Raw genomic sequence first — 144,179 nt, 5'->3', positions numbered from 1 at the left:
ATCTGTACGTATGTGAACACCCGTTCACAGTGGTGACCGACCATCAGCCGCTGGTGCCGCTATTCCGGGGAACAGCACCACACCCGCCCCCACGCATAGAGCGGTGGGCCATCGGCTTGCAACAGTACCACCTGAGTGTAGTATACCGGCCAGGTGCCAAAAACCCGGCGGATTTCCTGTCCCGCCACCCAGGACACTGCAGTGAACCCGAACACAAAGATGCTGAGGACGACGCCGAGGAGCACCTTGACATGGTGGCGGCACTGACGTGTCCCCAGGCCATAACGCTGGAGGAGCTCCGAGAGGTAGCCGATCAAGACCCCGTGATGGGCAAGGTCAAGAACACCATCCTCGAGGGAACCTGGCAGCTGTTTCTGCAAACGGCGAACTCGTGGGCCAGTGGAGACCGAGAGGACCTTCAACACATGTGGAGGGTACGCCACGAGCTGAGCGTGACCAGAGGGGGACTCCTAAGAGGTTCCCGAATCGTCGTCCCAGCGGCACTCCGGACAAGAGCGACACAGTTAGCCCACAAAGGGCACCAGGGGACAGAGAGGATGAAAGCCCGGATGAGAGAGAAAGTTTGGTTCCCGGGTATGGACAACTATATCACCGACACCGTCCGCAGCTGCCAGTCATGCCAGCTAACAGGGGAAGCCCAACCACCGGCACCCATCGTAACTGAAGAGCATGGGCGTACCCCATGGGAAAAGATCAGCGTGGACTTTGGGAGCCTGCCCGACGGAGAGTCACTCTAGTCATCATCGACAGTTACTCGAAATACCCGATAGCAGAGGCCCTACCGTCCACCGACTTCGTGCATGTGAGGCCCGCCCTGGAAAAGGTATTCGGGATGTTCGGATACCCCGAGGAACTGCGGAGTGACAACGGACCCCCATTCCAAGGACACGAGTTCGAAGAACTCCTGAAGTCACACGGCATCAGACACAGACGCATCACCCCGCAATGGCCCCAAGCTAACGGGGAGGTGGAGCGGTTCATGCGCACCATCAATAAGATACTGCGCATCGCCGTGTCCGAACAACTAGACCCGGAGCAAGAGCTACAGCGATTCCTGGGGGAGTACCGCAGCACTCCCCATTGTTCCACCAGACAAGCGCCCTGGGCACTAATGTTCCAAGGAGCTCACAGGGATGGGCTGCCAATAGCCCCAAGCTGGGTAGCGCCACCCTTCTGCGAGGAAGAAGCATTCCGAAGGCGGAACAGTCAGTCAGTGAGGCCCGGAGGGCTGTGACCCGAGAAGTTCAGGCCGGAGACATGGTGGTCCTAAAAGAGCGCCGGCCAGGAGGAAAGTTTAAGACTCGATATGAAAGAGGGTACTGGAGAGTGGTCGACCGCCGAGGAACCATGGTAACAGCGCGTCGAGGGAGAGACCTGGTCACCCGGAACATATCCTGGTTCAAGGTGGTGAGGAGACCCGCGGACGACCAAGAAACGGCAGACCTCGACGTAGACCACGACTCCGGGGACGCCCCGGCAGACACACACAGCTCCGACCCACGGAGCAACACAGCGTCTGAGCCAGGCGGCGCCAACGGCACAGGTGGGGGGCCAAGGCAAGAGGTGCCACCTGAGACCCCGGGCGCACGAAGGGCCGCCAGGTATGAGCTGAGGGAGAACCCCAGGCCCAGCAGTCGGCTGAGAGACTTTGCGTGCCAAGTAAGTGATGCGGCGAATTAATAATCGAACTGTCATCAAGGACTGAGTTGAGAAGGGATGTTACAGTTAGCGCTCTAGCGTTTCAGCTAGAGCGCTGAAGGACATGCGTAGGTTGCGCTCACGTCGGGGACGTGAGCGCGTATATAAATAATAAACGGGCGGGCGAGCTAGTTAGTTCGCGCCCAACCGAGTAACAGGCTGCAGTGTGATTATTGCGCTGCGCGCGCTAGGCCCCACTGACTCCCAGGTGTGTTGACCCAGGGCCCCCACCCCTCACAGGCAGAGGTCAGGGAGCGAAGCACAACAGTGAGCACGAATCGCTTCAGCTGCTTAAGTCATATTGTGTGCCAAAGCCAAGGTGGGGTGGCCCTGCCTCTCCCTGTCGCTGACGGGCGCGGGACGGCCCCACCCTTGGCCCGGGCTTCACCTACTCGCGGCCCGCACTACCGTGTCGATGGCGCTTTTTAAAGTGCTGGCTCGGTGCAGCAACCTCCCTCCAGGGAGCGTGACGAATTCTGGGGCTTGGAGTCCCCAGAAAACAGTGGTAGCACAGGGAAAAACAGTGTCCCCATGTCAATGTGTTAATAATGAAAATACATTTGGAAGCAAAGAACACCTGTCGTCACAGTAAAAGCAGATACCATCTGTTGTCACAACAAAAGCAGATACCATCTGTTCACACAATAAAGCCATTTCAAAGGAGAAAAGAGCATCATTGAAGTGCATTTGGCATAGTATAAGGTAGCTACGAATGGCAAGAGGTTCAACAAGGACGATATGGAAAAATAAAAAATAACAAGCATTGGCATAGCCAATAGGACTCGCCTTTGGCACCCTATATGTTTTTAGCCATGCAGCAAATTATCTTGGGTGCTACATCATCTACTTTTAACGTGGAAACTTTGACACTAATAGGCATATTATAGAACTGCATTGAGACGTACTTATTTAAAGTGTTATTTTTGTACAACTAAACTGCAGGAGAGACAACAGGGCAGCAAATTAAACTGAGAGAATTGAACAGAAGGGGTTGGGATGGCATAAACACAGGTTCAACAGCAACTGGTATAACATGGTCAAGAACTAAGTTCTTCTCTATAGATTCATACAGACTGAAACAGCAGTAGTGATAATGTTAGAAAATGCCAAGAATTGACAATATTATAGCAACGCAAACAATATGCCAGGATTGGATGCATAATGTCAACATTTTCTTTTTTTTTTTTTTTTTTTGAAACCGTTTATTGCACGATGAAAAAGTTACAGGCATGGGCCTACAACCATCCGGCCGGCCGCTAGAGTAACAAAAGGCATATAACATACATACAGTGAGAGTCTCTTGGCGGAACAGATTGGCAAATCAGGTGATATCGATAGCGTAGGCCGCATAACTCCTAGCCCACAATACGGTTTCCTTTTGTCAAACAGAACAACACAAAAAACCACACCCGCAAGGCAACCCGCGATCCAAGTGACAGTACATGCTCCGTAAATGGGGGATCCTAACCAGCAGCAAAACTCTGAAGAGGGGAATGGGAGTATAGCAGGGACTGGGGAGCCACGTGCCCACGGCTGAGGGAGGGGGTCGGCTAAGGAGATGGGGCTGGCGAGGCTGCCGGTAGGAGTGGCGGCTCACAAATACCCCCACGGTAGGCGTTCCAGGGGCTCCAGATTCTCACCCACGCCCCAGGCTTACCCCTCGCCACATACACTACTTTTTCACGAAACATACACCAATCCATATGTTCTTTCCAGGCCAACACCGCCGGGGGCCTCTGGGATCCCCACAATTGGGCAATGTCACGCTTCGCTATCATGTATCCCAGAGTCACCCACCGCGTCTGCGGGACCGAATAATCATTTGGTTCCCACACATTCAGCAAGCATCTCCTCGCTTCAGGCAGCAGTGCAACACGCGTAACCACACGCAAAACCTCATGCACACCACGCCAGAATCGCTCCACTTTCGGGCACTCCCACAATATATGCATGAAAGTTGCCAAAGCACCACAGCCGCGCTTACACAGTCCGTCACCAGCAAAGCCCATACGTAGAAGCCTCGGCCCCGTGACGTAAACCCGGTGAAGGATCTTAAGCTGGACGAAACGAAGGCGAGCCGGGATGGCCACCTCCTTCGGAGAGGCCACCGCGGAGATCCAATCCTCGTCGTCCAGCTCCAGCCCATCGGCAACCCAGGCCTCGCGGAGGCCAGTCAGCAGGCACGATCTGTCATTGATCAGTTTTTTATATATAAGGGAGATCGTGCTGTCTGGTACATGGCCATCCAGCACCCTGTCCTCTAGGGGGGAAGACTCCGGAATGGACGCAACATCCGGGAAGACGGAGGCCAGCGCGTGGCGGACTTGTAAGTATCGAAAGTACTCACTGCCTTGCAGCTGAAACTCCGTCTGCAGCATCTCAAAAGTCTTGAAACCTCCCCTCGTCCAGAGATCTCCCACCGTGCTGATTCCGATCGTGTCCCACTTCTCGAAGCCCTTCGATGTCCACAGGGAGCCCAACCTCTCAGACGCATATAGCGGTGACGCCCGGGTCAAACGGTCCTTCCATCCCAGAGCTGCATTAGCCGCGTGCCATACACGCACCATGACACGCGTCGGTCCCGTCAGACGGGAGTCGGGCGTGCCAGAATAGAGCGCTCGATTATAATCGCCACCGGGCAGGAGCATCCTATCCATTTCAAATGCCGGGTTCAAGGCGGGCCCGTAAAGGCCATGATTGATTGCAGCTAGCTGGGAGGCCCAGTAATACCGTTTAATGTCCGGGAGGGCGACCCCCCCATCGTACCACGGGAGCGTCAATTTGGCCAGAGCAATACGCGGCCTCCCGTCCCAGAACAGGCGCCGCTGCAGGCCCTCCACCTCGCGAAAGTAGCGCGCTGGTACCAAGTCCATAGTGTTCTGGAGGGCGTACAGAAAGCGCGGCAAGGACATCATCTTAAACAAGGCCGCTCGGCCAAGTGGCGAGAGCGGAAGACGCCGCCAACGCGCGACATCCTCTCGCAAGCGCTGGAGGGGGGGCAACAAGTTCCGCTCATAGCGGGCCTCCGGGTCTAGAGTGATATATATACCCAGGTACCGGAACCCCTGGGAGGCAATCTGGATCGGGCAGTCACGCGGTAGGGCCGGAGCCTCCCCGGAAAGCACATATACGCAGGATTTCGCCCAGTTGATGACAAGGCCTGAGTTACGCCCGAAGGAGCACAAAACATCAACCAGGACAATCAGCGATTTGCGCGGGGAGGCGAGATACAAAAGGATATCATCGGCGTAGAGGGACACGCGGTCCTCATACTCAGGGGTCCAGCGGAGACCACGGATAGAAGGGTGCCACCGTAGCCACTCCGCCAAGGGCTCCAAGGCCAGTGCAAACAGGAGCGGCGACAAGGGGCAACCCTGGCGCGTGCCCCGCCCCAGCGCGAATGGGGCCGAGACTCGCCCATTCACCACCACCTGCGCCAATGGGCCCGAATACAACAATTTGACCCAGCTAATGAACCCCGGGCCAAATCCGAATTTCGCCAGCATCGCCCAGATGTATGGCCATTCAAGCGTGTCAAACGCCATGGTGGCGTCTAAGGACGCCAAGATGGCCGGCTCCCGCACAAACGGGACACGCGCGAGCACCCCGTGCAAGCGTCGCAGATTAAGAGCCGTGTTGCGATGGGGTATAAATCCAGATTGGTCTTGGTGGACCAAGTCACCCACCACACCGACCAGCCGGTTGGCCAACACCTTGGCGAGGATTTTGGGTTCCGCGTTCAAGAGCGAAATTGGCCTGTAGGATGTGACCCGCTCACGGGGTCTCCCCTCCTTGTGTATCACCACAATCGTGGCCAGACGCTGGTCCGGCGGGAGGGAACCCTGCGAGTGGGCCGCCAGGAACATCGCTCGCAGGTGGGGCGCTAGTACATCCGGGCGCAGCTTGTAAAGCTCGATGGGGAGACCATTAGGGCCCATGGCCTTGCCGGACGCGACCGAGCGAATAGCCAGGGCAATTTCGTCCGAGGTGGGAGGAGCGTCCAGCGAATCCCTGTCCTCCACCGAAAGGGAGGGCAGCGCTATGTCCCGAAGCAGGGAATGGGAATCTTCCTCCGAGCAAGGGGAAACCGGGGAGTACACCTCGCGGAAGTAATCCGCGAAGCAGGAGACGATGGCTTCCGGCTCGGTGACACGCGTACCATCCATCCTATCAATCAAAGGAACCACACGACTCGCTCTCTCCCTCTTATCCAACCACGCAATCAATTTACCCGCCTTATCGCCCACATCATACAATCGTCCCTGTTGCTCTCTACTGAGGCCCCTGGCCGCCTCCGTGACGAGGGCCCTATAGGCCGCCTGCTTGAGGTGCAAAACATGCAACTTGGCATCCGTTACCCCGCTCCCCAGGTCACCCTCCAGTTCCACAATCTCGGCCTCCACCCGGGTCACCTCCTCCCGCTCACGCCTCCGGGCATGGGAGATAAAGGAGAGGGCCTCCCCTCTGAGGACTACTTTAAAGGCCTCCCACAGGGAGATGGCCGAAGGGACAGACCCCACATTCTCGTCAAAATAGCGCTGTAAGGATTTAACCAAGTCGGCACGAATAGTGGGGTCTCGTAAGTACCATGCATTGATTGGGGCCACCCTGCCCTCCCCCCTCGGGAAGACATCAAAATGTGACAATAATGGGGAGTGATCCGAAATACCCCGCGCCAGATGGCACACCTCTCCTACCCTCCCAGCGTGGGCCGCCGGGACCAGGATGTAGTCAAGTCGCGAGAGGCTACCATGGGCGCCCGAGTGGAAAGTGTATTGCAGCTGCGTAGGGTGCTTTAGTCGCCAGCAATCCACCAGGCCCAGTGTGTCTAAAAGGCCGGACAGCCACGCCTGTGCCCGGGGGAGGTCCCTAGGGGGGTGACGATCCATAGACCCAGAAACTACCGCATTGAAGTCCCCCCCAACCACCAGCAGGCCACCCGGGAGGTCCAGGAGGAGGCGCCCCAGGTCTGCAAATGTAGTAGCTTGTAACCCAGGCGGGACGTACACTGACATGAAAACAATCACTCTACCCTCCATTCTACCCACCAGGACAGTGTAACGTCCCCTCTCGTCATGGCGCACCTCATCAATCTCCAGCGGAAGCGAGTTCTTGATCATGATACCCACCCCCCGCGACCCCGAAGTGAAGCCCGAGTGGGCCACCAAACGATAGCCCCGCCGATTCATGGCATGGAAGGAGTTACCTATAAGGTGTGTCTCCTGCAAGAAGACAACATCTGGCGATATACGTTTCAGGAACTGCAGGACCACACCACGCTTAATCCGATCCCCCAGGCCGTTAACATTCCAGGACAACACCGCCAAGTCCCTACCCCCCATCATACGTAGAAGCAATCAGTCGTCCCCCACAGAGCATTTCGAGAACAGCAATACAGTAAAGGGTTTGCCTTGCGGTGCAAACAAACAACACACCCCCGCCCCCCCATCCCAACAGAACTCCCCCCTCCCTGCACCCCTGCATGAGCCCAGTCAGCCCCCCCAAAGTGCAGTGTGCCTGTCGCCCCATAGAGAAAGACTAACTAGCCCCAGAGGAGGAGGGAAGCCCCCAACAGACCCCGTACAACCTCCATAGGAGGGGAACATACACGATCGAGAAATGGTAAAGAAGTATTGTCCCGAGCAGGGCCTATTATTCACCCCTTAATTCTGATCCGGCAGGCCCTCTCCACCGCCCGCACCCCCCCCACCCCCCCGGCCCCGATCATCAGGCAGAGTGTCCAACCAGTCCCCAGCCGCCTCGGGGCGATCAAAGAAGTGCGTGCGACCTTCCACCTCCACCCTTAGCTTAGCTGGAAAGAGCATTGAGTACTTTAGGTTCAGGTCCCGCAGGCGACGTTTAACACCGAGAAAACTGAGTCTCTGCTTTTGGACCGCCGGAGTAAAGTCTGGGTAGAAACGCACATCCATGTTGTCAAGCTTGACCGGTCCCTGTTGCCTGGAGGTCTGCAGGATAGCGTCCCTGTCCCGAAAATTAAAAATCCGGGCAATGAGAGGCCGCGGCGGGGCACCGGCCTTCGGCCTGCCCCCAGGGACCCGGTGAGCACGCTCAACCGCAAAAAGCTTACTCAGGCCCCGGGGCTGCAGATGGGTAAGGATTAGATCTTCCACAAAAAGGTCGGCGGCCTCCGCCTCTCGTCCCTCCGGCACCCCCACAATACGAACATTATTCCTCCTGGCCCGACCCTCGGAATCCTCCAGTCGCCGGTCCATCAGGGCGCTCGCCTGTCCAAGCCGGCGCACCTCCTTTTGGAGGGCCGCCACATCTGTCTCAAGGCCCGTTGTGGTGTGGGTCAGGGAATCGACCCGGTCATTTGTCTTAGACAGGTCGGCCCTCACCAGGCTCACATCCACAAGGACCGAGTCTATTTTTTGCGCTAGGGTGTCGAAGCGCTGGTCCACCGAGGCCTTCATCTCCGCGATGGCGCCCATGACGTCCCGGAGGGTCAGGTCCACCGGCTGGGCAGGCGTCTCCGTCAGGCCCGCCGGGGACGTGCGCGATGTCTCCGGAGATCCCTTCTGGAGAGTGTAGCGGTCCATACTATTGGATTGGTGCGCCGGGCCACGGCGGGTCGTCTTCACCTTCGCCCGGTCGCCATCTTGTTTGGTGGACATGCTTGCTTTCCCACCGTCGTGCCAATCTCCTCAAAAGGGCCGATAGACCCGTTCCCGGGGCCCGGGGGGGGGAGGGCGGCCACCGCACCGCAGGACGATCCACAGCAGGCGGGTCAGCTGGGCACCTGGACAAGACCACACCACCGCACCCCGCTTCGAGACCCTACCTCGTTGGAGGCGAGGAGGGCGCAAAAGTGAAAGTGAAAGCGCGGGGTACGCGAGTCACCCAGCCGTGCCCGCCGCTGTTGTTCACTTTGTCCCCGGATCGCCCCACTACTCCAATCCGGGGGGCCGGCACGGGGAAGGCCGCAAGCTTCGATCGGCGCTCCCGCCGGTGTTCGGGGTCCGATTCGAACACGGAAAACGGGTGGCGCCTCCGCTCGGGTTCACCGACACAGTCCCCTCAAAAAGGACAGGATATAGCCAGGATTAATTCAGGAGGTCGCGGAGGTCCTCGGGAGCCTCGCACCTACGCGGCCATCTTGGTTGCGCGCTAGGCTCCTCCTCCAATGTCAACATTTTCAACCATTATTTCAATGCAATCAATAGGCATCATTAAGTTGAGAGAATCCATAACATGTCAATATTTTCACCATTATAGATTTTCATACTTGCCCCATCACTCAGTAATCCTAAATGCACATTAACGTTTGTTCTGCCAATAAATAATGTTTGGTGCGTGTCTAATGTGCATTTAACATATAAACATCAATGTGTCTACACCTGCCCCTATCGTAGAAAGATTGTGTGATGAATGTTGTTTCCTCTTTGAATGGCAGGAGAGAGTTTGGATGTAGAGAGCAAATGGAATATTTCCATCAATATTAAACACGGTCTGCATTTTTTTTTTCATATTAAAAAAGGTCAGATTCTCTCCTTCAGAGACTTTTGGAACGTGGCTATCCACGCAGTCTCCTTAAAAGATCAAGAAAGAGGGCTTGGTACTGCCATAGAGACATACTCCTACAAACTAACACTGAAAAATCTGGAGATACCGATCGGATTGTATGTGTCCCAACATTTAGCAATAGGAGTAATGAAATTAAAAAAGATTATCAACCGGAATTGGCATCTAGTTCCGGATGAAATTGGGATTTCTGATCGCCCTTTGTTTGCCTTTAAACGGGGGAGGAACATTAAAGATTATGTAGTTAGCTCATACCTTAGAGAGGAGTCAACCCCAGACACCCGATCACTTTTAATGTTGCCACCACTACAAGGACATTATAGATGTGGACATTGTAAGGCGTGTGAGCTTACTGTAGAACAAAAAGAATTCACGCACAATGGTAGGAGGTACAATCTACACCACCATACAAATTGTAATACACAGGATGTAATTTACATAATTAGGTGCCCTTGCCAAAAGGTATATGTGGGGCAGACTAAACAAAAAATAAAGACGAGAATCCTGCAACATTGTTCACGCATCCGTTGTAAGGTACAGGGGGCACCCTTAGTCAAACATTTTGAGAGTAAAGGCCACATGATTAGCGACCTAGAATGGTGGGTACTTGAGAAAATAATGCCCAATCCAAGAGGAGGTTCACTATCAGTTATTATGAACCTACGGGAATGCAAATGGATTCATTTACTTGACTCTGTAGAGTGCGGGCTGAATGAAGAGGTGGAAATATCTAGGCAGATCTCTCTACTTAGCATGACCTAGTCTGAATGGATGACAGGGAGCTGTTTATCCGTTAAATGTATATGACCATTAAGAGACCAATATGCTATGCATAACATCTTTATTTGTTTAAAAATTAATATGATTATTGTCTTCATGTGAGATAGAGTAAGCATGGATAACAGACTTAGAAAACAGGGAGTTGCTTTATTTATTGATATACATGATAGAATTATATTCAACAGGGATCTGTTTATCTCTATGTATATCAAATGTTAGTGAAAATGCTTGTAAATACATATAATGCCTCACGATATGAGATAGTCCAACTACCACAAGATACAAACATTGTCTACATGTATATGATCAAATGCATTGAACAATAAGTATTTGTAATGGTAAATATTCAAATGTAACTGTATAGTAGAACAACCTTTAAGATGCGATTCTTGTCAGCATTACTTGACATGGAATATGTTCTTAGACCTATGTGCTTTATTATACACGATGTTTTATTATTCACGATGCTTTATTATTCACGACTTTTTGTTAGAAATCGCTGGGGCAAATGTCATGGAATGACCCCTTGCTTGTGAAAATAAATATGCTTAGTTAGTTGCTTTCTCATAAACTTCCGAACACATATGCTCCAACATATAGCGTTGGATCATTGAAGAGTCTGTCATCCAACGGCGGAGCCAAAACTATTGATTGGCCCATCTTCAGTGTAAATAAATGTGCTTGGTTAGCCTAACCCAAATTGTCGAGCTCATGGGTTCAAACAAAACTCATTTAAACTTTACTCCTTTGCGTGAGTTTACTTCGCTCGCTTTCTTTTAAATGAAGCACACTCTTTATAGGCGATCCCCACTGGATGGCGTCATACACGATGACGCTACGGATACGTTCTACTCATCGAACGTAGAAACTACTTAAGGAGCGGCATCACCCGAGCAGGGTGAATCCCCGATTTCAGACGGCACATTTAATTTAGAGGCCCGAGGTAAGATGCTTCAATTATGGAGGCTAAACTGACATTATTTATTACGGAGTTCTTAGAACTAATAAGAGGCCCTTTTTATTTCTTCTCTTTCCTTTAAGGTTTCAAAGGCAAGTAAAAAGCCTTTTCCTTACATGTAACAGTGTTCAGGAGGTAGATGCCCATGAGATCCAATGTGGATTTACTAGCGATTTGTTCCTCGAACCCCGAGCACCAGAAACTGGAGGTCAGTGTGCGCTCATTAACATGATTTAATTTATAACAGCAGACAATCAAGTCTCTATGCTTGTTTTATAAGGAAGACATGCATATAATTATATACATTTTTCTGATATAGACACAGAAAAATGGCTATGCCTTGGACCAATAATTACTTCAAATTGTGAGGACTAACGCCAGATACAGGTACAGTCCCTACAAGGGCGAACTAAAACTATAATTGAGTATGCCCTTAAATATAGGCGGTGACAGCAAATTATATTTTGATATGTCATCAGTTGTGTACAAGCGGTCGTGCTGTCAAAAGAATTCAGGGTGGAACTTCCTAGAAGGTGAGTGAGACATAATGTCTCTCCACTCTAGACCTTATATCCAAACCTTTCAAAACATTAAAGTATCCTCATTTTCCTTAAACAGGCCATACACAGATTCTTTTTAGTCCTGAGGAAGACCCCGTCACAGACGAGTATAATTTTGCATTTATTCAGGGGTCGAAACATCGACGATCAATATCAAGTGTAAATGATCATCCAGATCAAGATTAACAAGATTTATTTCACTCTGGGATGATATATTTTTCCAAAACACTTCACACGTTGTCTAAAATGTTTTTTTGAACTTTTGTTGATGTCTCTTATATATGGTGTTGTGATTAGTAGAGTCATTGTTTTGTGTTCACTTCATGTCACTTATTTTTTCTAAGTTTACGGTATGTATTCCTGTTTTGAATACATGATTCACATGAATTTATTATAAAATCATATTTAAGAAACAAAAGGTTTTTTCATTCTGGTTTGGTTTTGATGTAATTAAGATATTTTTATTAGATTTGAGTCCCATCAGAATAGAGGGATACAACAATGAATAGAGAGCATAAGCTTTTTTGAAGCTAATAAGTGGCAGAACCACTGTTTCTTTAATGCACAAATCCCTAGGTTCTGCACATAACTGGGCTACCCCATTATCCTATATTGAAGCTCCGCCTTTCAACATTAATTCACGCAGAGCTCCGTTAAGAGCAAGGGTCAACGTTTAATGCCCAGAGCTATCCGTATCTCTGAAAACACTGATCAGCTCTTTGTTGTTTTAGAACATTAGCAAGCGAGAGATTGTGTGCTTTCTAATCATCCCACTATTGACTAAGGAGGACAGCTCCGCCTTTCAACATTAATACATGCAGAGCTCTGTCCGTTAAGAGCAAGGGTCACCGTTTAATGCCCAGAACAATCCGGATCTCTGTAAACACTAGTCAGCTCTGTTGTTTTAGAACATTATCAAGCGACAGTGTGTGTGTGCTTTCTAATCATCCCGCTATTGACCGAGGAGGAAAGCTCCGACTTTCAACATGCATGAATTCCAAAGGGACTGGAGGGACCTTTTTGTACCACCTAGCTCAAGGTGCCACTAGAATCTCCTCTTACCAAGGAGAGAATAGTTCTAGGCAACCATCGAACATGACAACCCTGATCCCTCAGGACCGTGGAAACAATATACTACCTTTCACTCAGTCACTTTTGCTTACTTAGTCTGTCTCAGAGAAATACACCAAATAAACAGGGTGGGCGTTTTCAATAAGCATTTATTGAACAGTTGTTATTCCGGTGTAAAAAAAAAAAAAAAAGCTGCAACAACCTTTAGGCAGTATAAGATATAAATGATTAGCAGTACGATAAATGTAAATGGATGGTATAGCTCTACCATCTTACTATGATCATGAATACATACGAATATATAAAACACATGATAAAAGATGCGTACTCCTACGATGCCTCCCTAACTAGATGTACATAAGTGTACCTAGGCTGTGTGTAGGTGTTAAGCCAAGAATCCCTCTAGGATTTAGTCAGCCCCATTACCTGAAGTGAGAGACTGTGGGACCCCGTACTGTTCTCGAGCTGGACACCACGCGAGGGATGTTTTAGACCACTGCGAGCTGGAGTGTCTGCATGCAGGAACCTCAGTGTCTCTGGTCAGTGTGTCAGCCGGGAAGTCTCGGTCTCCTCTGTCTTATCTTAGCAAGATGTGGTGTATATATACCCATAGGTCTCCCCAGGGGTCCTACCTTGCTGTATCACTGTGTCGGCCTAAGGATGACGTTGGGCATGAACTTTGTACATAGATTTTATACAGGAGATGGTAGTCCTGCTGTGCTTCCAAGAATCCTCATGCATAATGTATGAGATTTCGAACTAGGGAAAAACCCGCATTCTGAATGCAGTGTAGTATCTAGGTGAAAGGTCAGTCCCTGTAAACCGTGACAAGTGTAATGTAGGGAGAGAATATCGGTGAAGGGTAATGAGATTACCGGGGCCTATATTGTGGTACCTATATGGAATATATCACCACTTCCTGGCAGAATAATGATAGATGGTCTTCAGCCAGCCTGTTGCAAGTGGGTGGCATGTGTGGAGGAGGAGTCACAAAGGGGAGGGGGTTGCCCCTTCAGACAATCAGGAGAACCCAGCAGTCTGATGGTATCGACCTCAAGTGGCACAGGTGATAGTGTATCCTACCTCCCACTTGTTGCCCATGATGTTGGAGGGTTAACTAAAGAGGATTGGAGGCACTGGCTGCCTCAGGGTGGTGGATTGGCCCAACCTCTGGGTGCCCAACCAATGGTGGGGTACCAACTCCTCAGCCACACAGATCTTCAAATCATTTTGATGATAGAAGATTATCATTCATAAGCCATGTGATTCAATTCATGGAAATCTTTCTGTATATTATATCTGGCAGTTTCAGATTGAGAGAACTTTATCAATTGTATACACACATTTTTTTTTTTATCGTGTTCAGTCTCTTTGGGTGTGCATAGTATGACTGTTGATGTGATTGAAGTATGAAAGTGTGGGTGTCAATCTATGGAATAATAAGTTATTTCTTTTGTGTATTGTGGAAAGTACTTTCATCTCTATTGAAATAAAAACAAATATAATTGTTGATGTGACATCTCTTCTTTGGTATCTTTCTTGTGGCCTTTTTAGCTATAAATGAAAATGTTCTGGAGCTTGCTCCATATAAATAAGAGTTGCCATAGTTCTCTGTACACAGATTGATTTTCCTTGCATAAGGAACGCGCATTAGTTTGCAGGGGGCCCTTTTTCTTGACCGTAGTATATAGAGAAGCCAGGTAGCACTGGGAGTTAGACGTAAGGAAAAATACACACACCACCTGCTCAAATCTATGAAGCAACCAACCTCCCTTTGCTGCAGGTTGGGTAACAGTCTTTTGTTCAAGCCAGACCTAAAGTAGGCCATAATGTACGAGTTACTTACCTTCGGTAACGATGTATCTGGTAGAGACGTTGTGTAGCCGCAGATTCCTTAACTTAGAATATCCCCAGGCGTCAGACTGGATCCGGACACCTTTTTGCAGCAGCACCTCTGCGCGCCAGGGGACAGCGCCACACAACCCCGCCCTAACATCGTCCACGTACGTGACGTCAGCAAGGTCATTTAAGTCCCTCCCGGCACGCCGACATCAGTTTTCTTCGGAGATGCTTTTCCGCGACAATGCGGAGGATGAAAATCCATAAATAAATAAGGAGGATGATGCAAGACACCATCATAAAAGACAGAATTAGACACTGCCTACATGTAAGTGAAAAAGCTGCGAGAAAGAACCTCGCAAGCTAAGCGAAGACCCTTCCCAAGTGCAACAAGGCAAGAATATCTCAGACAGAAATAGACTTATTACCATGCAGAACAGACAAAATTAGACTGTCAGTACCATGTAGAACTGTGTCGTCCAGCAAGAACGGAGCACAGAGAGAACAGTCCACCACAGGAAGGTATGAAAAGTCTTGCACTGCCCCTATAGTAATGGAGGTCTGAAACAGAGGTGAACAGATCCCCAAGAAGACTACTGTAGAGGAGGCCAGAACCCTGATCTAATAGAGAAGGTGGGAAGGCAGCAGGAGAGAATAAAAAATGAAGCTGAATCTCCTGGTGAAGGTCAATCAAAAAGGCATCATTTTACAGGTAATAACCCCCTGAGATGGAGGCAACTGTATTATGGTAAAAGAAACCCCTGAGAGGGAGTGAGCAGTAGTATTTGGAAATCTCAAAGAGACGCAACAATGTGAGCACCCATGAAAGAAAAAAAACAATGCCAACTGTAAAAGGGGGGCCAACGGAGAACCCCACTTGGCAAGATCCTCGCAGAATGGGGAGACTGGGTGGGCGTTAAGGAATCTGCGGCTAGACAACATCTCTACCAGATACATCGTTACTGAAGGTAAGTTACTCGTACACCTGATAGAGACATCTAGCCGCAGATTCCTTAACTTAGAGTAGATACCACAGCCATACCCCAAAGGGGAGGTGGGTCTGCGACAAAACAACAGAAAGCGCCAATCACTTGAGCCGGCAACAGAGTGACGGTTAATGGGGAAGGCTGTGGCGGAACAGCCAGACAGCAACCCAAATAGCTCGGAAGAGCAAAAGATAACGGGATGCAAGACATCCCAAAAATGCCAGAATGGCGCTACACCATACCTGTATAAGCATGAGCGGTAGAAACGGCACCAGCCATATACCAGAACAAAAGAAAGAGAGAGGAAGAAGGACCACGCTCAGCTTAATGGCGCACTATGTGAACACCGACCAAAGGTTGAGAAGAAATATGAAGAGATGCAACCAGAGCCTACCAGGCTAGCCCACGGGAGGAAGGCCGGAGAGGCTACAGCCAAGAACGAAAGGTCAAGAGATAGATTTAACAATGTTCTTGGACTTTTAGGCGGAGACAAGAAGCAAGCCCAGTGCACACCCAGTCACAAAAGGGGGAACAGGGGCGAACAGTAACAATCTTAAGCCCGCTTATGCAGGCCACCACAGAAACATGCACAGAACAAACAGCTACAGAGACCATAAGGCGGCGTAGCTTAAATAAGCATAAGGCTGCTCGACCAAGCCGCGGTAAGACCAAGGTGAGGACCAACACACGAAATACAGAATGCAGGGGGCAGATCTAGGACGACTGACATTCGAAGAGCCATCCCTCATGCCCAGCTGATACAGTATAGCACAGCCGAAGGAAGGTGCAGCGGAGGCACCAAAGTACTAAGGCGTAGAAACGGAGAAATATTTGCAGAATGTTCGACCACACCCTCTGACTGGAAGGAAAGTAACCCTTGTCCAGAAGAGAGAATCGTTCAGTAACTGAACACTAAGAAGAGAGCAGCATAAACCCAGGGGACCACCCCAGCAAGCTGAACGCAAAAAGGGCCCTTATTGGTAATGCCGCATGCATCACTGAAAAGGCCCATGAAACATGGAGACTTCCGACCAGACTTTGCAGCCTAAAAAGAGAGGTGAAGAATTAGGAAGAAGAGTACCCATGGAACTTGTATATATACCTAATTACAGATATATATAGCAAAAACGGGTAAACCAGCCACGATTATGCAACATCGTTGTAGAGGAACACATCTGGTACCGTAATGGCAGACGGAAGCTGCTGTTAAAGTGTGATAAACACCCTGAAAACCTCCTAGGGAGGAGAATGAAGCAGGATGACCAATGACATACAGATGACGCCAAGGTACCACATTGAGCACTGTACAACGGTAGAGAAGAGCACCAGAGGACGCCTAGAGGCCAAAGGAACTCGTAGGCCCAGTTGACATAACAGAGCTATATAATAGCAACCAAGTACTCCACACGGAGTATGTACCAACCCCCCTAACAACGGGGAACATGTTCATAAGGGCAAACCACGGTCAGAGGAACAATCTGTGGAACACTGCCACAGCAGGTTAACCGCCAGTTGAAAATGCATAATGCATCCAAAGGATGAGAAATGAAAGGGTACTCACCTCCGACCATGCAAAGGAAGACCTGAGGCTTACTATCAGCTTAAAACACATAACGCATCAAAAGGATGCTAAATGAAAAGTTACCACCCCAGAACAAACGCCTGAGGAATACAGGCCTAAAGGGAGGGGTGGGGAACCCGCAAGGAGACGCTGAACAGCCGAGTCGGCGTGCGCATCAAACAATAAAACCCCATCAAAGGGTAAATCAACAAGACTCTCCCCGTATATTTTCCGGGAAGACGCTATCCCGTAACCAAGCATGGCGCCGCAGGATGACAGAACCAGCCATTGCCTGGCCTAAGGAATCAGCAGTATCCCAGTCGGAGTGGATCGTAAACTCAGCAAGGTCACGGCCATCCCGGAGAAGATGAAGCAGGTCAACACGAGCGTCTTCCGTGCTGGTGGAGAGCAAAGACTCTGCAGAGCCCCACAGGGCAGAGGTGGCCCGAGCCAGGACACACTGTATTTATTGACCGTAGCGCAGCACTAGTGGAGGCAAAGATGTTCCGACCCCATGACTCAAGCCATCTAGACTCCCGGGAGGAAGCAATAACCGAGGCAAAACAAACCCTTGCACGTCGGGATGCACAAATAAGCAGACCGGATCATGTGGAGCAGGACGGTGGCGGTGCAAGACCGAACGAGCCACCGGGTCACCAGAAGCTGGCTGAACCCAGGTGCCCAAAAGTGCATCATAAAGAGAAGTTTCAAAGGGCAGAAGCGGCTCCACATTCCCCGACCCACGGTGAAGGACATCAAGTAATGGGTCCACAGACAAGGGTGCCGAAGGGGGCTGCATGTTCAAAATACGAGTGGCCAAAGAGACCACTCTGAGAAAAGCTGCACCAGTCTCAGTAGCCCTCCGAGGAGGGGATAGTAGCTCATCAGTAGGTGATGGCTGTAAGCTTACCCTCCCAAGACAGTGAGAGTGCGACCAATGCCCAACTGAAGGGAGCCCCATGGACGAATGGGGGTCCTGAGGAGGCAAGGAGCCTGTCGGGTGCTCTTGAGGAAGTGGGGAACCCTGCCGGATCCACGTACTCTAAGGGGGGGGGGTACAGTCAAATAAATCCGGCATCACCAGGTGTGAGGGCGACACTAAACTCTCTCCGGACAAGAGTCAACACGGCATCGATGCGGCGCCAAAACAACTTTAGTAGGCGCAGACTGAACTTTGTCCGGCGCCGACTCAACTCCATTCGGCATCGAGTCGGCTCCGTCCGGCGCCGAATCCACGATAAGCTGCACTTCCGAAGGCGCCGGCGCCAGGGATGCAAGCCTTAGGTGCCGCAACGGCGCCAACTCAGCCGGGGAGGTGACAAGTTCACCTTCCGAAGAAGAAGGCCCCAGAGTCGCGGGGGAGGGGCAAACCTCCGGCACCGCCTCAGCCTTAACCGGAATAGGCTCCGACTCCGGAGAAAGAAGCGGAGGCAGAGCCGGCGCTGCCACAGCCTTAACCGTAATGGGCTCCGACTCCGGAGAAAGAAGCAGAGGCAGAGCCGGGGAAGGCGAGTCTACGGTGCCGGAATGGCGCCGTCTCGGGCTTCGGACAGGCAGCCCCCTGCCCAGAAGGCCGAGGTGTGCACAAAGGGAGGCTTTGAGCACTAGGAACTACCTGCAAGGCCACAGGGAGCCCCACGGGACTATGCGGTGCGGCAGGGGTGCAATGGGCCGTAGAGCGGGATCGCACCCTGACGATACCACATCTTCGACATCCCTGGAGGGCAAAGGCTCTTTGGACTCTGGGGGCGAACCCACCGGAGAGTCCGTCAGGGACCCCACAGGTAGTGGAGGCCCGAGGACGCCCCAGGGATGGGAGAGAACCCAAGGGAGGCCTGCAAAGCCATGGTATATGCCTCAATTTGGGCCCGAGTCGCTCGTGCACCTGGATAGGGCGGATAGAGGGGGGGCGACTGATGGCGGCACACGTCCGGAATATTCCGGGAACCAGTGCCCCGGACAACAGATGAAAGAGAGGTCGAGGACCTCGGCGACCTGCGCCGCAACTTACCAAGAAGGGGTGAACGACGGCCACAGGCCCCAGAGGGCGATCGACAGCGAAACTGCGTTAAAGAGTTTGTGGGACAAGACGACTCCGACCGGGACAGTCGTGCCGAAAGAAGCTTCATCAGGCGCTCCCACCGGGACTTCGGCTTAAGATGTTGGCAGGCTTCGCAGTCCGTGGAGTCGTGGTGCTCGCCCAGACACCACATACAAATAAGATGCGGGTCTGTCGCGGACATTTGCTGCGAACAGGAAGTACAGGATTTAAAGCCCCAGGGTATCGCACACTGTTTCCGACGCAAAGCGTCGAAAAAGGAGCCTGAAAACAGGCCAGAGGAACCGCAGGCCTGAAAACAGACCAGAGGAACCGCACACTCTGGATCCGCGTTGCACGCGGAAAAGAAGGAAACTAACGTCAGCGTGCCGTGAGGGACTTATATGACCTCACTAACGTCACGTACGTGGACGACGTCAGGGCGGGGTCGTGTGGCACCGTCCCCCGGCGTGCAGAGGTGCTGCTGCAAAAAAGTTTTCCGGATCCAGTCTGACGCCTGGGGATATTCTAAGTTAAGGAATCCTCCGGCTAGATGTCTCTATCAGATGAACTTTCTCAATCCCTGTTCACACTGTAGGCCTTTTCCATGTATTTGAACCCTCTTATTTCAACAAAGGCTTGAGCAGACATAAAAATACATTTGTATATAGCTCATTGCATAAATATGTACAGTTTTATCATAGCTAATTACTTACATTCACTTCACTGTTGAATTATTTAAAAAAATTATAAAACCAAATACATTTGATAAAAGTACAGCAAGACTTGAAAGTCTGAGTTTATTTATTACAACTTAAATCTAGTTATATTACCGTCATTATACATATATACCTTCCATGCACTTATGCATCTTTAGATTTATTACTCTACTTCAGCAGATCCAATGCACTACCCTCCATCTCACCCTATACCCCTCTCAACCTCCAATCCTCGACTCATCCCAAACCTCATTCTACTACTCTCTCAATGCACTACCCCATACCTCTCAAAATGTCCTCTACCTCCACTCTCCAACTCATCCAAATCAATTCTACGATTTCTCAAAGTAACCCTTTCTAGACTCTTCCCCCTCTACTGTTCCTTGCATCATCTCAAACCTCTTACTATGCAGAACTCCCAAACAAGCCTTTCCAAACCTTCACTCATGCATCCCTCCTAGACTCATCCTATACCTCATCTTTCTCCTTAACCCACTTCTAGAGACTCTTCCCCTCTCCATCTCTCCTTTACCCATCCCAAACCTCCTCCTACAGCTACATCTCAACATAAATACTTTCTATACACTTCCCTCTTCTATCCCTCCACTATTATTTTCAATCCAGCTAACAGACTCACATGTCCACTGTTCAAATTAATTTCATATTTCCCTATACTAATTCACCATTAATACTTCTTGGATTCTGGAGTAGCGTGCTACTCGCCGAAAAGCGATTTGAGCTGGTAAGAGCTATATAAATGCAATTACAAATATGATTCCTCAGGGTCCAGTGGCCCCTCACCATCTTCCACCTACTTCTAGCCCGTAGGAATAGTGCCGAAGCTCCAGTCTGGAGGGCAAGGCTCCAGTTGGCATTGGATGACGCCCCTCCCGCTTCATGTCAGGGATGAGAATGGGGACAGCGCCAATAGAGGGACCAGCATCATGGAAGGTCAAGGTGGTACGACTGGCACTGGTCTGGATTCATCCATGTATCTAAGGGGCTCGACCCGCCAGCAAGTAGCCAGTAGATGCCCCTCCTGAACACGCAGACACGCCAGGAGGGACAGGCCACCCAAATAGGATCTGGTGTATGGCCTCATAAAGTGCACAGAGTTGGGCGGGGGTCGCTCCAGCTTCCGTAAACTCGGGGAGGCGCAGAGCAGACCTAAGAACTGGCTCAACCTTGGAGCCAGGCCTCAAGTGATGATGCTCCCTTATCACATCCGAGGGTTGACGGACAAGGTAAAATAGAAGACTTCTTACTTTTTTTCTTGAAACAAATATTGGCAGCCAGGGGACCCATCACTGCACCTCCTGAAGTAATTGACAATTAGCAAACCAAGTTGCCCTCCTCAAAATGACAAGCTACCAACTGGCCACACATTAGACAATGTAAGACTCAGAATGAGAGGCACTACAAGACCAAAGTGTAAATGAACAATTTAGACACAGGACCAAAGGAAACAAAGTGAGCGAGTTACTTCCTGTGTTTTTTTTTCTTTATTCCATTACTTTTCAGCAAGTACAGCTAATGCATTTTGCCTAAACATAGGCTTCCTCAGTTCAGAAAACATGCACACAAAAAAACATAGGAGAGTCTAAAAACGTATATATTTATGTGCACATTAGTGTTGTCAGAGAAACAAGAGTTCACCACTGTGTCACAGGTGTACATCTATACAGAAATTAAGTACATACGAAGTCACAAACAAGCCTTTATAAAAGGGGAGAATAGGGACTTCACACCATAGTAATGAATACTTGCACATAATGACCATAATACAAAAATGTACATCTGAAGACATTTCTTCTTCTTGTGGGACTTGCCTGGACGACTTGGACGAAGATAGACAGCTCCGCATCTGATCCCGGGACCTTCCTCTCGACCAGGATTGAGACCAGGATTGAGACAGTCTCAGTGTTGAGCGGCAAGTAGCATGAGGGACCACTCCCTTAAGTCTGGGGGTGCATGGCGTGGCAGTCGATGCAGGTCTTCGCGTCGTGGTCACGCTCCAGGCACCAGAGGCAAACAAGGTGCAGGTCCGTCACGGATATCGGTCTGTGACAGGTGCCACAGGGCTTGAAGCCAGCTTTCCTAGTGGGCATCCCTGCCACACCAGGAAAAAGACCAAAAAATAAACTTTGAGAGAAAATAAAAACATAAAAAAAGGGCAGATAAAAAATAACTGCGGATCTGCTCTGACTGGCGCAGAAAGAAAAGAACTGATGTCAGCATACTGGGGCGGCATCTGTGTAGGCACTGGGCTCCTCACTTCTGGCACGGATTCTGTAACAATGAGGGGCCAAACAATGCCACCTAATGGTGCTCAGGGGTACTGCTCTTGAAAGATTTCCACATCCAGCCTGATGCCTGGGGATAATTCTAAAGTAAGAAATCTGCAGCTAGAAATCTGTAATAAATGGATAATAAATGTATGTGATGCTACATTACAATAAAAGAAGTGAAAGCATAAAGGCACACAGTAGTCAAAACAGGGTGTCATGACTCAATGATTGGTATTGGTACTTACCTGACCCCTGCTTACGTTTTACTCCAAAGATCGGGATTGTAGGTCCAGTACTTACCTATTTAACCACAATATTATTGTCCCCATAGGATAACAATGGACTGTATTGAAAAGTTTCAAAGTGTGGATTTTTCAAAGTGAAAAGTATTTTTAATTAAAAACGTACTTGCCTTATTACAAATAACTGGGTTTGAAAATACAAAGTATAATTTTCAAAAATTGGTCTGGATCTCCTGGAGTCATGTCCCTATTATTGATCACTGTTGTGCAATAAATGTTTTACACACCTATGTTAGGCCTAAGGCTGCGCGCCCATACTACCACTAATAAAGCACTGGGGGATTTACATTGAGCCCTTGTACACTTTTGGGAAACCCCTGGACGGTATTACCATCTAGTGGCAATATCACAGACAGATCCAGATACCAAAAATTGTTTGGTCAGTTTGCATCAGGCGTTCGCTTGTCTTTATGGAGGGATAAAAAGACTTGAGGGCAAGATGGACTACCCTCAGCATGTAGATTTGGTACAGCTGCTCCTTGTCCAACCCCAGCACTCTGCTGGTAAGAGCGCCGATCATAGGGCCGGAACCTGCAGCGGAATTCTTTGCGCTTCAAGGCCTATTGCCTTAAGGGTATCTAGGTCAGACTTCATTTTCGCCATCTCATCAGCATGTGTTCCAAATAATGAATTGCCAGTGAATGGGAGTGTGAGTATTCTGTGTTGGGCCTCCTTTTAAAGGCCTGTAAGGCCTAACCAGGAGGATCATTGGGTACAGATCTAGGAGAGTATCCGTGAGCAGCAGATCTAATGCATCAGCAGTTGCACTGATGACTTGGTTGGCCACTAGACCAACCTCTTGCAGGATCTACCACCATCTTGCAGTATCGCATGAACGTCTTGCCTGTCCTCTCTTGGCAATTTGTCAGTGAATCTGGACAGTGAGTGCCAAACTGATCTGTCATACCTCCCCAAGAGTGCTGAAGCGCTGGTGACTTTGATAAAATATGAGGTGTTGCACATCTTTTTGCATAAAGAATCCATTTGCCTACTGTCTTCATCAGGGGGCACTGTAGATGTTGATGCCCCTGGACGCATCTTTCTAGCTGTAGCTATTATAACAAAGTCTGGTGGTGGGTCTGGTCTGAGGAAGATAAGGACTTAGTCAGGCAACTAGTGCATCTTCAGGAAACGTAAATGTGCAGCACCCACAGATGCTGGGGTGAGAAAAGTCTGCAATGATGGTCCTAAAAGATTGGGAACTAGAAGCAGCATTGGTCTGGATGCCAATCTGTGATGGAGCATAAAAGATTTCTGAAGCGTAAGTGACAGGCACAGGTATGTCCATATGTAATTGTATTGCCCCGCTGATTGGGACATCATTAAAAGATTAGGTAATCCATAGGCGAGATCCTTGCCAGAGGTGAATCAGACAAGGTTGGTGAGTAATCTCTGACCAATGAGCACAGAGTGGTGGTGGGCCATGAGGGAGACCTGTGTCTGTCTCTGTGAGATCTAGATCGATGAGATCATCAAGATTTGGGCGATGTACTTCAGTGAGGCGTCCTAGATCTTGATCTTACTCTCCGTGGGGACCTAGATGGAGACCTTCTCCTCCGTGGGGATTTAGATCTTTGTGGAGACCGTGGTTGTACCTGAGAAAGTGATGAAGGAACCTCAGAAGAAAAAGCTACAAGGAGTACTTTTTGGAGGGAGTGTACGTTGAGAGCCTGGATGGGAATTAGGTCTGGAAATAGCCCGAGCGCAGTCTTCACTGCGGAACATGCCATTTTTTGACACTCTCCAGCCAACGTGGAGAGATAGTGATGGTATCAAGATTTATGCCACATGAGATCCCTGTTCATCTGACAAGATTCTGACTTCTGAAGGAGACCGACTTAGACGTCGATATTCTTGCCCTAGACGTCTACCCAGACCGCTCTGGTTAAGTTGTGACAGAATGGCTTCTTTATGTCAACAGGCATGGTACCTCCTTCGAAATCAGGCCAGCGAACTCTGGTAAAGACATCGATTGGCAGTGGGCCAGAGTCTGCCTGGGCATTTAGCCTGCGACTTTGAATGGTGCTTGGACATCATCCTTCTTGATGGCAAGGAGCATACCAGTGCATGTGCCCCGTTATGGACGTCGATGAATACGGCCTAGACGTCTCCCTCAACGGTAATTCCTCCGATGTCACCCTAGGCCACTTGAAGTTCCTACCTTTCCTCTCTGTTGAAGGGCATGCAGTCTAATTTTCTCTCTGCCATTCAATGTCCTCTTGGAAGGTTTCTGGCATTAATAGGAATCTCTTGACGAAGTGAATGTGAACACACAATGTACCATCTTTTTCCCACACAAAGGGCACTTGATGGAAACAATGGCATTTTGTGACCGAGAAAAAAAAGAAAAAATCAGCCAGGAAAATAGTTAAAAGTACAGAAGGTACTTAAAACCTGTGAAGGTAAAATCTTCTGAATAAGAAAATTCTAACAGGAATCTCAAAATGTCAAAACTGAAGAGTTCAGTGCTCCAGGATTCTCACAGAAGGAGAACACTGACTTCTCACCTGTGGGGCATGATGGGATGCAGGATGCCCTCGGGGGTCTTAAAGGCACAGTACCAGTTTTATCTATTGTGTTTCCAATGCAGCCTATTGGCTAACGCCGCATTTCATTCCACTGCTAGTTCTTTTCAAATAAAAGCAAGTTTACACATTAGAATCTCATTTTCTGTGCCACAGAAATATTGAGTGGTTATAGGGCATTTTAAATGAAAGTTTTCAATGTAACAAGCATTTGTTAGCCTTCTTTCTCTAAGCTGCATATATAGGTTTTCCTGGGGTACTTTGCGTTTTGATAACTCTAAACATATATATATATATATATATATATATTTGATATGTGCTCAGAGACTATCCAGTTCTTTTGACTATTGAGGAGTATCACTTGGAAGGCAAACACTTACCATTATCACATTTTCACATTCAATTTCACAGCTGTATTCTGGTACTTCAGCTTTGTGCCATCAGATACAACTGTTCTTTATTAATTGGCCATGTTGCCCAGAATTTCAGGTCTGCTTAAAAAAATGAGAGCTGCAAGTTTATTCTTAGCCAGTCACAAAACTGATCACAGTGGGACAATTCTTCCCTTTGTGACACTAGACAAAAGAGAACTACCACATGGATCCAAATCACTCAAGATCCACTCTTACAGAACCGTCATGGTACCTATCAATTATAAAAGGTCTGAGCACAATTATATATTTCGTTGTCCACAAGCAAAATGTGGATATCCTTACATACTCCATTTAAGAATTCAAAACAATTTTAATAAGCCCGGCCTTCATACATATGCTCAAATGCCCAGACTAAACGCAGGTCAGATCCAGGCATACAAACCTGTGCTCTCATTACAAGTCTATGGGAGTTGTTCTGGCAGCTTCCAACTTAGTACTCCAAAAACGCATACATCACTGTCATTCAAAAAAAAAAATGCACTATCACTTTCGCTGTGAGGACTTAGTGGGTTAAAGCCTGGACCCCATGTTTAAAACCGAAAACGCCCAAACCTCTACAGTCGAATAACATGCCTTATTCATTCTTGAAAGTGGTTTAGCCCGCTGCCAAGCTAACTAGTCTACCTTCTTATTATCACATCCAAACTAGATATTGGATTGATCTTGTTCCCATTTATGGCACGTTTACCTTACCAAAACTCGACCTTTGGATTTTGTTGAAACTAAGACCGCTTTAAATTCTACAACATGCCTTAAACAAACCTATACTGAAGGCCTTTGGCGGTCAAAATACATAGCAAGTTGTAGGCACACAGTAAAGATGGATATTAAACTCACCAATGTGCATTAACTGGAGGAATTATTGAAATGGAAAAGCATTGGTAAAGGCAACTCATATAGGCCATGAGGCCTATCAGCATTGCCAAAGCTTTGTTTTTTTAAATAGTTGGTGGCTGCTGTGAATGCATGAACATTAGGGGTGGCTATGTTTGAAGCATATTTCAAAAACAAAACCTAAAGAGAGCACTTGATTTAATTTTTCACTGCCATCCTTGAATAGGTTTGAAAAATATACTGCAACATGGTCGCTACATATGCAGGTGGCCATATTGAAATAGTCAATAATTATTTTAAGACAAGCCCCACCGAAAATGTTGGTGTATAAAATTTAGTTGGGGGGTTGTTTAAATATGAGAGGGATAGAGTAAAAATATGGGCGGGTGGGGAGGAGAACGAGGCAGATAAAATAGTCCTTCACATACACTGTAATTTAAAGTCTCATATTAGCAGTTGAAGGCTTTAAAGACATTAAGAGTGAAATGCTCCTCGGTAGGATTAACTAAAAAAGGGAGAGGAAAGATTGAATCTGAAGCAGGGAAATGGGCTTGACAAGCAAAAGAGCAAGGGTCAGAGTCAAACCTCTCTATATATGTGTAATGTTTTGGGGACAACAGTTTTCCCAATTGGCTAATCCCAAAAATACATTTTTTTTTTTAATTGCGCCATCATAAAGCCTGGTCTTGCAAACTAGTAACAAAAAGACATCTGAAAGAATTGTTTGTCACAGCAAACTGAACTTGGAATCCGCCTGCCTGGCCCTTGTTTTTAGAAAGTTAAACACAACTCCTACCATGCCAATTTACTGTTTGGTATATTTCAGTCAACCACAGGATTTTTCTTATTCAGGTTCAGCAAATAGATGTATCCAATCTAATGACTTCTGTTTCATTGACTCTTTTAAACACCACGCAATACTATATCCTTCAGAGTCCTTCTTGATTAGAAGGTAATATTTGCACTTGCCCACTCCTTTAGGTGTCTTACTGTAGAATAATGGGAGGAATCTGAAGCCTGATGGAGCACACTTCTAACCCCTGGGTTAATTGTAGTACAACAGTGGGTGGTGGATACTACTCATAACTCTACGATTGTTGTCATATCATTGGCGCCTGTTGCATATCCAAACTCGCCTGATTTAATTCAGTCTCAAACTCAGTCCTGAGTAACATCGCTTTCTTCTGTGCAAGCTCTTTGGAAGTGATAGATCCACGTATTGTAGCTTTAAAAGCCTCCCATACATTCAATACCAGGTGAATTATTATGTATTTTAAAATAGTTAGCTATCTCTCTCTGTATCACGTTACACCACTCCTCATCTTCGAGGTTTACTTTGTTGAAAAAACCATCTTCCGCCAGGCCTCTCTATCCGAATACCTGTTATTTTCTTTTTTTATTCTTTAAACTTTAGTCTTTATTCGGACCGCACTGATCATAAAAGACAGTAAATATTATCACCAAAGAGTACAAATGTAAAATCCAGTTCTCAACAAGGACTATACATAGAAATGATAAAACATTACAAAACAAGCAATTTATATATCGATTAAAAGAGCTTATACACACTTTTTTACAGTAAAAAAACATACAATCGCTGCAAGCTAATAAAAATTCATATAATATTCTATGCCTGCAGTCCCCAATATTGGTTAAGAAATATAATAAATAACCAGGCTGGAGAGCTAAGCAGAAGACAGTGTCTAACTAAGCACTGTCAGTCTGCTTGCTTTCAATCTTCCATCATATTCTCTACACCCAGCCTAAAAACTTCGCTATTGCAATCACAATTGTCTCGTGTGTGCTGGTCTTCTATATTCGCAGAGCAGTAGCACTCGACCTAGTACCTTGAGAATGGTGCCAGGTTTTGGTGAAAGTTTTGGTCGGTAACGTTCCTATCCGGAACTGGGAAAAACGTTTCCGGTCAGTGGGCTTGGTTATAAAGTCCCAAAAGTCTTCATACAGGGGTTCCGGCTTGTGGTCCAGAAAGGTACTGGTCAGAGATGATGAGTTAGAATGACGTAGATAACCAGTTCTAATCATAGCCCAGTAAACTGCTTTAAATGCTTTTTGGGGAGGAAAAATATTATGCACCAAGTCTTCCCATAAATGCCTCATGCCCATATTCACCAGGGAGCTTTTCACCCGTTGTAACCAACTGATCTTGTGAGGTATCGGCATCTCTGATGTCTTTGAGAGCTAGGGCATAGTGGGCTAATTCCAGTGTAGACCAAAGTCTTCTCCAGTATGCCAATGGTCTGAACCAAGCAACCTCAACCGGGGAATAGCACCCTAAATCAGAATATAGGGGTATAAGAGGTGTACTTTGGGGGAGGCCTACCAAACCTCTCAAAAATCTTTTTTTGGGCCTGGGCTAGTGAGGACAGGTTTTCAAACCCCCAAAGTTCCACCCCATACAGTATAGAAGCCATGACCTTGGTATTATACATCTTGAGTGCAGGACTGACCGGCTTAGTCTGGGATAGCCTGTGTTCTTTCAAAATCACTCCTGCAAGCTGGGAATGCTTAAGCGCCATCATTTCTATCTGGGGTTTCCAGTCTAGTTTGCGGGCTATGTTTACTCCAAGGTAGGTAAATAAATCGGTTTGTCCCAATGGCTCATTATTCATAATAACCTTTGACTTGATCACTTTGTGTTTGTGCAACACCATAAATTTAGTTTTGTCCACTTTTACCAATAACTCATGTTCCTTACAAAATGTCTCAAATCGGGTCAGTGCCCTCTGCAATCCAACTTGAGTTTTTGATAAAATTAGAGTATCATTCGCGAACATGAGTATTGGGACTTTTATGCCACCAACAGAGGGTGCATCGGTGGAATACTCTAAAAAAAAAGTAATTGACCACGCAGTTTATAAACAGTGAAAACAGGGTGGGGGCAAGTACACACCCTTGACGTACCCCTTTAGGGATTGGAAATTTGGGGGGTTGTGTTCCCTTGAGCACCCCAACGAACCGGCGCGTAATTGGATTCATGCAGTTTAACTACAAGCTGCAAGAGCTCGGAGGGTTATCCTAGGTCACTCAGTATAGCCCAAAGTTTGTTTCTCGGGACCGTGTCGAATGTTGCTTTGAGATCTACAAAGGTGGCATAAATAGTTCCACCCACTATTAGTACAACACGCCAGTAAAATAAAAAAACTTGATCAATTGTACTTACGAGGGCCCTAAAACCTGCTTGGAAGGGGGATAATATGTTGTTCTCAGCTATCCAGATCTGAATTCTGTTCAGAACCAATCTAGCCATAATCTTTTGGGTGGATTCGATCAGGCTGATTGGCCTGTAATTACTGGGGCTAGCACGGTCCCCCTTTTTATAAATAGGTAAGATTTCGGCTCCTCACCAGGAGTCTGGGATGGGAGGTCCTCTGGCAATCGCATTTGCAAGGATCAGAATATACTTGAGCCAATTATCTTTATCAGATAAGAATAGATCTGCTGGAATGCAATCAGGAACGGGGCCCCTTCCCTTAAGGAAAATGTTACTGGTGAGTCTACACTTGGAACTAGGAAGGGGGGTATATTCTCAGCAAATGCAAATTGGTTCTCAAAGAAGGATACCCATTGGTCTGTGGCAATGTGATTTGAGGGGGCACTGCCTTTGCCTCCTCTACCCCATTTGACAAGCTGCCAAAATGATTGCATGTTTTTCATTTTGCTAGCTTGCAAATGTTCCTTCCACCGCTGTTCATCTCAATTTGTTTTGCTAATATTTGCGTGGATTTATACTGTTTACGTGCTGTTCTTATCCTGCCTATGTCATTGGTTTTTATTGCCCGGGACAACTGCTTGTACACTACCTTGCAAGCCTTGTTGTACCAGTGGTCATGCTTTAATGAAGATCTCTTAGGGGTTTTAAAGGGTTTAACAAAAAAACACCTGATGTTTTCAAACAATGTCTCGTGCATTTGAGTGATATTAAGGTTGATTTCACCCTGACTGTTGATTTTTTGAAGAAGGTCTAGTGAGTTTATCACCTCTGCTTTCATGTTATCAAGGGAGCTTTCATTCTCAACAATCCGGGACCATTTGATCCACCTCATGTCATGACTGATTATAGCATCAGTAGTCTCAATTACACCTACTGGGGATAAGGATGTTATGTAAACTGAGCCTTTGAGTTTTAGTAGTAATGGATTGTGGTCGCTTTCATTCCTTACACAGACCTCCATATCCACTAGGGATGACCAGTTCTCTATATTAATAAAGATGTAGTCTATACGACGGCTTCTCAAACAGTTGTATGTATGAGATCCTAAGCGGTCAGAAGATGTACGGCCATTTGCTGCCCTAACTCCCCTTTCTAAACTTAAAGCTTTCAGCCGGAGCGCTGCCTCAGTCCACTTTTTGATTGGTGGTATCTGCAATTGGGGTATACCCCACTGGGCATCTTCGTCAGCACTAAGATGGCTATCCTCGGAATCCAAAGGCTCAAATGTAGTATTAAAATCTCCTGCTAGGATTATGTTGTTCCCTTCACCCACTCGGACTAAAAAATAAAACTGTTGAGGTCAATGATTGTCTTAGATGACCTGCCATCCACCAAGCCCCTAGCATATACATTAACTATAAGTAGGGTGGGGGGATGATTAGGGCAGATGAGTATTGCCATAATGTCAATGTTATCGATCTCCATTTCCACTATCTTATAGGCACAACTCTGCCTTACCCATATTGTTAGCCCCCTCCTGAAGGTCTGCCTTTATGCCACCTACTGCTAATTTGTGAAAATCTAAATAGCTAAAATGATGAACTGGAGCGAATGCCCAGGTCTCTTGGAACACTATATTATCCTGTATTTCTATAAAATCTGACCAGTCCAGTGATTGAATCTTATGGGTCAACCCGGCTATGTTCCAGGAAGCTAGTGTCATTAAAGGTGTATTTTGGAAGCTTGTGGTTTTACCTAAGTTGGCCTCCACAGTATTGCCATCATTTTTACTATGGCACGATCAGAAAAAGCATTTTGAATATGCCTTTAGCTGCAGATTTTGCGTAGAGAGAAAATAATCAAGTCTGGCAGCTGCCTTGTCCCCCCCAGAATAGTAAGGTTTATCTGGGAACCTTTCCCTCCATAAATCTGACAGGCCTAGCCCTCTCTTACATTCTGCCATACATGGGGTATTTTGGCAACGTGTATCTGAGGGTGAATGCATATCACAGTGTTGCAGAAAATTAAAGTCCCTTCCAAAACCACAAAAACTGGAATATTAAGCAGTGCTGAATGTAAATCTATAATTGGGGACAGATTATCAATTAACAGGGCATATACTGTAGCTATCGTAAGTCTTATTAAGAAGTCCACTAACAAGGGACCTTCTGTATCTGTTTGAGAAAAGGTGAGGTAAGATTGTTGTCCAATAGCTAGTGATGCAAGTGACTATTGTACAGTACTGGTTCACAGCTGCGCCTTGTGCGATATGGACTGATTGTGTGGCTGAACAATACCAGTGACAGTAAAGCAGCCTTCTTCTTGAAGGCAGCTTTTAATACAGGATCTAGAGGGGAAGAGGTACTACTGCACTACGCAGGCAGATAGGGGTGTAGACCGCAAAATATAAGCAATTACGTTGAATACTTCATTATTGCTCGGTTATACAGACGACTGCTACACAGTAGCAAGTAATGAAGGAAACTCCTGAAACCTGCCTTAGGTCACTTTAATGACTTCTCTTCTTTTTGATCTCATAATTTCGGATAGATAGACGGAGTAGCATAACTGTTTCCTGGAACCAGATTGTGGAATTCCCTACTTACTACCAGATTAGTGAAAGAGGGCAGTCAGATTGGTAATAGTGTTCAGTTCAAAATGGCTCCTCTTGCAACAGAGCTGCCCCTTGAGAGGTGAATCTCAGTCTTTCCATTATCCAGACCATTCATGTGGCTTGAGTGCTACAGGGTCAATATTAAAAATTCAATGTGTTGCATAATTGAGCTGAAATTTCTACTTTGGTGACTGCCTGCTTTGTAAATGCAGGATGAGGGAGAAGTGATCAACAGCGACTCACAAACAGCAAGTCATGGAGAAGGTCATTTGTAGACCATAAAACATATAAGAATTTCTTGGTGATATTGTAATGACAGACAAAACCATGGTGAAGAGACAGAGGCCACTATGAGAAAAGAAAAGCATTTGAATCCTTACGAATATTCAAATGTCGGTTGATGGCGAGTGGTATGGGGCAACAAAGCACAATACTTGAATGTTAGTGGGAGCAATCTGGTTCACTTGTTTATAGTCTAGCACTGGCAATTGCTTATTCACACTTTAATTCTAACATACACACTTTCACTGGAAAAAAAGGCCAAAATATTGATGCTGCAGCTCGGTGTTTGAGACAAAAAAAAAGAAATATGCCAGCTACAGTGCAGTGAATCAACTACAACCTACACCCCCACCATGCACCACCGACATCCAACATACTACATCACTCACATCCCTAATGACATCATTGAGGACATCACTAATGATATTTAAATACCATTTTTGAAATTACAAATGAAATAAGAAATGCGTTACTTACCTGTAGCTGCAGTTATCCAGTATTTTGTTTTTTATTGAACTTTCCCTCAATGACATACAATATATTAGCAGTTACAATAGGTATGTAGCCATATCATGAACAGTAATGATAAAAAAGAAGAAAAAAAAACATGCATCAAATGACATCTGTAGCAATAAGAGCAAATGACAGCCATCAGTGAGGACAAATATACATTACAAGCGGTCAATACGGAGGCGAATGAAGGCGCAATTTACATAGATGCCATAACGAACGTCAGTATACTCAGGGGGTCAGAGGAATCCGTCACGTGGAATCAAGGACAGACGAAGATGGGACGCATCCAGCAGGGCCCTCACAAGAAAGGGCCATTGTATGTACCAATCCGCAATGCATGCAAGTCTCATGGCACATCTGTAGTATTGTTCCAGCAGATATGCCTGTAGTGGGCCCCAAATATCACAGAAGAATGTGGGGGGAGGGGGGGGGGGGAATGGGGGGGTGAGTAATTCAGCATAGGTGCAACGTTGGTCTTGCCAAAGGATCATGTCCCCAACCATTCCTTAAATTTGGGTGCCCGGCCCCATCCACAGACTACTCGCCACTTAGCCAGCACAAGACAAAAGGACACAAATTTCCAATGCTTGGCGGGAATGTGTTCAGTGTACCCTAGGAGAGTTAGAAGTGGTGATCGGGAGATGGGCATAGAAGTCATAGCGTCCAGGGCTGTGAGGACCTTACGCCAATAGATAAGTACCTCAGGACATTCCCATGCAAGGTGTAAGAAGTCAGCATGTTCTGTTTTACATCTGTCGCACCCATTTGTGTCTCGTAAACCAAAATTGTGGAGTTTAACCGGAGTGTAATAGCTGAGGTGTAGGAATCTATAATGGATAATGCGGAGCCTGCTGTTGGAGACCTGCTCCGTCTGCTTGCAGCAGCATGACCATTGTTCGTCAGTGAGCTCCTGACCCAGTTCCGCCGCCCATTTAGCACAGGCTGCGCAAGGCGGATAGTCGGTATCTATGTACAGGGTGTGATAAAGTGTGGACACCAGGTGCGAAGCGGAGGATGCACGCAAAATTTGGTGCAATGGGGTCAATGTTGCAGGTTCAGAAGGATATGGGGGGTGACAAGCTTGCATGCCATGACGAAGGCGAGCATATAAAAAGGTTTCCATGGTAGACAGTGGGGTGTCGTGGCACAGTTGCTGGAGGGTGCGAAATTTGCCACCAACATATAAGTCACCCCAGCAGTGAATATTCTGTGTATGAGCCATCTTCTTAAATAAATCTTCTTGTAATAATGACACTTCTGGATGATAGGCAAGTGGTAGAAGGGGGAGAATAGAGGCAGGGTTCGGGTGTGCGATCTAAGATGCGGGACCAGGCCTTTATCGTGCAGTCTACAGAAGTGGGGCATTGCCCTCGAGGTTCAACACTAGAAAGGCGGACACCATCCAGTGGGATTGGCTCTGCAAGCCCATGTTCAGTGGCGACATGTGGCGTATAGCGAGGTGAATGAAACGAGAAGTGAGCAAAGTGTGCCTGAGCGCTTATATAGTATAATTCAAAACTAGGTACGTCAAAGCCTCCATGTGCATAAGGCCACATAAGCATGTCCCACTGAAAACGTGGCAGTTTACCGCCCCATACCAATCTAATCAGTTCTGATCGGACGGTGGTGAAAAAAATGCCAGCCAGGATCATAAGGCATAAATATAAGCATTTGGGAAGAATAACCATTTTTATGAGGGATATGCGACCAGCCAAAGTCAAGGGTAGTGCAATCCATCGGTCGATGCAACCTGTGACATGTTCCATTGCACACCCATAGTTCAGTTGTAGAAGCTCATCTCGATCCGTCAATGGGAAAATCAGATTCGAATGGGGTGGCGGAGCTGGTCAATGGGAATATTTGTGATTTAGACCAATTGATATGAATACCTGATTGGCCGCCAAACTTAACGAATTCACGCAATAGTGGGTTTAGATTTTGGCGAGGGTCTTTAATGTAGAGGGGGACATCATTTGCATAGAGAGAGAGGAGAATGGGGCGAAGGAAGCAGCGTAAGCCTACGTGATTATAGTGTTGCCTAATCTTGGCTGCGAGTGGTTCCTTTACCACGGCGATGAGGGAGAGTGGACACCCCCTGACAAGTGCCACGGGATAGAGCGTGAGGTGTGACCGTTGATCAAAACGTTTGCCGTTGGCGAGGTGTACAGAAGTCGGACCCAGGATAAAAAGCCCACAGGGAGTCCCATGCATTGTAAAATGGTGATAAGGTAGCCCCACTTCACCGAATCGAAAGCCTTGGAGGCGTCTAGAAACACAGCCATTAGCGCCAATTTGGGATCTACCGTTTGCAGGATAGAGAACAGCGTTCTAAGGTTGTGGGATGTCACCCTCCGGGGAATGAATCCCGCCTGATCTAGAAGGACCAATCTGTCCATTAATAGGCTTAGGTGATTCGCTAGTATTTTCGCAAGTGTTTTTTGCATCTGTATTTATGAGCGAGAGAGAGGCCTGTAAGATTCACAGCAGTCTGCGGGTTTACCTGGCTTTAATAATGATGCGATTAGTGCCTCTCTCATCAAGGCAGGGAGGATTCGTGCCTCCTGGGCTTCATTTCAGTACTGGGAGTAACTGATCAATATAGGTCTTACAAAAATCAATGGGGAGGCCATCGGATCCTGGCGCCTTACCAGATTTCATCTGCATGATGGCTTCCCGCAGCTCATCTTCAAATGGCAAGGCTAAGAATTCACGCTGTGTGTCGCCTAGCCAGCCAAGAGCTATGTCTTCAAGTTAGGGAGCGAAGTCCGGAGGGGGATGTACGTTGTGACCTATATAGATTCGCATAGTAAGTGGTAAACATGTTTAGTATGTCGTGACTATCTGTATGGCGTACCCCTGCATCATAAATCACATCCAGCACATAGTTGGAGAAGCGAGGTTGTTTAATAGTGTTTGCTAGGGCACGACCAGCTCTCTCGCCCTCTCCATAGCGAAGAGCAACAAAATACACGCCTTACAAATTATGCGATTGCTGGATTGATTCCATGTGAGCATTTTGAAGCAGAGGTGATCAGGTTGTGCTGTCATACTAGATAGAGTAAGTGCAGTTGGCGAGGATGTCGTCGTTGAAAGGTAATGCATCTATTCATGTAATATTTTGCATGTTGAGCAACATTTGTCATGTATGCAACAGAACAATAGAAAACAGTCCCAACCCTTCCCACCCCCCTGCAAAACAAAAACCCTATCGAGCTGACATCAGAACATATGTCTAGCTTCGATGCCACCCACAACAGCACTCCAATAGTGCCAGCATAGTGCTGCCCACCCAGTGATTCCCAATGTGTCAACTAGATTCCTGGAGCCTGGTAAGGCCGGAAAATCAGCCATAAGGGCCAACTGAGAACAACCCAAAAAACAGAAAAATAAGGGGGGAGGGGGGTCTCCCATAGGGGGGGGGGGGGGGGGGCGCAAAGAGGGCACTAGTCCCTTCCCATTTCCCAACTCTTACTGCAATGGGGGGGGTGGGGGGGGTGGTGAGCAAGGCATTAATTAAATCTACCAGTTAAAAACAAAAGGTAAATGCAGACATGCAATGATATCACAGTCAACGATCAAAACCACAAGGGCACTTATCTGTCCATGACCATGCAGCAGGAGCGCAGGACCATCCAGAGGTGCTTTTACAGTAGAAGGCACACGGCCCTAGAAATGACTGCATTGCATTACATGTTGGCGCAGTTCAATAAGTACAGGTAGAAAGTGCAACTGACATTGCTTGTGTCTTCCTGCTGTCTCTTAGATTCCGGATGGCGGGAGGGTGGGGGGGGGAGAAGATGTGCAGTCTCAGCCTCGCAAACTTCTCATAGCAGTTTTTACAAAGTCTTCTACCTGTTGCAGATTCATGCAGAAAATGTTTTTGCCCTCATGTGTAATCTGGAGCCTCGCGGGATATAGGAGGGCATACTCTATATGGGCCTTGCGGCACTTCTGCTTGACAGGAAGTAATTTCCAGCACGCCTCCTGAACTGCCAGTGTTAAATCAGGATAAATGGTGAACGGGTTTCCTTCAATTTGTAACAGCTTTAATTCATGGGCCTTCTGAAGTGCAACGTCGCAGTCCCAGTAATTAAGAAGTCTGGCAATAATGGGTCTTGGCGTTGCCCCTGGCAGAGGTTGTGGCCCCAAGGAGCAATGTGCACATTCCACCACTAAATGGAGCGAGAAAGAATCTGCAACCAGTGATCCCTTCAGGAGACGCTCAATGTAAGGCTCCATGCTCCCTGTATTTGTGCTTTCCGGTATGCCTATTAAACGGATGTTGTTGTGGCGCCTTACAGCTTCAATGTCTTCATTTTTTTGCCACAATGACTTTCAATAGTTTATCCATTTGCGTTACCTGGTTTTGCAGCTGAGAGGTGGTGTCTTCCTTCTCAGATATTCGGCCTCCTTCAGCTGCCCATCATGCTTGTCTACTTTGTGTACTAGAAAGTCAAGACGGATATTCATTGTGTCAGTCTTCCATGAGAGGTCTGATAGACTATGCTGGACAGCTAAAAGAAGCATCTTAACGTCATCCCCCAGGAGATTGAGAGGATGTTTGCGCTTAATCCATATTGGTGGATTCAGAGTCTACAGAAGCGGACCGTGTCGCAGCCTTTTTGGCATCAAACGTCAGTCTGGCTTGGCAGTTTTCCCCATTGCGCAGTTCCGCCCGTCTAGGCAATGGAGCAAAATTATGTTGAAAGTTGCCCCCAGATCCTCAAAAATTGCGTGTTAGGCTGCGCGTTCAGTCTAATCCGTAGCCAACAGGTTTGAGGGAGAGAGCTATAGCCAGGAGCCTCGAGGTCGCAATGGAGCTCTGCGGCAGGAAGACAAAATAGAAGGGGAGCCTTCACAGCTTGACGGTCTGCGGAAGCATATGGTGTCCTGTCCAGTCAGCATGGTAAAGACAGAGTCTCAACATGGGTTATTGCTAGCACAGAGGGAAGGGTGCAGGTGTCCCAGACGGCAGTGCACTAGTAGAAGTTGTCCAGAAGCAGGCCACGTAGGGACATACAAGAGCATCTGTGCATCGCTGACTGGAGGCAGGTAGGGATACAGTGTGGGCTCCGTGGAGTCAGAAGTGTCCCCAGTTATTTGCTATGGAATACTTGCTAGATGCAATGCTGGGTTGGGGAGTGGGAATTGAAATGGGCAGGATCGTCGGTATGCAGGGGCCACTTGCGCCAGGCTTGTGCGAGTAGAATCAGCTGTCTGGCGGATCCTTGCTGTGAATTCCCACAGTGTAATACGTTGCAGGGTAGGACACCGCTGCAGGAGCGGGATAATCTCTGGGAGGTGGGCTCAGCGTGGATGTGTGAGCCAGAGATATGGCGGTTCTGCAGGGGAAACTTGCAAAGATAATATTGCTGGTATGCTTGGGCCAATTATGCCAGGTCCGGGTGGGGGGTGGGAAAGAGTTAGAATTCAGGCTGGTCTCCGCTGTGCAATCCCGCAGGATGATGTGATGCAGGGCAGGCCGCCAATGTAATAGCAGTACAGTCTCTGGAGGAATCAGGCCAGACGGCCCTGCGCACCGGAGAAATGGCACACTCCCCGCCAAGGAGAAGCAGTCGCGGCTGGCGTGTGCCTCACCTCTGATCCGTCAGGTGCAGGATGTCAGCGTTCGTAGTGGGAGGCGCAGAACAGCGCGGCAGGGAACCCACAGAGGAGTCCGGTGTGCAGTGGGGAACCCTCAGCTCAGGGCCGTTAAGATTCAGGCCTAGTCCCTCATGGGAACCTCGTGGCTCGGGCAGAAGCAGAGGCCGATCAGGTCTCCAGCCAAGGCACTCACCTCCGCATCCACAGCGTGAACAGGCCTGCCGGTGCGCTCCAGATTGTACGGGAGCCAAAGTTTTGTACCCAGTGTGGCAGGACAGTCTGATCTGTAGGTAGACTGTTTTAAATTCCAGTAGTAACTGGTAGATGTGTGGATTAATGGCAGATTTTATCGCCGAGCCTCCGGAGCCTCACAGGTGTGCGGCCATCTTAGATGAGCACCACCTAGCGCCCCCTCCAGTATTGGTATCTTTCATAGATTCACATGCCTGAATCATTCCCCGTTGTCGGGATGGGAGTCCCCAGTACACAAGTAAAGTCCCATAAGACAGAGAGTAATAGGCCTAAGGCCTCACATTAGTAACATATCCAGGTCCTTTTGTAATAAGGACCAAACTCTAGAGAACAACCAATCAGCTGTCACCAACCTCTGGAACCTTCCTCGAAGGCGCTCTAGTCCTTTAGATTTTCCTAAGCACAGTGCTATATAGAGGTACAACTGAGAGTACTAGGTAAGCCCTTCCAAGGGAGGCAGGTGGGTTGCATGTGACTCTATTAAAGATACCAATACTGGATAACTGCAGTTACAGTTAAGTAACGCATTTCTTATCCAGTATTAGTGTACCTTTCATAGATTTACATGCCTGAATCGGAATAGAAAGCAATGATGAGCACATCTGCTTTTGTACAGAAGGCATAAATGCACCAGTGAACAAATAAATCAATTTAAAATACAGAGCAATAAGTTGCAATTATGGCAAAAGTTATTAGTACCAGAGAAATGTGCGTCTAGAAAGAGAGAGGTTGGTGGGAAGGAAGGCTCACCTTTTATTGAAATAGATGACGCAACACCACCTGTCCCACTGCAGCAGCCTTCATTAGGTCCGTATCCAAGCAATGTATGCGGCGTCTTCCATGTTGCCGCTCAGCAAATGTCTGTGATAGGCACACCCGCAAACAATGCCATAGAAGTAGACACTGCTCTAGTGGAATGGGCACAAATTCTTGATTGTAAAGATTGACCAGCTTGTTTGTGACAGAAGACAATAGCACAAGAAATCCATCTAGAAATACTTTGTTTTGTAAGGGGAAAAACCTTGCCTAGGTAAACTGTAAGACACGAAAAGTTGGTTGGACTTGCAGAATGCTTTTGTCCTGTCAAGGTAGAATTTAAGGCAGCGTTTCAAATCCAATGAATGTAGAGCTCTTTCAGCCGCTGTTTGAGGATTTGGAAAGAGGGTCTTTAGGATAATAGGTTCGTTAAGGTGGAAGTCCGACAGGACTTTGGGTATAAATCTCAGATTAGTCTGAAGAATTACCCTATCATTCTTGAAGAAATGGATCTTGTATTGTGAATGCATGAAGCTCACTGACTCGTCTTACGGATGCAAGGGCCAGAAGAAGTGCAATCTTCCAGGAGAGGAATTTGAGGTCAGCTATGTGTATCGGCTCAAAAGGATGTCTCATAAGTTGAGCAAGGACTGTGTTGAGCTGCCATGTTGGAGGATGAGACTTTATAGGAGGGAAAATGCGGAAGAGCTTGGAGAAATTGTTTTACCAATCTATTTGACCAAAGAGAAGGTCCTGTAGAAGATCTCCTAAAACGGGAGATTGCTGCCAGGTGAGGTGAGCGTGAGCGTGAGCGAGGCCTGAAGTTGCTAGATGGAGAAGGTATGGTAAAATTTCTTCCGGAGAGGATGTGAGGGGATGCACCTTAGCAGATCTACACCAGATACAGAGCCTTTTCCATTTGAAAAAGTCCTGTTTGTATTATCTGCTCAAGCGTGTGATAGAACTGCCCGGCAGTCTGGAGGAATGTTTAGGCCCTGAAATTTGTGGAACTCAGGAGCCAGGCCAATAATTTGAGAGATGCTGGATCCGGGTGTTGGACTTGTTCCTGGTCCACTGTGAGGAGAGATGGAAACGGTGTTAACAGAATTGGAGGATGCAGGGAGAGGAGATGGAGTTCCGTGAACCAATGTTGGCAAGGCCATGCTGGAGCTATTAGAATCAGTGTGCAGGGCTCTGCCTTTATCTTCCTGAGGACCCTGGGGGATCAGGGGAAACGGTGGAAAGGCGTAGGCAAATACGCCGAACCATGCTATTGAAAATGTATTCCCCAGAGATCCCTGTTGGGGATGCCAGCTTGTGAAGTGTTGGCATTTGGCGTTGTGCTGTGTGGCAAACAGATCCAACAGTGGTTTGCCCCACAGTTTGCTGAGTATCTTGGTTCAACTCCCACTCGTGGCAGGTGGTCTGTAGTCTGCTTAGCGAATCTGCCAATGTGTTGTCTTTTCCTGGCACATACTCAGCCCTCAGGGAAATTTTGTATTGAAGTGACCAGTTCCAAATTGGAGATTCTTGAGAGAGTGATAGCGAACGAGTTCCTCCCCGTTTGTTTAGGTAGTGCATCATTGTAGTATGGTCTATTCTGACGACCACTAGTAAACCTTTTATCCTGGGAAGGAAAGCCAGGAGGGCTAGATAGACTGCTATCAGCTCTAGGACGTTTATGTGTAGCTTCCGCTCAGAAGATGAGCACTTCCCGCTGATCTGAAGCTCCTGAAGGAAGGCTCCCCAACCTTCTAGAGACGCATTCGTGGTTATCAATTGAGGAGAGGCTTGAGTTAGAAAAGGTAGGCCTCGAGAGAGATTTCGTGGATGAGTCCACCAGTTTAGAGAGGCAATCTGAGGAGTCACCTGAATGATGTCGAAGGATCCGTTGATTTGAATCCACTGAGTGGAGAGAGCCTCTTGGAGAGGACGCATGCGGAGGAGACGGTAGGGTACTAGAAGAATGCAGAATGACAATTCAGAGGAGGGATTTGAATAGACGCACTGACAGACTTTCTTTTCCGTATACGCTCTGCTAATTGCCAGAGTTTTTGTTGTCTTTCCTGTGATGGGTAAGCTTTTTTCAGGACCGTATCCAGGACAGCTCCCAGAAAGGTTACGCGCTGAGATGGTTGTAGGACCGATTTGTCTGGGTTGAGGATAAGACCCAATTTTTTTTTTTAAAGCCGTAGACAGGCTCTGGAAGACTTCCTCACGCTGTCGAGTGAGGGTGCCTTGACGAGCCAGTCGTCGAGATAAGGGAAGACTTGGTGATGCTGCTGCCTGAGGTATGCAGCCGCTGGGGAAAGACACTTTGTGAAGATGCGCGGGGCGGACTTGAGTCCGAAGGGAAGGACTCGGAACTGGTAGTGCCTGCCGGCCACAGCAAACCTCAGAAAGTTTTTGTGTCTTCTGTGGATAGGAATATGAAAATAGGCATCTTGGAGGTCCAAGGATACCATGTAGTCATTCACATTGAGAAGCTGCAAGACTTCTTGAATGGTGTCCATGCGAAACGATTGTTTCTTCAAGAATTTGTTTAGACTTCTCAAATCTAGGATTGGCCTCCATTTCTTTTCCTTTTTGCACACCAAGAAGAATCAGGAGTAAAAACCTTGTCCTCTTTGATGAACAGGAGCCCGTTCTATAGCTCCCTTCTGGATCAGTGATGATACTTCCAGGAGTAAGAGGTGTAAATGTTTGCGAGCAATAGGTTGAGGAGATGTCGGTGGAGGAGTTTGCACAAATTCTAGAGAATGTCCAAACCGTACTAGTTGGAGAACCCAACAATCTGTTGCGATTTGATTCCAATTTTGAAGATAGTGGGATATCTTTCCACCTACTTTGGAGGGTGGAGATAAAGATCAGCGGTAGAGAGAAGTCATTGGCAGCAGGCAGAACCCTTCTGTCGTCCGGCCCTTCCGCAAAAGGAAGACTTGTTGTATGAAGTCTGTGTCTGTTGCCTCTGTCGAAATTGTGGCCTGTATTGTTGGTTAGAGGAGTAGGTAGGATACCTATACTGCTGGTAGTCTCTGTAAGAAGATTGCCCTCTACCCCTTGGGCCTCAAAAAGGGGTGCTTTCATATTGAAGGGTACCCAAAGCTCTGGCTGCATCTATCTTTTTTGATCCCTTGGAGGGTTTCATCGATATGAGTTCCAAAAAGGAGTTGTCCATCATAGGGCATGTCAAGGATTTTGGTGTGGATCTCAGGCCAGAATATTGTTGCCTTAAGCCATCCTTGGCGCCTTTGGACTGCCACCCCAGCCAGTTGGCCGAAACCAGTGGATGCAATGTCCATCGCACAGTCGATAATTTCAGAAGCCGATTTTTCACCCTCCAGCAACACCTATTTTGCTTCCTCTTTAGACTCTTGCGGTAGGGTGCAATGTCTGACCACATCTGCCTGTTGTAGCGTCCCAATAACGCCAATGAGTTAGTCGCCCATACAGTTAATGCCGACATGGAGGAAAAACACTTTCCAATATTGTTCAAGAGCCTGCCCTCTTTATCCGGAGGTGCTGAAAGTGGGGCAGATGGGTTTTTTGATCTGCGTTGAGCTGCCTGGGTAATCACTGAATCAGGCTTGGGATGGCCTATAAAGGCAGGACGGAGCCTTGTCAGGAGCTCTATATTTTTTTATCCAATCTTGGCAAGACTGGAGGAACTGTAGAAGGGTTTTGCATTATTTTGATGTCTTGATCACAGATATAATCTATGATAGGCATAGATCTAACAGATTATTTTAAAGGTTCCTTGAAGTCGTAAAGGTAACAGTCCTGTTGGTGAGAAGGCATTGGAAGTTGAAAACATGCTGCACTTTCCAGGAAATTATGGAATCCTCCGATATCTTCTGGAGGAGAGTCTACCTGAGGCGGTAACGGCAACGCTGGAAGAGGGATAACAGTCGTCCCATTCGTCATGATGTGACTGAGTATCCTGAATTTCCCCTTCTTGTGGCTCATCTGCCTCGTCATCTGTAGAGGGGGGAGGCGGCACATGCACTTCAATGGCAGGAGGCGGAACTTGCACCTTCTGAGGTGGAGAGAGAACTGGAGCAGGAGACGGAGCAGAGGTAGGGAACCTCTTTTTGTAGTCTGAAATCATAAATTGCAGGTAGTCGACGAAAGATGCCGACAAGACTGAAATTGTGGAAACTGTTGTCGACGAAGTCACTCCAGCAGCTGTATGAGGAGATCTTGTCGTCGTCGAGGCCACCGTCGACAAGATGGTAGTCGACGGGGCTGAGGAAGGCTTTTTAAAAGTGTGTTTCACCCTCAGCGGAGGAGTCAGAGGGTCTGAAGCTGGTTTCTGCAAACTTTGAAGGGGAGGAGACTCCCTGGCAGGCAAATCCTTAATTTGTGAAGCCTCGCAAGATTTTTGTGTGTCTTCTTTTGAGGTTGATGCGAAGAAGGACCTGGAGACACTCTGGACCTTTTGAGGAGTTTTAGAGGAGGATCTTGATGAAATCTCACTCTCCTCAGAGGAGAAGGGGTCCTTTGTCCTTAAGCCTCTGCAGCCAAGTCAAAAGCCTTCCCTCACGGTCTCTTAACATTTTTGTAGAAAAGGTACGACATACCTTGTAGTCTTTAGGTGAGTGGTCCGGATAAAGACAGTAAAGGCAGTCCATATGTTGGTCGTCGATGTGTAACTTCTTGCAGGTACCACAGGGCCTAAAAAGGTCTTTTTTTTTTTTTTTTTTTTGGAGTGTCCGACATGAAGACAGTAAGGACTTCACTCAAAGACAATCCTGAAGAAAAATACCTGGATTCCAAGAAACAAGGAAAACCTGAGCAGAGCTCAGTGGAGACTCCCTTAGCACGACGTGCAGTAGAAAATCTGAGGGACTAGAACTCCTTCAAGGTAGGTTCCAGAGGGTGGTGACAGCTGATTGGTTGTTCTCTAGAGTTTGGTCCTTATTACAAAAGGACCTGGATATGTTAGTAATGTGAAGCCTTAGGCCTATTACTCCCTATGTCTTATGGGACATTACTTTACTTATGTACCAGGGACTCCCATTCCGACAACGGGGAATGATTCAGGCATGTGAATCTATGAAAGATACCCTAATACTTGATAACCAATGATTATGACAGACCTATAGATTTTGTTAAAGTTATGTGCTTCCACTGTATTGCACTTTTCGCCTTGAGGGAAATCTTGCGCTCAATAGCCCACGACTGTGGTGGTTATCGTCACAAGCTTAAGGCCATTGGTCTGATCGGTTTAGTAAGAAAATTTATGAAAAAGCCATTAGCATTCTGGTCACACTCATGCTTGCTTCTTATTTGGTTGCTTTCCTTCTCTTCTTGTGCTCATCCCTTCCATGGGAGGATTGCCTCTTTACCATCTTTTCAAATGGATGACTTGTATCCTTCCACTGCTCACATTCAGGCAACGACATTTTATAATTTTCAATTATCACTGCATGAAAGTTAAGTTTTCCATGCACTCAAAGTCACTCCCTCGCGGTGTCTATGGCCAGCTCAGCTGGACACAAGTCATTAAAATTCATAAACAGGAACAAATTTCCAATATCTTTATTTTCGCAGACTTTTAAAAAAAACTGAAAATACCAGCTTTTATTCATTGTGTACTCATTTTCTACTCTGCAGTTTATATAAAAATGCAGTTCATGGGAAACTTACCTCTTCCTACAATACCACTTCACCGTCAACAAGCAGCCACCAGATAACATTGAAGTCAATAAGTAAAAAGTCTATGGTTTTTACATGCAATTACATTTGTCAGTGTTTTTAAGCTTCAAAGCTAGGCTGAAGGGAGTGATGGGGCAAGGAAGAAAAGAGAATTGATAGTAGAAGCAGCAAAAGGCTTGTGAGCTGTGCCCCTGAACCAAAGAAAGCCAGTTACAAATCAGGAATTGCAGTAGTAAAGCCACCAACTCAAACACCCCCAAATAGGAACAATAAGGCGAAATTAGGGATTAAAGGCCAGCATACAGAGCATGTCTGAAGTATGAGAAGAGACCAGCCCTCAGCACAACTAAACTACAACAGGCAATTCGATACAGGAAAAAAGACTACATCATAAAATGCAAATCTGACAGACGGTTTGTGAGGTATGCAAGGGCATTCACACCCATGCCTAAGGGAAGAAAGGGCCCATATACCGCAACAGTTTGCCCATTACTCTTAGTAACCACTGCAACAACAGTCATGTACACACTTAAATTCTGCAACTGTACTAAGAGAAGGGGGGGGGGGGGGGGGGGGGGAAGCCATCTCAGAAACCCTTTTGCCTGAATGGATTGTGTTGCCATCTTTTGAGACAACTGAACTACACAACTTTTGAAGCGATAAAGTGGTAAATGGCTGGTCCAAATGATCCATTAGAGGAAAGTCCTTTCTTTAAGGAAACCCAAAAACATGCACGACCTATTAATGCAACATTTTAACCACACGCCTTTCTACCTCACCCACATTTAGAATCTTTTGTTCAGGTTTCACAGTGGGACTAATCTGGCTTTAACTTTTTAAAACTAATTAATTGGACCACAAATGCATAAGACTGAAAGCCCTGCATGTATATTGCTACCGATTTAGTAGGTTCCTTCACAAGAAGCTCAATGGTCAATGCGATGTGGGTGCTGAAAGTGACTGTTGACCAAGCTGTGCAGCTAGCATGATATTGCACTGCCAGAGGAAATTGAGTACCATAGTCTCAAAGCATTTCAATGGGCATTCTGAACAGTTCAACAACTGTCCCATATTCTAGTAGCTTGAAAACATCACACTTACAATACATTTTTAGGTTTGAGCACAGACTGCACAAGTTCTGCCACCTCAGAATGACTTATTCTCAACTCCTTTACTTCAATTACTCATGCACTTGTAAAACCTTGCCAATAGTCCGATTTCTTGAATGGGTTGAAAGATAACCTTTCATTTGATGACACTATCACGAGTGCTTTGAAGATGTTTACCAACATAATCACATCAGCCCTACTGCAGCAGGAGCCAGGCCACAAAACCCGTGTAGCAATCATGAATTATACTTGGGGAGAAAAGGGGTGGGGAGCAAATAGAACAGGAGGTTGCTGTAGAAGTCAGCATTTTGCACTGTGAAAAGGAGGCAACACATTACAAAATCTCTTGCCATTGGTTAATGTAAGTGCTCACATAGTGGATTTCCAATACAAGCCATTTTACTTAACCCCTTTGACGCCGATGACGGAACGGTTCCGTCATGCACGTCGGTTGGGCTGTGCTTATGACGGAACCGTTCCGTCATGGCCCCGCCCGCGCTCAGAACCTTCAGCGTGGCGCGGAAATCCGCGCCGCGCTGAAGGGGTTAAAAGGGAGGCATGGACAGGGTGAGCTGGGACTGCTATGCACCCAGAATGAGGGATGCAATTAAAAGTGATGAACAGACAAGTACCAACTTTCTACCAGGACATCCCTTGCAGACAACGCCACCAAGTGCTTATACGGCTCGTGAAGCAGCCTCCTGAGCTCTGTTGAGGGTATTAAGATTGCTCTTAGCCCCGCAGCAGCAATACACACAGAATAAATGGCATTTTCAATTGAAAAGGTGGAGGGAATGTGGAGAACCAACTAGGACCAGAAAAAAAGGTACACTTATGCAAGTTGAGCAAATGGCAAAAGGGGCAGTTGCAGGCCAGACAGAATAAAAAGTTGCTAATTTTGGAAAGGACATCAAGAGGTAGCACTGTTAAAATTAAAACGCAAGGAAAGATACGGATTTGGCGGCTAGAGGGTCAATGACAATTTAAAATAAAGCCCTTCTTGGATGAATCTGCTCGGACACATCCTAACTTCAAAACATACTTCTATAATTTAAAAACATGCTTGTCAGCCCAAAATATGTTTCCAGCTGCCCAAACAAGTTCAATAGCACGCTTTCCCCATGATCATAGGCAATGCTCAATCAGGTGAATGATGTTTTTTAAATAGATGTATAAAACACTTCCAGGTTAGAGGACGCCCCTCTGATGAAGGCTGAGGGACAGCACACTTTGGGGTCTGACGCTTCACTGTAAAAGCTGTATCCCCTCTTCTTGGCTGTAGTTTTGGCATCTTCTTTCAGTCATCACAGTGGTTGGCAAGTGTAGTTTGTATCTGGGCCTTCTGCAGACTAGCAGCATGTGTTGCCCAGATGTGGGATAGTGTGGGTCACGGTTCAGCAAGGTCACATGATGTCAGCACGCTTGTCACGCACTTTGCTCCTAGCTTTAGTCCGGGCTTTGAATGCTGCAGAGTTGTACATATGCTGTAGATAAAGGGAGTTGCAGAGATATGCAAAAAACATAAAAGTAATCAGACTAGGTTAGACAAGAATAGAAAAATTTGATAACATTAAAAAGCAAGTACAACCCCACGACCAAAAACAAGAACAGAAAGAAGCATGAACTAAAGACTAAACCGTGTAAACACCACTTTCAAGTCGAGAACACATGGTTTAAAGCATCAAACAGACCAAAGATCCCAGCATAAGAGTGGCAGCAGTGCTCGCTTCCATCACAAATGGATAGTAAATTTGAAGTCACAGCAGCTCCTTTGCACACTGTACACAGGAAATCATACAACTGGCATCTCGAACCCTCCGAATTACTCAGATAGGTCTTTAAATAGTCTGAACTTGTGAAGCCTCAAAAACTACTCAATAAAGGTTCTGTTGGCCATCCAGATTCAGCAAAAGTAGGCTCTAAAAATAAAACCTAAGGTCAATAAAGGTGCGCTCGTGGAGGGTGGAGAAGTTTTAGCCGGTTGAAGAGCGCATGGAAAGAAGACACTAGATCAAAGTGGTAAAGGTAGACCACCAGCAATCGTTTAGTCACGCAGAAAGGTGCAGCAGAAAGAAGATCACAATTTGAAGTTAATGCCACAATTGCAAGTTTTCCTGATAGGAGACAGTGGCGGGGAGAGGTGGGGGGGAATGACCGGGAAGAAGGGCAATTATACACTACTCACTCCTTGGCATCTTCTGTTATTACATCATCCCTATTTGGCAATTCCTTTTGCCAGTAAAAGTAACTTTCATCTCTATTCTCTACACTACAGAAAGAGTATGCTGTGACTCATGATCGGCCCACATTTTACATAGACCTAATCCCCGTTGTAAGGGGCATATAATCACTACCCACCAATAAGGACATCGGTGGCAAGTGGATTTGCACACATACGTTCAGATTTTTTTTTTCTTACTCAAGTGAACTCTGGTCACAACCCTACGATCACTTTATAACGGTGCTTTTGCGGATTCATATTTTGAATAAGGACAGAAAAAGGGCAAGGATTCAAGAAATACGGTTGAAATGTAAAACAGACTTAATGAAAGCAATTCATGCACTGGATCCAAGCCAATTCTCAACCTACATTCATGCCCAGTGAGACACTTGTCTGGTCACATACCTTTTCCACCCGTGTGATCTTGCTGGCTTTGATAGCAGCTGCATCCAACACAAGAGGAGGACCCAGTTCCAAGATGTCTCGGAGGAGCTCATTATTCTAAGTAAGAAGTAGGACACTAGAATTAGAAACCCACAATACTACCCTGCTTGACACCCCCCCACCCCTTAAAGCTTACATAGGCAACTAACAGATTAGGACTGTCAGATTTCATTACAGTTACTTAAATTAAAGCTGAAACCATATGTTGGGTAACTCACAAGATGTTGGTTTGACAGGATCTCATTAAGAATGTTAATTTTGACTAGCATCTTACCTTAATGGGGGTCTTGGAACTCTCAATCAGCAGCAAGTTAAATGATTTAGGGGTGCAGTTTTCATACAAATCAAACCTTGTCTCCCCATTTTCAGTATTCCCTTGGTTTGTACGCAGGAAATAGTGTAGCTAAACAGACAAGGTTTGAAAATGTGGCATCTGGATGACGCAAACCTAGCCACAAGGCACAAAACGGGATGATAAAGCGTACTCTGCTGCAGATGGGGGGGGGCAGGAAGCAAAATGTGATGAAATTAAATAGATGTACTTCACCCTTTAACGACTAGGTTATACTACCACCAGTCAAGGACAACATAAAACCAGCTGCCCACAACCTTGCCCTTAAAGGTCCTCCTTAAGTCATACCTGGAGATGATGTCGCACTCCAGAGCCCAGGACTTCTTTGAAGGCGTTGTACGTTCTCCTCCGAACCCAGCTATCTATGTACATACACTCCAGGCCAAACTTGATGGTCTCCTCGTGGCACTCTCCATTCTGCAGGTGGCACAAGAAATTAACCCGTAAGTACTCCGTAATAAATTCCATCTCTTGAGCATCAAGATTTGAATTTGCTTAAAGTGGAAGTTAAGGATTCCGTGCTCTCGATTCGCAGCTTTCCATAAAGGCTAAACTCACTTCTGAAGTTTACTATAGGCAATTAATCATCTTGCAACAACTGAAAGGGCTAGCATAAACGAAAATAATGCCACAGGGAAAAAAAGAAAAAAAAAAATCTGCTTATCTCAGTCATAAGCGACTGAGCGATCTGAAAAGTGGTCAAAGGCGAGCAAGAAAAGAAAGGGCACATTGAGTGTTCTGCATATAAGAGATGGAACTCATGCCACAACCTACCACTGCATAATCTGTGTGCAGCATATGGCTGGGCTTCTGCACTGGTGTCTTATTCAAAAATAGTTTCTCATCACCTGACCTACAATCCTAGAACCAACTGTGGAAATTTTCAATCTGTGTCAAACCTATACAGATTTAAGAGTCCCTTAAAGGTCTGGGTTTCTGCTTAACAATGTCTCATTCAAACGACTAAAGACGATGGCGGTGCAGCGTTGGGAGGATAGAGGGGATATACATGGATTGTGGTTAGGATGTAGCAAAAAAATAAATTTAAAAAAGAAGACCTACAGCGATTTTCTGAGTACCCTGGAACATGCTCCATTTCTCAGCAAAGGAAGACAAACCTAACCAGTACCACAGATAAGAAATGAGATCTTAAACTAGACTTTGCCCTCAAGTTAATAGGTATTGTCTGGTGCATTTGGGCTCAAACTACAGCATCGCGAAGAAAACAGATAATTATGTTGCCCTCCTGTATGCATTAGATCCCACATGATCTAGCAAAATTGGTCTTTTCAACAGCCTATACTACTTGCACTCTACGTGGAGTTAAACCCACATCCAGCTTTTTTTTTTAGGAGGGGGGGGGGGAAAGAAGAATTAGGCTAGGTCTTCACATTCTCACCTCCGCGTAATCTGGACTAGACTTTACCCCACTAAGAAGATGCAAAACTAGATGTGAATGGTCCATTTCTGAATACAAATTTTGGTAGACAGTATGGTAAAATCCAATATGAACCTTTTACCTCTATGAAGTGCAGAACATCTCTGAAAATAGAGCGTTGCTTGCGGCGGTCCAGCTTAGCCCGATACTTGTTGCTATCTGTGGCCAGGGCTTTCAGCTTTGTACAAAGCAGGTCAGTGTCTTCATAGAAGAAATCCTCCTGTGCAAAAAAAATAACATACTGACACTTGAATAGCAGGAAGATAGTCAATTGAAAATAAATAATTAGTTGTTTCCCAACCTATGCAGACAGCCCAACTAGGTTAAGTACTCATTCTGAATGCACCACTACCATCGCAATATGAGCTAACCATCTGACATTTAAAAAACCCCGTTAGCCTTCACTCGGTCATAAATGCGGCTTCCTTTCTACGATCATTCCCAACACCCAATAGTGCAATCCTCTAATTAACAAATACCAGTAGCTGTGAGATATAGAAATTGCAGAGCAAGCTTGCATCACATTGGACAGGCACCAAGCTCTTTAAGTGTCTACTGATGAAGAAAAAAAAAGGTACAATACTAGTGTTAGATGCCCAGGAGTAGCAGCAGTTAGCCAGTGAAATACACCACAAGAGGGATTGGGTATGCAACTAATGTTTAGGTGCTCGGTAATAAGACTAGGTGTGTTCGGTAATAAGACTAGATTGATGGTTTGCGTCATAGCCTGATCATACCTCACTGATGGATAGCCCATATCATACCCAAAGCGAGAATTCACCATCGCAGTTTTGGAATTTACAGTAAGCAGGCCAACTCAATTTGAAGACCCATCTAAAGACGCTGCAGAGGAATGCTAAACATATGGATACTCTGGCTCCCACTTTGACAATTTCTGGTAGCAGTCAGCAACTAACCATCCGAAACTGAATGTCAGTCAGGTGTGGAGTGATGGTATTACGCACACCAAATCAAAGAAATCGAATACTGAATGCGCATGGCCTGAAAGTCACTTCCCTACTTTAGCAGTAAAAGTCCATTAAAATGCATGCACTCTATTTTCTCCACCCCCCCCCCCCCCCCACAAAAAAAAATCCCTGATCCCTGGGCGTTGTGTAAAGCAGACATAAGGGCTCTGTGGCTCCTACTACAGTCCTTGTTAAACCACCTACAAGGTAGTGCAGCGTGAACTTGGCGGTCTTTATACTCCCAGCTAGATTATCAAATGCCTTAAAAGTATTAGAACCCGGGACCTCTTCATCTAAGCAAGTATTAAAATCCGACCTATGAGTGGGGCTAGGGCTGGTCAGCGTGTGTACATGCGTTTAATATTTCCCTTGCTTTTTAACGCTACGCAACTGAAAGCTTCACTGACATTGTATTTTTAGGTCTCGCTGAGCAAGTGCATGCGCTGCTCTGCGAGACTTTTAATGTATGGGTTTTTGAAGTGCTGCCACAGGCTGGCCTAGTGCCTGTGATCACTTTCGCGGGCCGCACGGCCAATGCTTGTAATTTTATGGGGCAGTACCTGCATTTCTCATGAGGGTGACCGCACTGTCTAATCGGATAACAGATGCACTTTTCAGAAGGGCTGCTATACCTTGATGGGACGGTAGCAGCGGTTCTCAGCAGAGCTACCGGATGTTAAATCTCCCTGTAACAACGCTAGTCAGCAGGGCTGCCATACATCAATGGGACAGAAGCAACACTTTAAGGCAGTAGTGGCCTCTTCACAAGCACGGCATTCCTCCACCCAGTCCTGGCGCTGTGCGCTCCAGGGTTTAGATGTGACACGCCCGGCTGGGTGTGCGCCGGTGGCCTCACCCCTTTCTAATGAGGCACACAGTCTCTCGCAAGAGGGAGGGCTGGGTGCACAGCTGTCAGCCCCATTGAGCCGCAGTGCTGACAAACTCACTTCAAGTTCCACACGTGCAGGTGCAACGGACACACCCCTCTCTCAACTGCAGGCAGGAGCTACCCTCCCGCCCTTAGACGTACACCCTCTCTTCCTCCACTACCAGCACCCTCTGCTGAGAGAAGCACGCTCCCTTCACTGGAATGTGCACTCCCCACGCAACCACTACAAATCTACGCTCCTTCCCCAGAGGTGCCGACCCCTTCCGTTCCAGAAGCACACTTCCCTCTTCTCCACGCAGAAGCAACTCTCCCCCCTCCTCAATAAGCTGCACACTTCCCCACCCCCTTCCCTCCATGGGATGCACACTGCCCCCACCCCCTGTTCTCCCTCCATGGGCTGCACATTTCTCCCCCTCTCCCTCCATGGGCTGCACACTCCTCCCACCCCCCTCCCTCCATGGGCTGCACACTCCCCCCTCCCCCCCTATGGGCTGCACACTCCCCCCTCCCCCCCTATGGGCTGCACACTCCCCCCTCCCCCCTCCCTCCATGGGCTGCACACTCCTCCCTCCCCCCCTCGGCTGCACACTCCCCCCTCCCCCCCTCGGCTGCACACTCCCCCCTCCCCCCCATGGGCTGCACAACCCCACCCCCCTCCCTCCATGGGCTGCACACCCACCCCCCCTCCCTCCCTCCATGGGCTGCACACCCACCCCCCCTCCCTCCATGGGCTGCACACCCACCCCCCCTCCCTCCATGGGCTGCACACCCCCCCTCCCTCCATGGGCTGCACACCCCCCCCCCTCCCTCCATGGGCTGCACACCCCCCCCCCTCCCTCCATGGACTGCACACCCCCCCCCTCCCTCCATGGGCTGCACACCCCCCCCCTCCCTCCATGGGCTGCACACCCCCCCCCTCCCTCCATGGGCTGCACACCCCCCCCCCCCTCCCTCCATGGGCTGCACACCCCCCCCCCTCCCTCCATGGGCTGCACACCCCCCTCCCCTCGGGCTGCACACCCCCCTCCCCTCCCTCCGTGGGCTGCACCCCCCCCCCTCCCTCCATGGGTTGCACCCCCCCTCCCTCCCTCCATGGGTTGCACCCCCCCTCCCTCCCTCCATGGGTTGCACCCCCCCCCTCCCTCCCTCCATGGGTTGCACCACCCCCCTCCCTCCATGGGTTGCACCCCCCCTCCCTCCCTCCATGGGTTGCACCCCCCCCTCCCTCCCTCCATGGGTTGCACCACCCCCCCTCCCTCCATGGGTTGCACCCCCCCCCTCCCTCCATGGGCTACACACCCCCCCCCTCCCTCCATGGGCTACACCCCCCCTCCCTCCATGGGCTACACACCCCCCCCTCCCTCCATGGGCTACACACCCCCCCCCTCCCTCCATGGGCTACACACCCCCCCCTCCCTCCATGGGCTACACACCCCCCCCCTCCCTCCATGGGCTACACACCCCCCCCCTCCCTCCATGGGCTACACACACTCCCCCTCCCTCCATGGGCTGCACCTCCCCCTCCCTCCATGGGCTGCACCTCCCCCTCCCTCCATGGGCTGCACACTCCAGTCCCCCCTCCCTCCATGGGCTGCACACTTCCGCCCCCCCCTCCCTCCATGGGCTGCACACACTCTTCCCCCCCCCCCCCCCCTCCCTCCCTCCATGGGCTGCACACACTCCCCTCCCTCCATGGGCTGCACACACTCCACCCCTCCCCCCCTCGGGCTGCACAGGACCCCCCCCCCCTCTCTCTCTCTCTCTCTACATGGGCTGCACACTTCGCCCCCCCCTCCCTCCATGCTGCGCACACCCCCCTGCCCCTCCATGGGCTGTGCTATCGGGCTGGCATGTGCAAATGTTGTCCATACAACTTCAGCCTGAGTTTGCACATCAAGCACTGGGCAACCACCACCTAAAGCTCTCCAGCAACATTGTAAGGACCTCCATTAGCCATCATCACAGGAAATGACATCACTGGTTTCCTGCCAAATCAGCCTTTGAAAGAAGCCAAGCATGAGTACTTATTTTGAATCATCCATCTGCACACTGCCCACCGACCCCTGGGCACCTAGACCGTCCAAGTACCTACTTAATGGTGGCTGCAGCACACATGCACCCAGCTGGCATGCTGCAAAAAAGCAAGCCTGTCTGACTTTTCTATGCCTGCGCCATGCCCAGTACAAGGATCCCCGACTGTACCTCTACCCTCCTGCGCTTTTAACCCTGGGTGCTGCATGCCACACCACACAGGAGCGTTCACATGCACCTCCTGCAAGTGCTCATGCAGTCTCCCACACCCTACACCCACCATTCCCCGACCAACAGCATCTCGCTTGCTCACAGACCAGCCATGCAACACACAACACTCGCATACACACTCCTGAACACCCACTCCTTCACCAAACAGCCACCGAGATATGGGACCTACTACACCACCACGCTCCAAACCTGCTCTTCCTCACAGAAACATGGCTAAACCAAACCTCTGCACCGGACGGCGCTACATCCTTCCCACCTGGCTACAAGATCGCTTAGCTAAACGGTCAGATCAAGGTAGGGGTCTGAGTCACCAGTTTCACCACCTACATTGACACCAACAGGTACATGTAACACCTCATGTTAAAGATGTGCATTACAGACACGTTCGCCAAAGCGGAATCCTAGTATACAGCCCACCTGTACCTCCCTCCATGGGCTGCGCACACTTTCCCCCCCCCCCCTCCTCCCTCCATGGGCTGCACACTCGCCCCCCCCCTCTCTCCATGGGCTGCACACCCCGCCCCCCCCTCTATCCATGGGCTGCACAGTTCCGCCCCCCCCCCTCTCTCCATGGGCTGCACACTTCGCCCCCCCCTCTCTCCATGGGCTGCACACTTTGCCCCTCCCCCCTCTCTCCATGGGCTCCACACTTCGCCCCCCCCTCTCTCCATGGGCTCCACACTTCGCCCCCCTCTCTCCATGGGCTCCACACTTCACCCCCCTCCCTCCATGGGCTGTGCACCCCCCTCCCTCCATGGGCTGCGCACTTCGCCCCCCCTCTCTCCATGGGCTGCGCACTTCGCCCCCCCTCTCTCCATGGGCTGCGCACTTTGCCCCTCCCCCCTCTCTCCATGGGCTCCATACTTCGCCCCCCCCTCTCTCCATGGGCTCCACACTTCACCCCCTCCCTCCATGGGCTGTGCACCCCCCCCTCCCTCCATGGGCCGTGCACTTCGCCCCCCCTCCTCTCCATGGGCTGCGCACTTCGCCCCCCCTCCTCTCCATGGGCTGCACACTTGCGCACACCCCCCTCCCTCCATGGGCTGTGCACAACACCATGGGCTATCGGGCTGGCATGTGCAAATGTTGTCCATACAACTTCAGCCTGAGTTTGCACATCAAGCACTGGGCAACCACCACCTAAAGCTCTCCAGCAGCATTGTAAGGACCTCCATTAGCCATCTGCACAGGAAATGACATCACTGGTTTCCTGCCAAATCAGCCTTTGAAAGAAGCCATGCACGAGTACTTTATTTTGAATCATCCATCTGCACACTGCCCACCAACCCCTGGGCACCTACACCGTCCAAGTACCTACTTAATGGTGGCTGCAGCACACATGCACCCAGCTGGCATGCCGCAAAAAAAGCAAGCCTGTCTGACTTTTCTATGCATGCGCCATGCCCAGTACAAGGATCCCCGACTGTACCTCTACCCTCCTGAGCTTTTAACCCTGGGCGTTGCTTGCCACACCACACAGGATCGTTCACATGCACCTCCTGCAAGTTCTTATGCAGTCCCACACCCTACACCCACCATTCCCCTACCAACAGCATCTCGCTCGCTCACAGACCAGCCATGCAACACACAACACTCGCATACACGCTCCTGAACACCCACTCCTTCACCAAACAGCCACCGAGATATGGGACCTACTGCACGACCACGCTCCAAACCTGCTCTTCCTCACAGAAACATGGCTAAACCAAACCTCTGCACTGGACGGCACTACATCCTTCCCACCTGGCTACAAGATCGCTTAGCAAAACGGTCAGCTCAAGGTAGGAGTCTGAGTCACCAGTTGCACCACCTACATTGACACCAACAGGTACATGTAACACCTCACGTTTAAGATGTGCATTACAGACATGTTCGCCAAAGCGGAATCTTAGTATACAGCCCACCTGTACCTCCCACCAATCTCACCAGCGACCTCTACGACTTAGTCACACCCCCTCATCAACGCCAGCACCTCTATCCTCTTCAGAAACCTTAACTTTCACCTAAAAGACAGGATCGGCCCAAACCCTGTCAATTCAATTTTTTTTTTTTTTTTAAACCCAGTTTCACCCAGCAAGTTACCTAACCAACCACCACCATACATCTATTGGATCAGATTTTCTCCTCAATTAGAAACACAGTAGACAAGCAAGCAACTAAGAGCGAGGCAGACCATGCCTGTGCATTTCTGCATACCCATTCCGCAGGACCAGTTCCACCTGCCACAGCTGGAAAACCATTACAAAAGAGGACTGGGCTTCTGCCTTCTCTACGCACTGTCCAGAGCAAACCAGCAACTTGCCAAAACTAACAGCTGGATCACTGCATGCAGAGGCACCCCTCAAGTGCTACCCAATTGCAAGAGCCTGGCCTCCGGCCAGCTGGTACACAGAAGAGGACAAAGGCTGACAAAACGCCACTACAAGCAACTGGAGCACAAATGGAGAACAAGTGAAGACACCATAGATGAGACGCCATCTAAAAATGCCACCAGCAGATTTGAAACACCAAACAAACAGCAGCAGCAAGGAAATGCTCACTATGAAGGATTTCACAGTGCCGTCAGCAGCAGCACCAACACACAAACCCCCACCCACCCCCGAAGAACTCCCCCCACATACAGACCTCCCCCACATACACCCACCCACAATGGCAACACGTTTTGGGAATTCTTCTGCACCAATAATTACCTCCATATGAGACAACTTTGACCCTCAACCGGACCCCATCACCGATTAGCTGCACCTTAACACACATTCGCAATGACTTCATTGACTTAGCCACATTCCCATTCCTGGACTCAGACACATTCCCAGACATCTGGAAACATGCCACCACCACGCCCTGCTAAAAAAAAAACACCTGGTTAGCAACTACGATCTCCCACTATAGACCAATATCCTTCTTCCCATACTAGACCAAGATCTTAGAAACTAGATCAACCGACTCCTCACCGGCCACCTACCAGCTCCTTTCTGCTGGATCTGTTCCTTCTTAATAAATAGAAGAAAAGCGGTCAGTCTAGATTAATTTAACAGAACTACACTCTTCAACGCACACATGATCTCTCTGCCCATCATCCGCGCACACAACATACTCTCCTACGCCGAAGGCTCGCAACTCATACTATCCCTCTTGGTCAAGAGGCCCAACACAAGCAACACATTCACCGACTGCATTACCGAAGTCACTAAATTTATGAAAGTCAACGGCCTCAAGCTCACCACCAACAAAGTAGAGGTGATATTTGGCAAGAACACCTTGCTGTGGGACTCCAAACTCTAGGTCAGCCGAACTGACCCAGACCAGAAACCTTGGAATCTACAGCAAACTGAACATACAGTGCACAAATGGGCTTCCTCGCTGCATCCGCTTTCCATACCCTGAAGATGCTGAGGAAGATCCTTAAATGGCTTCCAAGCTACACCACAAAGAATCACTTGCCCTGGCCACCAGAAAGATGGACTATGGGAACACCATCTATGCCAGAAATCACCAAGTGACTCACCAAAAGACACCAAACCATCCAGGACGTGGCAGTCAGACTCATCCTCAACTGCCAACACAGAACTTCCACCCCACCTCAGGGAGCTCGCTCACTGGCTTCCGGTACACAAACAGTAATTTCAAACTCCACCCACGGCACTACACAACTTAATCGAATCCTTACCGAAGCGGTCGCATCTCCTTCCAGCAATCGCAAGACTCCTACTCACACACATTCCATGCATACAAAGCAGCAGATAAGGACTGACCGGCTTACTCTTACATTGCTCCTAAAGCATGCTGCGACCTCCCACTCCACATCAGAGCCTACTCCTCTCAAGTTATGCAAGAATCTGCAGACCTGGCTTTTCAAATAACCAATCTACCCTAATGCTAGGCATGCACACAAAGGCACACACAGACACACACAGACACACACAAAGACACACAAAAACACACCAGGATATCCTAGTAGGAGATAGGGTGCTTTACAAATACATAACACTGCCAGAAGGCTATGGTTTTACAATATAAAGAACCAAAGACAATAGGCTGATCAATAGCTCATACTCGTACAAGATATGCCTTTATGGGCTAGGAACAGAAATCAATGAGCCCCTTTCTGGTTATGGCAAGTAACCAAGCCCTGCTTTTATTTTGTTCAAAGTAGGCATAATACTGGACTTTGCTGTACCTGGCAAAGATGCATACTTTGAGAGATTACAGAAAAATGTATCAAGGTCTTGAAAGTAAGGAATCTACAGACAGACCTACCCACTCCAGTTGACATTTACCTCGAGTTCTCTGGCCAGTTCAAACAGCAGCGCGATGGTCTCACCAACTACAATACGCAGGTTGACATTTTCACTGGACAGTACGCTGGGCAGCTTGGATAAGTGGCTGGATAAATAAAATCAACATTACATAACATAGTAGAAAGGATGCAAACAGCATTTTATGGACTGGTGTGGACTGGTACCCCCCCCATACCAAGAAAGATACACCACATAGTCAAAGTGACTAAATACCTCAGAAATCCATTTGCAAATGCTCTTGCATGAATAAGACAAACAAGCATACATTTGCACTGCGGTGGAGCTTGGTATCACTACAACTGAGGGCTCTCTGCACATTGAAGAAACAATTTGTTAAACTGCGGAATTACATTTGAACATGCAACATGGTCAACTATTGATATTATTGAAGAATCTACCTACGAACCTAAAGTAAATAACTTCAAAACTGTTAGCACCTGCCTCCATATCTATTTGCAATGTATGTTTAATATTTGAGAACTGTTGGAATGTACTAGTTAGAGAATGTCATAAAATGTTTCAAATAGTCATCTACAAGTTTCATCCACTTAAGCCCGCCCTACAGAGTGGAGTTTAACTTTCAACCAAGTACACTAAACATTTCCATCATGCTATAAAAGCAGAGATTAGGATGGAGCATGGTTACCGGGTGATGTTCATAATTAGTTTGGATGTGTGTTGGACAGGATTAACCAGAACACTAGGTGCACAACTAGTACCAGGTTTCAATTCCAGAGAGACTATTTTTATCCCTCTAATACAGAAACCAAGTATGAATACGACCACCATGTAGTGAGATGCAACCATTATATGACTGTATGAACAGCCATGAATTGAGCAACAGCAAGAACACTATGATCACAAAAGTTATTGTTCAACACGAGTCAGTCATGCCTACACAACAGAAATCTTATCAGTGTGCTGGGAAATGTACATTTGTGAGAGTTGCACTCGACCTTTGCCAGCAAAAGGGATACAGGGTCTCTCTCAACAATTTGAGAAAGTTGGGCAAGAATAGAAAAGACACCTGTGCTCCAACCAACTTTGGTTAAGGACAAATATATGGTTATTTTCTCATAGCATATTTCCTCATTTAAAAAAAATCTCTTGAACAATGAAAACAAATGGTCCAACTTTCATAGCTGCCTTCCTTCACCAAGTAGGTTGCTGAAGATAACTTACTTTAGAAGGATCTTTTCCACTTGTGAATTGGGGCAGATTGTCAGCAGCAGGGACCAGGAATGCAGGGCACTGCAGTGCAGTTGCTGTGTCTGAGGGTTGTGCTGCACAGTGTTGGGTGAAGTAGCATTCAAGTATGAAGAGCTGAAGATTCCTTCTAGGCAAGTGAGGCATGTACCTAAATCCTAGATGCAGATAGGAGGGAGGAGAACGAAAGAAAAACTGGCATAAGGAAAAACTGCAATCAACGTTTGATGCATTATATGGAGAAAAAAATAAAGCTATGCATCAGGAATATGCAATGGGTGTGCCAAACAAAGGAGTTCAAGCAATGTGAGGGAAACACTAAAGAATTCCTTCGAGGTCAAGCTGCATAGTCCCTACTTGTTTCACTTTTGTAGAAAAACCATCAAGCAACTTTGACTATGTGGAACAGAATACAAACAAGACTATCACATTTTAGTTGGAGTCAGATTAGGTTTAAAATTATTGTGCCAGAAGCCCAGTTAGATGTTGAAGATTTAGACACAACCAGCCTTACACCCAATAGTTAACACAGTATTCGGTTCAAGGCAGCAGTAGAGAAGACAATGAGCAGACAAACCAAGGGGAAGGAGGTGGTCTGTTCCTTAGTCATCTTGGCAGATGGCTTTTAGGATTTTTCTCCAAAAGGCCATACTAAAATTTGTTTTGGCAATAGAATCGCTTGTCTGTCACATATGTGCAAGTCTCTCTCAAAGTAGGTAACAAGCAACATCTCATTTATCTTAACGTGGCTATGGGGTTGATGGTCTCGCATCAAGCCATCGTGAAATGTAGGATGGAACCTTGGAGTTTGAAAAACAAAAACTTGCAAACTTCTATACACTCTAAAAACTGAAAATTAGTTGACATTCCAGTAGATATACCAGCTTGTATGCCAGTCAGATCACACACACCTGCCAAAGTATAGCCTCCAATCAGTTCAAAAGCTCAGGTTTTGATAAGGATCTAATCTGGATTCATTTATTTATTTTTCTCTAGATCCACAAAAAGGTCTGCATTACGTTAGTAAGTCAGTTCTCATATTATAAAGATCAAACTAAAATTCAAATCCTTGTGTGACTAGTTGAAAATTCTTGAGAAAAAAACATGTTTTCCACTGCATGAGAAAGCGCGGTTACAAAGTGTGCCCTCGCTTCCTTAAAGTGGACTACTACACATTTGTGATTTTCGATGGTTAGGTTTTACAACTTTGCATTTTCTTAGGCAGGATTCGCCCGTTTCTTTCCATGTCTGATACGATCAGGTAATTTTGCTTTAACATAGCTGACAGTTAAAACACAACCAGTGTTTTTAGCAATAAAGCTAGGCATTTTTGTGAGGCAAAGCACATGACATGCCTTCCTATTCATGGAGACTGCTCAAGTTATAGTTGGGAGTATTTGGATTTCTTTTCTAGTTTGAGCCAATGTGTGCAATCACTGCATCAACAATATTTTTTCTAGTGCCTTCATAGGTCGATATTATAAATATATAGATATATATATATATATATATATATATATATATATACACACACACATTATCAACAAAACACATAAAAATATAAGACTACTATTCACACTGATAGATATTTTTCTCATAGAACATTTTATATGGATCGACATATTATTTAGTTGTATTCACAGTGTTCCTGCTTATGCGACAGATCCTCAGATATTTTTCCAGCAGTATTTACACATGGAGTTTCATTTTTTTCTTTATAGCTGGCTGGTACTTACCTGGTATTATTCTGTAGGATATCGGTTTCGCACCGCGCATTAGCTTTACACAATTTTACTTCAATTGTGCTATTTGCTTTAAGACTGTATAGCGGATAGCATTTAGACTGTTTTATCATGGTTATAACGCAGAGCGTGAGATTGGATATTTTATCACAATTAATCACGACCGATTTATTTATTTCGTGTATACAAATGAATTGTTATATATATTTTTCAATGCAGGACACTACTTTTGCGATTTGCAGTATGTCTATGTCTTTCCATCACGTGATGTGGGTGTGTTTACTTTAAATACTGTCACACGCAAAGTTTGCTTCATGTGATCAAGGCCGTTTTCCGGCCGAAACGCGTCATGACAGAGTAAAGGGAGCTTTTTTAATACTTGCAATAAAGAAGTATTCACCGACGAAGAGGAGTCCGTGCATTCTTTTGCCAGGGAGAAACTGACGAATGCCTTTGGTTTATATTCGTATCGTTAGGAAGTGGGTCTGCTTCCGGCTACGAACCCCCTCCTCCTAAGCAGGCAGCCGTTATCAGCCAACGTGTTCGAGAAGCGGTCCGGGAGGACATTGAACAACGGCAGCCCCCTGTGTTACAGCGGAAGATTTCCTCATCCGAACAGACTAACCGAGCAGCAGACGGGTCGGAGGACGTGCCGGCAGCAGGTTTTTTCGGATATAAGTGGTGAGTGGAACTGAGCATATTCACAGGCGGGGAGGTGTCGGTATCAAATTTCCAGCGCCATTATTTCAGCGTTGGGACTCCCTCATTATTTTAAGCATGTCAATGGACGCTTTGCGTGATCGCGAGTCAGCAGCTGATGCTCTTTTCAATAATACACCCAGCACATCGGTGCAAAACTCGAGTACAGCAACTAATGAAATTAATTCTGATGTCACGTCATTACTTAAACGTTTGGAGAAATGTACAAAAAGCGAGATCACTAAATGGTGGGAACATAAATCTCTACAGAAATACGAGGAAGAGGTAAGGGTACCCCGCGGATTAAGAATCTTTGTAGCACCATCCTATGAGAACCCCAATCCTGATATGTTAAAAGAGTGGGCAGCGAATAATTTGGCAGCATCAATGAATATGGTCATCATACTTATTAAGTACGCCAAAATCGATCGTGATGAATTGTTAAAGGAAATTGAAAGTATCAATGAGCAACTCAATAAACTTGAACAATCTGAATATATCATCAAAACTAAGAAAGAGATTGGCGAAAGAATGAAGAAGCATGAGGACAGAATTAAGATACGTAAAGCATTTAAATATACAAGGGATAAAACTGACTATGAGTCAGGACAAATATTCACGTTCTCTCGCAAGTATGATTATGCCAAAAAGAATATATCAGGACGCATGACCCACAAAAACACAGTGCCCAATACTGAGATCGTGGCATCAGGCAATGATAGAGGAGAATTGAGTTCTGAGACGGTCTCGCTTACGAGTGAATACGAATCTGATGACGGTATGAGTGGAGTACAAAGGATGGGCGATCAGACAAATATTCTCAGTCCGGCAGAAGAGCTTAATTTTTTAGCAGAGGACAGACTGCAAACCCTGCGACCACGGAACCGGAACTTGCCTCAAGCAGGAACAAGTGAAAAAACCAACGTCGCAGAGAAAGGCGCAAATGTAGGAAGAGGCAAGCAAAGAATGCAATGGCGCAGGAGATAATGGCGGACAATAATTCGGTCATCAATTTGTCGCAACTCAACCTAACGAAAGCAGAAACGCAGATTTTAGCACTTGGGTTATCCTATTGCCCGGAGAGCAGCTTCAATTATGGCAAAACACGTATTGACATCTACAAATACATCAGGAAGCTGAAACTTCAAAAGTTCTTTACCATCAAAGAGGGGAATACCATCTCAGCCCTACCTGGCAATATGAACACTCCAAATGTCATTAATCAACCCAATCTTCTAGCATCTGATGCATCCACCATGCAGACCATCAGTGAACTTAACAACGATAATTGTCCCGTGGACACAATGACTAACAATCTATCTACCACTCAGGAAAGGCTTTCCTTACACAATCTGGTGGATCCTAGCGCAGGCCTTAGTCCCTTTAAGGCCAAATCGAAGTTTTACCCTATGATGCCTAAGGATGCAATTGACATTTTCCACGAACGTATTATAGACTACATCAAAAAACTGTACTACAGGACCAATCATAACAAAACTCGTCTCAAACATCAGGACATTCAATATGAAAATTTGATACGCAAATTGAGAGGCAGGAAAGACATTGTGATCAATATGTCGGATAAAGGTGGCAATGTTGTCATCTGGCCAAGGGAACAATATACACAGGAGGCTCACAAGCAACTGTCGGATAAAGACTTATTCAAAAACCACGTTGAATGAATATCATAAGGCTAAAGACATTATCAAAAAAGACCTCAGGAGCTGGAAACGACAGGGGCTTATTTCCAGTCAAGAAATGAACTTTATGCTTAATGACTATCCCAACCCTGTACCTAATCCCCAAAGTACAAAAAGAGATCAATCCCCCACCTCGTAGACCCATCATTTCGGGGATTGGGGGAATGAGCGAACACATCACTGAATACATCGATTTCTTTTTGCAACCTTTTGTACTTGCATTACCATCATATATTAGAGATACAGGGGATTTCTTGAATAAGATTCAAAATGTTACATGGGAAGATGATTTTTTATTGGTGGTAATGGATATTGAGTCTTTATACACCAGCATTGACCATCATGCTGGATTGACAGCAGTGAAGCACTATTTGGACAGTAGACCTCTGGGCTTGTACAACCACAACATGATGCTCTTAGAAATGGTGAAATGGTGTCTTTTTAACAACTTTTTCATATTTGATAATACCGTGTACCGTCAGATACGCGGGGTGGCTATGGGGGCTTGCTTCTCTCCCAGCTACGCGTGTTTACACGTGGGCTGGTGGGAGGAGCAGACCCTCCATGGCACCCTGGCCAGGATTGTTGACAATCATGTCCTACATTGGCACAGATATATAGACGATGTATTTTTTATTTGGAAGGGAGACCATGAAAGTGCTTTATTGTTCATTAATGAGCTTAACAGTAATACCTGCAATCTCAAATTTACGGCACTCATTACTCCTTGTAAGGTCCCCTTTCTCGATACCACCGTCTATATCGGGGACAACAGTCTTGAAACCACACTTTTCAGAAAGCCAACAGCAGGGAATGCTACGTTGCACGCAACCAGCTCGCACCCCAATTATCTAATCCGGAGTATCCCCTACGGGGAACTCCTTAGATTGAAACGTATCTGTAGCACAAATGAGGAGTTTACTAAATGTTCTGAACAAGCACTATCCAGATTCAGGGAAAGGGGGTACAGCAGTAAAATCCTCCAACAAGCCCAGGAGAAGGCGGCCCTCAAACCTAGAGAGGACCTCCTAGTTTCCATCAGGGACACCACGACACCTTTGACGAGCAGCTCTGAGGACACTAACACACCTCGTCTCATTACTGCTTTTAACAAACAACACAATCAACTGAGAAGGATAGTGAATAATAATTGGCCAATACTCAAGACAGATGCAGTATTGGCACCTAGATTACCATCGACACCCACTATTACCTTCAGGCGGGCGGTTTCAATGAGAAACCAGCTGGTTGTCAAGAATCCAGAAACCACAACCAAAACGAGCTGGTTACAGCCCATTAAAGGTTTTTTTTAAATGTGCATCTTGCAGGGCATGCAAATTTGGAGTAAATACCACTTACTACAATACTCCTTTCAGTCCCACACCAATACGTATTGGTGGACATTACGCTTGTCGTACTGAATTTGCAGTTTATATTTTAACTTGCACCTGCGGTTTGAAATACGTGGGTAGCACGAAACTGCAGGTACATGCCCGCATCCTGCAGCACCTTAGGGCTATCGTGAATAATGATCCCACCTATCCTGTGGCCCGCCATTTCAGAGCAGTACATAACAATGACTTGAACGTTCTCTCTTACTTTGTAGTAGATGCGATTCCCAAATTAAAACATGGTGGAAATAGAGAACGCATGTTAAGACAATTGGAGACTCGGTTCATTATCGAGTTAGACAGCAAGACACCGCTGGGACTCAATACTACGGAAGACATGCACAACTTTTTATGATTTTTTAGTGATCAGAAGCTGTCATGTATATTCCTTAGCCATGTGCATTTATTGGGTTCGAGGTCTCCTAAACATGCATCCCCGTCTTTTCAAGAAATATTTTTATAAAATACCCTTATGAAATATTTTTGTGAGATATTTTTAGGATACGTCCTGTGTTCTTGGAGCCTTACGAGTTTGATTCAAACGTCACTATAACCTCGCTTTCAGAATTATTTGTCAAATACTGTTTTTAACACTCACATCAGTATTTATTTGTTTTTAATCTATGGGACATTGTTTTCTATCAAAATGCTATGTTCGATTGTATGTGCTTTATTGGTGCTACATATTTTTGCACATTTAAGGCGTTTTTGCACATGTACTCGCACTATTTGCACTTTACAATTCTATTTGCACTTAGACGCATTTTGCACATACATATTATCAACAAAACACATAAAAATATAAGACTACTATTCACACTGATAGATATTTTTCTCATAGAACATTTTATATGGATCGACATATTATTTAGTTGTATTCACAGTGTTCCTGCTTATGCGACAGATCCTCAGATATTTTTCCAGCAGTATTTACACATGGAGTTTCATTTGTCTTTATAGCTGGCTGGTACTTACCTGGTATTATTCTGTAGGATATCGGTTTCGCACCGCGCATTAGCTTTACACGATTTTACTTCAATTGTGCTATTTGCTTTAAGACTGTATAGCGCTCGTAGGCTTGGGACTGCTTGATGACAACTGTGGGCTCTCCACGAGAACGCTGCGCTGCCTTGGGGGCGATACCTACCGGACCATCACCATCAGAACACGGGACTGCGAGGACCAGGCTGCTTGGCGGTGAGCGCAGCTGCATCCTCTTCCCGGCTCCTCCCCCAGAAGGTTCTTGACGCCTCGCGGCCCCCGCTTCACGGGTGCCGCTCGTAGGCTTGGGACTGCTTGCTGACAACTGTGGGCTCTCCACGAGAACGCTGCGCTGCCTTGGGGGCGATACCTACCGGACCATCACCATCAGAACACGGGACTGCGAGGACCAGGCTGCTTGGCGGTGAGTGCAGCTGCATCCTCTTCCCGGCTCCTCCTTTTCCGCCCCTTTGTCTTCATTTCGTAATTTTGTTACCGCGCGCCAGCGGGACTAAGCTCGGGGCGAAGACCGGGCGAAGACCGGGCGAAGACCGGGCCGTTTGAGGCCGTTCGAGACTGGAGACACTGGGCTGGGCCACCCCCCCTATATCTTATTAAGTGTATTTGATTGTGCTCATTATATTGACATTGGTGGGAGAAATGTCTAGGAATAAAAGTGCCGCAGTTGGTACTTCTATGGCAGGGACTTTGGATAATTTTATTGTTAGAGCTGCAAACATATTAGAACGAGAGATAGACCTTACCGAGCGTCGCTTATCGCTGGAACCCTTTACAACTAAACGCTCATCCCTAGGGAAAATCGCTTTATCTGCTACACCTGGGGTAACCACTACTAAACCTATATCAACTGAATGTTTGACTAGTGAGACTGAAAGCATAGACCTCAGCACGGATCTAACTATGGAAAGTAATAAGTGCAGAGACATTAGAAGGTCTACTACATCTGTAACTACCTCGGCTGATGCTGCCAACAATTTAACTGAAGGTGTCTCTACTCGTGCACAATTACATGCAATAACTGAGGCTACCTCTTTTTCTTCTTCCTCTCCTTTAATTTTAGGAGCAAAACCAAAACTCAAGGCTGCTCCGCAAGCAAAAAAGGGGAGACAACCAAGAGTGTCAAAAAATAAAAATCAAACAAATGCGTCTAATATCACTCTGGGCGCTGCTGATTATCCCCTGAACGAAGTCACCTCAGACTTGACTAGGCAACTAGATGTTGGGTTTCACTCCAAAATAATAGAAGTGTTTGAAAATTCAACCCGTCTGATCCTGGATAGACTTTCCAAGATAGAGGAGCGTCTACAGAAACTAGAAAAGACTGCCTCTACAAATCTAGAACACAATCAATTTCTGAGGACAGACTTACTTAGGGAGCTCCACAAACATTCTCTTCTTGCCAAACCTGCAAGCAACCCAAAAGAGAAAATTCCTCCCCCTATGTCTCTGCCGCTAACGGATAGGCACTTGGGATTATCAGGGGATAAATGTGAAAACACAGCCTGTATTGAAAATACCACAACTAGTAGTGGCCTCCAAAATTCACATACAGGAGCAAAGCCCCTGCAGAAACTTCTGGAAGTGAATATAAAAACCAACAATCTTATTACGCAAGATAAAAATGTGGTAGAAAATGGAACTGTTCCTGCCCAAGATGTTGCTCCCAAATTACCTATTTTAGATCTCCCCCCAGAATCCTTACCCTACGTCATTATATTGGCGGGAGTACCTGGCCTGGAGGGAAAATCCAATGAGTCTAATCTAGATTTGAGGAACAAAACTATGCATTGGCTCAATATCAACCGACCCCTCCCTCCTCACATCCACACTAAAATCTTATTTGTACGGAGAGTCAGCTGGGTGGGTAGAAGGAGTAAAGATATACCGGGAGATTGTATAATTGTTAACTTTAAGGATACCCAGGCTGTAAAATACATCCAGCATGCACAATCTTCTGTCCTTAATACAAACATCATTCCACTACCTCTCGATTACTTTTATCCTTATCAATCAATCAACAAGATGTGGGAACAAGTAGGGAGGGCAAAAATACATATTAACCGGGAAAGAGGCATGTTGCCTATATTTAGTCAAGGCTGGATGGAGACCATTCCATTGTCAAACAGGTACAGCTGTCTGGATATGGTCGACTGACTACCCCTAAATTATAATGTCGTCGAATATGTGGGGGAAGTCGCAGTCGGTGATAAGCCAACTTCACCGACTGACTTACGGCCCGTACAATTGTCAACTTCCTTAGAGAACAACTTAGAAACCATCCCCATTAATACTGAGGATGATGAGTTAATTGACCATCTCACACTGACGAGCAGCGGATCCTCTGAAACTGTGGCTCCTGGTGCAACTCCTATTGTGACTTCATCCTCAGAGGGCGACATAGGCCATTCTATCACATTTTTGTCTTGGAATGTTGCAGGGCTGTCTTCCAGGCTAGGCGACATAAACTGTGTTTCCTTTGTAAGACGGTTTTCGATTATTTGTCTCCAGGAATGTTGGACGGTCGAGCCCATTCATATGAATGGTTATCGTACCTACCACACGCCAGCTGTACACCTTGAGAGGGAGAAATAAAGGAGGCCTTTGTATCTACGTCTCAAATTGTTTAAAAGAGACTAAGATTTCTTTTTTCTCTGATTCCATCTTCTACCAGATTTTGCATATAACGCTGGGGGGCAATCAACACATTAACCTGATAAATTTTTATAACAACATACCGAAAGATGTATGGGCCTCGACCTTTAAAGAATTATTTGAGACCCTCAAAAACAGACGAAAAAGAACTTTCTGATAGTTGTGTGATTTGGATGGGCGATTTTAACTACTTCCTATGCCCATTGAGCGACCAAAATCTATGCGGATTGGGAGAGATGGACGGTGTTCCTGTGACACATTTTTCACATACATCTCTGGGAAAACACCTTAATGATATACTTTTCTCCCTGGACCTGGGCTTTGTGAATGAACTATGCTCCCCACCAGTCTCTTTTAACCCCACATTCATTGGACGGGGCTGCAAATCAATAATTGACTTCATGTTAATATCCAAACGTTACTCTCATTATATCCTCGCGTTTGAAACATGCGAGGTAGCAATGAGTGACCACTTACCGCTTAGTATGTCCCTCATTACAATGATGGGTAAAAACAACACTGTTACTATGACTCAGACCCTTTATGACTTTAGATTAGAACTTGCAAGGAAGAACGGTTATACCCTAAAATGGGACAAAGTGGAACCAGTGGCCTTCCTAGGAAATTTAATTCGTTCCAAGGAAGAGGAATTTAATATCTGTCTCACAGAGCACGTTGAGCCTCTCAAAGTCAATGATGCATTCCTTAGTATCTCAGAGGAAATTAAAAAGCTACTCACGAGACCACTGAACTCTGGGGCAAACAAAATCAAGAGATGGTTTGATAGAGTGTAGTAAGACCCACGCTCATTTAATGGAACAACTAAAAAGGGAGCCTAGGGTAATGGTTGAAGTTAGATCAGCCAGATCTGCTTACCAACAGGCAGTTAAAAAAAGGAAAAAACAAATCAAACAGGAAGCCTGGAGTACTCTTCGGGAAACCTGCATTTCTAAAAATAATACCGCATTTTGGAAAGCGGTGAATGCTCCTTTTTTCTCCAATGATTTAACTGACTCTATCGTAACAGCTATCTCGGAAGAGGGTTGGTTGTCTTTCTTTCGGGAACTTTATACAAAGGACTCTCAGGTTGAGACAGAAGGGGGTTTTAACTCAGGCGATAAGGATGTAGTACCCTACCCAATAAATATTGATTTCACTATGGAGGAAGTTATGATAGCTATCAACAAGAGCCCAGCGGGAAAGGCCCCGGGTCCGGATGGAATTCCCGTAGACGTTTTTAAGGCTAACAGTAAGTTATGGGCCCCACTGTTAACTAATGTCCTCAACAGTTTTACTAAAACGGGCTTCCCAAAGACTTGGCAGGAAGCCATTGTGGTACCCATTTTCAAGAAAGGAGATCGCAGTTTACCGAAATGCTATAGACCGATCTCCTTACTTGATTCACTCATGAAGATCGCGGGGAGAGTTATACTTAACAAATTACAAATATGGGTGAACGACACAGGTACTCTCTCCCAATTTCAATACGGTTTTAGGGAAGGCCTAGGAACAATAGAGCAAGGTCTGAATCTAGCACTCCTAGTAGCCAAATATGTCGAGGCAAAAAAAGAGAACTTATTTCTAACATTTGTGGACTTAAGTTCGGCCTTTGACTGCATCAACCACAATAAACTTTGGCTAACCATGCAGGATATGGGAGTGGACCCAAACCTCCTAATATTCATTAGAGAATTATATCGGGAGGCGGGCGCAAGGGTGCGCTATGGGGAGAAGGCGGGACTGCACTTCCAAATTTTCCATAGAAAAGGGTGTGAGACAAGGCTGTATTTTAGCACCTTTTTTATTTAATTTATACATTAACTCGGTCGCGTCTCACCTCCTGGAAGATAAGCAGGATTATCCCAAAATTGGTAACTCCTTTATCCCCATTCTTTTATATGCAGACGATGCTGTAATCATGGCCCGGACCCAAATCGGTCTCCAGAGATCGATTACCAGCTTTTCTGAATATATGGGTAGCAGAGGCCTAAAGATTAACATAAGCAAAACATTTAACATGTGCTGCACAAAAAAGAAGAATCTTAGCTGTAATTCATTTTTATCTAACACGAAAATTGAGACTGTTAATACTTTTTCGTACTTAGGTATTACTTTTGACAAAAAGGGAACTTGGACAGCGGCAGGTGAATCCCGAAAGCTAGCATTCTCGCGAGCAATTGGGGCGGTCAAACATTTTTCAAATAAGGTTGGAGGCCGCCCGGTACCAGTCTTGCTTGATATCTATAGGGCTAAGTGTGTATCAATTGCACTATATGGCGCAGGAATCTGGGGGATTGTGACCCCAAGTATTCAAATTCAGATCTGTCAGAATGCTTTTCTGCGGTATTTATTGGCTGTGCCGGGGTCAACTTCTTCTTATGCCTGTCATCAAGAGTTGGGCGTGCCCTATATTGTTGACCTCATTAAACTGGAGCCCATCTTGCTGTGGCATAAAGTTTGGTCTGGAACTGAGACAGACCTGAACAGGGACATAATTAAGGACTGTCTAGGCCTAGATGGAGCACTGAAAATTCCCTGGTTTAATTACGTAAGGAACTTCTTTACGGAGTTGGGCCACCCAGAGTTCTTTGACTTTCCAGCTAGCATGACGAACTTTTCAAGAAAGAAGCTTAAGCAAATTTGTTTGCATTTTCTTTCAGAGCAACGCTGGATGTCAGAGAAATGTAAGAGCTCTGTTATGGCCAATCAGCTACTTATTATTAACCCGGGTATCCAACCATATTTGAAACTAGTCCCCAGCTGCTATACTCGTATGCTATTATCTCGTTTTAGGGCTGACATCTTTTTTAGAATGGTCACCTTTCCTGAGCAGAATTGTTGGCTCAAGGAACTTATTCCTTGTCCCTGTGATCAGATTTCTGTCCAATCTTCCCTCCACTGTATTCTTTTTTGTAAATTTTATTCAGAACCTAGAAAAAGTATTCTTCGACCCGTTTTAAAAAAGTTAGGGTTGAGACAATGTAGAGTGGCGTTGGTCAGATTACAAATGTTAGATGATGAATTTATCATCTTTTCGGTCTCTTTGTTCCTAAAAACTGTTATTAGATTCAGGATCTCCATGAATTAGATTATTTTTAATATGTTGATATTTTTAACCTTCAAAGTTTGTTTCATTGAATGAAATGTGATACATGTTTGCTTTTATGGTTTTGTCTCTTAAAAATCGAATAAAGCTGTTTCTGATTCTGACTGTATAGCGGATAGCATTTAGACTGTTTTATCATGGTTATAACGCAGAGCATGAGATTGGATATTTTATCACAATTAATCACGACTGATTTATTTATTTCGTGTATACAAATGAATTTATATATTTTTCAATGCAGGACACTACTTTTGCGATTTGCAGTATGTCTTCTATGTCTTTCCATCACGTGATGTGGGTGCGTTTACTTTAAATACTGTCACACGCAAAGTTTGCTTCATGTGATCAAGGCCGTTTTCCGGCCGAAACGCGTCATGACAGAGTAAAGGGAGCTTTTTTAATACTTGCAATAAAGAAGTATTCACCGACGAAGAGGAGTCCGTGCATTCTTTTTCCAGGGAGAAACTGACGAATGCCTTTGGTATAATATATATTTTTTTTTATTTATTTTAAACACTCAAATATTCAGATGGACTAAATTATGCACATTTGTGGATATTTTTCTAGGGAGTACATTAATACTCACTTTGAAGCCAAATATGACGAGCTAGTTGAAAGGACATTTAAGAGAATCAAATCAGATGTTTAATTTGTAACCTCTTTATAGTCTGCAACCAAATACAAACAATTCACTTGTTTTAGAAGCTTAAGAGAGTGGTTCTGCAATCTACATTCTCGTAGTTGTACTTGCATATTGCTTCGTATGCACTACGAGAAACAAAAATAATTTACGCACGGTTGGGAAGCTACTCCGAGGGAACTACTTAGGTGGAAGAGTGTGCTCTTTACATGGCCTATAAGGATAGTGTTTGGACGTGGTGTGGGAGGACTAGAACTGTGATCTTATTGAGATTTGGCAATCAGGACTTGGCATGAATTGTAGCAAAAATGAGTGATATCTCGAAAGCTTCATATTTAGATGCTAGCTTATACAGATGAACAGAAGTGTGCTAGTGCTGCATGCCCTACGTGGGGTGTTTTGGTGTCATGTGTAAATGGCAAAGACATTTGAAACTTGCAAGCATGAAGCTACACATACTTTGATGTGGGGAAAAAGGTGAGAAAAGACAGGGTTACCCGCCATCTTTAAAGCAAAATGTCTCAGAATTTAAAAAGTGAAAAATGGAATAGGAAAGTGTCCATAGGTTAGGGTGCCAACCTTGGGAGGTGCAACGTTACATCAACTGCAGCATGTGCTCTGGAGCCAAGCCAGGAGAGGCAGCTAGAGCAACCCATAGGATTGGACTATATGTAAACACCCTTACGATCTGTCCAGATAGGTCCAACAAAAACCGAGATGAGACCATTATATGACCATCCATAGTACATGCCTGAGAAGTGTTCCCAGGTGCAGCAGGGAAGCAACTGATAATGGTCATTATACACCAGCCATGGTACAGGTTCTGAGGTGCCTACAAAGTAGGCAGCATAGAGTATCCAAAAGGGAGAGGAAACATGACCAAAAATATTTGCTCCACATGGTCTACCTGTGAGCAGCAAAGGAGTAGCCACCATTCTTAAAATGAGCCCTAGTATATGTCCAGGAAGCCACAGTGGAACACCACATGTGAATGGGCATGATGGTCATACAAAATAGACAGCCAGGGTGAAGTTTTATGCACACAGGTTTTTTTCAATGGTTACTTAGTTCTTCTAAGCTTTGTCAGTTTTCAAAAATGGTTTCATTGTTACTCGATACCACACAGTACTATAACGAGAGCAACTATAAAAGATCCAAACTATTTGTTCATATTCTGTGGAAAAACTTTTTGAAAGGTGATTTAAGCAGTAGAGATTTAAACAAGAGTGGCCTCTTCGTTTAAATATCCATGCACACATGCAAATGTGTCACTTCAGAGGATCTTTAGAAATGACTATGACAAATTTATATGGTCCCATGGGAAAACTCGTAGGGCTTACAGATTCATGACGCTACCGAGAGATAGAGGCGGGTGGGGAGCCCCGGATCTCAGACTATACTATGTAGCTTCTGCTCTTCAATATATGCAGGGGTTAATTGGAGGAGTGGGACATCTTCAGAAAGCTATTTCCTCATCTACAGACATATACGCAATTTTATTAGGACAAGAGACAGAAAATTGCTTTTTATATTATATGGACCTTGCGTATTTAAGAGGGAAACAGTTTAGGACTCTTAATGCAGCTATACATGTCTGGAAGATGTTTCAGAAGCGGATGGGACTTGGCCGGTTTAATAGATATGTCAGATTATATAATAATAAGACGCTTCCCTCAGAAATCTTTTCAGATTCAGTTATGGCCTCATGGAACCAAAAAGGAATTGTACAAATTGGGGATCTAAGAGATTCTGAGCGAGTGGTACAGTTTGAGGTTCTTGTAAATAAGTACGACTTGTCTAGAAAAGACTTTTTTTAAATACCTACAGGTTAGAAGCTTTCTTGGAGACAAACGTGGTGGTATAGCAGGATATAACACCAATGATTTTATGGAGATATTAATTAATGGGGGTCTGCATACAATCAGGTCAGCATATGCATTATTAATTAAAACTAAGGCAGACGACGTGGATAAACATAGTCGCAAGTGGGCTGAGAAACTTGGGGGAGAAACGGAGGACTTTCAGGAGTCGCTTGAATTGGGCTGTACCATCCTGCGCTCTGCTCCTTTCCAATCCCAACATTACAAAACTCTATTTTCGCTTTACCATACACCTGCTAGAATCGCCAAATGGGGGGGCAGTGCTGGGATAAACTGCCCTCGCTGCAACGCACCTGAGGCTGATATAATTCATATGTTTGCTACTTGCCCCCAACTCCATACCCTTCTTCGGGATATAGAGAACTTCTTGGATAGGGCACTTGGGATACGGATAGTCCTTTCTCCCGGTTGGATTCTGTTTGGAATAGGCCATGATGGAGTTAGTGATGAAGTTAAGGAGTTTATCTTTATGACAATGGCGGTATTTAGATTAATTATAGCTAGGGCCTGGCTAGACAAAACTCCTCCCTTAATGCAGGTATGGCTAGCAAATCGGATTGCTACATTTAATTTGGAAAAACCTATATATGCAAAGAAGGGGAAAGTAGGGAAGGCCCTGGGTAAAAGAATATGGGAACCGCTAGCAAGATGGAGAGAGGGGATAGGGTAAAATCGTAGTATGTAAACCATTGCTCGGTTAAGATTTGGTAAGCTGAAATATATTTGCTTTTTTTTTTAAAAGAAAAAGTAGGAAATTATGTTGTACTATTGTCTACCTGCATACATATTTTTTTTGTATAAAATGTGCATTGTTTATTGAGATCTAAATAAAAAAAATTTAAAAAGGTAAAAAAAAAAATTCAAAAAAAAAAATGACTATCCAGGGTGAGTAACCCTCAGCGGTAGTCAAGTGAAAAAAATAGGATGAAGATGCAAACCAACACAAATCAAAATGGGGTTACCCATATAAACACACACAACCTGGGTATACCAAAGCACAAACTAGTAAGTATATCACAAAAGCAGATGAGTAAAAACACAATGAGGATTTGGACTACAAAACAAGCAGCAAACACAGGGTCTGCTGAAAAGCATAGACTCGTAACTCTGAAGAGTTGAGTGCAGTGATAAATTGTATGATCGAAGTTACCTTCAAAACCCCCCCCAAAAAAAAACACATACTGTAGAGCTGTTCAATCAAACTTTATGTCTTACAGTAGTAACCCCTGCAGTGAAGTGCTTGATGTCAAAACATTCCTCTGAGCTAATTACTTATCCGATGTTTATAAGCTCAGCTAGCAGCATCAGCAATAAGCATACGTGTCCAGCTGTCTAATAGACTGAAGAATGAGGAAAATGGAAAAAGGGGTGGATAGAGTGAAGGGAAGAGAGGTTAAGTATTGTCAAGTGGAAGGTAATGTGTAGGGAGACATGTATGAAAGCTACTCTGCCGATTGCAAGAGCAAATCAATAGCTTATGACAGAATGCGATTTAGGACAGTTCGCATCAAGGCTGTTTGAGCTTGTGTGTGACAGAAGCTGGGAAAGTAAGTCCGGACACAGGCAAACACTTATTTCGTAATTTTCTCATTAGGAGATGAAGATTATCAAAGCATGCATCGGCTCCAATATTGCCATCTTTCCTGGATAGCGAAATTAGAATCATTCTGCATTTGCCTTAGCTCATCTTCCCTATTATGCTGTAGAACAATGCGAATCTGAAGAAAAAGCATGAGGGTGCCACAAGCAAACATTTGCTGTTTGATCATGTAAGAGGGTTTTAGGTATGGGATACATGGCCTACATTTTTATTCAAGCTGATGTGGACTAAGAAGAACTGACTGAGCATTGGCAATCATGGACAAAATAAGAAAGGCCTTACGATACCTTCTGGGAGGACATGGCCTCATTTCAGCCAATAAAGTCTTAAACCGTTGGATTTGTTTCTTGGGTTATCGTTGATTTGAGGAAGGACTCAGTAATAGGCCACATCATTATAAACAAAGTGGGATGCAGATTACTGAAAAGTTAAGGTAGCAAAGAGGTTGGAAAGAAACCATGTTCTTTTGATCATATGGCTGTCAAGAACTCCGACATATCGGAAGGCTATCACTTGCCAAGATGAATTAACACAATTACGAGATAATCTCACGAGGCTGCGGTCGAATGTCTTAGCAAGGGGCAGAGCAAAATGTAATAAGATAAAGAAGCACTAGAACTGCAACAGTAAATAAGATCAAGATTGCTACAATTATCTACTGGAATCTTTAATTCTATGGATTTTAAAAAGCCCCAAAGTCAGACCTACTGGCTTCTAGCCATGCTGCACAGCATCCCTGATGCTGCCCTGCGGCTAAAATGAGAAAAAAAAAACCATGCCTTTGATGCAGGTGTTTTTTTCCATCTATTAATGCCAGTTGGATGGGTAACCAAAACGAAAATACAAGACAAAAGAATTTGTAACACAGAAGCAGCACGAGGGAGATTGAGGGCACAGGGAAGCAACTTGGGGGAAGGCAACAAGGTAAGTGTGTGGCTTTCAGGACTTCAGGACTGCAGGGGGGTGAGAAATATACATGGGGTGGCAGCTTAATTTTATTTATTTATTTTTTAAACACAGATGCACTGCCATGAAGTGCTTTATAAACAAGCATTTACAATGCAATGGTCTCGGCATTGTTAAAGTAAGAGCTATTGGCATTGCTCATAACCCCCAACACAAATCTTCAACACAACACTTAACCAGCACTCTTAACCCCCTTTATTCTCCCGATGTAGGCAGCAGTAGAACGAAAGCACCAGCTGGCAGAGTTATATATTTATATGGCAAGAACTCGCCCGGAAGATATTGGAGCGCTTTACATAACCCCTTATTTACATTACACATTCAGGCACGGGAGATTGGAGTGCCGGCTACGTTACACATTCAAGCACGGGGAAGGATGTGGACGCGACCGACGAACTCTGGCTTCCAGCACAAAAGTCGGCAGTCTAGCCGACGGACAAAGTAATGATCTAGCGTGAACTCGCCCGGAAGGTACTGGAGCGCTTTACATGGCCCCGTATTTACATTACACATTCAGGCACGGGGAGATTTGGAGCGCCTTACATGAGTGCCGGTTACGTTACACATTCGGGGAAGGATATGGACGTGACCCGCAACACTTAACCATCACTCTTAACCCCCTTTATTCTCCCGATGTAGGCAGCAGTAGAACGAAAGCACCAGCTGGCAGAGTTATATATTTATATGGCGCGAACTCGCCCGGAAGATATTGGAGCGCTTTACATAACGCATTCAGGCACGGGGAGATTTGGAGCGCTCCGCACGAGTGCCGGCTACGTTACACATTCAAGCAAGGGGAAGGATGTGGACGCGACCCCGAGGGACGAACTCTGGCTTCCAGCACAAAAGTCGGCAGTCTAGCCGACGGACAAAGTAATGATATAGCGTGAACTCGCCCGGAAGATATTGGAGCGCTTTACATAGCACCGTATTTACCTTACACATTTCGTCACGGGGAGATTTGTAGCGCTTTACATGAGCGCCGGTCACGGTACACATTCAGGCACGGGGAGGATGTGGACGCTACCCCGAGGGACGAACTCCGGTCTTCAGCACAAAATTCGGCAGTCTAGTCGATGGCCAAAGCAATGATATAGCGTGAACTCGACCGGAAGGTGTTGGAGCGCGCCACACAGCACCGTTTTTTCATTACACATCTCGGCACGGGGAGATTAGTATCGCCTTACATGAGCGCCGGTTACCTCACCCATTCAGGCACGGGGAAGGATGTGGACGCGACCCAGAGGGACGAACTCTGGATTCCAGCACACGGCGAGGCAGAAAACAGGCACACAGGCAGCATCTGAATACAGAGAGGCTTACTCCCAGAAGAAAACAAGCACACCACTGCCTTTCTCCGAGGTGAAAGCAGAAATGCCTCGGAGAAAGGCAGCGGTGTTTTCGGATTCGGGGGGCGTGTTTATCTCGAACAACACGCCCAGAGGAAGAAAAAAAAAAAAAAAAAAAAAAAGGACAAAAAACACGCCCCCGACCCCGAATCCGAAAAGAACGGGGCTTGTTTTGCAAGACAAACCTCTTCTCCAATGGCTGGCCAGCATTTAAGAGACCAGCCAATGGAGAAGAGGAGAGAAGAGGGGCGGGTTCAAGCCCCTCTTCTCCAAGTCATTAAATCTCGCGAGCGAGACTGCGCAAGCGCAGCCTTCGCTAGCCGAGACCTAAAAAACGTTGCTTGAAATGCAAGCAGTGGAGATAGATGCCAACCAATCAGAGAGATAGTAACAAGTCCATATTCCAACGGCGTGAGGGACAAACAAGACTGAAAAGCTGGGACACGAATAAGTAAGAAAATTAGTATGACAGGAAAGCCAGCCAATGGCAACTAACGAGTGGACATCTTCACATATACAAAGATCTCAATAAAAATCTACAAAAATTAAATGTATATAGGATACAGTTGAAAAACTACCAAGAAGTCAGTGCAAAGTAAATGAATAAAAAAAAACATGGAAAGGTGAAAGCGCCTTCACACTGAGTTTCCCCCTTGCCAATTATATACTTATTCAAAAGTGCCATGCAATGTTCAATTTTCTTAAATGGTCCATAATCTGGTAACTAGACCATGTGATCATTTACCTAAGATATTCCTCATTCTCACAACTGTTGCGATTAATTTATATATCATCTCACATATGTATTCACTATTGAGCATCTGGAGATAGAAAAGCGCCAACCCACATTTTTTAAATGTTCAATACTCGTAATGGAATCGTAAAAACCTTTCCTGGTTTAGAGTAAAGCGGGCAAAAAAAAAAAAAAAAAAAAGGAACATTTTGAAATGAATTACAATCACATGGACAAGGATCTAAAAGAGAGGCAGAATATACTTTGCTCAGATAGAAGACCAAAAGGTGTGCAATGCTAAACCTAAATCTTAGCAAGATAAAGCCTTTTAGAGTAGCTGTAAGGGAACAGAAGGTACTGTTCAACTCTGTGGTGACAGAGGGTAGATATTCCACTGCGCTCTTCTCAACCCACTCCCTTCGGTTCCCTTGCTCCTTTAATAGAGGTAAAAGATCCTGCTTTAGCTGAGTTTTTGAAAAGGCTGCAATAAGTAGTGGGTTTGAAAAATAGTCTTTCCCCCCCCCCCCCCCCATTAGCTCGAGCTGCTTTCAAACACAGCTAAGCCAAAGTATTGTATGCATGTGTTCAAGACCTAAACAAGCCTGAATTATTGCTCGGTTGAGTACAGGTTCCTCTTTTGACCAAATGGATCGCCAAAGCATGACAGGGTAAATTTGAATACGATGTATTAAAGGGACCAATACTAGTTCCATAGGGCATATTACAGCTCGCAAGCTAGAAGGGACTGCCAGAAGCCTTCTAAGAAAGAGGTTTTCTATTGCCTGCAGGGGCAAGAGAAAACAAGTACCCCATGCATGATGGTAGAGCAACATCGTGCAACGTAGACGTTAATAAGCGCATCAACTGGTTAAGAGCCCAATTTCTTTGCAAACCTTTATAAGACCTCAAGGGTTTGATGAAAACAACTTTTTCTTACTTCTATTGGTGGTGCCAGAATCTTTTTGGTCAAATAAAAACACCTAGCTAGGAGAAAGTAGTTACATAAATCAACTTAACAAAGCAGGGTTTTAGACACGAATGGGATACCCCACCACCATTACATGGGACTTGAGTGTTTTTTTTAAAACCCAAGTCACTCAAAAAAACATTACATCTGTTAACAAGTATTTGCAGGAAAATACCAGTTCTGGATAGCATAACAGTCATCTGCATAAAGCAGGGTGGGAAGGCTTCTAGATCCAACCCGTGGGACATCAGCACCCCTCTGACTAAAATAAATCTCCAGATCAATATACAAACAAAACAAAAAGGAGGCCAGGGCGCATCCTTGTCTTACTCCCCTCCTCATTTTGATAGGTGCGGTTAAGTTTACCCTCTGCCCCATATTTCGCTCTCCCATTCCTATCTTTATGCATCTGGGCTAAAAGAGTGGACCGGAGTAGCATCAAGGCCCATATGCAACTTTTTTTTTTGCCATAGTTTCCCTCTCCCAGTCAAATGAAGATGTTAGATCCATAAATCCTAAATGAATGGGACTATTCTTTACCAACGTATACTTGCTTATGACCAGGTGGAGATTAAGACCCTGCTCAATAATGCCCAGGAATCTCCTGAACCCATATTGGATGTCTGAAAATGTTCCTCTATCAGATACCCAGGCTTCAAGGCGGTAAAGTAAAACCCTACCCATTCGTTTACATGTAAAGTCGATCAATGAGATCGCTCAACAACATTTGGGGTTTGAAAGGTCGCCCTTTTTAAATATTGGGACTATGGTCACACTGGACCACAATTTGGACGGGCCTATCTTAGCAACACAGACTAAAATATTAGGGAGCACTGGTTGCCACAGGTTTGGGTTTGCCAAAAAAGATCAGCAGGGACCCCATCCGGGCCAGAGGCTTTATTCCTAGGCTAATGGTCTGGTTTAAGGCTTTTTCAACTTCTTGATAAGTGGGTGGTGACAAGTTTGGAGCGCTCTTCCCTATATGGTTGTCATCAAGCTCTGTTGGTGGACTAAAAAGAGTATGCTCACTATGGCTCCCATATAGCCAGAAAAGTGCTCTACCCATCTATTCGGAGGGATAATACCATCGATACAACTGTTGTGACGGTCCTGAAAGTAGGGGGCATTAATGGTCTTCCAAAAGAGGCAAGGATCCTTGGTGACAGTGGCTTCATATAATGTATCCCATGCCTCGTCTAATAGTTGCCTTGCGGGCTAATAATGCTCGAGCCGGTCATTTAAAATGTAATGGACTCAATATGTTTAGGACTCAATGGTTATAGTGTGGAGGTCTCCATATACATTTAAGAATACAAGGCAGAGACGTAGAGCTCACATGTCTTCTGGATCTAGACCTTAAGATATCCACCAAATTCAAATTGGAAGCTTTACAAAGATAAGGGGGCAGCATAAAAAGGCTGACAAAAAACAGACCAAATATTTGTGCTTAAGATATCATCACACAATTTTGTATCAAGAAAAATGTGTCAATGTAGGTCACCATAATTTACAAGCCAGCCTCTGACACCAATCAAACTTGTACTCCTGCACCTCCAACCAAAGGGGCAGGAAAGAGTAAATTAGGGCTACTTAATAGCACATGTACTTTTAAAGCTGCACACAAATAATCAAACTGTTCCCATCCTCCTATGCAGATAAATCGGTCCCACTGACGAGGACTTCCGCACTTGATGGCTCCAGTTAGACATGGAGGAGTAGCACAAGATAAATACGCTTAAGATCATAGAAAGCAAACAAAACAAAAAAAATCGGAAAAGATCCTGCAAAAAGGATAAGAAGTTCTGGGTGAATAGACTTGAATGTGGCCTAAACACACACAGGCTCATGCAAATCCCCACTCAAATTTTAAGAAAATCTCAATTAGCTGGACAGGGCATAAGAACTTTGCTGAATTGTGGTCAAGGCTTTCAACAAACTTGTAGACAAAAATCCCTGACATCAAGACAGGAGGGAAGACTGCCTATGGGGCACAATTGTGCATCTCCGAAAATGTCATAGAAGCTGCAGGTTCAAGAGTAAGCTGTGGCATTAATCTATGCCTCTCAAATGCTTAATCGGTTGACGTCTTACAATTAAAGATACACCATTATATAGGAAAGCCTGCCTGAGACATTTTGTAATAATCCAAAGAAACAACTTGGTGGTCTGAAGATGGGCAGAGCATAATAAATGCAGGCACTAGATCACCTTGGAGAAAGCAGTTTGACATGTCTGCAAGACTATAGTTTCCTGTAATCTGCACACCAAATCATAAGGATTGTCGTCAAAAGCGGCCTTATGCAAATTCACCACAATGAAACTGGAAAGGCAGGAAAGACAGAACAAGCTGATGCCACCATGGAGAAAGACTTTTCTCCATTGCGAAAGAGCCCCAACCTTTTGGAATATTTCTGCACAACATCGAAGAAAGGCAGCTTAACAGCAATAGACAATCTGCCAGTGGGGAAAATCAGTGGACAAGAACTCAGTTTGCCCAACAGAAGCAGAGGAACGTAGAGCATTTCACTGCGCTCAGCCCAAATTTAGAGGCTATAACAAATAAATTATGGTTTTAGCTTTAGGAGACAACTTGGAAATCACTGAAAGAGTCACGACCTATCTCAAAGCATGGGCAATCAATCAGTAAGGGGGTTGAAAAGAAAAATACACTAAAGATTCGAAGAGCAGCATACAGCTACAGATTCCGACAGGAGGTGATAACAGAACAGTCATCAAGTAACACCACTCTCAACAGTTTGCAGCTTGGACATAATATAGTTTGTTTACCCCAATAGAGTCCCATCTCTCCCTTTCCTTAAAGTACCGATTTGGTGGCCCATACCAGCTCCTAGTTGAACATTCAATCCAACTCTGAACGCATTTTAAGTTCTAGTTTGGAAATGTGAAACTGAAACAATAAGGTATTATTTTATGACACAAAAGACGTCTGGCATAACTTTTTAATAAAAGGTGAAATTGATGCACCCAGACCTGGGATGAAGCACAAAAGGTACCAAGAGGGGTGTGGAACAGTAAATGTTCAACATTACTGCTATCCATACCAACACATTTAATGTTACTTTGTGTGTTAAATTGCACAAATCACCTGCCAAATATAAATGGAACAACAAGTGTGACCTTGGCAATGAGTAAACTGAACGTTTCAGGCATTTAAGACTAAATTTACATGAAAATTCTTGCTAGCCTTCTCAAGAAGGGAAAAAAACATCCACCTGTCTAAATGATCTCAGTCATCCAAACCCTTAATCTCTGAGCTGGCACAGTAAGCCAACAAAGTCTTATTGAGGCTTGCATCACATAGAAACCCATTTGTTTCAATGGCACACATCGTAATGATAAAAAAAGACACTGAAGACATTCCTGACACTAAGCAGCCAGGTGGGATCTCCCTGAAGACCTCACTTACCTCAACATCAGCTGCAACCAAGTAACAGCACATTGCTAGGGCAGAGGCACACTGCAGGGAAGGGAAAAATAAAAAAGGTTTGAGAGATCACAAAGTACTTTATGAACCCAACAATAGAATAAATAGCTTTTTTTTTTTTTAATAAGGATCGGGTACGTACTCTGCTTACTTCCGACATTAACAAATCATGGTGCACTCATCACACTGGGATCACAGTAGGGGATAATCGTAGTGTATACATGACACAACTTAGTCATATTTATCTTCAGTGGGGCTTGAAAGGCATCAATATGTTTAACAGGATTCCTTAGAGCACTTTAAAAGCACCCAATACTTGAAAAATAAAATAAAAATGGTGATATCAGGTGGCTGTGGAAAAATGTTCCAAGTATTGCATGTTAACACACCAACTGCAATGGCTTTTAAATTCTATTACGTGGGTGTTTTTCTTGCTTTTGTTAAAGCCATCCTGTATCAAAACCCTATTGTGTAGGAAAACTGCTTTTTTTTGGTTGCAGAAGAAAACGTTGGCTAACCCTCTAAAACTAGCATATAAATCAGAATATCTTAAGAGTTGAATACAGGAACACTTTTCGAAAAGCTCGCTTCTCTATAAATATAATCTTATTTAGGGTCCGATATGAAAAGAGTTTCAATTAGAAAGGGGTTGCAACTAAATAATGACTAGATTTAGGGTTATGGGAAGAGTGTTAAATCAAATGCATAATCGGCACATATTTGGAGATGCTCTATTTTACTGCATCCTTGTTGCAGTACTGGGGCTATTACATGGCATTTAAAACGAAGATCCTTCTAGGATATATAATACACATTCTACATGGCTGTAAGACATTTGAAAATTCTCCTTTATTTTGCTGAAACTGTGCTCATCAAGTCAATCCTAAAATCAACACCTTAAGAATGTCCACTTTGAGATTCAAGTCCTTGTAGAACTAGTCACTACATACTCGTTTTATACTAGAACCACAGTTTGGAACAATGGCTTCTAGAATCCAAACTGTTATTCTTAAAGTGGGGTGTTCCTTTGCAAAACCCTGCAAGTTGTTAGCAGAAGATTTCAGCAGAGCATTTTTATAATTGGGGTTAGTGGGGCACTTGATCCTGAACATGTTTCACTTTGTACACCACTAATGTTGGAGCACTTTTGAAATATAGCGTGTATTTTAACAGAGGTCAGCTAATGAGCAGGTAATTAATTTTATTTACAGGGAAATCCTTAGGAGTATTTTATGATAGGCAAGAAATGTTTTTAGATGTTGGAGCCTTAATACTTAAAAACAATATCACTTACTACATACACTATTTTTCAATTGTTTTATTTGACAGATTCTGTGCTATTAGTTTTTGCAAAAGCTTTTACCCAAAAATGCTTGAAACACACATTCATAGAGGTGAAGAAACTAGCTGCTATCACTAAAAGTGATTAGGTGCCTCGCCTGGTGCAGTTTCAGATCGAAATCCAAGTGGACCAGAGAAGACCACCAAAAATAACATGCTCGGAATAATCTAATAATGAAAGTAACAAGCTGTTCATTAGGAATGGAAAACTCTAAAATCAGGAACCCACAGAATACCCGAAATAAGGATCTTTTACCAGATGTATCATTATGGTCTTGGTCTGTGCCAGGTGTGCAGAGGGCGCTCACACATCAGAAGCCATTTTAAACACCTTTAATTAGTAGGTGCAGGATGGCAGCAGTCCGAGAGCAGCCTGTGACCCATGACAATATATCCATGTTCAACAAAGTGGTGAAAATCTATACTCTGGATTTACAAAAGAAACACCCTATTGCTAAGCGAAGAATATTTCTACTTCACAAGAGGATAATCAACTCTGCAAGAAGATGAACCACCATTTACTTTAAGGAAATTACGAAGTGTAGGAGACCGTTTGGGAGCAATGTACATTTAGCAGAGCACAGAGGACATGGCCAAAAGTATGGCTATTTGCCAGAAGAGAGGAGTTTGAACAATTCCTCAAATGCTTTAATCCGTTCACCCTAGTGAGGATTGTATGTAAGAATGCCAACAGCATCTGGGGATCCTGAGATGCATTAACAGAATACACTTTTGGCCAGATGAAATGAGCCAGGCAGCACTTCAGAAGTACTGATGGCATACAGCCTGTTTTTCTAAGCGCTAGGGGAAAAAAACCTCCTTTCTGTAAAATGTCCAGCTTGTAGCTTTCCTAGTTGTTCCCAAGTTATGAAAAGATCATGAATATATGCATGTACAAAAACTGTGTGCCAACCCCATTTGACCAAGCAATTAACACCCTTCTGCATTTGTTTTATAAATATACTTGTTAGAGCAAACTTTGACCACCGGTTTCTCAAAGCTAAAGGTAGACTAGGTAAAGTAAAGCAATAAGTGTCAGCAGTGATATGCTAGTCTAAAAAGCTATATTTTCGGTTCGTCCTGAAAAGCCTGAACTCCGTTTCATGGCATGGATGGTCAGGGATGCAATTCCACAAGGTGGGTTCCCTGCACAGAGAAACTGCAGCCTCCCACATTTCTTCAAGTATCTTGGAGGAGTCACAAACACTTCTTAGAGACTGTGATGGAAGGCATATCTTAATCTTCCGGGCCACAAAGCGAGGTGCCATTCCATTTAAGAATTTGAAAATTAGGCAACAGATTTTAAAACATATCCTCGATTTCACGGATAATCAGTGTATTTGTTTCAACAGGGGTGTGACATGATGTTCCTAGTGGGTTTATAGAAGACATGAGCAGCCTTATATTGTACTACCTGCAGTCTATCAACAGCATTGTTGGAAATACCTAAACAGATGGAATTTGCACAATTCAATCTCGATGTTATGGAAGCAATAATTACACTTTTAGGGCTTCTGTGGGAATAAAGGGAACTAACTTTCTAATCGTCTTGAAGTATATCCATTTAGAGACCACGGCTCCAATCTGAAATTCCATGCAGATGCTACTAGCCACAATCATTTTTACCAGTGTAAAGACCCTCTACTATTCAAGATTACCATCTCAGTTGTATCACACTTAATTTTGGATGGTTATCGACCATCTAATCCAAATGGGTTTTAGATATTTTGTAACTCCTGTTGTGTAGCCAATGTACCATCTAAACTGAGAACCGATTGTGAATCAGTTCCATAATTAAATAATCCGCAGCCTCTTGGTGCCAACTCCTTCGCTAAAGGCCTAGCATACACATTCATAAAGTGAGAGGATAAAGAGGATCCCTGGGAGTCTCTGTAGTTTATATATGTAGCAGATTTTACAAATGGAGATTAGTGAGCAGCTTTGGCGCGATTTTTCAGGAAAGATTTTATCCAATTCAATACAATAGCCTGAAGCGCAACTGCCTCTACACAGACGGCCAAAATATCATGGTCAACTGTGTCAAAGGTGGAGAAGTCCAGAAGTACTAAAGCACAGACTTGTCTCACCTCAGCCCTCAAGTTTGAGATAAGTAGAAATCTGAAGAGAACGCATACACGAAAACCAGGTAAAAAAACAAAAACAAAAAAAAAAACACTGCATAGAACTGCCAGGTTTCATATGTACAGTGTTTGATCCACCGGCTCTGAGCAGAGATGCAACTGGTTCAAAATAAAAAATAAAAAAAAGGGGGGGGGGGGGGGGGGGGGGATCCGGTTTATATTTTTGTTTTATTTTATATATTAAAAGTATTGTGTTAATTCCTGTTCGTTGTTTTTTGGGGGTGGCTTTCAGCACTAGCAAAGTCTTTTGGGATAAGTATGATTTTTATACACTTTTAGTTGGTTTGCGAGCTGAACACCAACGTTAATTTGAGACATTCAGCCGCACTCTTATTGGAGTAATCACCAGCATAGATTCACTACCACAGCAATGCTGGGAAAATACTAAACACAGGTCAGAGCCCTGATGGCCTCTGCGGTCATGAAACCAGGACCTCCAGCTGTGAAGATATACAGAGAACCTGCAATTAGTTCATTCACTCTTGACAAATGCCTACACCCGTTTCTTTTGGCATAATAACAGATAATTGAAGGTTGATCAATCCTATTCAGGTCAATAAAGATTTTACTCGCAGCTTCAAGTGCCCGTGCAAACAACATCCCATAAATGTATCTTCATCACAGAAAAATAAGTTCACACAAGAAACTTTCTGAAGTTAGAAATAGAGGCAAAGGGCCATGGTGAAGATTCACTTAAGTGTAGCAAATAAATGTTAGTGATCAACTTCTGGAAAGAAATATCAAAAAGTACAGGACGCTTAGACAAAGATAGTACTTACGCTTTGCCGGGCGATGAGGCTGGCTGAGGAATCAGTGAGGATATTGATTAGAAGTGGCTTAAGACTCCGGAAAATTTCCTCCCCTTCAGGCCCAGAACCCATTTGAAGGCACAGCAGTATAAGCACATTAGCAGCCAAAGACTGCTCCTCCCCTTTCCCTGACAGAAAAAGAAAATAAATAAATAGGCAAAGTGGCATGCTGTGTCACCAAAGTGAATTTGGTGAACAGTAAAAATGTCCAAAAGCTCATCTAAGCAATTGTCAGAACAACCACACAACGGACTACCTGAAAACAGTTTAAAGTACAACAATTTGAATCTGTGAAATAATATTGTCTGAAACCAAGACATGGTTTGGTTAATATCTCCATATATGTACAAGTTAATGCATTCAATAGGTCATCATACATGCACTGTCACTCATTTTTGCACTCATGCATCCATTTATTGAATCACTGACTAATGATTGCATTCACCTTCTAACAACCGCAATAATACACACAGACTCAATATATGCAAGATAAATTAAAAGAATACAGGTAGAAAAAAAAGAAAACATGCCGTCTAAACATGGCAGGAATATGCATGCAAAATTAAGCTAAACATAGCAGCATGTGTCCATCTTGCAAAAATAGTGAATATAGTCTATAGTTTTAAAAGTTCTAGCATGCAGCCACGGTTAAACATGTTGGCCTTCGTGGAATGGTAAATCTATGATACACTATGGACAACAGCGTTCCATAAATGGGCGTATGGTTTAATGGCAGTGGCCACGTGGGGTGCCACACACTGCACATGAAATAGGACATCAATCGTCCCGCTAGCACTGCTTGGAGAGCTGTTGTATACGCTTAAGAAAACTTGAAATGAAAAAGGAAACAAAGAAATAAAAAGGGGGAATGAAAAAGAAGAAAACGGAAGGACTTGCAACATACTAATGACATTGAAGCACACTCATTTTGAGGTGGGTGAGCACATATGATTAGAAAATATCATTAACAGGTCAAGAGAGCCAATGACTGATGTGAAATGAACCATCACACAATGTAGTGCATTGTCATGGATGTTAGTAGACAGTAAAAAAGACACTCAAAGAAACGGCAGAAGAGGGTGGACCCAACTGCCCTCTATTGATAGATACTTTAATTTGTTTTTGAATGCAAGAATGTGGTAGATAGCAATGCCCACCAGGCCTTCCAAACTGATCCCAGCAAGATTACAAATCTTCTACCCAGTGGGTTTGTCAAAGGGGTGTAATCAACACCAAAATCCTTCCCTACAAATGTAGTCTGAGATTTCATACGACAACATACGTCTCTGTAGGCTTTAATACAGAGTAATAAAAATCCATCCTAAAGGCCAATTGATGTTAGCATATGCTTTTCACAATCAATATGTCAGGCTTAATGCCCTTCATTACACAATCAGGCATATAACCTTTATTATTCCTTTGTCATCACATAACTCCGACCTACTGTGTTTGGAATACGCCTTTCACACGGAAACCATCAGGCATATTGTAGAAAAAAATTACAAATATGGACAAAATTATAACTGTCAAAACAATATAAAATCCATACTAGTAGAGCTGAATAAGTATTATCATAATGCAAATCTATCTACATGGTTTGTTCCAGTGAGTCACCAAAACCCTTGCCTACTACAGTAATCTGCCAGATTTCATGCAACAAAATAACTGAGAGGACTTTAGCACAGCGTAACAACAAGCCACCCTGAAAAGTTCATTTCCTTTATCACGTGCTATTCACAATAAGTGAATCTGGCCTAGTTGGGTTGTCATAACCTTTTAATATAAACAGATCACACCTAAGCTATATGACAACGTTTACCACTGAACTGATAAGGCATGTAGCCATTAGCATTGGCTTGACACTATCAAACATTTCTACGGATGTCCGCATTAACTGGCAACTATCAAGCAGTTATAAAAATAACAAATTTGCAGGAAATTACAGTTTACAAAACTCTAAACAACCCATCTTAATAGGGCCTAACTAGATTCATCACAGTGAAATCCTACTCCCAGGGTGTGTGAGACCCTTACCTACTATGCTTATCTGAGAATACATGTAACCAAATACCAGTCTACAGCCTGTAACAAGGTTATGTAGTCTATTGGCTTTAGCAAATGCTTTTCACGATAAATTAAGCCAGGACCACTGCCCTGGTCATCACTTTTCATGATACGCTGATCAGACCTATGGCACTAGACAGGTTTCCCAGTGCACCAGTCAAGGCCTATAGCCTGTCACCATAACCAACTCAGACCTACTGTCTTGAGCACAAGTTTTCCACAAGGGGACTATCAGGCACACATCCACAAAATTAGAAAGGTATACAAATTTACAGTTGGCTAAGCAAAATACTATCTTTACTAACCATAGCAAGGATTCCCAGAGAGAATGGTCTATATCCACGGTTTGTTGCATGAAAACCAACACCAAATCCCTTTCCTACTACTACGGTAGTATCAATATAACAAACTATCTCTATGCAACACTTAATATAAAGTAATAACAATCCACCCTTAAATGCCTATAGACCTTAACACCTGCTTTTCAAAATAAATAGGTCAAGCACTGCCTTGATCATAACCGATCGGAATAAACAGATCAGACCTATAGCCAGGATCACAGACTTGCCACCATAACCAACTCAGTCCTGTTGCATCAAGTGTAAGCTTTGCCACAAGCCATAAAGTGCAACACAAGCACTCTGTGTGCTTCCACTATGATTGGTGCTTTGGCCAGAGAAAAAACAAACACCATAAATTATCTACGATACTAATGGCATTACAATGCCACGTTTCCCCAAAAGGTCAATCTCCACTTCTCTAGGCAGCCATACTGCTAATGGCTCAGGCAGCAGTATAAACAAGATCAGTTGCATGCAGGAGAAGCACTTTTCTTTGGAAGCACACAGCTTCTAACCAATCAAAGCATGTATCCTGTCACCAACGTGTAGGCGGAGTCAAAGCCACTCTGTAGTGCTCCTGAAAGCTCTTCTTTAGATCTGGCGACAGCTATGCTGTCAAACCAGACAAGAAAATAACAATGAGAATCAGTGCAAAATGATTATGGGCAGTATGAGAATAAATTAAGGGCCAGGTCCTTAAAGACAGCCACAAAAGCTGCAGGTGTAGATCCCTGCATTGGCGCACATTCAGGAATTCACAAAAAAGTTTACCTGTAGTTTATAGTAGGCCTGAAACCATGCACCTAGAATCCTATTTTTATGAGCAAACATACATTTGCTCAAAGTGAAATTTCTTCAGAGCGACTGAAAACTCACTTACTACACCACTGCCCTTGAAAATGTTTTACTCCAGTCCCTCTCCAGAGTAAATGACCAACTTTTTGTTAGCATGGGAAGAGTGGAGAGGAGTTAGTGAATACCCTTAAACATGCTAGTTTGTAGGTGCACACAGACACATAGGACACTCCAACTATGGATCTGGAACTTCTGGTCTACTTCGAGCCCCTGTATGCATATTTGTAAAGGAGGGGAATGATACTCAAAGCCTTGCTAGAATCTCCAGACCAATATAATATGATCCAGAAAATAATAAAATCGATTAATATCAGAGCTCAGATATAATGAGACTGTTAAACAGTTTGCCACATCACTGCATGGCAACAAATTAGTTTCTTTACGTGACAAGTAGATTTCTGAAGAATCCTGCACAACAATTTCGTTATTTTATAAAATTCCACAAACCCTGTACAGATGTGGGGATGGCGCTCTGGGCAGCGATTTGCAGCATGGCACAAGGCTTAAAAATGTGCTTAGTTAGTTCCACATTCCAAACAGTGATACCTATGAGGGAGGACATTTCAGGAGATGAGACAGAAGGGATCGGAGAGTCTCAATTATTCTATGCAATGATACGGTTAGGTGCCTGTTTATGTTCTTTATTCGATTAAACACGGGGGGCAGAAAAGTAACTACAGGTTTTCCAAAGATAGGGAAAACCTGATCAGGGGAAAGATCCCATTTCTTTTCCAGTCAGCCCCCTCCTCTGTTCACCAATGTACCCTTGCCCATCGCCGCACTGACTGCACGATGAAAGACGCCAGGTGTAAGATGCAACCTACCTTTCTTCATACATCGCTCCAAGGCATCTGTGAGAGTGAGACGTCGCTCCAGCAGGAAGTCATACAAGATCCTAGCAGACAACGCAAGCCTCAGGCTCTCCAGTGCTGCCTGACGGGTTTTAGCACTATAACGAGAAACAGGTCATGCTTGGTCAACAAGTGAGAGGTCCGGGGAAGAGGCAGGGAGAAAAGGCATCAGTGTTCTCAGCTCACAAGACAGGGGCACTCTTTTGATAACATTGCTTTTAGGTAGACAGGGGTATAGGAAACTTGAGCTGCAATTGTGCTCTGGTCCAGATAAGGAACCATACAAATGAGTGCAGATAGCCCTCAGTACAAGACCCAAAAAAGAAGAGGCAGTGTAGAGGCTTTCAAATCAAATCCCACAGCTACAACCATACACCGTTTTAGTATTTACATGGGACACCAGGAACCTAATTTGTTTAGTCCACAAAAGCCCAGTCACTTCAACTAACTCGAAAGTAACAAAACTTTACTCATGGGACCACGTCTTCAGTCACTAGTTAATCCATGTAGCACGTTCCATCAAGGTCCTCATTACTTCGCACCTCCATCTGAAACCTGCCTGCTGGCCCTACCTTTGCAGAACACAAACATTCCATTTTTTGCATTTCTTGTTTAAACACATGGCACACAACAGAAATTCAACCATGGCACAAAATGTTGACCTCACCTCTTATCCATCACGTTATCAATGCATTCTTTCAGCTTATCCTCCCGCTCGTCCTGCAGAGTCTGCTCATCCACCGACTCACTCCCTGAAATATAGAGAACATTGTCAAAGTGCACAGACAGATACAAAGACTATTTATAGGTTGGAGACACCCCCAGCTTTGATGGGTGCTGTAAGCCACAGGGTTTACATGTGGTTATGAAAGCTCTTGGGAGGTGTGGAAACCAGTCATACGGAAAACCAGTTTGCAATTTACTCTGACTAGAACAACCAGGCACACCGCTTACAATCAACATTTCCAGTTTGGGGGTCATCTGAAGAAAGGCAGACAATGTCAAGCAGATAATTTAAAAAAAGGTCTGACCATCAGCCTAAACAATAAGGGCTGACGCCTGTTACCACCATGGTCTTGCGTAAGTGAACAGTCAATAACTTTTATACTGCAAAAATAAATCCATGTTTTGTTAATAAGGGAAAACTGAACGTGCAGTCAATATGGAGCATTATTCAATTCCAGTTCTGTAAGCCATCAGTATGTTTTTACCCAGGTCAACAGAGCAGCTCTAGTGTGTCAGTATTTTAATGTCTCGGACTCTCGGACTAAAGTCTACTGTTCAAATGCCTTTGTTGTTCATCTTTTTGAAAGTCTGCTAAATCATAAGGAACTGCTATTAGCTCTACCAAAAGCTTTCATAATGCAAATAGACAACAATTTTGATGATAGGAGACAAGTTAGCGTACAGTTGCATACAGTCTTCATTGAATACCACTTTCGGAGCTGATGTCAAAGGTGGGTTGCACCCACTTCGATATAACCTTGCTAAATGGCTATCAGTTTAGGATCTCCTACTGATTAAAGGGTTGTTGTAGCAAAACGTGTTTCAAGGTTACCTCTAGTTTAAGTCAATAGCTTTCATAGAGCAAAAAACGTTTAATTTTTGGTGGAGATGAATGAACTTGCAGTGTCTGAAATTTTATTTATACTACCAATGTAACAAGGATTGGCATAGATCTTGCTTTGTGACCTATTGGCTTTGCCAATGGTTATATAGTCATGCTGCCTGGAACCCCTGATGAGTGCAACATGGAGCTAAAGAGCACAGGAGAGTGGTTCGAAAGGGTGAAGCTGTATAACGGTGTATACCACAGCAGCGCAAAGGACATATTTCAAAGGTTATAAAAAAATGTGCAGAGAGAAGCAGGTAAACATGTTGAATAGTAAGGACACTTGCTCTCTTTCAGAATGCTTATGAAAATTGTGGTGCAAACGTTTTTTTAAATGATTAATCGTAAAAGATGAAATGTGCACATAGAAGTATAGGAAAATCCCTAGATGAAATTGTTTAAAAAGGATTGTGCACAGCAGAGCACGTGGAAGGGCGAATCTATATAAAACAGTAACCATCGTAGCTCAAAGGCTAAAAAAGTTGAACTATTATAATGTTAGGAAAATAAATGTGCTGGGAGAAGTGGGAAAACAGACGGGGGAAATGCATGCATTCTTGGAGTGCTTTTAGAAAAAGAACAAGTATTGACAAAGCCTACTGGTCTCGCCTATGTGTGAGCTATTGGCTTGGCCAACGTCTTTTAGCCTTCTTGTAGAGCAGCATGGCTGCTCGGCAACATGGCTAAATGTTATTTTTTTTAAAAACAAGCACTGGCAAAGCAAATTGTCTTGCCAATGGGCGAGCTATTGGCAATCTGCTGTGGGAGTAAATAAGGGGAGGAATAAAAAAAAAATAGAGAAGATACCAAGACTGGGTGGGTAGGAAAGAAACAAAATGATTAAAAGAAAGAAGGGGGCTTAAGGGAAAGAACCAGGGAGGGCGGAGAATACGCAAGGAAAACAAAAAAAACAAAAAAAAAAAAATAGAAAAGAGAAAATGTAAAAACAAACATTTGTTAAAAAAAAAAAAAAAAATTGTTTTTTCAAAAGTTAGTATTGCCCAATGTTTGCAAAGACTTTAAGGTTGCCTGTAGTTTGGGCGTGCATGGCGTTTTTCCCGGGGGCTGCTGCGAGTAGCTTAAGCACAGCCAGAACCTACTTCCTGGAGGCCCCGGCCATGATCTGCATGTCAAATCGAGCTCGGTCCCCCAGCTGGCTGCTAATCCTAGCCACTGTGTAGCATCCAAGGAACCTGTGTGAACCCGTGTATGGAGTAGATCTGCAAGCATGGGGGTGCAATTGGAGTTACGACCCCCCCCCCCGAGAAGTAGAGGCCAGTGAGTGCCTACTCAGCACACACCCAACAGACCACATTAGATGAATTATGTCCCTGGTCATCCGGCCCATGTATGGGCTTACCACAGCAGTGTTCCCATCTGCGACAAGAAAGCAGCATGCTTCAGTTAACTCCTACGACAGCCGAGAGACTCCACACCGACTCCACACCAACAGAAGCAGTAATTACATAAAGTTGAAGTCCACCAACAAACCAAGGCTATAAAACACACACACACACACCGACCACAATTTTAAATTAATCTAACCAAAACAGTTTCAATGGTTGTGGAATAGCTAATGAATAAAAATAATAAGTGTATCATAACTGGTTGGGCCCCCTCATCTTCAAGATGGAGGGGACCAAGATGTGTGGTTCACCTCGCCATCCCCACCTGAAGAGTGGGGTTGGCAAAGGTGGGAACACCTCTCCTCCCAAATTGGTTTTCCTGCCGATTCTCCCGCCCATAATGAGGGTCAGAATCGGTGGGAGCCAGTTGCTGGGGGCAGTAAATGGCAGGGACAGCTTGCAAAGGTAACAGGCCTTTGAAGCTTCCCCCTTCGTGGACCCAACCCATCCTGGGGGAGGAGGCATGACACCTCTGCCCAGGATGAGGTTTGTTTCTGGACCCACAGAGCGGAGGCCCTCTACCCAGGGGCCCAGAAACCTGTCTGGTGGTGGCAAATAGCAGGCAGCCATTCAAGAATCACACCAGGGTAGGTCGTTTTTCAGGGGGCATCTTCAAAATGCCCTCTGGGTGCATTCAATCCCACACTGTCTACCGAACTTCCCAGGTTTTAGTAAAGTCATTAGGGAGCTGTGGAGTTCGTAATGACCAACTTCCAGATCATATACATCCTTTATGGCTTTACTACACTTACAAGGTCTAAGAATGGACCTGGACACTGTAGGGATACAGGGTCCGTGCCACTGTACCCTCACCTGAGGGCTGGTGCACCTTGCTAGAGGAGGGACTTATCTAGGCCCAGACAGAGAGAGACTGACAGAGAGAGTAAATGGGCACTTTTCTACAGGTCTTTGTCGATCTCCAAACAGTTTGACAGAATTGATCACTCTATATTATGGCAAATCCTAAGGGGAATGAGTATCCCAGACAAAATCCTGAAACTCTTAATACCATAAGGATTAGATAGTACTAGAGGTGACTATACAACTTAGATTCCAATACAGGGAGGCACTAAACAAGGTAGCGTCCTTAGCACCAACCCTCTTCAACTGCTACATAAATGATGTTGCAACAAGTTTGAGCTAAAGAACACTGATATATTCAACCAAGAAGTGTGACTGGGGGTGAGTGTCTGAAAAGTTTCAGCGCTCCGGCCATCATCTCCTTGCGTTTGCTTTGTTTGCCCTAAGTTGGCAGGGTATGCCCAGACGTGGGTCCCTTGCTCACTTTGCCACTGGATTCAAGCTAGCCTGGCTGATGAAGGGTGTTACCCAGAAACCGGTCCCAGAATGCTTGTTTCCGGTTCAGGGAAGACCTGGCTTGACAGTTCAGGCTCGACTGGTCCCATGATGCACAGGGTCAAGACCGATTTACACATAGCTGGGTCTGAAGTGAGGTGGTGAAGTGAGCTGAAGAATGATGGATTCAACTGAGATCTGTGACTGGGCTTGGAGGCAGCGGAGTGGTGAGGTGTTACCGCTGGAGAAACCACATGAGACACGGACCTGGCAGAGGCCTTTTGCAGACAATGAATGCACAAATAGAGACCCCAAAGGGGGGGGGGCTGTGGTGGAGGGTGGTCCTCCCCCTACTACAGAGGCCTGGAGGAACTCTGCTGGTTTCTGGCTGCAGGACTCTGCAGTTGGGACCCACTCGCTGATAAAGGAGCTGGGGTGGTGGCCTATTGGTCTACGAGGACACATTGATCCGAAGTCACCCCTCTGGGACTTAGCTGCACCATTTTTGTTAGAGGAGGGGTGCACCTGCCGCTTCAGGGAGGATGGGGTGAGCTGCACTATGGCACAAATGAATTGTGCTGGGGGCCCGGAGCCAGCGGAGGCTCTTCCTGGTAGTGCGAAGACAGGTACCGTTGAGGAGCTGTGACTACCGTGGGGAAACTAAAATCCAGGCTGACCTTTATCGTAGACACTGAGCCAGAGGAAATCATGAAGGCCTCTGAGGTGCAGCACAGCTGAGTGGGCTTGCTAGCTGGCACAAAAATATTGTTCCTTCCGCTGAGGTCAACAAACTACAGGGACCTATCGCTCGGAGGCTATCCCTTTGGAGGTGTCCTCCCCACAGGTGGGGGTCTGCACATACCACCCACCCCTCTGGTCTGTTAGGGGTGGGGCAGGCCCACACGGAAGGGGCTGTGAAGATACATATGGCTGGAAAACAGATGCCCAGCAGTCCAAACTACCATTTGAGCGACACGGATTGGCCCGAGGCTCAGACATCCCCCGGAGGATACCTCTCAAGATCTTATGGCTGATCATCCTAGGAGTCGAGTCAGACATACGAGCGGTGTTTAAGGACCTCAAACTGTTTCTTACAGCCATAGATAGTAAAACAGACTCAATAACTGACAGATTTGATCGCTTAAAAGAAAAGGTCTCCAGCCATAAGGAACAGATTGACCAACTTGAGCAACGCACGTGGATGGTGAAGGATGAAGGCAATGCAACCAAACAAGTTACTCCAAATAGAAAAAGTCCTGGAATAAATCTGCAACAAAAATGAGTACCTGGAGGCTAGATCTAGATGGAAAACATCAGGATCATGGAAGTTCCGGAGTTCATCACAATGGCACATGTAGAGGACTATGTGGAACAAATGCTCAGGGCCCTGTTTGGGGCCTCTGACATTTGTCTGCATAGTGGAGTGAGGCATAGGTCACTGGGCCCAAGAACGCCACCTTTGCTCGGCCCATTATCGCCTGACTCCTAAATTACTGGGACAGACAGTGCTCCTATTGGCTTAAGACCAACAAATTATATCCTACCAAGGGAATAGCGTATCTTTCAATCATGATTTCACGATGGCTGTTCAGGCAGCGAGTCCTGACCTTCTGCCAGTGAAACACTCCAGACAAAAAAGTGATGCCAAGTACTCATTGCTATTCCCTGCAAAGTTGTGCATCTTCCATGCAAGTAAGACCTCCTTTTTCACCAACCTCAAGGTAGCTGCTAAATTAATCAGAAGCCCCCCCCCCCCCCCCCCCCGGCTGGGGCAATCTCTAGGCCACCCATAGAACTGATGACTGACAGCATCGGCAGTAAATATTAGAGTGGAATGGCTGCTGCTGGACCCCCTCGGGCCGGGAGCCCCGAGGCTGTATTCGATTGGCATTCCAATCCATTAATGTTTTGCTGTTGAGATGTGGGGATTCCCCGATTGGTGCCTGGTGGACACAGTTTGCTTCCCTGTTCGAGCCACCCATCCCTCTTCTCTTTGACTAGGGTACGCTGGGTGACTAGTGTTCCCCCTCAGGGTTGGCTCCCTTATCGTTCTGCATGGTTAGCCCCTGGTGGCTGCGGTAGGAGGCCTGTACTCAGCCCAACTGAAGGGCTGTTTGTTGGGAAGGTTTGAAGAATTGTATCAGTCTTCTCCCCCTTACTCAATCCACTCTTCATTCTACTGGCTGTCTGACATCACAACACTATATGGGGGGGTAATGTACATTGGGGACTGTTCAGAGTTTTCTTACCAGATTTCTATCATCTTACTATGGCACAGCTGAAGGTTGTTACGAGGAATACACGCGGCTTAAATGATGGGTGCTGGCATACCTGAAGCAACATGGTACAGATATATGCTTCCTCCAGGAACTACACTTGACTGAGTAGTCTAGCATGCGCTCGCGGGCGGGAGGGAGGGATGGATGGACAAACACATGGCTTGCTTCTCAAACTATGCCCGAGTCGCCGCTAATCTTATAAAAAAGGGGTTGCCGTGGCAAAAGCGCATTGCCTTGTGTGATCAGCAAGGTCGGTATGTGATGCTGGCTGGCACATAGTGGTGGGGGAACAGTCATTCAGGCTTGCATCTATTTATGGCCATAACAGATGATCCTGGCTTTTTCGCCGAGACTTGGAGGCTCGTGAACACCCTGAGTCCAGGAGCGGTCCTATGGGGTGGAGACTTCAACGTGATCTTGGATGACCAGCATGATAAATCGGGCAAGTCCCGCCGCCCCTCACCCTAGGGAAGGTGAACAACTGCAGTCCATCATAACAGTTAACGGTTTAATAGATGCTGGAGGAGGAAACATGTGTGACCTTGGCAAGTTCCTCCTGGTCGAGGATTAATGGCTCCCCACTGGGGATCACAGAATCGTCCCATCTGGTGAGAACTTACTGATCATTAACCCGTTTTCCTTGACCTTCTTGTGCCGAAGTCGAGCATTCACATGGTGGCTGCCACCTGGGGCCCTGAGGGATCAGGTGTTCTGGGAGGCTATTCGGGGTGCAAAAGTGGCAGACTAAACACAACATAATGTCATGAAGGAATCTACAGTAACTATGAGATGCCTTCAAATCGGTGATTAGAGGAGAAAGTATTGCCAAACAGGCAGGGTGCCTGCGAACAACTAGAGAGGAACTGAAGCCTTAGAAATATCGACAGCAAAAGTATTGGTCAAGAATATAGAGTTTAGGGTGAGAAATATCATTTTTTTAAATATCGAAGTCTTAATATCGTTTGCACAAATATCGTTTAAGTTAGTGTTATGTATTTTAAATATATGTGCTCTATTTTTGATGTAAGTATTGCTTTTGTTTTTTAATGTGTTAATTTTATTTTAATTACATTTTGCGTTTGTTGCATAGCAGGTTGTGAGTTTATAGGGAAATAGGGTGGGAAGTAATTTAATTATAATAAATTAAATATTAATTTTTATTTATTAGTATTGATTTAGATTTTTTAGTGTTAATTGTTGAAATAAATGTATTATTGGTTAATTTTTATTAATTGGTAAATGTTAATTGTGTCTTTTTAGGAGGATGTTGTGGGTTTATAGGGGAATAGGGCGGGAATTTAATTATAATTAAATTTATTTTATTAATTTTTTTTAAATATTTTATAGTGTTAAGTGTGGGAATTCATTATTAATTGGTTGTGAATTATTAATTTATTGGATATTATATTAATTGTGTTCTTTTTAGGAGCGTGTTGTGTGTTGGAGGAGTAGGGTGGGAAGTAATTCAATTTTAAGATATGGTAATTTTTTTAATATATTTATTAGATTTTATAGTGTTAATTGTTGGGATTCATTTATAATTTAATAATTAATTGTTATTAATTAATAATTTATATAATTATTATAATATAATAAATTAATAAAAATTGTATAATTATTTTTAGGTGTGTTGTGGCGTTTATTGGGGTAGAGGGTGGAAACTAATTTAGTTTAAATCAATCAATTACTTGATCATTAATATTCATTTATTAGTTGAGGAATATTTTTGGTAATTGTTTATTTTTATTTGGTTTGTGGATTTTTATTCTATAGGGGTAACATTTGGTTAGTACATTAATTTATCCGTTTTAATGTGTTTAATTAATATTTGTTTAATTGATAATTATTTGTGTTGATTATGGAGGTACACTTTTTTTAATTTAAATGCATCTTTTAAATTGTGTGGGGTTATAGAGTAGGTAAACAAATATATTTAGGTTTGAATATAAATAATTTCCATTACAAAATATTTGTACATTTTTAATGTTTTAATTAATCTCTATGGAATTTTTAGTTTTTAAACATAATATGTTTCTAGGTTTTGTAATTTTTTTATATTTTTATATACGTTGTGTTTTTTGGTTCTGTATGATGTTTTGTATTGTAATGGATATTGTTTGTATTTGAATTTTCTTCAGTGGGAATAGTAATTTTTACCCCTCCGGTATCAAACACTTTCCCTACTGCTGCCTTCACAGGAATAGTAATTATCCCCCTCCGCTATCCAACTCTTTTGCTACTATTGCACTCGCAGGAGTGGGAATAGAAATGTATTCCCCTCCGTTATCCAACACTTTCCCTACTGTTGCTCTCGCAGGAGTGGGAATAGTCATTTATTCCACTCCGTTATCCAACACTTGCCCTAATGTTGCACTCGCTGGAGCGGGAATAGTAATTTTTAATCCTCCGCTACCCAACACATTCCCTACTGTTGCACTCACTGTAGTTGGAATAGTGAATTTTAATCCTTCGCTATCCAACACTTTCCCTAGTTTTGCATTTGCTGGAGTGGGAATAGTAATTTTTACACATCCGCTCTCCAACACTTTCTACTGTTGCCCTCAATGTAGTGCAAAACGTAGGTTTAAAAAATATTTAATATTTTAATTTATAATATACTTTATTAATTTTTATGATGCAGGTGCATGTAAATACATGGATTTATAATTTAATATATTTATAACATTTTAAAATTGAAATTATTAATTGTTTTCAAGTAAATATATAACAATTTATGTACGTTTAATTTTTTTCACATTCAATTACTTATAATTCTTCATATTTACAAATGAATCAAAATAATTATTTTAAAGTTACAATTATTTAATTTGAAATTTTAAAAAATGTAAAAAAACTATATTTTATACATCAATAATGGACAATTATTTTTTCTCTGTACTTTTGTACTTACCGTTATGAAGATAGGAGGTCGATATTTTTGACAACGATACTTATGTCCGGATATTGTTGTTGTCGATATTGTGCCAGTGATCCGAAGAATTTAGCCAGGTTATCAGGGCCCCTCCCTGGAGATAAAGCCCCCAGCTTAGATGGCTTAACAGCTGCGTTCTATAAGGAATTTGCAAAACGTTTGGCTCCTCATCTTATCAACATGCTTAGTGATTGACTGGAATGGTGTGAACTCCATCACTTCGAGAGGCGCTGCGTCCCTTATGCAGCACCACACACATCGGGACTAGCTTTCACCCACTCTGTGGTGCTGGTATCCATGTACGCAGACTATGTCACTATATATTAAACACCCCGCTGAAAATTTTGACCCACTGATCGGGGAAATGGACTAGTATTGGTGGATTATCAGGAATATCCATCAACTGGGCCTAGTCAGTAATTTTCCCGCTCACTAGGGTCACTGTGGAATTCCATTTGGAGTTTCCTCTCAGGTGGGCAAAGGAGCCAATTAAATATCTGGGCATATGGCTGAGCCGAGAGGTGGATGATCTTTGGCAGTCGAACATTGGATGCCTGATGGAGTGGCTGGAGGGGCATGTGGCTCGATGGATGTGCATCCCACTCTCCACAGCGGGACGGTTGGCTATTTCTAAAATGATCATCCTGCGCACATTTCTCTACTTATTTACTAACCTACTCCTTCCACTCACTCATCAGTTCTGACGCAGGCTTTGATGTAGTCCGGTGTCACAGGCTTGGGCTGGGAGACAACCCAGAATTGCCTGGGAGACTTACTCTACCTTTTTAATAGGGCGGATTGGGTGCACCGGATATGGACCTTTATTACTATTATGCATAGGCACAGTTTGCGTTCTACTGGTTATATTCAACTCAATTCATGGTACACACTGCGCCCGAGCAGGACCACATGGCACAGAACCCATTACATATGGCGATATACAGACCACAGGCTTCGTTGGACACGATAACCTGTACAGTCTGGGCATGGCACACGCGATTAGACGAGCGGTTTGTCCCCCCCCCCCCCCCCCCCACATGCCAGTGCTGAGGCACCCTGCCCACCCTTTTCCCAGGAGGGGTGTTTGTGAAAAGCCGAGGCAACTTCAGCTCACCACAACGGGAGCTGCGTTCCTGGAGGGATTGTTTATTACGCTGCAGCAAGCTATAGGAGATGACGAGGCAACTATGCTAAAGTTTGCGGATTCGCTGCGGGATGCGCTGCGCACTGGGTATGCCATGGTTCCGGCAGCACCCCTTACGTAACAGGTTCTGAAAAACTTCATTGGTAACCCAGCCTCACACAAATTGATAATCAGATTGTACTCCGAGATGCAACACTGCCCTGGTGCGAGTCCCTGTGGCGCGACAGGTGTAGAAGGACCTCCTGGGCGTAGACATAACTGAAGAGCAGTGGGGTTTCTGTTGCGCTCAGGCGAGAGCACAGTCACCTAATTAAAGGCTGCGCTCGATACATTTTCAATTTCTTCATGGACTATACCGGTCGTCAGAATGGCTGCTTAAACTAGGATTAATAGAAAAAGCGTGCTGTGTCTGCTGCTCTGATCCCTGTGCAAGTTTTCTTCATTTGGCTTGGGCATGCCCTGGTATAGATCGGTACTGGGAGTCAGTCTGATGCTATTGACGAGACGACGGACCTGCAATTACGGCGTACACACTTTGTGGCGCTCCTGGGAAACATTAAAGCCGTCCCCCCGGAGTCACGGTAGCTGACCTCTCATCTGCTATTACTATACAAGCAGCAGGTAGCGATGGGTTGGGGCCACTGCAACTCCCCCCAGTTGGAGGACTGGCTCAGAGATGCGGCTACTGCCAGGACCAGCTAGAGACATACTAGGACTTTGATTATATCACCCCCTAGGGACAACTGGGGGACCTTTCAGACCTACTTGAGACTGCGCGGGGCAGTGGGGTTGAGTGTCTTCCCTGGGTCGTGTTGTGATGTGGTGGCCTTATCTCCTCCTGTGCAAGGGTTGACTTAAAAGTGGACTGCCAGGCAGAGGGTCTTGATTAGGACAATAACTCTGTTACAGTGTATCTAGGTGCCCCCTGATGACACCTGCATGTCATTTCTTTACCCTGTGGCAGTTTTTTGTCTCCCCCCCCCCCCCCCCCTGCTTTCCTATCTGTTCCTCTCTTGCAGTACACTACACTGCTTCTTCTGATCAAAACATGCTGTTATGAGGAACTGTTAACTACGGATATGTAAAACAAGCATTTGCAATGCACTAGATCTCGCATTTACAAAACTCTTGTAAATGCGAGACCTATTGCATTGCAAATGCTGGTTTGTAAAAGCACCCATGCGGCGCTTTCACTTTAATGCCGGCCGCGCCCCTTTCTTTAAATGAGCCGGGTCTAAAGAAAGGGGCGCGGCCGCCATTAAAGTGAAAGCATCATATGGGGCACAGTTACAACAAAATACATTTTAAAAAAGCATTTATCTATCAACTTGACAAATGCTTTTTTTTGGTAAAGGCACCCAATACCGCGATTTTACTATAATGGCAGCCGCGCCCCTTTCCATAGACACGGCCACCATTAAAGTGAGGCATAGGGCAGTTATAAAAAATAAAAAAGGTAACAGTTAAAGCAAACAAACAAAAAAAAAAAAACAACACACGCCCTCGTTCGGCGCCGCACATAAACCAAAGGCACAGCCGCCACGATGAGTGCAGTGTGCCATGCTATGAAAAATAATAATTAAAGAGATTTGGGGGGGGGGGGGGGGGGGGAGATAGAGAGAGACAAAGCGATTTAAGAAAATAGTGCTCTGAGGCTATAATTAAAGACTACCGAGTAAAACATGTTACAGGGGGTGTCCTCATGGGAGGTTACAAAATGAGACACGGTGGTACCAAGGAGAGACTACTTAGCCTATTGACCAATGAAAAGTGTCAGTTTCCAAATGACAAGCCAATGAAAAATATGAGCGGGCGGAGCTTCAAGGCCATACCTGAATACAGCATGCCTCGCAGAGCAGCGCATGTGCTGTCCAGGTTCAACCTAAAAAGGAACCAATCTATGTAATTTCTTTCTTTGCTCTTCTGCAGCTTTTGATGCGTATACACTGTAAGGAAGATGCAAGTCTGTACTTGATAATCTCTTATTGTTTATGTAAAATGTTCTTGTATTCTTAATGAAGGGAAAAAAAAAAAAAGAGAAAAAAAACCGCAAGTTTGGTTTTATATTACTCTCCTTTTTCATTCTATTTTTAGTGATATGGTGGGGTGAAACTGTTTCTGCTGGCTTTGATCGGATTATTTGTAGAAGAATTAGCAGATTCTTTTAGCACATGAAATTCTAAACAGGTCTCCTGTTTTACTATTTGATGGGCTTATGAATTAGTAATGTATGTAATTGACTCAGATAAAAAATAAGGGTGCTCCTTGATTCTTAACTTGATTTTGCCATAAATATTCTGTACAAGCACTGAAACTGCATTAAGATGACCTATATTTGCCCAATCGACAGTAATTATTTTCTAAAATGGTAGGTTGCAATTTAGATAAATTATGGAAATTAAGTTGTTTTTACTGGATTCTTGATTAGATTGTATCATTTTTAATTGTGGGGAACTTATGACAGTGTGGTTTGTAATTAAGACTCTGTTTTCCGTTTTTACAGATAAATACAGACAGAAAACCATTTATTTTCTTGTCTGCATTTATTTTTAAATGTGGATAAAAACGGAAATTTGGTGCTTTTTGACTGATTCCAAATACACTCTACCACGACTGCCAGGTCAATACCTGTGTGAATTGATAGGTAAGGGAGTTGAAAAAGAAAGGAATTTTAGTAAAGGTGCTTAAACAGTCAATATGCACAAGGCCGATACTAAAATGTGCATATTTTCATATAAGTGCACTGATTTCTCTCCTGCGGGTGTTCATATCACTGAAACCTGGCAGGCATTCAAGCAATGCTGAATATTTATTGGTTAAATAAATGTGGAAATATCAGGGTCACCTTTATTTTTTTTTTTTCACAAAACACAATAAATATGGATAAATAGAGATAAAGTTGACAAAAAATAAATATTGATAAATACAGACAGAAAAGTCAAAAAAATAAATACCATAAAACCGGGAGCCCCATTTGTAATGTAATATTAATTGTTATGGCCAGTTTGGCTGAAAACAATAAATTTGAACAAGGAGATGTGGTTTAAAGTGAAAGCAGCGACCGCCTGAACATATTATACGGACAGCTTCAGGGCTACGGTAAAGTGTGTGTTTTATTGGGCAGAATGGTTTGTAAGAAATATATTTTATATGTCGCAACCGGAATTAAGAGTCACTGGTGGTACTTTGCATCATCCAGGAAGGGCTGTCGAAATGTTGCTGCTTGCTGAATAAAGCATATTGATGCAGCACAGAAGACTGACACAGAAGCCAACGAATGGTGTGCAATGGGTGGCTTGCAAGCTCCTTTTGTCTACAATAGTCTGCCAAATGAGAGCATGCGCTGTGTTGCAGGCGTAAACTAAAAGATTTACTGAATTGCAAACACTTGTGGAACCCATCAGAGGGATGGAAAAAAGGCTCTGCTCCACGGGAGGGACAGACTAGATGGATGGGCTAATATAAAATAAAACCAATGAAGAGAGAGCAAGAAAATAAGTGGCAAAACAAAAAGCTAATGAAGAGTAGCTTTCAAGCCTACATCAAAATGTCCCAAATAAGTATTTCCCCAATGGTACATTTGTGCTATCTGGCATGCATCGACCAAAGAATGAAGTGCAGAGCAGTATGGTGAATTTAACTGAGAAAGTACACTGCACAGCCCCCCCCCCCCCAATCCCCGTTTACTATTTTAACCAAAGTGCAACAGTAACTTAACCACAATTACATAACTGGGCAAGTCACTGATGAAATCCAGAAGCCAAGTCTCGAGGTTCCAAGGCAAGAAACGTGCACATTAGAAAACTCAACTTCACTCTTGGGGTGGGGAACACATCTACTCTAGTGCAGTAGACACCTTGGGGTCCGTAAAGGCATTGACCATTAGGAGAAGCAACTGTGGGGGAAAAATGGAGTCACTAAATTGGGTGGAAAAGTAGAGGCCACTTGCAAACAGCGAGCCTTGTGAAACATTCAGCAAATATAGTTTCATGGGAGGGGGTTTAGCCAGGCTCATGTAGAGAAATGACTGACAATTATACCAGAAAGATCACGCTGCCTACTCACCGGTTCCTTCCTCCGCAACACTTGCGGTTTCACTGTTGCTGCTGTAGTGGCTCTGCACCTCACTGGCAACCTCGTCATCGTCGCTGGCCTGTGAATCTGCTCCAGCTGTGCCTCGGGCACCTGGGAAAATAAAGTGCAGTGGTAAGTATCAAAGATGGCACCCCAAGGGTTGGGACTCCTTCCATGTAAGTACCAAGTACAAAAATGGAAAGGCCATGCAGGTTGAAGGTTAGCCTTACATAAAGGAATGATGGAAGGGTAGAATGGATTTAAGGCGATTTCTGAAATACATCTGTCCAAAGCATTACGCATCTGCTGCAGCCATTTTAGTAGACAATAGAATGTTCCAGCATCTCTACTCCTACTTCCACACCCTTCCTAGCTATGGTACACAGACAGGGCTATTCCACACAGACCAGTAGGACACCTACCACACCTGCACACAAAGTATGAACACGAGACCCTGCAGACATTTGCAGTGTACCACAACTGCAACTAGCAGGAGAGTTGCTATTTGTGTCACTCGAAAAACCACCCTCTAGCACAATAATTCGGACAAACCCACTTAAAACGGATCACCTTTACTACAGGAAGGGGTCTACCACCACATGGCATGACACAAGCTCTTTGACACCACAGGACTTCGTCCTTCTCAGGTGCTCTGCGCTGCCAACACGCCACATGACGTTCATAAACACCATTAGTGATTGTGTTTACCGTTGGAAAGAATGCTTAGTCACTATAAAAAGTGTGTGTGGGGGGGGGGGGGGGGCGCAAGTCCTGCAAAAACCATATAGGGTCAATGACGAGCACATGAATATATTACTAGCAACAAAGTTATGTACTGTTCCTACACCGAGGAAAGACTAAATACATGATTCAAATAAGAGGATATCTGCGTACAACACCAAAGCAAGCTTCGGAGAAGGAAAACATATGTCCTTAGAGACCGGCATCAACACTCACGATTACACCACTGCTTAATAGGAGTGTTCTGGCTGTGACACAACACTGACACATTAGCATTTAGCTCGACGGCCAGACATCTAAACATTACAAACCGCAAGTAAACACGTCCAAGGGGCAGCTTGTGCAAACAATACCCAGGCCCTGCACATGCTGGGTAACATTACCCGGTCTAAATCTTTAAAAAAAAAAAAACAGATCAAAACTGTGACAATAGGCAGCCCTAAACCTCAACAAATACCATAATGACGTCTTAATGGACTTCATACATAAAGAACCCCTCCAACCACACAGCCCTCACTACGGGCCATTACAGACACGAACGATTCCAGTCCTGAACTTCCCATTTACAAACCACTGATTTCGGAGGTGTTAATCTAATTGGGTATATAAAAGCAAAACAAGCCTACGACATCCAGTATGTTCTATTGTATCACGCAAAAGTCCAGGAAAACACTAGCGTAGTGAACTGGAGGAAGGTGGTCACCATACATGCCATTTTGTGAGCTTGTCAAATTAAAAAAATAAGAAATCGGCATTAACAAGAGAAAATACTTATGCAAACGTTGGCAAATACTGAAGGACGGTTGCCACCTAGTAGTTAAAAGGAAGAAAACAGAAGGGTGGGTGGGGCCCCACAGAGGCGGCAGCTATTTCTGTCCAAGGATGCTAATCCAACGCAAGAATGGAGCCAGCAGGAGCTCGCGCAGCGTCAGCACACGGAACGGGATCCCAAGGCTGACGAGGCCTGACCTGGCGCGCACCGATAGGGCGGGCGGGGCCCAGGCGGGAGACTTTCTTTGGCGCAGGGCCTATAATTACCAGGACCTGGCACTCTGAGAGGAAACTCCACGACCTGCGAGAATACGTCAAGATTACTATCGCCAGAAAGCAAACAAACGCAACAGCTGACACAGGCGGACGACTTCAACTATTAAAAGCCAGAGGAGCCGGTGGAGGCACGAGATGCACTGGCGTGGGGTGGAGGGACGACGTGGATGAAACGCAATGACACGATTTAGCAAAGGGCGTAAGCACCAACGTCGTGAAAATGTCAGTTCAATAAGTGGTTCTAACACCACATGCCTCAAACCAGACCTATGAAATTAGAGGCCGGAGTGTGCACTCCTGCGGGGATGGAGTAAAGCAACAGAAAATGCAACAAACCCTTAGCCAGCCTACTGCGGCGACGGGCGGGTCCATGATCTTGTGTTCAAAGCTCGAAAATAAAAGTGAAAAACCACAAGTTTGAAAAACGTGAACCCCCCCCCCCCCCCCGCAAAATGTGTGTATATATAGACACACACACTACATCGTTAAGTACAAGTAAGGTGCAGTATAGAGCGCAGGTTAGGGCAAGTGAAAAGGTAAGGTTTACCGCCTTAGTTTGCGCTAAATTAAGGTGCTGAGAATGGGGAAGTGTTCACGTATTTCATAGCATTAGCTAAGCGAACAGAATACACTTAGGAGTAAAAGGGTGGGAATAAACGTCAGGAATACAGGATGCGGCAATGGGTGAACTGGTTAAATTAGTGTCGGGTGGTTTTCTTGATTAAAAAGATTCCTATAGGAATCGCCTTGGGGAAAAAAACAATGTAGCTACCGGCATGAAGAGGATAGAATTTTTATCTTAAAAGTAGAAATAAAATGGGTTTAAATGGGCACAAAATGAACACTTAATATTTCGAGATAATTGTATTTTACGTTTCTAACTTCAACGCCACACTTTTTTCACCAAACATACACAACATTAATTTGGTTTGCCGTCACTGTGGGTTAGGGGTAAAGAGGTAAGATTAGGCAATGTATGCACGCACCCTCCCTTCCCAGAGGTCCCAACCAAGCCAAGCAAACATTGTTGGTAACAGCCAACAGCCTACGGTGCCGGGGAAGGAATAGCGTGTAGCCAGATGGCGGGCCATGCATTAGGAAGTGACCAAGATGAGACCATTACCTTTCACCAGACTGGCTTTGGCTGTGACCTGCAGCTGCAGCAGCTCCTGTCTCAGAGACCCTGCGGCCACGGGAGAGCAGGGCAGGCATAAAACAAAGTCAACAAAAACACAACCTTAATAAGTTGATAGCTGAAACTGCGATACCACTCAAAAGAGCAGATTCTGTTGTGCTGACTGATGTTGGCGTAAGTTACAAATGAAGCAAAGGCTAGTAACACTTGTAAGCGTATCTATTAGGACAGACTGAGAACGTATTTCTAGAGGATTTCGCGTTGCCCCTTCAAGAAATTGATGCAGGGCTGCTGGGTTGGAAAGAAAACACCACAAGGAGGGTCTAGTCTGTCTTGATCAGTGCTATCCTCAAGCCATCCATACCAGTACAACGTGTCTGCTGAAACAGACCAACACTTTTTACTTGAACATTAGGAGGAAAACATACAGCACATTAGGTTCTCCTTCACTAAGACGTTGCTTATATTTTGTCGACTCCTAAGGGTTGGGGAGACTATCAAATAAGACTGTAGAGCATGGGTACTCTCAAAAAATGTTCCCAAGGGTCAACAAGCATTTACAATGCAATGGTCTCGGCATTGGTAAAGTTAGAGCTATTGGCATTGCTCATGACATTTTTGTTTCTGTTTTTGTTTTTAAAACATTTAAAGAAACGGCATTGTCATGAGCACTGCCAATAGCTCTAACTTTAACAATGCCAAGACCGTTGCATTGTAAATGCTTGTTCTTTCTGTTACGTTGTTGGAATGGGTGGTTTTCCAACAGTGATGCAGTGGTACTTCCATGCTATGCCTATACTCTATGGCTGCCCTATTCTTATACGTATAGTATGCAACTGCTTTCATCAGAAGTGGCGGCTTTGGTTAACCTAGTGTACTGAAATATTGCAGCTTTGCTGCGTTCAAAGCACCATGGCATTCGTTATGGTCTTTGTAAATTTTATCTCAATAAAAAAAAAATGGTCTTGCAAAATTAGACGTGGAGATATTTAGTGCTTCCATCTTTACAATAAAGGAAGGCATTTGACTATGAACCGCTAAATGTATTCTGAGCTCCAAATATTCAAAAGGTAAATTAATCAGAGAGCTACATATATGCATTATTTTCAAACGTTACTAGCTTTTTCTACATATATTATGCAACGGTTGGGATAAAGACGACGAGGAAAAGATGCACTAAAAAAATACAATCCGAATTTAATTTGGATTCGAGTAGTTACTTTCACAGGATACTTAGCATTACAAAAAATCTCAGAGTATAAAGAATAGTGATATACTGAAGTCCTAAGTCAATGAAGGAATTGTCAAGTTAGCTGGGTTTTGGCAATCCTCTCCTACTCTGCTAAAGGCAGATTTGAAGTCACTGGCCAACGAGAGAACATGTGACCCCATCTCACAGGTTCTAAATGAGCTACACTGGCTTCCACTCCAAAGCAGAATTAAATAGAAGATCTACAGACAGGCAAACGGGGTGATTCACCAGGGAAATCCACCTTATCTGGCTAAAATGTCTTCAGCAGACAAAAGGGTTGTGGAATAAAGAAGCTGCAGCTGAATGGAAACCCAAAATTCAAACCTCTCTGGCACTGAATAAATATAACACAGGAGCTGCAACCAAATCTTTGGAATGGTCTTCTCCTATAAAGAACTCTACCTTTCTTTCGGGAACTGCCAAAGAACAGTGCCGTCTTCATCTGAAATATTTACCATCTCTTAAAGCCTATCTGCTTTATCAGTTCCATTTTTGGCCATTTCGTGGTAAATATATTTCCACTAACTTTTTTACTGTTTTCTTTCAGAATGCCTACTAAAATATTAATACTTCGAGGTGATGCCTTTAAGGTGCAGCTACGCTTTAAAAAATGTTAAATACTTAACATACTTTCGCAAAAAAAAAAAATCGATATGTTCAATTATTTTCAATGAATAACAAAATATAGCAAAATACCTTTGGAAAAATAAGGGAACAAGGTCGATTACAAACCGGTTGATTCTATATGGCAGATGCTACATGGCAGATGTTGAGATTGCTTCCTCGCTCTAGCCAGACTAGTGTTTGCTACATTACCTGGCACTGAAAACAATGCTGATGACATCAGCTCATTTATGACGTTTTAATGCTGGATTTTTTACGAGAATTAATCGGGACAGGCAAAGAGGAAGTTACAAGCTTGTCCTGCAGAAAGCGTGAACACAAGTTTAGCTGGCTTTACAACGACACTTAAAGCTATTTCTTTAATTCAATATTAAAATCGATCGTTGTTTAAAATCAAACGCAAATTAACTTGTATATCCATGTTTTGTAAAAAAAAAAAATTAAAAAAAAAAAAATCAAAAGTTGTGTCTTAGTTCTGACCTAAATAAAATCCCTTCGGACGTTCTAAACAGTCGTTCCACTTACAACAGGTTTACAAAGCTGAATCACAGTGCATTTATACAGCTTCCGAGATCTGTGTCGTGCTAATCCAAGTGGTCCAGTCAATCACCCATGACGCTCGATAAAGGGAAGGCAAGAGAGCCTTGTCATATTGTTAAACGACATCCCGGGCTGGGACTATTTTCAGCGATTGGGATCATACGAAAATTGGGTTCTAACTTTGTTGGAAGCCAGCAGAGGGGCTTTCAGCTGTTTTTCAAGTAAGTGGAAACGGATGCGGTCTCATGACACGAGTTAGGAGAACGTGTTCTGATATACATCTGGAGAAAGCAGCAGAAAACACACCAAAATTCACCATATAATCCAGTGAAGACATGTATAAACGTCTCCACCGGATGCAACGGAGCCTTCTCCACCTTTATTTAAAGGAAATAACTGGGCTGTAGATATCTCCTCACAACAGGACCCTAGTACGACTGTACCAGCTGCACTGGCCACAGTGATGTACTCGAGTTGTAGCTTCAGCAGCGCTGACTTGCCCTCGTGTCACAGAGTGGATCACTTTAGCCCATCCCAGCTTTTGAGCCACAATCGCAATGCTTGCTGAAACTGTAAGCGCAGATGTGCGTAACGTTGCAGACTGAAAAAGCAACAAAGGCTGGAAGCCCCCCTAATGACGAGGAGCCACTGCACAATTATGCTGTAGATGTCCTTAGAAACTGTCTACATACGCCTTGTTGCGATTTTCCAAACTTCAGTGAGATCACTGACGTAACATCTTACTGCAGCCAAATACAAATTCTCCCGGGCAGACGGAAAAGCAGGGGGTGGGGGGACAGGGGCTGACAGAAAATCACGGGATATAGAAGGGGCCTGTCAGACTATACCATAAAAACAAGAGCTTTATATGAGCACCAGTTAGTTACGTTACATAAGGACACATTCGTTTTTGGTAGGCACAGGGAGATTACGTGATTTGCCTAGAATCACACGATGTTGAGCCGACGCCGAGACTAGAACCTTGTTTCCCAGCCCCAAAGTAGTCAGCTCTGGCCGTTAGGCCACATCCTCCCTTGAGACACCCCGTGTTGTGGGTGAAAATCTCATGTGTTCAGAAATGTGACCCGTTTTCTCTAGCACCGAGGCAGACGCCACTTCAATACACTACTAATTTCAGCAGATACCGATACAGAGCCACAGGGTGATAAACAGCTTTGTACGGATCGCAATTCAGGTGGGGAGCTTAAGTAAGGGAATGGGAGGGAGTAACAAGGAGGGCGGAGAGAAGAAAAAACGAAGAGTTGGCGGGGAACACGGAGGGCATGGGGAGGAAAGCAAACGGAGAGGAGCAAGAACAAGGAGTAGAGTGCAATGTGGTGCTAGGGAATATAACCACAGGAGGGTGGAAAAACAGGGGCAAAAGCACAGGAGGGTGAGCGCATCAGAAGGAGTCAGAGAAGCACACAAGCAACAGGGAAGGAGAAGCACGAACACGGCAGTGGAGGCAGCACACGAGGGACACCGATAACAAGTACTGACACTGGAATATGCCGTTCGCCGACAACTTTACATCTTAAAAGAAACAGTGCATTACGTAGTGCACAATTATGAACTCTCGCGGGATTCCTTACAGCGGGTAACTCTCGTCCACTGACGTAAGGCGGACAATGCAGAAATCAGAGTGAGGCGGACGCGTCCCTCGGGCCAGGAGCATGCAAGCCGGCGCAGATTTAAAAAATAAATGTAGCTAAGCCCCGGCACACACAGCATCTGCTGGACAACTTTCGCGCACTTACATAACTTTACATCTTAAAAGAAACAGTGCATTACGTAGTGAGGCGGACGCGTCCTTCGGGGCCAGGAGCATGCAAGCCGGCGCACAGGAACCCCTTGGACGGAATTACAATTTCAACCGGAGCTTTCCTGAAAAACATATTATTTCTCTTGCTTTAATGAACCCGGTGGGATGATAGCAAGAGGAGCGCGTCATTCCGACTGATTTATTAACAGGCCCACCTCACAGAAAAGTAAACAAAGAAGCACACCGAAGCACACCACCGCCTTTCTCCGAGGCCAAGCAGAAATGCCTCGGAGAAACGCAGCCTCGGTTTCGGATTCGGGGGCGTGTTTCTTTTTCTCTCCTCTTGCCATTGGCTGGAGGAGAGAAAAACACGCCCTGCGAAAAGCAACGAAAAAACACGCCCCCCGATCCGAAAAGGACGGGGCTTCAACGGAGTGACTGGACCTCTTCTCCAGTGGCTGGCCAGCATTTAAGAGGCCAGCCAATGGAGAACAGGAGAGAAGAGGGGCGGGTGCAAGCCCCTCTTCTCAAAGTCACTCAAACTCATTAAATCTCGGAGCGAGACTGCGCAAGCGCAGCCGAGACCTAAAAAGGTTAATCTGTGGTGTGACCGAGGGGAGCATTGATGCCAGCAGGGTAGCGGCAGGGGGTGGCTGACGGTGATGGTGTTGGGCACTGTAAGGTGGGTGTAGGGAAGTGAAGCATGGGCATCTAGTGGCTGAATTGCATAATGTGAAGCCAGAAAGCCTGGGATCAATCCCGGCATCCCCACTTTGTGTGATTGTAGGCAATTTCCTCCTTTTTCTTCATTATCATATATAAAAGGAGGAGCTTGAAATACATGACTGACTTTAGGATGTGCACTGTACGAAAAACCTTTTCATGTGTAGGATTTGATAAACTATAATGTTGTCCATGTAGAACAGCCCAGGCCGCCCAAAGAGTGCACATAACAAGTAACTTGCCTCTTAGTTCACTATTGCAATTTTGTCAGTTTGGGTGGAAGGAAGCATGAATGTTTCCTAAATTCATATTTAAAAAAATCTCTTTAAAACAACTACTCAATGTATGGACAATCTGGTGTACTAAGGTGAACTGCATGTTAGTGAAATACTCTTTTTGGAATTTTGAAGAAGCTTTATCATATTTTCATAGGTTTGTAGCAAGATGTCCAAGCTAATTGTTGCAGGAAACCTTAGTTACTTTCTTCCTATAACTGCAACCAACCTAAAAAAAAAAATGCTTGCCGCTTTTTTTTTTGTTGTTAGGGCTGATTCAAGTAAACAGCAGCCCAGTACTGCTGTTGACCAGGGTGCCACGTCTAAAGGTCAGGAGGGCTGCATACGGCCCCCCGGGGCAGTACTTATCAGTGCTGTAATGCTGGACGTGTAAGCTAATGTAGACTGACACACAGTCCATACAAAAGGATTAAAAACTTGGGTGCGAAACAGTGACAAAAGCAGCCCTGTCCCTGAAAAAAGGAGGCTGAAAAAAAGCATCACTTGCTGGTGTAAAATAATTGAGTAGGCATCAACAAGTCACGAGGAGCCCTTTTTATTCAGTCCCAAATTCAGCCAACCGTAGATCACAACCCTGTATACAAATAAATCTTAGCATTCCAGCTTAGTAAAGTGCCTTTGGATAAAAAGACGGACAGTAAAAGGTGTCCAGGAGGATACCGGTCTACTGCCAACTCTACATCCACGTCAGAACAGAGAATAGCTTCACATCGAGGGTAACCAGAACAAATAAGTTAGAAGTAGAGAATACTAACCAGCCTAGATGGAAAGTGAACAAAAAGGAAAAGAGTAAACCCCTGCTCAGCACCCCTTTCTCCGCTCCTAGAGGGGCTTAATTGTTACTAGACTTCAATATTCCAACTTAGAGTGGTTACTACTTTTCAAATGCATTTTTCTCTGATCTTTTTGGAGCAGGACAAAAGTTAATTAATTGCAATTTGGTGAATGAGGGCTGAGAAAGGGCAAACAGATTGTAGCCAGACAAAAATGTAACTAAATATAAGCAGTTAATGATTTCCAGAGATGTGCAGCTCCCAATTCAAGTACGCCTCAATAAAGCGGTGCTGTATGCCAAATAGTACTTCGGATACCACGTCCTGGGGAGCAAGCAGAGCCACCAGCGAAAGAAGACTGCTGTGTTGGTAGCATGTGTTACATCCGCGTCAGCTTTCAAACTCTAGAACAGCCTTGCACATTGATGTACAAAGACCCACTACAAATATGTTAGCAAGGTCAGCACACCCCTTTATATTGGCTGGGAAACTAGGAGTGAACCTGTTCCGAGTGCTTTCAGCTCTCTTAAAGCAGTGTTCATGCTGCAACTTCACTTTCTTCAAACAGCATGCTTCTTGAGCACTATTGTTTAATGATGTCCATCTGACATTGGGCAAATGGACTCTTAATGCACAACAGTGGCTAGATGTAAAGGAAAAAACTGGTCTATAAAGGAAGATGTCACCCTGAGAAAAGGTATCTATACTTACCCACCCTCTTCAATGTTTAATCACCACTTGCATCATTAGCTGAGAAAGAGGGTTTTAAGATTATCTCCTACGCCGACTACATTCAACTGGTTTTTACATGCGCGAGATGAAACGACTTAGGAGACGATATTAGATTCTGGTCTCACAAAGGTATTTAACTGGCTCAATACAAATCAGCTGAAGTGTAACCTGGACAAAGCAGATGAGGTGTTTTTTGGAAAAACCGCTGTGTACAATTGGAGAACATGGTGGCCAGATCGACTGTCCCCTCCCAGCCCAGGAGAAGGCTAAAACCTAGATATTATCATCGAAAATGCACTTACTATGTGCCCACAGGCTCAAGCGCTAGTTGGTTCCCCTTTCGGCACACTTCGTATGTTAAAAGGAATTCTCCAACTGCTGCCTCTGGACAGTAGAAAGACTGGTTCAAGCATTGGTGACATCAAAATTAGACTATGCCAACAGCCTATACCTATGTCTGCCTACCTTCTCCAGCGTCTGCAAGTGGTGCAAAACGCTGCGGCTAGGGCAATTCTAAGGCCCAAGCCCAGAACCCATATGTCATCCATTCTGAAATCCCTGTACTGGTTACGTATGAAGGAAAGGATCAAATTCAAAGCCTTGGTAATCCTTTTTAAGGCACTCCACGGCATTGGTGCGAACTACCTTAACAAATGGGTCAATCGCTACAAGCCAACAAGGACCTTAAGACCCTCAAATGCCGATCTTGTTCATACTCCCAAAATTTGCCTGGCTCGTATGGGAGGCAGATCTTTTGGGTTCCTTGGGGCCAAAGCAGTCTACCGGCCTCACTGAGACCCACAGCTGACCTTTCTACGTTCAGGAAACACCTTAAAACATGGCTTTTCAATAACAAATTCTCATTCATTTAAAAGCATAGCTATTCCAATCTAGTCAAATATGATGTTCCATTTCTTAACATTTGATACAGGCTCCACAGTACCTGGATTAGCACACTCAAAAATGTACTATGAACAACTATTTTTACCTAACACTGTGCAATAAAATACCACTGTTAAGTGTGGGAAATCTATGGAGATTAACAATGCTGCTTCTAAGCACCCAACTTTACTCCTCACTACAAAACGTTAGCTCCAACAATGTATAGATTATTTCAATGCCTAGTTTTGCAGAAGGAACAAAGCAGTCACGCACAAGGGCATCAATCAAGGGACAAAGGTACTGTTTTTAATGAGATTAACAGGAAAATAGGGAAATTGTTACTGGTAGGAAAGATTGACGCACTATGTAACAAATGAGTATAACAGGATCTTAAAATTAAGGAAACCGGCGCTAAAAGATGAATCCTGGCAAGCGTTACATTCAGCTGCTCAGGTGAGGGACTCTTTGGCCTTTTAGAAGGCATAAATAATCCCTTTTTAGTTAATGGAGATGGAGCAAGAATTGAGATAGCCATTCCAGAGATTGAATGGCTGGAACATTATGCAAGTTACATGGCAACCCTCTTCCGGCTTGAAGGCATAGTTGAGGTACTGCCAGGTAATTCTCAGTTAATCAAAAAACCCAATTTAAATTTTGATCTCGGTGAGGTTAACAGGGCAATAATGTAAAGCAAGGGTGGGAAGGCCCCGGGTCCTGACGGCATCCCGGTAAATCTTTTTAAACACAACATCAAATTATGGGGCCCATTATTAACACAAGTAATAAATGCAAGCAGTAGGACCAGACTTTTACCATCATGGTTTGTATCTATATTGGCCCCGATTTTAAAAAAAGGGGGGGGCGGTCCAATCCAGCATGCTATAGGCCCATATTCTTGCTCGACTCCACGGTTAAAGTTATCGGAAGAGTGCTGCTAACTAGATTGCAAGATTGGGCGGAGGATCACTATTATTAGTGATTTACAGTTTGGTTTCCATAAGGGGTTAGGCACTGTGGCGCAAGGTCTGAATTTAAATATATTGTTAGGCAAATATACCAAGGCCAAACGGGGCAGTCTTTTTTTTGTAACTTTAGTCGATTTAACTGCGGCATTCGATTGCGTAATACACAAAAAACTGTGGCAAATTTTAGAAAACATGGGGTGGATACGTCTGTAGTATTGTTTTTAAGGCAGTTATATGCGGGGGCAATAGCAAGGGTCCAAGGGGGGGGGGGGGGGAAGGAATGTTCTGAACACTTGAAGGTGATGAGGAGTGAGGCAGGGGGTGCGTCCTTATACATAAACGATTTAGGAAGAACATTGGAAAAGGAGTGCCAGGACCTACCTTTAATAGGAAAACGCCCAATACCAGCGCTAATGTATGCCGATGACGCAGTCCTAATTGCCCGTACTCCAAGGGGTATTCAGAAACTAGTGTGTAGTTTTGTCAATTTTATGTCAAACTTAGGCTTAAATGTGAATATACCCAAGACCTTTGTGATGAAATGCAGGACTGGAAGCAGAAGTGCAGGCCGCTATTTTTGGGCATGAAACAAATTGATTGCACTGACACCTTTTCCTATCTTGGGATTTTATTCGACAGACGAGGGTCTTGGACCCAGGCGATTAAGGCTAGGAGGTTATTGTTCTCAAAAGCAACGGCTGCCTTAATTAAATTTAGTAGGAAGTTGAAAAAGCGGCCCCAGAGGAACTTCTGCTAATATACAAGGCTAAATGTATTAGCACTGCAACATATGGTGCTGGCATCTGGGGATACGAGGATGTAAAACCCCTGCAACTTGTAGAGAACAGGTTTCTTAGGTATCTGCTGTCGGTTCCCGAGAGTACCTCCACTTTTATCTGCCACTGAATTAGGTATGCCCTATATAACGGATATTTGCAAAATTCAGCCAGTCCTGTTGTGGCACAGGATTTGGACCTCTGAACAGACGTTAAATAGACAGATTTTAGAAGATAGCTGCAGGTTGGATGGGGCGACACACAGATGGCTTGAGTATGTCTGAAATTTTATGTTTAGCCTAGGTTACCCTGAATATTTTTTAGATCCTACAAGTCTTTGCCCAGTACAAAGGAAAGATTTAAAAGCTAGAAGCTTATATCACATGGAAGAAATGAAAAGGAAAAGTGAGATGAATAAAGTAACTGTTCAGGCACACCACCTTACTCGGACCACATTTAAAATCCAACCCTATACAAGGCGCACCCCGGGGGATTTTAATAGATTTCTGCTGATACGTTTTAGATTGGGAATAGTTCATAGACTGATTTCGATCCCGATGCAGAATGATTGGTCAAGAGCGTTGTGCAATTGTCCATGCGATAATGTATCAGTTCAATCAACTATCCATGTTCTATTATTCTGTAAATTTTACTCTTTGTACAGGAAGAGATGGATTCTCCCATTTTTAAGGCAATGTGGTCTAAGACAATGCCACCCTGCTTTACTGTTTTTACAACTATTAGATAAAGATTATATTGCCGAGTTAATTGTAATGTTTTTAAAGAACGTTTTAACCTGCAGAAAATCTATACTTATGTGATTATAATTAGTGAATCATTTACTGTTAATAGCTGTATAAGCAATTTGCTGCGTTTTACTGGTGCTTTAACGACTATGTTTTAATAATCGAATAAAGCTTATTGAAATTGAAAACAAATGAGTCTCCCAAGCTACTTTCGGAACATACTCCTAAACAGCAAGCTTTCCACCATCTCTTGCCACAGTTTGATATTTCCTGCTCTAAGCAAATCCCTTCAGTATGTCTGCAATGTTTAAATTCTAACCAAACTAAAACAAGATGAACCACCACGGGAAATAAGTGGTTAATAATTCATACTACTTTCAAGTTCTATGGACCTGCACCATTAATTTGGGCTATGACCCGATGGGTTTTGCCAGGTAATTACGCCACTAATTTTTCGTGATTTTTCCCTTATCAGCATGGAGCAACTGGCGTCTGCTTTGAAACGAAGCTAAACATATCAGGGCAATATGTTCTTTGGCATGACAATTGCCTGCTCATACATGGGCAAGGAGGCTTCTGGTTTCACACACAAATTATGAGTTTTATACACCAAGGCATTGCAGCTTCAGGCGAGGATAGTGCTTTACATACTGGACTAAGAAGAAACTCAAGGCAATGTGTGGTTTTATACTGAGCCAATGTACACACTGCCATACTAGTGATAAGTGTACCAAGATGGAAGAGTAATGTCCGAGGCCTATGTCTGTACAATAAGTAACCAGCACCTCGGCACAAATCTGCAGTGTCTTGAAGCAATGCCCTGTCAATGAACAGCACCGACTACACATTGGGATTGGGTATCAACATGGGCTAATCGGCATTTGAGTGTATTGAGCCATATTCGAGTACTGCTTTCGGAAAATCTTAACATTTATCACCACAGGGATTGGATGGACTTGGCTGGCATAGCCTTTGGGTCCTGGCATCAAATAGACACTGCAACTTATGCAGCAGAAATACTTGTCTGCAGTACATGCAATATCTTGGTAGCTGGCACATATACAAACCCATTTGTTGCATTGGATTAATATTGCTCCTAGATAGGTTTGTGAACTGCACAGAACTACATGTGTGAACTGATATTTGTAATGTACTGGAGAGCTGAAGGTGATCATCCAGCTCTGGGAACAGGGTACTGTAAAATGAGGAAGTAATATGCTAGGGCAGTACCACTACTCCTCTGGTTTGCCCTAACTAACCAGGAGACATGGCAGATATAACCATGATGGTGAAAGGGTATTCTAAATATGGCACAGGTTAAACGCTAATGTAAGGCAGAAGAGTTCATATCCAACCAAGATAAATGGAAAAAACCTCTAGGGATGTGGACCTCCCAACCCCATCTGTAGGTGACCAGAGGAATTATGTGCACTAATGAGGCTTTACCTAAACTATTCTCCTGTCCATTTAAAAAAGACAAAGGGCTGTTGCAACCAGTTTTTAAGCCAAGCAAATGCATACCATGTACAGCAAATCTTACAAAAGTCATACGAGTTCTGAAATAACACTGCAGAAACTGCTCCTTTTGACTAATGACAAAGCACAGAGCTAGCTTTTTAGGTCTCACATAGGCAAGGCTTGCGCTGTCTCTTCAAGCCATGCTGTATTCAGGATATGGGCATTAAGCAGCACCCATCTTTCTAACTGGCTCCTTTTACTGTCCCTTGTTAATTGCTGCTTTTCTTTGGCTAATATGGTCACTAGTCCTTCCTTTTTAGGTCGAGCATTCGAGACCTCTTGTATATACTTATATGTGTATGTACTTTGTGGGCTCTGGAGATCAGCCCTAGGACTTGCCTGCTACCGCTTAGGGACTTTTTTTCTGTTCAACTGCCTCTATTTAACTGTCTTGATCAAAAACGACCAGTAGAGGTCATTAAAATACCAGAATCACTTTAGCATTCTCTCGATTCCAGTCCATAGAAATGGTCTTCCACGAGCACCCGTAGACAAGATTTTTTTTTTCTTCAAATATTGTATTTGTGATATGACCACCAAAGGCCCCAATTTTATATTAAAAACAGAGCTTTGGACTATACCATTTCCCGCTGAAAGGCAATATTTCTCTCCACGTGTTCCCATACCTGGCGTGTCACGCAGTTTGGTGCTTACTTTCCCTCCATGTTAAAGAACAGTAAATGTTTCAGCACCCAGGCTAATGTGCTGCATAGTTAAATACATATAAGGTCCCAAAGGCGAGACCGATAGCATTGCAAATGCTTGTTTTCTTTTGTAACCTCCCATGAGGACTGCCCCTCTTACACGTGATATTACTCGTCATGTTATTACTATCTGAGCACTTTCGTTTAGGCTTTTTTTAGGTTCAGGAACTCACTGGCGCCCATGCTTGTTCCCTCTCCTCGAAATATTATGAGCCGCTGCTCTTTAAATATTTACTAACACTTGCATATCCCACATTAAATGTGGTAGCAGCGCTGTTTTTTTATTTTGCAATTTTAAAACAGAGAAGCCTTTTTTAAAGGCACCCCATGCAGTGCTTTTGCGTAAAACATGGCAGCCGCACGCCTTTCTTTATGCGAGGCTCACCGTACTCACATTAAAAAAACATACTTTTTTTTTTTTAAGCGATCCAAGCCATGCTTTCATAATACTGTCCCTTTAACTGCGATAGTGTCTTCCCAGCACCTCCTTCCATTGGCCGGTGCCTCGCATTTACATTCTAACGTTAGCGCCCCCGCTGCTTATTGCAGTCATCCTTCCTACGCCCCTGGCCACGCTCCCCCCAGCTTTACATGCCGTTCCCATCACACCTGGGTCATTGCATCAGGTTAGTCCTTCCCACTTATTAAATCTTCCACACAAAGGAAGGTACTGCACCCTAAATACAATTATAAAGGGTGCAGTACCTCATGTGGCTAATTGAGGTCCCTTTACAACTCCACAGGGACTCCTAGTAACAGCCTGTGGTACTGCACCTTTTCCTTGCTTGGTGGATTTTATTACTTATAAAATACTGCTGATATATTGTTTAACAAAAAAATAAAAATCAAACGGACATTAGCGTTTGCAACCCCAATAGATCAAACTTTCACAAAGGCGAGACCTATTGCATTGCAAATGCTTGTTGGATTTTGCGTTTAAACCCTTATCATAAGCAGGCATACGGTATTGGGTCATGTCATCTTATTGCTAATATGAGCCAAGTCTAGGTAGACACGTACTTCTAATGGCAGTGCAGATGCTGTTTTATTTAACATTCAATGCACAAGGAAAACCACAGTGACTGTTAATCTTAGTTTCCATACGTAGGCCATATGGGTTTACAAAGATGCATCTTCGTGCCAAATTTTTTAAAAGTCTATTTTACATTTAGGTATAATCCTTTAGTTGTCATTGTTTTGCCATTTCGCTGTCATTAATGCTAAAGGTCTGTGACTAAACATACCCAACAACAAACTCGAACAATTTAACCTGTATTACTTAGGATCGACAATTTAACCTGTATTACTTAGGATCGACAAAATATTTTCGTGAAAGGTTCATAGATGTTCGGGGGAAATGTCGGGCAACAAACTGACGTATACGCACCACAAAAGCAAACAGCCAGCGTTCAGATTAGAGTACAGCAAAGTGGAAAGGCCACCAAACTCACAAGGTCAGCTCCACCTGTACAGAAACGCAGGTCATCACGGGAGGTGGGGGAGGGGGGACTGTGTACAGGGAGCAGATATTTCCAGCTGCCACGCACAGAATTTTCCCACTAACAGTGCTGCGATAGGGTAACTATGTACTTACTCTTCCAGCCTCCAGGCAATGGCCCTAGCGCCAATATATATATATATATATATATATATATATATATATATATATATATATACACATACACACACACACATACATAATTGTTAAACCCAAAGAAAATTGTATGGAAACTCGCAGCCTTCGAACTGGAGGCACCCGGTAGTTCTACGCCAAGCAGACATGACCTCAACGCTAAAGCACCAGCAAGAGAGCCTTGCTTTCAGGCATTAAAAGACGACTGGTCTTTCTTGCTGCCTTTGCCACAGACCAGTCTGCTTTTTTGGCACATTCTTCTGAGTTTTACTAGATTCCATTAAACTAAACAATTAGGCCTCCATGAGGTTCTTCGCCTTCTTACGGGGTAAGCAGCTGGGAGCAGGATGGGCTAGCCTCCAGGACTCCTAGAGTCGCGGACACCTTAGTCTCCAGTCGTGAAGGTCCCCTTCGACCCTTGCACGCTCCAAGAGCCCGAGTACAACTCCAGAACCTCGCCCACACGGCTGTACCAGTAAAACGCACCTCCACCAGAGCTTCCTAAATAAACCCAGGAACATAATTCCAATCTTAGCCCGCTAGCCACCCACCAATCACATATCCGATACTTCTGATCATTGCGTCGCCACACGCAGCTAAAAGGTACCCGATACCTTCCTTTTCACAGCCTCGTGACAGCTGACTATCCTCCCCTACCCACATCGAACAGACTGTTCCACACTCACCCCGGCCGTTCCGCTTGGCCTGCGGGTGGGTCCGTCTAGGCTTCGGCATTCCCGATATCAGGAGTGCGGAGTTTGCGCTATCCCCCCGCCGCCGCCGCTCCACAAGTTCACTCTCAGCACAGGGATTGGGAAACACGCCGCTAGCTCAGACACCATCTTCTTTCGGCGCCCTCTGAGCTCTACCCGCTCCCGGCCTCCCGCCCGCACTTGCAAAGATCCCTGGAACCTGCAGTCCCGCCTCCGCAAACGCCCCTTTCACGAGGGCACTGCGGGACTATAACTCCCACAGTGCATAGCGCAATTGCACATTTGCTAGCGCCCGACAGCGGTATGGCATTATGGGAAAAGTAGTTTTCCTGTGACGTAGGAAACGTGTTGGTGAAGGGGTTGTGTAGCAATATGAAATACATTTCCCAGGACACATGCACACTCATTGAGCATCCAGGAGGACGTGTTAGTTGGTTGAAACGTTGTGGTAACTGAGCAACAGGGTTCATCCGCACGGAGGAAATAAGAGACAGGTCTTGGGGAAATAAGAGAAAGACTGTTCCTTATTACTATGTAACAACAAGAAACAAGAAACAAAGTTACTGCTGCTTAAGCTGGCGTTGCAGCTAAATACAGGTTGTGCCGTATCTGTGACAATGCAACAGAAACCTGTGGACGTGTTTTTATTTATTTATTTAGTGCATTTTTATAAAGCGCGGACATTACCCAAAGGTGTCAGAGCGCTGTACAATAGAGCTAGTTACGTTACAAGAGAAAAGTGGTACAGAATATAACATTACACATACTAAAAATGAAGGGTACACAAACACAAAATCCAACACAGCACACAGGGGAGAGGAATGCACAGGAAAAAATACAAATTTACAATGAAGAGCGAACTTCCAAGAGGGGCCGGAGTATGAAAGTATTAGTTCTGAAAGTGTCTTTGGAAGAGAAGAGTTTTGAGTTCAGCTTTGAAGATCCGGGTAGAGGAGGTGGCACGGAGCAATGGGGGAAGTGAGTTCTATATTCTCACCGCATTGCCTGAGAAGGATTGTGCCATCGATCTTTCCCTTTTGAAGACGGGAGGGGCTCAAGCAGAAGCTTTTCCGCATTATGAAAAGGTCGAGAGCCTCCGGACAATTTCAATTTATTTGCCAGGTAACAAGGGGAGGACGTGTGCAAGGCTTTGTGTGTGATGCAGGCAGTTTTGTAAATAGATCTTGCCTCAATCGGAAGCCATCGAAGAGAGGACAGGATAGGAGTGATGTGGTCGCTTCGTTTAGACCCTGAAATGAAGCGAGCTGCTGAATGGAGGATGGATTTGAGAGGGGAGAGGTGGGATTTGGGTAGGCCCGTCAGAAGAGAATTGCAATAATCCAGTCTTGAGAGAACCAGCGATTGTACCAAGGTTTTTAAGTCTTTCTCCGGGAAGAACCGACGGATCCCCCATATAAGGCGCAACTGGTACCGTACGTTCTTGGCAATAGAGTTGATGTGGGAGATTAAGTTGAGTCTTTTGTCAAGAAAGACACCTAGAGATTTAGCGCTGTCGACAATGATTGGTTTGTTGTTGAGCAGGTTCAGCTGATCCATCCACGATTGAACAGGAGGAGGTGAGAGAGAGGTCGAAAGGAGGAGGAATTCAGTTTTGGCAGGATTTAGAATGAGTGAGCTAACATCCAGTTGTGGATGGAGTTGAGAGTAGAGTCGAGTAAAGAGAGATCATGTGCGGAAGACACCTTGAGGTAGATTTGAGTGTCATCCGCATAAAGATGGTAATGGATCCCAGATTTGCTTAGGAGGTTCCCTAAAGGTTCCAGGTAGAGATTAAACAGAGTGGGTGCCAGGATAGAACCTTGAGGGACATCTTGACCTACAGCCAATGGAGATGAAAGACTGTTCACTATCTTAATCATTTGGCATCTGTCTGAGAGGAAAGAGGCAACTCATTTAAGCACTGTGCCATCCAATCCCATTCTCTGTTGAAGAGTGTTGAGGAGGGTGCTATGATTAACAGTGTCAAAGGCTGCAGAGAGGTCTAGAAGAATCAGAAGTCAAGATTCCCCGGAGTCGAGTATATGCAACGCATCATCAATCACTTGCAGCAGGGCTGTTTCAGTGCTGCAATTTTGGATGAAGCCAGATTGGAAAACATCGAGGAGATTATTGTCCATAATATGTAGGGAAAGTTGTTTCGCAACACATTTTTCAGTGATTTTCGAAAGAAAAGGGAGGTTGGTGATAGGACGGAAGTTGTTGAGGTCGGTTGCATCAGCGGAGGTTTTTTTTAGAAGAGGGGTAACCTGTCCTGATTTAAGGGCAACAGGGAGGGAGCCTTGACAGAGGAAGAGATTAACTAGCCCGGTCCAGTAAGAGAGAGTATGGGTGTAGAAATCGATGGCGATGATGCTAGGGATGGGGTCAGTAGAGTGGTTGGATGGTTTGGTTTCAAGGATGCATTTGAGGAGGTCATCTTACGAGATAACGTCAAAGTATTGCCAGGTGACTAAGGATTTCCGCTCCTCAAAGGGGGTGGGGTGGGCGACTTGATCCACCAGTGCTTTGACCTTTTCATCAAAGAAAATGGCGAAATCTGCTGCTTTCTTTGTGGAGTCCTCGGGCTTAGTAGTTAGGGAAGAACAGTTTGGGTTTTTGATGAGGTCAAAGAGTTTTTTGGGTCTGTTTTTGGCTCAGTCAAGGAGGGATCTGAAATGGGATGCTTTTTCATGGAAGATGTGGTTCTGGTATTTGGATCTTTCTGAACGTAGCAGAGAGAGATTGAAGGTAGAAGGAGATTTTCTCCAATGTTTCTCCAGGATTCTAAGGTTTTTCCTTTCATTGTAGAGAGCTTTATTGAACCAAGGTGCTGAGGGGGTGTGTCTTTTCCTTTTGCTTTGGAGTGGAGCGACATTGTCGATTTCAACTGCTAGGACTGAGAGGCACTGAGTGGTGAGAGCGTTGACTTCCACGTTAGGGTCAAGTCTAGGAAGTGACCGCATAGCAGAGTCACAAAAAGTGTCAAAATCAATGTTTTTAGTGTTGCGGACCCAGGTGGTAGCTCTTTTAGGTTGGCCGAGAGTTATCACGTGCGAAAGATGAAAACGGAAGGGAACGAGGAAGTGGTCAGACCAGTCTACATGGATGGGGGAGCAGTAGTCAGCAGGTCTGCTTTGGATATAACAAGATCCAGAATTGAGCCCTTGGAATGAGTGGTTTCAGAGCAATGTTGGAAGAGATCGTTGGCTGAGAGAAAGGTGGCAAGCTTGTTGGCAGCCGAGTCTTCCAAAGAGCCCCAATGGAGATTAAAGTCACCCAGGAAGATCTGTCTGTCACTTTGAGAAAATTGGTCACTGATGAAGTCAGTGAGTTCCTCCACAAAGGAAGAGCAGTTACCTGGCGGGTGGTAGATGGCATGGAATCTAAAGGGTGAGCCATGATGTATTTGAAGGTCTAGGGATAGGCATTCGAATGTACGGAAAAGGGTGGTAGGGAAGGCTTTCATTTGAAGAGAATTCCTGAAGATGATAGCGACACCGCCCCCAATTTTGTCTAATCTGTCATTTCTGAGGACAGAGTAGTCAGTGGGTACCAGAAGATCAAACAAAGTAGGAGAGGAGTCATTAAACCATGTCTCAGTGAGGAAGAACATGTCAAGATTCTGGAGGGTGATAATGTCAGAAATTTCCAATTTATGTTTGATTGCAGATCTGCAGTTGTGGAGCAAGCAGTGCAGCTCTGACGCAACTGTTTTAGTGATGGGGGTGTTAGGGCTGTTAAGGGAGATAGGGATAAGATCCTTGAATGAGGGTGCCCGGTAAGAGGGAGGCTGGTAGGTTCTGACAGAGGAGATGGTCTGAATAGTGCACTGCGTAGAATTAATGGGAGATGAAGGTAGAGGGGGGGTGATGCTGGTGGTCTTGTAGCTGGCTAGTAAGTTGGAGATGTCTGTAGAGGACAGACTGTGGTTTGCTTTATTGGGGCGCGGGATCATGGAACTCCTCGGGAGGGCATTAGGGAAGGGGGACATCTTGGCGCTTAAAAGTGAGATGGACGCTACAAGCTGGGAAATGGAAGAGATGAGAGAATCAAGTTTATTTTCTAGGGAGAGGAGAGCTGAGCACGGAGTGTTGGGTGGTTTGATGATTAAGGGTGGGAGTGCAGAGGGTGAGGGGGGACGGGTAGGGGAACGGGATAAGGGAGTTGGAGCAGAGGGTGATTGAGGACGGGGAGATATGGATGAGCGGGAAATGGGAGGGAGTGAGGGAGGACGGGGCAGGGTGGGGGAGGGGGAAAAGGGAGGAAGTGCAGAGGGAGAAGGAGGGAGGGGAGGGGTGGGGGAATGGGTGGGGAGTTGGGGAGCAAGGGTTGAAGGTTGGGAAAGATGGTGGGCAATAGGAGAGGATGATAAAACAGAGGTGGGAAGAGAAATATTTTTACTGGTGTTGAACAGAGGGGAAGAGTAGAGATCATAAATAGGAGGAGAAGGTTGAGGAGTCGGAAGGGGGTTAAATGAAGGCCAAAGGTAAGGGGAGAAGAGAGGAGAAGAGGCTGAACAGGGAGGGGAGGACAGGGGGTTAGATGAATGCCAAAGGTACGTGGAGAAGAGAGGAGAGGGTACTGTACAAGGGGGAAGGGAGGGGGATCCAAGGAAGGCCAGAAGTATGGGGAGAAAAGAGAGGAAGGTGCTGGACAAGTATTGTAAGTTATGAACGGTGATTGAAGGGGGAGAGGCAACAGGTGGAGTGAGGGGGAGACGAGGAAGGAATTGTCGAGGAAGGAGACATGGTTAGGAAGCACAGGAAGAGGGAGGGGAGGTTGAAGAGAAAAGGGAGGTGGAAGAGAAGAATTAAGGGGACGGGGGATGGGGAAGAGCGGAAAGGGATGAGGTGAAAGGGGGAGGGGAGGTTGAAGAGAGAAGGGAGGTGGAAGAGAAGAATTAAGGGGACGGGGGATGGGGAAGAGCGGAAAGGGATGAGGTGAAAGGGGGAGGGAAGGGGGAAGGTAAGGAAAGTTGTATGTGTATCTTTTAATTAAAGTTGATGGGAATGTTTAAATCTATTGTAATTACTACTGTAAGTAATGGAGATCGTAAGCTGTTCATGGCAACATTTGGGAACACCTAAATTCGATTTAGAGAAAGCCAGGGTCGGTTCTACGATATGTGGGGCCCCAGGCAGAATAGGAACATGTGAGGCCCCTAAGCAGATACGACACGGGATCTGATCGGGCCGGCTAAGAAAGTTATTTTTTTTCCTTTAAATTAAAATTACCCCCTGCCCCCACAGTTAACAGCTAACAACCATTGACAAAACACAGCCACAGCCAACTTATGCCGGCCATGACTGGGTTTTGTCAATGGTTGTTAGCAGTTTAAGCTAAATGAGTAACTACAATAAATGATTTTACTTTCACCTTGTTATTTTGACCAATAAGTAGCTCCTTCACACACACTTGCATAGAATCACAACTGCAATGCAGGACCATTGCTCTTTGTGCTCTGCAGAGAGGCCATATTTTGAATGGTCATGTAATCTGAACATCTTTTTGACCCACAGACAAGCACAGTGTGAAAGTTGTACAGCCTGCAGGCTCAACTCCAAAGTGCTCAACTGTAACCTGTTATAAACACCTGGAGGCGACTCAGTATAAAGGGTGCATCATCCAAGAGTAATATGCTATGAAATAAAATACACAAACACACATGCTGGAAATAGCTAGCACTCTTGGGGAATGCAAGATTCAGTAAAGCATGGGAAATATAAACAGGAACAACATTACTGCCATCGATAACCCTAACAACAGGACCACTGGAATTATGTGGCAGGAGAGGGTTAAATTATGTGGCATGGTGAGTAAATTATGTGGCAAGAAAAGGCAAATTATGCAGCATAATCCGGCACATTTTGAAATAGTATTACTTCATTTTTTTGCCATTTTTAAACTTGGTAACACTGTGCACTGGTTGCATCCCACTAGTACCAATTTAACACCCAAATGTAGCAGTGGGAAACAGAAAGTTGACTATTCCATCTTTTCAAAGGGCCTTCCCACATGCGGCAAGACGTGTTGCTGCATTTTTAGTAACTTTTGAACCATTTGAGATAGAAAGCAATTTTGTTGTTAAAATCCGTAGATTATGCAGCAGCTGTTGGATTATGTGGTTGGACCCCACTAGTACCAATTTAACACCCAAATGTAGCAGTGGGAAACAGAAAGTTGACTATTCCATCTTTTCAAAGGGCCTTCCCACATGCGGCAAGACGTGTTGCTGCATTTTTAGTAACTTTTGAACCATTTGAGATAGAAAGCAATTTTGTTGTTAAAATTCGTAGATTATGCAGCAGCTGTTGGATTATGTGGAAAATGCGTCAAATGCATAATTATGCAGAAATCGCCGCCACCGCACAATCGCATAATTCCAGTGGCCCTGCCTAACATGCAGCATCAGACTGGGACAGAAAATAGGCCTCTGTACCAAAATAAAAGGGTCCCCATTAGGGAGTTGGTTAGCTAGAATAGTGTCCCATGTTTGCAAACCAGTGCAGTTTTCAACTTGTGAACACCTGCTGTATATGTTTTTTGTAAGGTATAGAAGGACTGCACTGATTTGAGTTTGCTGCAGGCAATGTTTGCTTTATTATCATAAAAATCAACAGTAAAAACCAGCTCACTTGACCATAAGGCAGGTCAACAACTAGCCAAAAAACGGTCTACATACAGACCTGACAGCAGGGCTTTAAGTGGGATGAAAAAACCTGTCATTGCCTCCAGATAAATATTACAACAAGTAAAATTACACCTAGAACAAGCCAGTACTATTGGCTTTGTCAGTGGTTATTAGTTGCATAAGATGAATAAGCAACATCTACAGCTTCCTTGTATATAAAATTGAAAATGCTCCATTTCTGAAATTATGAGACTGTGAAAGAACTATACCGAGTCTCAAAGAGGTTGCATTAAAGGTAGCGAGGGATGCCACTGCTGCAGAGTTAAGATTTGGTTTTTCCCTCTGAGGGTGATGGTAAAAATGGAGAGCGGGCCCTTCTCATCGCCTGCTTTTCAGAGCTTTCATTCATTGTGCAGACACTGGATCAGTGTTTTTGCAGGCAAAGTTAAGGACATGAATATAGGGCCCCTTTTGAATGTCCATTTTAATTTACTACCAGGTCTAAGACTCGAGTGACCCAGCAGACTTTAAACCCTGCTCCATCCACTTTTATAGGCTGATTCTGCTCCTCTGTGTTCACCTCTTGTCTCAATGCCGCACACACCTATCTGCTCCCCCCCCACTGTATTCCATTTGTCTTGCCCCTTTTATTCGCCTCTCTGCTCCCTTTCCACTTGTCCTCGGTGAGCAGTTTCCATTGTGATGCGCCGCCATCGCCAATCTATTCTTATCTGTGTCCCTGCAGGATATTCTGTCTTTTATTCATACAGGGGCAGGGCCACTTCACAGGCAAGGGCACTCAAATTACCTGTCTGATTGCTGCCATGAACATGCAGATACAGCCATTAGGGCCACAGAGACGGGCCAGCAGGGGAGATTGACATAAAAAAGAAAAAATATAAACTCTCAGGGGGCCCCCTGGGCCTAGAAATTCTGATGTCTTTATAGGTGCGAGGCCCCACAGCTGCGAGCAGCCGCGGGGCCCTGGGCAGCTGCCCACGCTGCCCATGCCTAGCGCCGGCCCCGGAGAATGCATTGGCAGAATAGGACTCCCATTTAAAATGCTTTGGAGTGGTGGGAGTTTTAAATGAGAGGAAGCTAAATGACATACTTCTTAGCTCAAAAACAAGAATTTCACTGCTTCGCCCATAAATCAGGACAGCTGGCCTGAGAGCAGCTGCCAATTTTTCAGATTGCTTACGAGGAACAAATCGAAGGATTCAGCGTATGACTGACATTTGCTGCCAAACACGTGACACTTTCAAGTCAAGTCAACTTAAGCTGTATTCGACAAAAATGTCATAAAAACAGTTTACGTAAAAACATATATCACAAGTTCTATAAAGATCAATACAATAAAATATAGGACACTCCCTTAGACCGCTATCCAGCAATATTCCATGATACTATCGATAGACTTCGTTGTGATCAGTTGGTGGACGGTAAAGGCTCAATCATAGGAGCAGCGGGCCTTGCGGTGTGATCTAGCTCATGCACCGGATTTTCTACTGTGGCTTCCTCTGCTAAGAGGTTTTCAGCATGGTACGACTGGGGGTGTATTATGGCCCGTACTAAGACATTGGCCCGGGACTTGGGGGCTACTGGGGGCGGGGTTGACTTTCAATAGGTCTCATTCAGTGGGGACCCATTATTTTGCAGAGCTGCACAAGATGATCAACTTATTTCTGCTGGCAATTTTGGGCAGTTATACTTAAAGCGTATTTTGGTATTAACCAAATGTTCAGTGCGCAGATCAAAGGCCACCAAGTTTTCCACCAAATCACGGTGCGTCAGGGTGAGCACTATCACGTCATATGTGTCCATTGGCCCTCCCAGATCAGGTAGCCTTTTAGCCCCAATTATATCTTCCCTTATGATGGACCTGCACCCTCTCACTCTCTGTATCCAGTGGGTACATTTATTAATTAAGGAGCACTCGTCCTCTGTCTGTGACATAGATTGATTCTTTGGGACGTTAACTAGATAGATTGTCTTCCTTATATCTGTACTCTTGTGTGTGCTAGGTAATACTTGGGTGTGGTTTGTTAAGTGGCGTACAGGCCCTATCCTGGATCTTTCAATATTACTTAGATTATCAAGTTTTGCTCTACCTGACATGAGTTGACATGAGTTGGCCTACCCCTTTACCATAACTAGAATAACTGTTAGTGAATGGAGCAATGATAGGGGTCCGGTCTATAGGATCACTACTTAGCCTTCCTGGATTATGACTGGTATAGTCCCCTTTCGGCTGCCTCATGGTACTTGTGCCCCCCTGGGAATCTTTCTGTGTGGCTGTTTGTGCCCATAATTGATTCTGAATGCTCTGAACATCAGTATGAACCTTGCTCAGGGAGGCTGCAAAGTTGCCTACAACTGTTTTAAGTTGTAAAATTTCCTTGGGTATGTCAATTATTTGACATGCTAACGGTCTTTGTGTGGTGGCTTCATTAGCTTGGGTTGCTGAGTTTCTAGATGGGCTAACCATACGTTTGGCTGCGGCCCTATTGGGATTCATAGCTATCCTATCGGGTACGAGGGCATACGCATTTGGGCATGTGTCAGTCAGTAACCTAGTTGTTCCAGTCGCTGGCCTCGTCGATTTGACCACACTAGCTAAAGTATCAGGCGCCTCCTCTAAATCTACTTGTTCTAACAATGGTGGAAAACTATTGTGACAAGGAAACAAATACAGATCCACCATGGTAGGTAGCATAGTTCTGACCCCGCAGTCAGACCTGGCATGTTGTAAAGAGGACTTGTCAGATGCTTTATTCCTAGCTCCACCTTTTTTAACATAGCTGGTATGAGGCGTGAAGGTGTGGGACTTGATGAATATTGCCCAAGGGCAGATTTGGGCGGGGAAGTGGAGCTGGGAGGATTAAGAAGAACCTCACATTGAGCCAAGAGGTCATCTATGCGGTCGAGTACCTCCCCATCTTCCATTGGGCTCATTGTCTTTTGCTTCCTTTTTACTTTTTGGGCGGAAATTTCGCTTGTACCACCCTCTGCAGTTTTATGCTTTCCCATCCCAGGCACAAACAATTCTACAGACAAAAAGAAAGAGAAAGGGGCTCTGAATAAAAACAGAATAAAAATCCATAAATGGTACGGGGCCAACAGGTGGAACACAGTTACGTGCTACCAAGGGCACAGTACCTTGTGTTATTTGGAAACGTCAATTCAATCGGAAGTTTGCAGTAAGTGTCAGGGGGGTAGTCCAGCCTGGCCTCCTCCGGGATATGATGGGCTATGACGGGCCTGCCCTTGGCACGGGCATGCCCGCGTGCGTCCCGCGCTTCGGGAGGCCTCTGGGTCTTAAATACGCCTCCTGGCACATGAGGGCAGCGTCATCGGCGGCATGCCAGCCACAGGGCACTCTGGGGACTGTAGTTCCCCCTCAGCAGCGGTCCCGGGTTCAGAAGCAGCAATCAGGTCTCCCGCGCTGTGGGAGGCCTCCAGGGCTTAAATACTCCTCCTGGCGCGTGAGGGCAGCGTTGTTGGTGGCGTGCCAGCCGAAGAGCCCTCTGGGGATTGTAGTTTCCCCTCAGCAGTGGTGCCGGGTGCAGAGGCAGCAATCAGGTCTTTCAGTGACACTGTCCAGCAATTAAAGTAATGTAAAGAGAGGAATATCAGAAATTACACCCCCTTTTAGCATTGAGGAGCCCCAAAAAAGACACTTAAACTGCTGCAAAACTAGCGTGGTAGATGTCCCTGCTTATCAGAAATTTACCGGTTTTTGTGTCGAGCTCAGTGCCGGCAATGGAAACAAGTTACCGGGGAACCGATAAATTGAGGGTGAAGGTGTGGCAGAGGAAAGGGGGTTGAGTCACGAGGGGTGAAGCTTGAAAAGGAATGTCTGACAGTCAACCTATACATTTATTTTTAAAAAAACTAGCTGCAAATAAATTGACAAGGACAAATGTGAAAGCAAATCTGTTCTACCTTACTTAATTGGCCACAAAGAGGCTGCATTTGAAAATATTTGATAGGTTTAAGACCTTCTGCAGAGAGCTTTGTGTGCCCAGCAATTTTTGGGGGGATTATATTAGCAGTAAGATAACTGGTGGTTAATGCAATTTTGGGAAAGTTCTGTGTTTGTACAGTCACAGTTTCAACTCATAAAGTAGCATCAAGGGTAAATATGTCAGCTGTAAAACACATTGTGTAATATTGTGAGAAAGTGGATCTGTATATACTGTTCCCAAATAGGTACAGGGTGTACAGAGTCCACAGTCCCCAGAGGTTTGGCAGAGGCTAAAGTTAGATATAACCGTACTCTCTAAAGTGGTAGCTTGGTAGAGCAGTAAGGCAGCATCAGAGGACAGTATAAAGCATTTGTTGCACACACTCAGTCAGCAAATGGTCTCACACACTCAATAACTGAACTCTAGGCCAATGGTTTATATATAAAAAATATATGCTTGTTTTATTTTAGAACCAGCAATAGGTATCAAAATATACTTTCTCAGAATGAGATGCTTTAGATAAATACTTTCGCTATATGCAATTGGCTTTTGTAGAAAGTTACAGGTTGTTGCAATAGGCAACACAATTTTAAACACAATAATTCATTGAGTTCAATGGAAGTTTCAAGTTATTTGCAATAGATTACTTTCAGGATTTCTTTTGTAATTCCAGGACTGGATCCTAGATTCAGTCTTGGGTCAGTTCTTAGGAACAAGTGATAAAAGTCGACTTAGTTACTGTTATGATTTTTAAATAATATTTTGCTATTTTAAAAGTTGACACTTTGAAAATATTTAATAGAAAACAGTCAATGATTCCCCATGGAAGAAAATTCAAGTTGCAGGTATAGTATGTTCTCCTTACTTTTGTAATCCAGTACTGGGTGCCTAGACTCAGTACTGGGACCTTTATCCAAAACAGGTAAGTAATTACGTTTTCAGAATTTGTACAATTTTTAAATAATATTTAAAGTTTGCAGAAATCTACACTTAGAAGAAATTTCACAGAAAAACAGTCAATGATTTCCTATGGAAGAAAATTGGGTTACTGGTAAGTACAGTGCTGGGCACCAAGATCCAGCACTAGGAGCTCACCTAAGAGCAGGTGAGTATTTTCGTTTTCGTTACTCAGTTGATTTTTGGTGAATATTTTAAGTTTTGAAAACTCCACACTAAAAAGAAATTTCAGAAGAAACCAGTCAATGTTACCCTATGGAGAAAATTGAGTTATCGGCTTTAAGGTAAGTACTCGACTGGCAGAGTTAATGTTACCCTATGGAGAAAGTTGAGTTATCGGCTTTAAGGTAAGTACTCGACTGGTAGAGTTAAGGTTCTGGGCATAGACTCAGGGGTCTCCCAGGGTCATGTAGGTACAGTTGTTACACCCTCAGTGGCACAGGGGCAGCCGGGTGCTGAGACAGAGAGAGTTCGGCCCAATGTTATCCTATGGGAGGCAGGGGGCCCTTGGTTGGTGGCTGCTGACTAGCAGGCCACGCGGCTTTGGGAGCTGGGGTCCTGGTCACTTGCTCAGGGCAAATGGGGATGTAGATAGGTGCAAAGGTTACACTGCCAGGGCCACTCGGGCGGCTGGGTGCAGGGTGCTTTTGAGCCTTCGGGCGCTCAATTGATTTCAGTGGGAAAGCTCCGGTTTAGAAAAAGACTGCAAGCTCGGGGACGAAGATTCTTCATGTGCCACCACCACTTCGAGAGGTAAGTTGGGTAGTTGGAGGACAGGTAGGTACCCAGGAGTTGGGCACAGGGGGCCACCGGGCACCTGGTGCAGGGGTGCCTTTTGATGTCGGGAAATCTTACCCTCTGTTGATCGCGGTTGGGGGGGCACCTGGTTCTGAGGCTGCAGGTGTCGTCAGGAGCGTCGAGGGAAGTCTTTGGGTGCCGAACTCGGGGTCACAGTCGCCGTGGGGTCGTCCTCGTGGTCTTTGTTCACTCCGGCACAGGCCAGGCTTGACGGGTGCAGAGTGTGAAGCGTTCGCGGTTCCGGGCTGATGCCAGGGATTAGAAGCAGATTTTGAGTAGAGCCTCTACTCATGGGAGTCCCAGGTGCTTAGAGCCAAAAGGTAGCCAGGTCCTCCGGGGTTTGTGAGGTTGCTGGCCACAAGAGATGTTGGGTTGGAGCAGGAGCAGGAGCAGGTTCGAGGGTCGACAGGCCGGTAGGGCTGGGGTCAAAGCAGTTGGTGTCTTCCTCTTCTTAGCAGCTGCAGGGCAGGTCTTCTTTCTTCTTGCTCTTCTCTGTAGTTCGGAATCTGGAATCTGAGAAGGAAGGTTCAGGGTGCCCCTAAATACTAGATTTAGGGGCGTTACAGGTAGGTAAAGGGCAGGGACCAATGGGTCCCTGTCCTGGGGTGGGTACACCCCCTATTCTGCCACTCTCCTGTGGGAGGGGGGCAGTAACCTAGTCCTGATTGGGTAGGGCCTCCCATCTTCAAGATGGCGAGCGACTGGAGATGTGCTTCACCTCGCCTCCCCCCACCTGAGGGGTGGGGTTGGCAGGCTGGCACATCCCCTGTCCTTATTTGGGGTTTCCGGCCAGGCTTCCTGCCAGAGAGGGGGTTGCATGTGCCCTGGGGAAGCTCACAGAGGCGACATCCCTTTGAAGCTTCCCCCTGTCCATCCTGGGGGAGGAGACCTAGCACCTTGCCCAGGATGTGCATTGTTGCAGGCCCAGGAGAGCAGGGGCTCTCCTACCCAGGGGTCCAGCAACATGTCTGCTGTGTGGCAGCCTAGGCAGCCTCTCAGTCCAGATGTGGATTGTGGGTTAGGTTTCAGGGGGCATCTCTAAGATGCCCTCTGTGGTGCTTGGTACATTAAATCCCACACTGGCATCAGTGTGGGTTTAATGTCCTGAGAAGTTTGATACCAAACTTCTCAGTCTTCAGTGTTGCCATTATGGTGCTGTGGAGTTTGTGTTTGATGAGCTCTCAGCACCATGTATTCTTAAATGGCAGCACTGCACTTACAGTGCCCAGGAATGGGCCTGGGTACTGTAGGAGCACAGGGATCATGCTCCTGTGCCCACCCCACTGGCATAGGGCACCCAGCTGGAGGGGTGGCTGATGTATGCCAGGGCAGTGTAGGTAGTGGGCATGGCACACAGGGATGTGTGACATGTCGACTCTTTGTTTTGTCTTGTACCTAGACACTCAGCCTGCAGTGTGTATGTGTTAGGGTACGGGGCCTCTAAGGGTGGCACAATGAGTGCTGCAGTCCTTAGAGGCCATCCCTGGTCACAAGGCCCTGGGTACCTAGGGTACCATTTACCAGTGGCTGACATGTGGCCAGGGTTTGCTACTTTGGAGGTTTTTGTTTAGGGAAGGAACATAGGCCCTGGGCACCTGAATGGCAGGAGTCCAGGGCACACTCAGTCAAAGTACATTCAGCAAAAAGTGGGGCATACCATGCGAGAAAAGATGGCACTTTCTCACAAATATTTAGAGCATAGATTTGTATTCTGTGTAGATAGATAAGTGCACTACTGCTTTTGACTCTGAGATCATCTTATTACTTCCAGTTCATAAATTGCAATCCTTCTAATATAGCACAGTGATCTATTTACTGGCATCGAGGAGCTGCATGCACACAGTAACCCTTGGGCTTAGATCCTCATTGTTCTTTTCTCAATCTTGTTATTCTAAAATTGCAAAGGTTCCTTTTGGAAGTCATAAAGTCTTGTTAATACAGATAACCCAAATCACCATGTTATGTTTTATATCCTGACTGAGTTTTTCCTGACCATTCACTCATACCATATATTGTCAACAAGTATGGACGTTATGAGATTATGCCACCTTAAAACCCTCATTGTCTTAGATAACATTTCCCGTACATTGATTTACACACTTGTATGATTTATTGTATCTATGTGCATGATGGTAAAGCGCCCTACAATGGGATGAGTAGCTCTATAAAATAATTAAATAACAAATTAGTATGTGCCAATTAAATATTTATTTGTGTAATTGCTCATACACACAGATACATCTTGAATTCTTGCACTACAAGCACATGTCTTACATAGGGGAATAGAACAAAGTAAAGAACCTGACTCCAATTATTTTTTTCTCAAAGTACTTGTGAAGTGGTAAGCTGTGTGGCTTTGTTTCCTTCCACTGCATAGGCATCTAGGTGTACTAGGCTTCAGATAGCTCCCAGCAAGGGTCATACTTAAATAAAAGAAGGGCCTTTAAATTAGGCCTTTGTTTCCAGTTGGCAATAAAAATAAGAAAGCCCCCTCACTGCATGCATGTTGCTCCACTGAACATAATGTAGACAATGTGCGAGTGCTGAAGAATTGTGTCCCGGTGCTGGAAAATCACACCAGGACAAATTCAACACAAGTCACTAAGTCGGCCGGATCTCAGCTCTAGACCAGAAGTAGCTGTGAGAACCCCGATCCTGCACGATCCATCTACTTTCCAGCACTGGTCGAGCCTGCCAGACAGCTGCGCTATAGTGAGATTACCAAGAATTTACAGTGGGCTTAAAGAATGACCATTGGTTACAATTGGTTGGTTTTACTGCCACTCTCATTTCCTTATTTCTTATTCAATGGCTTGCCTTGTCCATCTTTTTTCATCTTGTGTTTGTCCTTTCCATTGAGCATAGCCCCTTTACCATTCTCTTAATTTGCCTCACTTTAAGGGAGCTACTTTTTTCTTTTTGGTTAAGCACTCCATGAACATGTTTGTGTTTTCAAGCTCCCTTCCTCTCCCCCTGTTCCCCCAAATGCTTCCCATTCTCCATTATTCTCTCTCCTGTACTTCTCCCCTCGCCCTGGGCTCCATGTTATTTTCTTTCTTGTGTGCTTATTCTCCGATCTCTGTGTTGCTGCCACTCTTGTGTTCTGCCTGCTCTATTAAGTGCTTTTCTCCTGCACTGTGTGTTCTTCTCCCCCACCACACTCCTCCATTGTGTGCTTCTTTCTCTGCGTTGCTCTCTCTGCCATCCCCTACGTTACTCTCTCCCTCGTGTGCCTCCTACACTCAAAAGATGCTCCCCCCACATACTCTTTCTCAACGTTCTTCCACCCCCACCACGTGTTCCTTTTATTTCATTTTGCACTTTTGGGCAAAACAATCTTCTTTGTTTTATTAACCAATCCAAGTGGCATCCACCATTGTGGATCAGTAAATAAGAAAAAGAAAGAAAATGCCACCCACGTCATTCCATTGGCACAACCATGCTATATGTTGCACTTGTTCGCTAGCAGAATAATGTGACCTGACCTGTTTCATCATCATACTTTTCTTTCTTTCTGCTTTTTAAAAAAAACCAATGTTGCACAGCTTTTAGACAAAGCATTTTGTGTGGTGTACAGCATTGCCAAAAGTCAGGTAAAGCTGCTAGGCCAGTGAAGCATGACCCATTGGCTTTGCAAGTGCTTGCTATAAATGTGAACTAGAGTCCAAAAAGTTTCTGTCAGGACAGATATGTGTCCCAGGTTTAAGAAGGGGCGGTGCAAGCAGTGGCGTAGGATTGCCTGGCTGTTGTTTGGCCGAGCTGTTCCTTCCACAAGAATCTGAGCCCACCCTAAATCCAGCCAAGACATTTGACTGGTTCAAATTACAGGCCTGGGGCGAGTTCAAGGGTGAGGACTCATGGGAGGCATTTTTGTACCTGCCCATGCACTTTGCAGTTGGTGGGCTTTCTGGGTGAGGGACTGGGGCTGTTGCCAGGTCCTGAGCGAATAGTTACTGAGCCCTGCCTACAGCCTGTGGCCTATTTTCACATGGTTCCTGGCCTGTTATGTTATGTTGACTTGGATGGTGTGCTAATCACTCATGAGTGCATCCAGGTGCTTTGCAGGTGGGTGGCAACTGTCTCCCTGGTGTGTTGATTCGAAGAGTCAGGTCTTCAGCTTCTTGAGGAACTTATGAAACAATGAGGAGGCTCTGATTTAATGTGGAAGGTTGTTCCATGCTATGGGGAAGATGTAAGAGAAAGCGCAGCCTTCAACCTTGGTTTTGAGGATGAAGGGTACGCATGCTAGAGAGAGAGCCTGGCTGAGCAGAGGTGCCTTGGTGGTAGGTAGAAGTGTACGCAATTGTTCAGGTAGGCTGAATCAATGCTCTCTAATGCTTTGTATGTGTGTAAGAGTAGTAGGAACCGAGTGCATTTGTGTATGGTGAGCCAGTAAAGATCGCTGAGGTGTGGTGTGAAGTGTGTGCTGTGAGGTAGATTGAAGATGAGTCTTTCTGCGGATATTTGGATGGTTTGGAGACTGTTCAGGAGCTTCCTGGTGATTCATGCGTAGAGTGTGTTGCCGTGGTCAAGTTTGCTGGTAATCAGGGCCTCTGTGAACATTTTCCTAGTGTTCTCTGGCAGTCATTTGAAAATCTTTTGGAGCATCCTCAGGGTGTAGAAGTTGGTAGAGGTCACTGCGTTCACCTGAGCTGTGATGTCAAGTAGGTGTGGGGCTGAGTTCAAATGGCCACTAGGTAGATTCACAAGCAGAGGTATTCCTTCTGAAGATCATCATTTAAGTTTTTAGGTCTCGCTGAGACAGCGAAAGCTGTCTCTTTGAGACATTTTGTAAGTGGGCTTTCAAAAGTGCTACCCACATGGTTTTGCTGGCCTAGGGCTTGAGTGCACGATGGCGTGCACGTGCACAGCTGCTCCTCTGCTCCTTGCATTCCCCCCTCCCTTCTCACCCAGCCCTTTGATGCTCTGCTCGATTACTTTCACTTTAGCCGCTTTGACCCTTGCATTCCCCCCTCCCTTCTCACCCAGCCCTTTGATACTCTGCTCGATTACTTTCACTTTCGCCGCTTTGATGTTTGATCGCAAACGCGATCACTTCCGCTTCGCATAGCCTGTACTTGTTCTCTTTGTCCTCACATATGCTCTTCCCTCTATCTTTTTCTCTCTGGTCTCACATGTGCTATTCCCTCTGTATTTTCACTCTGCCCTCACATGTGCTTTTCCCTCTCCATTTTTCTCTCTTTCCTCACACATGCTATTCCCTCTGTATTTGTCTCTCTTCCCTCACATGTACTCTTCCCTCTGCATTTTTTCTCTTTGCTCTCACATGTGCTCTTCGCTCTGTATTTTTTTCGCTGCCCTCGCATGTGTTCTTCTCTATATATTTTTCTCTCTGCTCTCACATACTCTCTTCCCTCTATGTTTTTATCTCCGGTCTAACATGCGCCCTACCCTCTGTATTTTTCGCTTTGCTCTCACATGAGCTCTTCCCTCTCTATTTTTCTCTCCTCCCTCACATGGACTCTTCCCTCTGTATTTTTCTCTCTGCCCTCACGTGCTTTTCCCTCTGTATTTTTCTCTCTGCCCTCACATACTCTTCCCTGTATGTTTTCCTCTTTGCCCTCAAGTGCACTCTTCCCTCTGATCACATGCATATACAACTATGCACACATACAAACACACACATGCATTTACACACACATATGAACATATACAAACACACACAAACATGCATAAACATATGCATATGCTTGCACACCAACACACCAACCCCACATACACATATAAACAAGCACGCACACCAACATACTCAAACACATATACATACACACAAACATGCATACACAGACATAGGTATACACACAAACATATGTGTACACATCCATGAAGACAAATGAACACAATGACACACCCATACTTGCACACCAACACACACATGCATACACAAACATATACACATACAAACACACACACATGCATACACACACAGATATATACATATAGACACACACACTATGCACACACACGCATCTCCCGTACTGTCTCAGGGGAAGAGTCGGTGTCAGCTGTCTCCTAGAGGGAGATCTCGCATGAGACAGTAAGACTCAGAGACATGTGGCGGTGGGGAGAGACAGACATGCCTCCCTTTAATTGTGTTGTTGCAAGATGGTGACTATCTTCTGCCACTCGTGCATTCAGATAAGCGGCAGGAAGTTCGTCGGACACATGCACTGGTTTCAATTTCGAGAAAGTGGGGTGAACGTTTCACAGATCGGGAGTGTGTGTCAACACGTGTTTCTCCTTCACGGCAAGGCCAATCAGTACGTGTTGTTTAACCGTGTGGTCATAAATCCTTTAATTGCATAAGTGAGCGGGTATGGATGTAAACAAAAATGTAACACTAATACCACATTTTCTGTCACTCTTGTGAACAGGTTTGCTGTGAATGTATAATTGAGAATGGCGTTTTAGAATACGTTGCATGGAAAAGGGTCAACATGGTGTATACGTGTTTTTGGGTGTTTTTTTATTTTTTTTAAATTTATTTTTTATTGCATGGTTAACGTCATGATATACCGGATTCGGATGCTTCATTGCAGATCAGTTGTTTGGCCCGTGGTTATTTACGAGTTTGGAAAATACTTTTGTATTGTTTCGATTCTTTTTGTCTCTGCCCTATCTCTTGGCTGCGTCCTTACTCTCTCCCATCTTCTCTCTCCACCTCTTTGCTACATGTTCTCTCGTAATGTTTTCATTTTCCCCAACTCTCCTCTTTACTCTCTCTAATTCTTTTTTTGCTCCTTTTCTGTCTCTGTCCCTTCTCTCCTCTTTCTCTCCCCACCTGTCCCTTCTCTAACCCCACTCCTCTTCCTCTGCCCGCCCCCCATCCCTCTCTCTCGCAGTACTGCAGCATAGGCAGCACCAGGTCTCTGATGCCTTCTCAGTGTTGGCCCTGGGGGTGGAGGAGGTAAGTCAGCCCCCCAAGTGAATCCCATTATCAACAGATAGTGAACCTCTATTTACCAACAAGTACGGAGCGGTCTCGGGTGACGGCTGATGCGAACAGTGTTTATCTCTGGTCTAACATG

At 45.1% G+C, this 144,179-nt stretch overlaps 1 protein-coding gene across 2 annotated transcripts; it reads right to left on the bottom strand.

The window, feature by feature from the left end:
* Window positions 1–44,874: 44,874 nt before the first annotated feature.
* On the bottom strand, window positions 44,875–124,977 carry IFRD2 (interferon related developmental regulator 2). Of its 2 annotated transcripts, XM_085625090.1 has the most exons (13): window positions 124,750–124,944; window positions 110,126–110,185; window positions 107,206–107,325; window positions 93,139–93,223; window positions 92,445–92,569; window positions 88,331–88,488; window positions 84,052–84,102; window positions 60,174–60,355; window positions 58,971–59,076; window positions 50,654–50,791; window positions 49,422–49,550; window positions 48,743–48,838; window positions 44,875–47,600 (listed from the first exon to the last, which is right to left on the bottom strand). In XM_085625090.1, exons 1-13 carry the CDS (start codon window positions 124,796–124,798, stop codon window positions 47,520–47,522), a joined length of 1,380 nt encoding a protein of 459 aa, XP_085481216.1. In that variant the 5' UTR covers window positions 124,799–124,944; the 3' UTR covers window positions 44,875–47,519. The 2 variants fall into 2 exon arrangements, with proteins under 2 accessions (XP_085481216.1, XP_085481217.1); XM_085625091.1 differs by lacking the exon at window positions 110,126–110,185 and having other exon boundaries at window positions 124,750–124,977.
* Between the last annotated feature and the right edge of the window lie 19,202 nt (window positions 124,978–144,179).

Source organism: Triturus cristatus, chromosome 9 (genome assembly GCF_964204655.1).
Source record: "Triturus cristatus chromosome 9, aTriCri1.1, whole genome shotgun sequence".
In the NCBI taxonomy this organism is placed as follows: domain Eukaryota; kingdom Metazoa; phylum Chordata; class Amphibia; order Caudata; family Salamandridae; genus Triturus; species Triturus cristatus.
Note: the sequence above shows the minus strand (reverse complement) of the source record. Positions and strands in the feature narration are given on the sequence as shown.

Bases quoted from the DNA above. Each gene is read 5' to 3' on its own strand.
- IFRD2 (XM_085625090.1), bottom strand. From the start codon at position 124,798: ATGCCGAAGCCTAGACGGACCCACCCGCAGGCCAAGCGGAACGGCCGG. The intron at 93,224-107,205 runs GTGAGTAGGCAG...TCTATATTTCAG, and splicing joins TGTTGCGGAGGAAGGAACCG to GGAGTGAGTCGGTGGATGAG. The intron at 88,489-92,444 runs GTAGGTTGCATC...TTTTTCTGTCAG, and splicing joins GGAGCGATGTATGAAGAAAG to GGAAAGGGGAGGAGCAGTCT.